At 42.9% G+C, this 143,430-nt stretch overlaps 9 protein-coding genes, 4 non-coding genes and 3 pseudogenes across 13 annotated transcripts; 9 read left to right on the top strand and 7 right to left on the bottom strand.

Annotated features, from left to right (window-relative positions):
* Positions 1–6,852: 6,852 nt before the first annotated feature.
* LOC105944932 (putative vomeronasal receptor-like protein 4) lies at positions 6,853–7,803 on the top strand. Its single transcript, XM_012951762.2, has one exon. The coding sequence runs from the start codon at positions 6,853–6,855 to the stop codon at positions 7,801–7,803; it is 951 nt and encodes a 316-aa protein (XP_012807216.2).
* A 7,845-nt stretch (positions 7,804–15,648) lies between these two features.
* On the top strand, positions 15,649–16,557 carry LOC101614172 (putative vomeronasal receptor-like protein 4). Its single transcript, XM_004670891.1, has one exon. The coding sequence runs from the start codon at positions 15,649–15,651 to the stop codon at positions 16,555–16,557; it is 909 nt and encodes a 302-aa protein (XP_004670948.1).
* An 8,576-nt stretch (positions 16,558–25,133) lies between these two features.
* LOC101613876 (putative vomeronasal receptor-like protein 4) lies at positions 25,134–26,024 on the top strand. The gene has a single exon (XM_004670890.1). The coding sequence runs from the start codon at positions 25,134–25,136 to the stop codon at positions 26,022–26,024; it is 891 nt and encodes a 296-aa protein (XP_004670947.1).
* A 15,065-nt stretch (positions 26,025–41,089) lies between these two features.
* LOC101613589 (vomeronasal type-1 receptor 4-like) lies at positions 41,090–45,683 on the top strand. Its single transcript, XM_045132831.1, has 2 exons — positions 41,090–41,972; positions 45,394–45,683. Exons 1-2 carry the CDS (start codon positions 41,090–41,092, stop codon positions 45,681–45,683), a joined length of 1,173 nt encoding a protein of 390 aa, XP_044988766.1.
* A 6,231-nt stretch (positions 45,684–51,914) lies between these two features.
* On the top strand, positions 51,915–52,823 carry LOC101613308 (putative vomeronasal receptor-like protein 4). Its single transcript, XM_045132830.1, has one exon. It carries the CDS (start codon positions 51,915–51,917, stop codon positions 52,821–52,823), a length of 909 nt encoding a protein of 302 aa, XP_044988765.1.
* A 12,039-nt stretch (positions 52,824–64,862) lies between these two features.
* On the top strand, positions 64,863–64,935 carry Trnaa-agc. Its single transcript has one exon. It is a non-coding gene; the product is annotated as a tRNA-Ala (tRNA).
* A 982-nt stretch (positions 64,936–65,917) lies between these two features.
* On the top strand, positions 65,918–65,990 carry Trnav-cac. Its single transcript has one exon. It is a non-coding gene; the product is annotated as a tRNA-Val (tRNA).
* A 1,885-nt stretch (positions 65,991–67,875) lies between these two features.
* Positions 67,876–67,949, bottom strand: Trnai-aau. Its single transcript has one exon. It is a non-coding gene; the product is annotated as a tRNA-Ile (tRNA).
* Positions 67,950–69,463: 1,514 nt separating this feature from the next.
* On the top strand, positions 69,464–69,536 carry Trnam-cau. Its single transcript has one exon. It is a non-coding gene; the product is annotated as a tRNA-Met (tRNA).
* Positions 69,537–73,920: 4,384 nt separating this feature from the next.
* Positions 73,921–74,823, bottom strand: LOC101613019 (putative vomeronasal receptor-like protein 4). The gene has a single exon (XM_004670887.2). The coding sequence runs from the start codon at positions 74,821–74,823 to the stop codon at positions 73,921–73,923; it is 903 nt and encodes a 300-aa protein (XP_004670944.2).
* Positions 74,824–82,718: 7,895 nt separating this feature from the next.
* Positions 82,719–83,621, bottom strand: LOC101612728 (putative vomeronasal receptor-like protein 4). Its single transcript, XM_004670886.2, has one exon. The coding sequence runs from the start codon at positions 83,619–83,621 to the stop codon at positions 82,719–82,721; it is 903 nt and encodes a 300-aa protein (XP_004670943.2).
* Positions 83,622–90,643: 7,022 nt separating this feature from the next.
* LOC101612434 (putative vomeronasal receptor-like protein 4) lies at positions 90,644–91,549 on the bottom strand. The gene has a single exon (XM_045132826.1). The coding sequence runs from the start codon at positions 91,544–91,546 to the stop codon at positions 90,644–90,646; it is 903 nt and encodes a 300-aa protein (XP_044988761.1). The 5' UTR covers positions 91,547–91,549.
* An 8,129-nt stretch (positions 91,550–99,678) lies between these two features.
* LOC101612142 lies at positions 99,679–106,504 on the bottom strand (annotated as a pseudogene).
* Positions 106,505–117,910: 11,406 nt separating this feature from the next.
* On the bottom strand, positions 117,911–118,753 carry LOC101611839 (vomeronasal type-1 receptor 4-like). The gene has a single exon (XM_012951783.2). The coding sequence runs from the start codon at positions 118,751–118,753 to the stop codon at positions 117,911–117,913; it is 843 nt and encodes a 280-aa protein (XP_012807237.1).
* Positions 118,754–133,679: 14,926 nt separating this feature from the next.
* LOC101611261 lies at positions 133,680–133,909 on the bottom strand (annotated as a pseudogene).
* Positions 133,910–140,395: 6,486 nt separating this feature from the next.
* On the top strand, positions 140,396–141,273 carry LOC101610969 (annotated as a pseudogene).
* The last annotated feature ends 2,157 nt before the right edge of the window (positions 141,274–143,430 follow it).

Genomic DNA, 143,430 nt, shown 5'->3' with positions numbered 1-143,430 from the left:
GTGGCTGGAAGCCCTGGCGCGCCCATTCTCTCTCTCTCTCTCTCTCTCTCTCTCTCTCTCTCTCTCTCTCTGCCTCTTTCCCTGTCTGTCGCTTTCAAATAAATAAATAAAAATAAATCAAAAAAAAAAAAAGAATTAGCTACTGCAAATGAACTCCAGACACATGTACCAACTAGTGCATCTGTCTTACCTGAGTACTGGGAAATTGAACCTGGATCGTAGTCTTCACAGGCAAGTAAGTGCCTTAACCACTAAGCCATCTCTGCAGCCCCAAATTATTTTTTTTTCAAAGTTTTTTTTGTTTATTTTTATTTATTTATTTGAAAATGACAGACAAAGAGGCAGATAGAGAGGAAGAGAGAGAATGGGCCCGCCAGGGCCTCCAGCCACTGCATAGGAATTCCAGACACGTGCACGCCCTTGTGCATTTGACTAACGTGAGTCCTGGAGAGTCGAGCCTCCAACCACGGTCCTTAGGCTTCACAGGCAAGCGCTTAACCATTAAGCCATCTCTCCAGCTCCCCAAAATATTTTTTTTAATAAGCCAGGCATGATGGTCTTTATTTTTTGTTGTTGTTGTTTATTTTTATGTATTTATTTGAGAGCAACAGACAGAGAGAGAAAGAGGCAGAGAGAGAGTGAGGGAGAGAGAGGAGAGTGGGCGCGCCAGGGCTTCTAGCCCTGCAAACGAACTCCAGATGCGTGCGCCCCTTGTGCATCTGGCTAATGTGGGTCCTGGGGAATTGAGCCTTGAACCGGGGTCCTTAGGCTTCACATTCAAGCACTTAATGGCTAAGCCATCTCTCCAGCACCCCCGAAAATATTTTTAAAGAAATTTTCCAAGGTGCGGAGAATGAATTTTTGCATATTACCAGTGCCTACATAAAGAAACAGACACTGCCAGGCATGGTGGCACATGTCTTTAATCCCAGTACTCAGGAGGGAGAGGTAGGAGGATCGCCCTGAGTTGGAAGCCACTCTGAGACTACATAGTGAATTCCAGGTCAGCCTGAGCTAGAGTGAGACCTTACCTCAAAAAAACAAAATTAATTAATTAATTAATTAAAAAAAATGGAGCTGGAGAGATGTCTTAGTGGTTAAGGCAATTGCCTGTGAAGTCTAAGGACCCAGGTTCAACTCCCCAGGACCCATATACACAAGGGGGTGCATGCATTTGTAGTTCGTTTGCAGTGGCTACAGGCCCTAGTGTGTCCGTTCTCTCTCTCTCTCTCTGCTTATTTCTGTATCTCTCTCAAATTAAAAAATAAAATACAGAAGTGTCCATGCTTACAAATAATAGTATTTAATATTATGAGAGCCCAAGGATTCTATGAAAATTAAACATGAACTCAAAATAGATGTAAGACATGCAGTGAAGAAATGTAAATTGTAGGGCTGGAGAGATGTCTCAGCAGTTAAAGCCCTTGCCTACATAGCCTAAAGACTGGGGTTAGACTCACTAGTACCCATGAGAAGACAGATGCACAAGGTGGCACATGTATCTGGAGTTCTTTTGCAGTGGCTAGAGGCCCTGGAGCACCCAGTCTTCTCTTTCTCTATCTCTGTCCCTCTCTCTCCTTGGAAATAAATACCAATATTTAAAAGAAAAAAAGAAAGGGAAAGCTATAAATTTTAAAATGTAAAGCAAAAAAGCTAGGCATGGTGGCACACGCCTTTAATCCCAGCATCCAGGAGGCAGAGGTAGACAGATTGCAGAGAGTTTGAAGCCACACTGAGACTACATAGTTAATTCCAGGTCAGCCTGGGCCAGAGTGAGACCCTACCAAACAAAACAAAACAAGAAAAAAAAGTCAAGGAAAAGTCTCACAACATTGCATCCAAACAGTCAAGAAAATAGAGATGATGGAATTCATCTCTGTTAACTTTGTCATGGAACCAACTATCCTATTTTTCTTCTCAATCCTTATACAAGTGCTGCAAGAACAGTAGGTGGTTTGTTTTTTTTTTTTAAATTTTTTATTTATTTATTTGAGAGAGAGACAGACACAGAGAGAAAGACAGATAGATAGAGGGAAAGAGAGAGAATGGGCGCGCCAGGGCTTCCAGCCTCTGCAAACGAACTCCAGACGCATGCGCCCCCTTGTGCATCTGGCTAACGTGGGACCTGGGGAACCGAGCCTCGAACCGGGGTCCTTAGGCTTCACAGGCAAGCGCTTAACCGCTAAGCCATCTCTCCAGCCCAGGTGGTTTGGTTTTAACTGCAGTCCAGGTGCACACACTATGTAATCTAGGGAGAACTCAGAGGACTTAATAGAAGGCATCTCCAATGCATTATCATTTCTGACTCAATGTGTGTTCATCTTCTTACATGCTGGGCACAGAATTTTTATTTATTTACTTATTTATTTTTATTAATTTGTATTTTTTAAATTTTTTTCAAGGTAGGGCCTTACCCTAAGACAGGCTGAACTGGAACTCACTCTGCAGTCCCAGACTGGCCACAAATTTACAGTGACCCTCCTGCCTCTGTCTCCCAATCCTGGGATTAAAGGCATGGGCCGTGACTCCCAGTTTGCACAGAGGCCGTGCTGTTGTCTGCATTATGAAATTCCTAGTGTTTAGAGTTTCTCTGCTTCTCTACAAGAGCTGTGCCTGCAGGTCGAACATCTTCACACACACGAGAGCACAATGCCAAACTGAGGAACTCATCAGAATAAAAATGACATGAAAGAGAAGAATGTTTCCCTTCAGCAGCACCAAACAGCCCACGTTTTACACTGAGAAGTCAGTGAGACACAGGATGCAGCAGCAGAGGGGAAGGGTCACACCTCCAGGTTCTGCAAGCAAGGTGTTGCCTCTGGACAAAATGAGGAGCCCTCACCTCCTTCCTCATCCTCTCACTCCCACTCCCACCCAACCAACTCAAGAGACAGGCTCACAGATGTAATTCTGTCTAGGAAGATATTTTTTTGAGAATATTAGGTTTCTGTTCTTCCATTTCAACCCATTCCTTCATCATATCGATAAGCTAAAGATGACAAGGGAGCCAGGGAAGGCAAGAGATGAGACAGCAACATGGGAATAGGTCTGCAGAGCTGCCTGTGGTGAAGGCACATGCAAGAGCTTTCTCCTGGAATCAGGCAAATTGGGCAGGTGGGATGGTTTAGTGGTTAAGACATTTGCCTGCAATGCCAAAGTGCCCTGGCTCAATTCTCCAGGACCCACGTAAGCCAGATACATAAGGGGGTATATGCATCTGTTTCTTTTTGTTTTTTTCAGTGGCTGGAGGCCCTGGCATGCCCATTCCTATTCTCAATCTCTCTCTCTTTCTCTCTCTCTCTCTCTCAAATAAATGAAATATATTTTTTTAAATAGACAAAATAAGAGTAAAGGAATCATTTCTTAAAATGTTAGAAGCCCAGAACTGATATGTGCTCTTACAACTGACTCTGCACTATTATTGTCCTCTGGAAGAGAAAACACTTGGAACGAAGAAGGGATTCAGTGGAAGGGGCACTTGGAAAAAGGAAAAGGGATCAGGAGTGGTGGTATGCACCTTTTATGCCAGGAATTGGGAGGTAGAGATAAAATCATCACTGTGTTCAAGGCTACCCTGAGACTACATAGTGAATTTCATGTCAGCCTGAGCTACAGTGAGACCCTACCTCAAAAAAATAAAGTAAAAAGGAAAACGAAGGTTTGGTGGGAGGAGCATATGAACATGATATAATGCCTATATGTGTGGACATTGTCAAAAATGTTATTAAATATTTATTTAAGAGAGAGAGAGAAAGTGCTGTGCATGGTGATGCACACCTTTAATCCTAACACTCAGGAGACAGAGGTAGGAGGATCGCCATGAGTTCAAGGTCACCCTAAAACCACATACTGAATTCCAGGTCAGTCTAGACTAGAGTGAGACTCTACCTTGAAAAACCAAAAGAGAGATAAAGAATGGGCCCTACAGGTTCTCTAGCCACTGCAAATCAACTCTAGATGCATGCACCACCACATGCATCTGTCTTGTGTGGGTACTGGGGAATTAAACCTGGATCCTTAGGCTTCTCAAGCTAGTGTCTTAACCACTAAGCCATCTCTGCAACCCAAAACTGTTTTTAAAAGAAAATTTCAAAGGTGCAGAGAGAATGGCTCTTTACATATCACCAGCACCTAGATCAAGAAACAGAAACTAACTCTCAAGAATGTTCCCTGCTGCTCTGTCCTGGTCATCACACCTCGGTACCATCCAGTGATTGTAGGACTTGGTGACCTTTTACCAATGCTACTTGCCCTTGAAAGTGTGGAGAAAGTGACCACTGTGAATTGTCCAATGTTTCTTTCAAGTTGTTTCCTGGCGTTGGTGGTGAAAAGGAGGGGAGGGGCAAGGCTGGAACACAGGGCAGGAAGCCAGGACCCTCGGGACACTGCTGTCATCACAGCCCTCCCCCTCGTGTCCACACTGGCACTGTGATTAGGGTCAGAAAGTTTCCCGGTGCTGCACAGTGTAGGACACCAGGGACGTGGCAGAGCTGCCTTGGGGATGGACGTGTGCAGAAGGAGCCACAATGTGCGATGGTGACGTCTTGACAACAGGGAGAATTGGCTGTGACCACTGGGACCACAGGAGTGACAAATGGGGTCTGGCTGTGAGCTGTCAGAGCGCCCACACTGAGCATGGCACAGACTGCACAGGTGAGTGATCCCCACGTGGCAGAAGTCCCCGCCTGAGACCAGGGTAAGGAGGCTGTGAGGCAGGCCCTTAGGAGGAGACAGGGGCAGAGAAGGGTCTGGGCTCCCTTTGCACAGTGGGTGAGGAGGGGGTAGGATCAGTGAGGAGAGGGGCTGTCCTTTCTCCACTGCCATCCAGAATTCTGTTCCGTGCCATGAGGGAGCCTGTGTGCTGCAGCCTGCGTGCTGCCCTGTGCCAGAGCTGCCCACTCCACAGACAGGCACAGAATGGCATTTCCTCTGCCTGTGTAGAAGCAGTTAGTCTCTGTAGTTTTTTCACTATCTGACTGCATCAGGATGGAGCTCTTTTCCATTCTGTACTACTGTTTTCATGCTGGCTTTCTTTGACCCAAGGTATAACACTGTGGATATTTACCAAATGTTGTGAATGAACACTATCCTAAGAGCAAATATTAACACTAGTGATGGGCACTAGTGAGAGCAAATACTTACTGCACATTTGCCTAAGCACCACATGCCTCTTTCATTGAATCTTGTAACATTTTCATGGTTGTTTATTCACCAACTGAGAAATCAAGATTTGACATGCATAATGGATAAGGCATAGATTTTATTTTTCTCAAGTTTAATGTGGAACTTGTATGCACCACTGGCTTCTTATTAGTCACACAGATTATATACATACATGCATGATTTACCCAGCTCGCTCACCACTTCCTTATTTTTTAAAATTTTTATTTTATTTATTTGCAAGCAGAGAGAGAGAAGGAGATGGACACAGAGAGAATGTCTAGCCAGTGCAAACAACTCCAGATACATGTTCACCTTGTGCATCTGGCTTACGTGGATCTTGGGGAGTTGAACCTGGGTCCTTTGTCTTCATAGCCAAGTGCCTTAATCGCTAAGCCATCTCTCCAGCCCACCCACTTCCTTATTCACATCTCTGTTATTGATGTCCCAGAGAACAGAGAATTACATCTGAAACATTTATCCAGTCATAAGATTAGTGCAGAGACCCTGCAAATCAACATTCACCATAATTATGAATGTCTTAGAGGGCAGTACATGTCATTCACTGTGTAGGTGGACGCCTGCACGTTCCCCTCAGCATATGGGTGAGGACACACTGAACACCCTGCTGCAAGTGTCACCCAAAGTGGACGGACTTCTCCAGGCCACGCAGTTTAACAATCACAGGAGCCCAGCCCAAATATTTCTCCAAATTACCTCATCAGATCATCTTGATGATTAGTGTTCAGTTTTAGAATTGAGAGCCTCATTTAGCCACTGGTTCATTATCAACTTTGACCATGTAATACAAGCACTGTGGTAGGTATCTTAGATACTTGATAGTAAAACAGTGTCTCTGAAGTGTTCTCACTGTCATGTGCAGGAAGGAAGCAGATACACATGCAACACAGGGGTTCAGGGAAAGTGGATGTGACTAAAATGTGAGCTGGTTTTTGAACAATGGACAACAGGTATCTATTGATGGTGGTGTTTGAGTAAAGATCAGGCTGGTGTGTTATCACTATTTCTGTGGTAAGAAAAGTGTCACTGCTACATATACTTGAAAGTCATCAGAAATAAGATTTATGTGGAGAGGAGTCCAAACTGTGGAGGACAAGTAGAATTCAGACTGATATAAAGGTTCTATGTTTGTAAGTCATGAACTAATATATAGATTTCTGCTTCAAGACCTCCCATTTGCTCTAATTTAGGAGATGAAACAGAAAAAGAAGTGACAATGGCTGTAATCAAACATCCATGTGATAGTTTAAGAAGGCTTGGGCATTTTTAAGAGAACAATAAGACTTAACAGTCTTTAAAAGACAAAACTCATAATCAACATTTTGGTTGGAGTCTGTGGATTAATTCTTTCTTTTTTAATTTTTAATTTTTTTTTTTTTTATTTGAGAGCGACAGACACAGAGAGAAGGACAGATAGAGGGAGAGAGAGAGAATGGGCGCGCCAGGGCTTCCAGCCTCTGCAAACTCCAGACGCGTGCGCCCCCTTGTGCATCTGACTAACGTGGGACCTGGGGAACCGAGCCTCGAACCGGGGTCCTTAGGCTTCACAGGCAAGCGCTTAACCACTAAACCATCTCTCCAGCCCAGATTAATTCTTTTCACAAGAATGAGCAGAGACAATCTGACTTGAGTTTCTCTAATGTTTTATCTAGATCTGCATGAAGTCAGAAGATGCTTTGGAATCACCATGTCCAGATTATCATCTGCCTGTGTCTTACTGTACCTGGAATTGTGGGAAATATCCTGATATTTGTGAGATATGTATATAATATTCTCATGGGGCCTAAGAAGAAATCCATAGACCTTATCCTCATTCACTTGTCATTTTCAAATATACTCATTATTTGTAGCACAGTTGTCCGAGACAGAGCCATATGTTTTTATTTCAAGATCTTCCTAGGCCATACTGGTTGCAAAGCTGTGGTTTTTCTGGGAAGAATGGCTCGAGGATTTTCTATTTGCACCACCTGTCTCCTCACTATGGTCCAGGCTGTCACCATCAACCCCAGGGCTACACTATGGAGTACTCTATGGAGAAAATTCAAACCACAGACTGCAGGGCAGGTTCTTCCCTATCTCCTCCTCTTTTGGATATTAAATTCTCTGATAGGCTCAAACTTACTGTACTACATCACATCAGTCAATAGTGTGAACAGATCTGTTGTTGACAAGTATAGTGGGTATTGCATTATGCTACCAAGTAGGCAAATAGCAAGGTGGACTGTCCTCTCTTTCATGTCTATTCGTGATGTTGTCTTCCAGAGTCTCATGGGCTGGAGCAGTGTATCCATGGCTCTGCATCTGTATAAACATCACAAGCACGTCTTCTATCTTCGTACTTCCAAGCGTATCAACAATTCCAGCCCAGAAATCAGAGCAACACTAAGTACTCTCATTCTCATGACCTGTTTCCTTTTCTTTTATTGGGTAGATTTTATTTTCTCCTTGTACACAGTTTCCACAATGACACAAGATTCAATGACATTTATTTCTAAAAGTTTTCTAGAACTTGGTTATGCTATTTTCAGCAGCTTTGTCCTGGTCAGCAGAGATGTTCATGTTGCTAAATACTGGAGTGCTCACAAATTGCTGAAATTAAATTCTGCACCCCTTCCTCCATGAGTTAAAGGAACTTGCATTACAACTATCTTTGCTGTAATGACTTTTATTTATTTTTTTGAGGCAGGGTCTCACTCTAGTTCAGGCTGACCTGGGATTCACTATGTAGTCTCAGGGTGGCCTCCAACTCATGGAGATCCTCCTACTTCTGCCTCTGGAGAGAGTTACTCGTTATGATTGAACTTGAACTGCAGAAGTTTCATGTTTGCTTGATGGTGGTTAAATTTGCATTATTCTAACCTCTCCTTACTATGCCTTATAGCAGTTGAAAATGTTTACTGCAACTGATATGTTGAAAGTATATAAGTTTTTGATTTTACAGAATTCACAGCTAAGAGACAATCTTAAATCTCAGAGGAGACTTGGGACTTTGGGAACGTCCAAAGTTGGTAAAGACTGTGGGAACCTTTGAAATTGGACTGAATACAGCTTGCAATATGAGATGGTTATGAATCTACTAGGGGCCAGAGGCAGAATGCGGTAGTTTGAATAGATGGCCCCAATATATTCAGTGTTTTATTACAGTTTGTAATTTAGGTATGCAGCCACTTGGCTGGGGGAGGTGTCACTGAGCTGGATCCAGCCCTAAGGTATGGTAGTGGATTTAAAATTTCAATCTAAAGATATGCAGTGCTGGGGAAATGGCTTAGTGGTTAAGAAGTTTTCCTGCAAAGCCTAAGGACCCTGGTTCAATTCCGCAGTACTCATGTAAGCCAGATGCACAAGGGGTGCATGTGTCTGGAGTTTGTTTCCAGTGACTAGAGGCCCTGGAGTGCCCTTTCTCTTTATCTGCCTCTTCTCTCCCCCACCTCTCTCAAATAAATAAATAAACAAATTTTAAAGATATGCGCCAGTCTGAGTTCCTGAAGTGTGCTATGTGGCTTTTGGCTTGGGTTTTTTTCTCTTTGCTTGGATCTGTGAAAGCAGGCCAGCTTCTTCTGCCATTATGGAACTTTCCCTGGATCTGTAAGCCTCAATAAATCCCTTCCTCCATAACTGTGCCTGGTCTGTACGTTCATCTTAGTGAACCTGAAGCTGTTTGCCACGGAAATTGGTACTATGTAGTGCTGGGATCAAAGGCATGCACCACCATGCCCAGCTGTAACGATTTTTTGAAAAGGATTTTGCTATGAAACTGAGTCTGACCTAGAGATTCCCATATTTCCTCTGTGATTACAGACGGGAAACACTATAGCAGGCATCATTTTAACATTCTACAATGCCCTCAAAGTAAACTAATGATTATAATGGATTTCCCTTGAAAGAATGAAAGAAAGAAAGAAAGAAAGGAAGGAAGGAAGGAAGGAAGGAAGGAAGGAGGAAAGAAAGAAGGAAAGGGTGTTTTTTCATATTTTTATTTACTTGTTTGTTTGAAAGAGAAAGAAAAAGAGTCAGAGATAATGGCTGTGCTAGGGTCTCTAACCACTGCACATGAACTACAGGTGCATGCACTACCTTGTGCATCTGGCTTGCATGGGTTCTGAGTAATCAAACCTGGGTCCTTTGGCTTTGCAGGCAAGTGCCTTAAGTGGTAACTCATCACTTTTGCATCCAGAAGCTTTTTTATATTTTTGCAATCTTATTTATTCATTGTTCCTTTTGCTGCCTGAGATTTGAACGTTTTAGTCAAAAACTGTCAGGGCCAGCTTGAACCAATGTTTCCTCCTTTCATTTTTGTAGAAGCTTTAGAGTTTCTTGTCTTAAATTTTGCTATTTAAAACAGTTTGATCCAGGTGTCCTGGCAAACGCCTTTAATCCCAGCACTTGAGAGGCAGAGATAGGATGACTGCGGTGAGTTTGAGGCCACCCTGGGACTACATAGTGAACTCCAGGTCAGCTTGGACTGGAGGGAAACACTACCGAGAAACAAGCAAACAAACAATCCAAAGCAGTGTGAGTTGAATTTGGGGTATGATGTAATTTAAAGATCTCTTTTCATTGTTTTGCACTGAATGCCAGTTTTTCAACACCATTTATTGAAGTGTATCTTTTTCTCTCATAGTGTATCTTCAGTGTATGTATAAAAATCAATTGGCTGTGTATTCTGAGTTTATTTCTGGCTGTAGTCTGCTCCCTGTGACTCTACACCATCACCACACTGCTTACTTGTCACCACCTTTGTGTTGTACTTGGACATCAGCTACTATTGTACCTCTAACCTTTTCATGGTAACATATGGTTGTTTTAAATGTTTTATTTTTATATTATCTTTATTTTTATTTTATTTTATTTTTTATTTTTATTTATTTTATTTATTATTTATTTATTATATTTATAATTTTTATTTATTTTATTTATTTTTTATTTTATTTTATTTTTATTTTATTTTATTGGAATGGTTATATAGCTTTTGCTTATTCTGTACATTACTTTGTGTAGCATGAGTAAATTAATATAAATCAGTATACATGTAAATTCTTCAACGACACACACACACACATAGACACACATGCATACACAGAGGACTAAATTTAACCAAAGTGAAAGCTCGGCACACAGAAACCCATAAAAGACAGAAGAATATGTAGAAAAGACACGAATAAATAGAGAAATATTCAGGAATTGAAATGTGACAACAACATAAGTACATACAGGAGGAAACCATTACACTGTCAAATTGGAACCATAGAAAGATAGTAGGAATGACCTCTCAATCTCGTGGAAGGGCAGCCACACATTAATTTTCCTTGGGTTGTTGTTGTTTCAAGACCTACATCTGATATGAAGTAAGGGAAAGTTAAATGATGTCCTACCCTCATCTGCATTGTCACTGCTTCTGTCCTGCAGTGGGTCTTCTATCTCTACCTGGTGCAGATGGCTCCCAAGAAGTTCCCAAGCTCTCTCTGCAATCTGGTATTAAAATAGAGGGCCTGTGTCAAAGTCAGAGTCTTTCCAAAAGTTGTTTACTTCTCTTCCTGCCCCAGCACATATAAAGAATGGAATTACATTCCATCAGTAACCACTGATCACTTCAAGTGTCTTAGCCAGGGGCATATCAGGACATAAGGTGGTTAAAGGTAGCATAATTAAAGAGCCTTTAAAATGGAAAATATGGGCTAGAGAGATGGCTCAGTGCTTAAGGCACTTGCTTGCAAAGCCAAAGGACTCAGGTTTGATTCCCCAGGACCCACGTAAGTCAAGTTTACTATGTGGCATGCATCTGGAGTTGGTTGGCAGTGGCTGAAGGCCCTGGTGTGCCCCCTATCTCTCTCTCTCAAGTCAATTTTAAAAATGGCAAATGTTATGGGAGAAGCTTCAGATATGAGCCTGGGAACAGAATATAGCCAGAAATAAACTCAGTATACACAGTCAGTTATGGCCTGTTGATAAATTTGGGTAGCATAAAATCCTGATTTCCTGCATTTGTGGGGGAGGGTTAGGGTTGGAGACTAAGGCTCCTGTTTTCTCTTTTGGCATTGGTTGGAGCCAGCTATTTCTACTCAGACAGCTTCAGATCTCTGCACTGTGATTGTCCTCTTTGCCTGAGACAGTTTAGTTCAGAAACCATCTTGTCATTTGGAAAGCCATGGGCTCTGAGGTGTGTGGAGTTACGAACGCCAGACTTAGATGAGTGTAACTTGTAAGGCAGAGTGTCATGGTGCAGCGAAGGTCCTTGCTGTCCTTCCTGATAAAAGTACCCAGCACGAATGTGGATCTCTTTGCTTCTGTAATGTCTGGAATCCCAATTATTGCGCCAGGTGGCTTAAGGTAAGGAATATGGCTCTGATTCTCATATTTGGGAAGGTGTGGGGCTTATGGGAACTCCATGACTATGTGATCACCATGATCATCACTTGTGAACACATTCCTCCTTTCCAACAGAAAGTGATTTCACTCACACAACTTCTCTACTGTGTCTAGACTGGGGAGGAGGTGGCCCCCAAGCACACGGTGCACGTTGTAATCTGACTAACTGGAGGACTCTCGCATGTGGGCAGTGGTTGGAGCAGGAGTGTCACACAGATCCATGATTGTGAGGGAAGTGCACTGGGAGGATGTGGACGCTGTCCTCAAGGAGAGACACACGAGGTCTCTTTCTTGTGAGATTGTGAGGGGCTGAGACATCTCAGGTCACCAGCAGGAGAATGATGCCCAGGTGCTGATAATGAGCCTCTGACGTAACTGTCCATATCCCCTTGGCTTATCGTGTGTGATTGAATAGATCCAGTTGATTAAGCCTTGTTGGGTGTTCTTGAGACAGATTAGGGGTGACAGGGCCTCAAGAAAGATGCTAACAGATGAAATTGTCCTTGGTCCTGTGGTGGAAAAGTCTAGGTCATTACAATTTACTACAGGTCAGAAAAATCAGAAGGGTCTGGCATTTTCTTATCTTTCCCCCTTTAGGGAGTCCTTCCACTCCTTTCTGAGAAGGTCCTTCTTAGTAAATTAAAATTTCTTGGAAAATTGTTCTTTTGTAGGAAATGACCCCAGACCCCTGACTAACTGGCTAGACCAGCCACTCATTCACCAGGCTTACATAAAAAATGCCCCAACCTATGTCCTGAGGTAACCTTCCTAAACACTTTTTGCCTCCTTGGTCAAGAGCTCTGCATTCCTTCATTAAACTCTTCTTCACTCTTTTTAAATTGTCTACTTATTAATGAGAGAGAGAGAGCAGGAGAAATATATATATATGTATATTACCCTATATATATAATATATATGATATATATATGAGATATATGATTATATATATACATATATGTAAAATCATATATGTCAGAGATGAGAGAGAATGTATGGGGTATGGGTTCAGCAGGTCCTCTAGCCACTACAATTGAAATACAGATGTGTGCTCCATGTAGTCCATCTGTCTTACATGGTTACTGGGGAATTGAACCTGATTCCTTGGGCTTTACAGGCAAGCCCCTTAACTGCTAAGGCATCTCTGCAGCCCAAATATATTTTCAAAAAAAATTTCCAAAGGTTCATAGAATGACTTTTTGCATACAAACAGAGGACAGATCAAGAAACAAAAACAATCTCCCAGGAAGACTTCCTGCTGCCAGGTCCTGGGCCCCACGTCTCAGCACTATCCAGTGACTGTGGGACTTCTTGACTTTTACCAATGCTACTGCCCATGGAACTGCTGAGACAAAGACCACCTTGAATTGTCCAACATTTCTTTCAAGCTGGTTCTTGGCTTTGGTGGTGAATAGGAGGGAAGGGGCAAGCCTGGAACAAAGTTCGGGAAGCCAGGACCCTCAGGACACTTTTCATCACCACAGTCCTCCTCCTCATGTCTACACTGGCACTATAATTGGGATCAGAAAGTTTCTGTGTACTGCAAATTGCAGGGCACCAGGGACATGGCAGAGCTGGCCTTGGGGGATAGATGTGTGTAGAAGGAGCCCTACTCCCTTTGAAAGCCAAAGTGTATCACAGTGACATCTTGACAACTGGGACCACAAGAGTGATAAATGGCATCTGGCTGTGAGCTGTCACGGCGCCCACATTGAGCATGGCAAGACTGCACAGGTGAGTGTTCCTGACGTGACAGAAGTCTCTGCCCGAGACCAGGGTAAGGAGGCTGTGAGGCAGGCCCTTAGGAGGAGATAGGGGCAGAGAAGGGTCTGGGCTCCCTTTGCACAGTGGGTGAGGAGGGGGTAGGATCAGTGAGGAGAGGGGCTGTCCTTTCTCCACTGCCATCCAGAATTCTGTTCCATGCCATGAGGGAGCCTGTGTACTGTACTGTGTGTGCTGCCCTGTGCCAGAGCTGCCCACTCCACAGACAGGCAGGGATAGGAGGCACAGGATGGCATTTCCCCTGCCTGTGCAGAAGCAATTATTCTCTGTAGTTTCTCCACTATTTGACGGCATCAGGATGGAGCTCTTTTCCATTCTTTACTACTGTTTTCATGTTTTTCTTTCCTACAAAGAAACAATTATTCTCTGTAATTTTTCTGAAGGTGGTGTGATTTTCCTCATGACAGCGAAAGTTTCTTCTAAATTGTGTCATACCTGGCTGCATCCACCTTCTCAGAATGGAGCTCTTTTCCATTCTGAATAACTGTTTTCATTTTTAGTCTTATATGTTTGTTTTTCTTGACCCAAAATCCAACACTGTGGATATTTAGTAAACACTCTGGGTGAAAACTAACTTGGGTCAAATATTAACATTAAGAACAGGTGTGGGGGAAAGTTTGTTTAGTGTTGCTGAGCACTGGCCTAAGTAACACATACCTCCCTGGGTATCTTTCTAATAAACATGCCTAGTAACATGTTCGAGGTCATGAATTCTGCAACTGAGAAATCAGGACTTGACATTCTGAATGACTGAACGCAGCGGTGTTTTGTGACACATCGATTTTATGTTTCTCGGGTTTAATCATTTGTCAGGCATCTGAAACTTGTAAGAACCTCTAGATTCCTCACCAATTTCCAACAAACTTCATTAGTCACACATACCATACTTTGGGACTTCTTAAATGCTAGAGGAAGAAGTTTATGTTACCTTGTTAACATATACCATAAGTTTCTCTTCAAAACAGCCAGACCTGGGGTGAACATACATTCAGGACTTCCCAGCTCTCCTATGGGAGTGATTAGAGAAGCAATGACCACTTCCTTATTCACACCTCTGGTATTGATGTCTCAGAGAACAGAGAGTTACATCTGTAACAATTACCCAGTACTAAGATCAATGAAGAGACCTTGCAAATCCACATTCACCATAATTAATGCTTTAGAGGACAGTACATGTCATGCACTGTGTAGTTGGAAGCCTGCATGTTCCCCTCAGCATATGGGTGAGGACACACTGAGCACCCTGCTGCATGTGTCACCCAAAGTGGACAGACTTCTCCAGGCCACGCAGTTTAACAATCACAGGAAACAAACCTAAATATTTCTCCATATTAGCTCATCACATCATCTCAGTGATTGGTGCTCAGTTTTAGAAAACAAAGCCTTGTTTAGTAACTAGTTCATTAACAACTTTGGCCATGTGCACAAGTGCTGTGGTAGGTAGCTTAGATACTAGATAGTAAAACAGTCTCTCAAAAGTGTTCTCACTGTCATGTGCAGGAAGGAAGCAGATGTACATGCAATGCAGGGATTCATGGAATGTGGATGTGACCAAAATGTGACCTGGTTTGTGAACAATGAACAACAGGTGTCTATTGAGGGTGGTGTTTAAGCACAGAAGAGGCTGGTATGTTATTGCTATCCCTGTGGTAAGGTAAGTGTCACTGCTACATATACTTGAAAGTCATCAGAAATAAGATTTATGTGGAGAGGAGTCCGAACTGTGGAGGACAAGTAGAATTCAGACTGATGTTTAAACTTACATATTTGTCAAACATGAAACTGACAAGTAGATTTCTGTTTCTAAAGATTGTTTTTGGCCTAGGTGTGGTGTTGCATGCCTTTAATCTCAGCACTCAGGTAACAGGATGAGGTGGTCTGCCATGATTTTTAGGCTAGTCTGAGCTTCATACTGAATTCCAGGTCAGCCTATGTTAGAGTGAGTCCCTACCTCAAAAAAACAAACAAACAGAAAAAGGATTATTTTCAGGCCAGAGACAGTTCAGTGCTTAAGGCTCTAAAGCTCATTTTCCAACAAGGGAGAAGAAACAGACAAACAAACAAAAACAGTGATGTTTGTACAGTGAACATGCATCCTCATAATAGTTTAACAAGTTTTGACTTATAAGGCTGGGGCACTTCTAAGACAAAAAAGATAAGACTTAAGAGTCCTTAAAACACAAAAGACATCATTAGCTAGATGCCCTTTGGTTGGAGTCTATGCATTTATTATTTTCACTTGAGTAAACAGAGACAATCTGACTTAAGTTTCTCTTAATGTTTTTTTTTTTTTTTTTTCCTAGATCTGCATGAAGTCAGAAGATGCTTTGGAACGACCATGTCCAGATCACCATCTGCCTCTTTCTTACTGTACCTGGAATTGTAGGGAATATCCTGGTATTTGTGAGATATGTGTGTAGTATTCTCAGACAGACTGAGAAAAAACCCATAGACCTTATCCTCAGTCACTTGGCACTTTCAAATACGCTCATTATTTGTTGCACGGTTATCAGAAACAGAGCCATACTTTTTTATTTCAAGATATTCCTAGGTGATGCTGGGTGTAAAGTTGTGCTTTTTCTGGGAAGGATGGCTCGAGGACTCTCCATCTGCACCACCTCTCTCCTCATCATGATCCAGGCTGTCACCATCAATCCCAGGATCAAACTGTGGAGAAAATTCAAACCACAGACTGCAGGGCAGGTTCTTCTCTATCTCCCCCTCTTCTGGATGTTAAATTCTTTGATAAGCTCCAACTTACTGTGTTATATCACATTAGTTAGAAGCATGAACAGATCTGTGGTTGGTAAGCTGAGTGAGTACTGCATTATGTTACCATCTAGACAAATAGTGAAATGGCTGTTCCTCTCTCTCATGGCTCTCCGTGATGTCATCTTCCAAAGTCTCATGGGCTGGAGCAGTGTGTCCATGGTTCTCCATCTGTATAAACATCACAAGCGTGTCTCCTACCTTCATAGCAGCTCCAAGTGTTTGAACAATTCCAGCCCAGAAATCAGAGCCACACAGAGCACTCTCATTCTCATGACTTGTTTCCTTTTCTCTTATTGGGTCGATTTCATTTTCTCTTTCTACACAGGTTACACAGTGACTCAAGATTCAACCACCTTTATTATTAAAGGTTTTCTAGAACTTGGTTATGCTGTTCTCAGCAGCTTTATCCTGCTCAGCAGAGATGTCCGTGTGTTGAAATACTGGAGTGCTCAAAAATAGGTGAAATTAAATTCTATACCCATTACTCCATGAATGAAAGGTACATGCATTAAGAATTGCTGTGAAGCTGGGCATGGTGGTGCATGCCTTTCATCCCAGTACTCAGGAGGTAGACATAGGAGGATTACCACAAGCTTGAGGCCACCCTGAGACTCTATAGTGAATTCCATGTCATCCTGGACTACGGTGAAACTTTACCTCGAAAAACAAACAAAAAAATTGCTTTGATGTAGTGATATTTTTAAAGGGATCTTGGGCTAGGCATGGAGGTGTGCAACTTTAGTCCCTTCAGCTGGGAGACAGTGGTAGGAGAACCACCTTGAGTTCAATGCCCCCTGAGACTATATAGTGACAGCCAGGAAGGCTGGCCTAGAATGAGACCCTAAGATCCATAAATAAATAAATATTTTGTCATTGAAGGAGAATAAGAGAAAGCTAGTTTATTTTTATTTGTTTCTTTCTGAGTGTGTGGGGGGTACTAAGGCAGGGAGAGAGATTGGGCATGCCAGGGCCTCCAGCCACTGAAAACAAACTCCAGAAGCACTTCAAGCAAATTTCAGACACATGTGCCACCTTGTGCATCTCGATTACATGGGTACTGGGGAATCAAACCTGGGTCCACAGGGTTCATAGGTACACATTTTACCTACTCAGCCATCTATACGACCATAAAGGTAGGTTTTTAAGGCCATTTTTTAAAAAAAGAGATTGAGGCCCCAAATAAACCAGGAGACACTACCCATCATGCCATCTCACCCTGACACCAGAACTGAACTCTGTAGAAATGGAAGTGGTGTGTGACAGAGAGTGTCCGACAGCGCCCCCTGCTGTCTGCAGTCCAGCATGCAACCTAGACAAGTGGCCCAGGTGGGCTGGCTTGGGATCCACCCTTGAAACCTACCAGCTAATCAGGTCTTCTTCTTGCCTACAAAGACTCCTGTCACAAACTCCACCCCACCATAACCTGCTCTGCTGAGCTCCAATCTATTTTTCTGCCTCTGTTCACTGGGCCACAGGGACAAATGTGAGTCTGTCTTCCCTATCACCCAGCTTGGCTGTGGGGGAGGGTAGAGGCGGTAGAGAGCATAAAACTGTTTCTTGGTCTGAAGGAACTATTATACTTGCCTCTGCTTTATACTTTGGGGTAACTACTCCCTTTGATTACATGCATGATTTTCCTCTGGCCTCTAATATGCAATGTGCATACTTTCCTTACACCCCAGATCTGCCACGTGGATGTTTTCACCATCTCTAGGTCTGCTACCTGTGTAATTTCTTAAAACTTAGGGTACCCATTACTCAATTCTCTTCTGAATCTCTTGGTCTCTGCTTTGATGTCTGCCCCTGCATGCTTTTTCTTTGATCCTCTCTGTTGATCCTTTTAACTTCTCTAACAACACATGGCACATGCCATGCCAGTTCCTCCTATACAAGCTCCTAGATTCTCCTTTCCACATGCCAGCAGTGTTACTCTAATTTCTCTTTAAAAGCCTCAGTTTGGGGATGGAGAGGTGGCTTAATGGATAAGGCACTTGCTTGTGAAACCTAAGCACCCATGTTCAGCTTTCCAGATCCCATGTAAGCCAGACGCACATGGTGATGTAAGCATGCAAGGTCTCACATGTACAGAAAGTGACACACATCTGGAGTTTGATTGCAGTGTCTGGAGTCATTGGTGTGCCATTCTCTCTCCCCGCCCCATAAAAAAATGCCAAAAAAGCCTCAGTTTCTCTTAAGTCCACATGCTTGACACTTTACCCTAATTTCTGTTTAAAAGCACATGCATCTGGGGTTTGTTTGCAGCAGTTGGAGGACCTGCTATGCCCATTCTCTCTGCCCCCTCCCTCTCTGCCATTTTCTCTCCCTCAAGTAAATAAATAAAAATAAAATATTAAAAGAAAGAAATATGGGCTGTGTGTGTTACCACACACCTTTAGTCCCAACAGTTAGGATTCCAAGGTAGGAGGATGGCCATGAGATCAAGGATAGCCAAGACTACATAGTGAATTCCAGGTCAATCTGGACTAGAATGAAACCTTACCTCTACAAAACAAAAGGAAAAAATAAGGAGCATGGGACTAGGAAATTTAAGAGTAGTTTAGAGACAGTTTAAAAATAGTGGTCTTTCCTTGCAGTCTCTACTTTGTAGAGGTCAGAGGAAGATCTGACATTGCCTTATCTCTCTGCCTAAAGGAGTTCCTCCTTTAGCACTTTTTCCCATAAAATGGACCTGGCTCTCCATAGGAAGGAGCTCCCCTTTCCTGGAATAGTTCCCTCTCCTGGAGGGTTAATGTGCAGGAAGACTTAACCCTGATCCCCACATAGCAACCTGCAGGGCTGGTCAGTTCTAAGCCAAACCTGTGCAAGAGCACAGTGCTAGTCTCTAGGTGGGCTTTCCCTGCACAAAAGCTATGTGCTCTGACGTTCTTTTAGGTGCTATGACCGCTAAAAGACCCTGAGAGTCAGGAAGGGAGACTTTCCTTATCCAGAACACTGTCTTTCTATCTCTTGGGAAAAGATGTGCATTCCTTTTTTCTTCTAAGTTCGGGCACTCTCATTTCGGGGAGAACTACTCTTGTCTTCTCTTGGACAGGAGCTGTCCTCTGTCCTCTTTCCTTTAAGTGCTTTGAATTGTTTAATCCCTACAATAAAATCGCTCTAAACCTCCCACTAATCTGTAGATTTCAATTCTTTCCTTGTGTTCTTTGTCACTGCACATCAAGGTTTTTTGGAAATTTTTTATAACTGTAAGGTTCTGCGCCCTAACAACACCTTGGTTAAAACTGAAACAAAGGCTGAGGAAACCTCTGTGATTCTCAAAGATACCCAAATTCCCGTATCATATCGGTGCTCCTGACTATCATACTGATGCACCGACAAGGAAGATGACTCGTTCACACCTGATCACAAGTGTGTTCAGAGTTTCCAAGAAGTTGGAAAGGCCAGATCTTACAGAGGTCCATGCCACATTTCACATATCCATGCTTACAAACAATAGTATTTTATATGTATGAGAGCCCAAGGAGTCTATGAAAATTAAACATGAACTCAAAATGGATGCATGAGATGTGGTTAAGGAATGTTAAATTGCAGCGCTGGAGAGATGTCTCAGCAGTTACAGCCCTTGCCCACATAGCCTAAAGACCGGGGTTTGATTCACTAGTACCCATGAGAAGACAGATGCACAAGGTGGTGCATGCATCTGGAGTTCTTTTGCAGTGGCTAGAGGCCCTGGAGTACCCAGTCTTCTCTTTCTCTATCTCTGTCCCTCTCTCTCCTTGGAAATAAATAAACACAAATATGTAAAAGAAGAAAAAAAAAAGGGACAACTATAAATTTTAAACTGTAAAGGAATAAAGCCAGGAGTGGTGGCACACACCTTTGATCCCAGCATTCGGGAGGCAGTAGGATCACTAAGAGTTCAAGGTCACCCTGAGACAACATAGTTAATTCCAAAGCAGTCTGGGCCAGAGTGAGACCCTACATCAAAAAAAACAAAACAAAACAAAACACAACAATCCTTAAAGGAAAAGTCTCACAACATTGTACTAAGTAATGATTTGATATCCAACACAGCCAGGAAAAATAGAGATGATGGAGTTCATCTCTGTTAACTTTGTCATGGAATCACTATCATAATTTCCTTCTCAGTCCTTATACAAGTGGTGCAAGAGCAGCAGGTGGTTTGGTTTTAACTGCAGGCCAGGTGCACACACACTACGTGATCTAGGGAGAACTCAGAGGACTTGATAGAAGGCATCCTCAATGCATTATCATTTATGACTCAGTGTGTTCATCTTCCTACATGCTGGGCACAGAAATTTTATTTATTTACTTATTTATATTTATTAATTTATATTGTTTTTAAATTTTTCAAGATTAGGCCTTACCTTAGGCCATGCTGAACTGGAACTCACTCTGCAGTCCCAGACTGGCCACATATTTACAGTGACCCTCCTGCTTCTATCTCCCAAGTCCTGGATTAAAGGCATTTGCTGTGACTCCTACACAGAAATTTCAGAAGGCTGTTGTCTGCATTATGTAATGCCTAGTGTTTAGTGTTTCACTGCTTTTCTACAAGGGCTGTGCCTGCAATTCTAACATCTACACACACACACACACACACACACACACACACACACACACACAAAAGCACAATACCAAACTGAGGAACTCATCAGAATTGAATAAAAATGACACAAAGGAGTGTCTCCTCAGTAGCACCAGACACCCCACGTTTTACACTGAGAAGTCAGTGAGACACAGGATGCAGCAGCAGAGGGGAAAGGTCACAGCTCCAGGTTCTGCAAGCAGGGTGTTGCCTCTGGACAAAATGAGGAGTCCTCACCTCCTTCCTCATCCTCTCACTCCCACTCCCACCCAACCAACTCAAGAGACAGGCTCACAGATGTAATTCTGTCTAGGAAAATATTTTTTGAGAATATTAAGTTTCTGTTCTTCCATTTCAACCCATTCCTTCATCTCATCGATAAGCTAAAGATGACAAGGGGGCCAGGGAAGGCAAGAGATGAGACAGCAGCATGGAACAGGTCTGCAGAGCTGCCTGTGCTGAAGGCACATGCAACAGCTTTCTCCTGGAATCAGGCAAACTGGGCAGGTGGGATGGTTTAGTGGTTAAGGCATTTGCCTGCCATGTCAAGGGACCCTGCTTCAATTCTCCAGGACCCATGTAAGCCAGATGCATAAGGGGGCGCATGCATCTGGAATTCCTTTGCAGTGGCTGGAGGCCCTGATGTGCCCATTATCTCTCTCTCTCTCTCTCTCAAATAAGTAAAATATATTTTCAAAAAATAGACAAATCAAGACTAAAGGCACCATTTCTTTTAAAAATTGTGTTAGAAGCCCAGAGCTGATATGTGCTCTTACAACTGACTCTGCACTATGACTTCCCTCTGGAAGAAAAAGCACTTGGAAAGAAGAAGGGATCAGTGAGAGGGACACTTGGAAAAAGGAAAAGGGATCAGGGATGGTGGCATGTGCCTTTTATGCCAGAACTCCAGATGCAGAGATACAATGAACACTGTGTGTTCAAGACCACCCTGAGACTACACAGTGAACTCCAGGTCAGCCTGGGCTAGAATAAGACCCTATCTGAAAAAATAAATAAATAGAAAAATAAAAAGGAAAAACCTAGGGTTGGTGGGAGGAGTGTATGATGATGATATATTGTCTAAATGTGTGGACATTGTCAAAAATGTTATTAAATATTTATATATTTATGAAAGAGAGAAAGAGATCCAGGCATTGTGACACATGCCTTTAATCCCAGCTCTCAGGAGGCAGAGGTAAGAGGATCACAGTGAGTTCAAGGCCACCCAGAGACTACAGAGTGAATTCCAGGTCAGCCTGAGCTACAGTGAGACCCTACCTCTAAAAACCAAAAAGGGAAATAGAGAGTGAAACACAGAGAGAGAAAACCCGACAGATCCTCTAGTCACTGCAAATGACCTCCAGATGCATGTGCCACCAAGTGCCTCTGTCTTGCGTGGGTACTGGGGAATTGAACCTGGATTCTTAGGCTTCACAGGCTAATGTCTTAACCACTAAGCCATCTCTGTAGCAAAAAATGTTTTATCCCAGCACTTGGGAGGCGGAGGTAAGAGGATTGCCATGAGTTCGAGGCCACCCTGAGACTTCATAGTGAATTCCAGGTCAGCCTGGGCTAGAGTGAGACCCTACCTTAAAAAAAAAAAAAAAAAAAGAAATGTTTTTAAAAGAAATTGTCAAAGGTGCAAAGAATGATACATTGCATATAACCAGCACCTAGATCAAGAAACAGACACAGGAACATTCCCTGCTGCTCTGTCCTGGACACCACACCTAAGTACCATCCAGTGATTGTAGGACTTGGTGACCTTTTACCAATGCTACTTGCCCTTGAAAGTGTGGAGAAAGTGACCACTGTGAATTGTCCAATGTTTCTTTCAAGTTGGTTCCTGGCTTTGGTGGTGAAAAGGAGGGGAAGGGGCAAGGCTGGAACACAGGGCAGGAAGCCGGGACCCTCGGGACACTGCTGTCATCACAGCCCTCCCCCTCGTGTCTACACTGGCACTGTGATTAGGGTCAGAAAGTTTCCCGGTGCTGCACAGTGTAGGACACCAGGGACATGGCAGAGCTGCCTTGGGGATGGACGTGTGCAGAAGGAGCCACAATGTGCGATGGTGATGTCTTGACAACAGGGAGAATTGGCTGTGACAACTGGGACCACAGGAGTGATAAATGGGGACTGGCTGTGAGCTGTCAGAGCGCCCACACTGAGCATGGCACAGACTGCACAGGTGAGTGATCCCCCCGTGGCAGAAGTCCCCGCCTGAGACCAGGGTAAGGAGGCTGTGAGGCAGGGCCCTTAGGAGGAGACAGGGGCAAAGAAGGGTCTGGGCTCCCTTTGCTCAGTGGGTGAGGAGGGGGTAGGATCAGTGAGGAGAGGGGCTGTCCTTTCTCCACTGCCATCCAGAATTCTGTTCCGTGCCATGAGGGAGCCTGTGGGCTGCAGCGTGCGTGCTGCCCTGTGCCAGAGCTGCCCACTCCACAGACAGGCAGGGATAGGAGGCACAGGATGGCATTTCCCCTGCCTGTGCAGAAGCAGTTAGTCTCTGAAGTTTCTCCTCAGTCTGGTGTACTTACAGTACACACAACAGTCAAATGCTGTTCTAAACTCTGTCAGAGCTGGTTGCTTCAGTCTTCTTGGGATGGAGCTCCTTTCCATTTTGTATTGATATTTTCATTTTTTGCCTTGCTTGTTTGCTTTTCTTAACCCAAAATATGTTGTGGATATTTATTAAACGTTCTGGGTGAAAAGCAACCAGGGAGAAAATCTGAACACCAATGACAGGTGTGGGAGCAAGTGTGCTTAATGTTGCTGAGCACTGGCCTAAGCCACACACACCTCTCTCATGTTATCTTTCCATTACAACATGCTTAGTAACACATTCGAGGTTGTGCATTCACCAACTGAGAAATCAGGACTTGAGTTTCAGAATGACTGAAGATAGGGGTGTTTTGTGAGGCACAGAGTTTGTTTCCCAGGTTTAAACATTTGTCAGGCATCTGGAACTTGTATGAACCTCCAGCTTTCTCACCAATTTGCAACAAAGTTGATTAGCCACACATACCATACTTTGGCATTTCTTAAATACTAGAGGAAGAAGCTTTTGTAAGCTTGTTAAAATATATCCATAAGCTTCTTTACGAAACAGCCAGACCTAGTATAAACAGACATTCAGGATTTCCCAGCTCTCCTATGGCAATGATTAGAGAAGCAATGACCTTTTCCTTATTCACACCTCTGGTATTGATGTCCCAGAAAACAGAGAATTATACCTGAAACATTTATCTGGTCATTAGATCAATGAAGAGACTATGCAAATCCACATTACCATAGTTATGAATGTCTTAGAGGACAATACAAGTCATTTGCCACGTAGGTGGAAGCCTGCACGTTCCCCCAGCATATGGGTGAGGTCACACTGAGCACCCTGCTGCACGTGTCACCCAAAGTGGACGGACTTCTCCAGGCCCCACAGTTTAACAATCACAGGAGCCCAACCCAAATATTTCTCCAAATTATCTTGTCAGATCATCTTGGTGATTAGTGTTCAGTTTTAAAAACAGAGCCTCCTTCAGTAACTAGTTCATTAAAACCTTTGACCATGTAATACAAGTGCTGTGGTAGGTAGCTTAGAGACCACATAGTAACAGTGTCTCTGAAGTGTTCTCACTGTCGTTGGCAGGAAGGAAGCAGATACACATGCAACACAGGGGTTCAGGGAAAGTGGATGTGACTAAAATGTGAGCTGGTTTGTGAACAATGAACAACAGATATCTATTGAGGGCGGTGTTTCAGCACAGACCAGGCAGGTATGTTATCGATATCCCTGTGGTAAGGTAAATGTCACTGCTACATATACTTGAAAGTCATCAGAAATAAGATTTATGTGGAGAGGATTTCAAACTGTGGAGGACAAGTAGAATTTAGACTGATATTTAAAGTTATATGTTTGTAAGACATGAAACTGTCAAATAGACTTCTGCCTCAAAAGATTGTTTTTGGCCTATGTATGGTGTTGCATGTCTTCAATCCCAGCACTCAGCAAGCAGAGAGAGGTGGACAGCCATGAGTTTGAGAGCAGCTGGAGGCTACAAAATGAATTCCAGGTAAGCCTAGGTTAATGTGAAACCCTACAGACTCACATGCACGCACACACACACACACACACACACACACATATGTATAAAATTTTCCAGACCAGATATGACTCAGTGGCTAAGGTTCTAAAGCTAACTTTCACTCCAACATAGAAGAAAAAACTGAAAACAACAGTAATGTTTATATAGTGAACACACATCCCTGTGAGATTTTAAGAAGTATTGATTTATAGGCTGGGGCATTTCTAAGAAAAAATAATAAGACTTAACAGTTCTTAAAAGACAAAAGACATCATCAGTAAGATGCCCGTTGGTTGGAGTCTATGCATTTATTCTTTTCACTCGAGTAAACAGGGACAATTGACTTGAATCTCTCTAATGTTTTTTCTAGATCTGAATGAAGTAAGAAGATGCTCTGGAATGACCATATCCAAATCACCATCTGCTTCTTTCTTACTGTACCTGGAGTTGTGGGAAATATCCTGATATTCGTGAGATATGTATATAACATTCTCATGGGGACTAAGAAAAAATCCATAGACCTTATCCTCATGCACTTGGCAGTTTCAAATATACTCATGATTTGTAGCACAATTATCAGAGAGAAAGCCATAATTGTTTATTTCAAGATCTCCCTAGGTGAGGTTGGTTGTAAAGTTGTGGTTTTTCTGGGAAGGATGACTCGAGGACTCTCCATCTGCACCACCTGTCTCCTCAGCATGGTCCAGGCTGTCACCATCAACCCCAGGGTGACCCTGTGGAGAAAACTCAAACCACAGACTGCAGGACAGGTTCTTCCCTATCTCCTCCTCTTTTGGATGTTAAATTCTCTGATAAGCTCCAACTTACTGTGTTATATCACATTTTCCAGAAGCATGAACAGATCTGTGGCTGACAAGCAGAGTGGGAGTTGCGTTATGCTGCCATCTAGGCAAGTAGTGAAATGGTTGTTCCTCTCCCTCATGGCTCTCCGTGATGTCATCTTCCAGAGTCTTATGGGCTGGAGCAGCGTGTCCATGGCTCTCCATCTGTATAAACATCACAAGCGTGTCCTCTACCTTCACAGCTCCAAGTGTGTGAACAATTCCAGCCCAGAAATCAGAGCCACACAGAGCACTCTCATTCTCATGGCCATGTTTCTTTTCTTTTATTTGGTTGATTTCTCTTTCTCCTTCTTCATAGGTTACACAGTGACTCAAGATTCAACCACCTTTATTATGAAAGGTTTTCTAGAACTTGGTTATGCTATTCTCAGCAGCTTTGTCCTGCTCAGCAAAGATGTCCTTGTTAGTAAATACTGAGTGCTTACGAATTGCTAGAATTAAATTCTACACCCATTCCTCCTGGAATAAAAGGTATATACATTAAAAATTGCTTTGATATAATGATAATTTTTAAGGGATTTTGCACCAGGTGTGGTGGTGCATGCCTTTAGTCCTATCAATTGGGAGGTACAGGAAGGAGGATCACTGTGAGTTCTAGGCCACCCTGAGACTACATATTAAAGTCCAAGTTAGCCTGGCCTAGATTGAGTCCCTACTTTGAAGAAAAGAAAAAAAAAAGATTTTACTACTTGGTATTGAAGTGTCAGAGAAAGCTACTGTTTTAAAACATTTTAGTTTTTAATTCCTTGAGACAGAGAAGCAGGTATTGAGAGAGGGAGAGAGAATTGGCATGCCAGGACCTGTAGCCACTGCAAACAAACTCCAGATGTACTTTAAATGACCTCCAGATACATATGCTACCTTGTGCATCTGAATTACATGGCTACTAAGGAATCGAGCCTGGGTCCTTAGGCTTCATAGTCAAACAGTTTAATCACTAAGCAATCTATACAGCCATAAAACTAGTTTTTTTTTTTTTAAAAAAATGCTGTTTTTGTTAGAGATGGAGACATTAAATAAACCAGGAGATACCACCCCATATGCCATCTCACCCTGACACACAAACTAAAACTCTTGGCAGAAATGGAACTGGGATGATCCCTCCAAACTAACCAACCAATCAGATCTTCCCCTTGCCTATAAAGGATCCTGTCTTCTTCCTGACACAAATTCCACCCCACTCTGACCTGCTCTGCTGAGCTCCGCTCTCTTTGGCTGGTTCTGCCTCTCTTCACTCTGCCACAGGGACACATGGGAGTCTGGCTTCCCTCTCACCCAGCCTGGCTGTGGGGGATGGGGTGTGGGTAGGGGGGAGGGATGCAGAGCATAAAATTATTTCTTGGTCTGAAGGAGCTTTTCTTTTCATTATTTTTGAAAATATATTTTATTTATTTATTTGAGAGAGAGAGAAAGAATGGGCATGATGCCCAGGTCTCCAGCCACTGCAATGGCACTCCAGATGCATGTGCCTCCATGTGCATCTGGCTTACATGGGTATGGGGAATCACATTGGAGTCCTTTAGCTTTGCAGGCAAATGCCTACCACTAAGCCATCTTGTCCAGCCCTGGTGGAGCTTTTTTGCTCACCTCTGCTTTATGGTTTAGGGTAATTTCTTGCTGTGATTACATGCATGATTTTCCTCTGGTCTCTAATCTGCCACGTTCATATTTTCCTTACACCCAAATCTATGACGTGGTTCCCTTCACTAACTCACCGAGTGGGTGTTTGCACTAACTCTATGTCTGCTACCTGTATAATTTCTTTAACAGATACATATCCAATTTTCCCAACACCATTTCCTGAAGAGGCTGTCTTTTCTCCAATGAATATTTTTGGCATTTTTATCAAGTATCAGCTGGCTATAGCTACCTGGACTTATATTTGGGTCCTCTGTTCTGTTCCATTGATCTACATGTCTGCTTTTGTGCCAGCACCATGCTGGTTTTGTTACTATGGCTCTGTAGTATAGGTTAAAATCAGGTATGGTGATACCACCCACCTTACATTTGTGGCTATGTATTATTTTAGATATTCAAGGTTTTTTGTGATTCCATATGAATGCTTTGGATTGTTTCTTCTATTTCCTTGAAGAATGCCATGAAAATTTGATGGGGATTGCATTAAATGTGTAGATTGCTTTTGGTAAGATTGCCATTTCCACAATATTGATTTTTCTGATCCAGGAACAAGGGATGTTTGTCCATTTACTAGTGTCTTCTGCAATTTCTCGCTTGAGTGTTTTAAAGTTGTCATTGTAGAGACCCTTTACTTTCCTGATTAGGTTTATTCTGAGGTAGTTTATTTTCTTTGATGCAATTGTGAATGGGAGTGATTCTCTGATTTCATCCTCTGTGTGTTTGTTGTTAGCATATAGGAAGGCTACTGATTTCTGTGTACTTATTTTGTATCCTGCTATGTGGCTGTAGGTGTTTATCAGCTCTAACAGTTTGCTGGTAGAGTCTTTAGGACCATTTATATATAGAATCATGTCATCTGCAAATAATTATAACTTGATCTCTTTCTTTCCAATTTGTATCCCTTTTATGTTTGTCTCTTGCCTTATTGCTATGGTTAAGACTTCCAGGACTATATTAAATAAAAGTGGGGACAGTGGACACCCTTGTCTTGCTCCTGATTTTAGTGGAAAACCTTCCATTTTTCCCCTATTTAGTAATATGTGGGCTGTAAACTTGTCATAAATAACCTTTATTATATTGAGATATGTTCTTTCTATTCCCAGTTTCTGTAGAACTTTTATCATGAAGGAATGTTGGATTATGTCAAATGTTTTGTCTGTGTCTAATGCGATGATCATGTGATTTTTGTTCTTCAGTCCATTTATATAATGTATTCCATTTATTGATTCACATATGTTGAACCATCTTTGCATCTTGGGATAAAGCCTACTTTGTCAGGGTGGATGGTCTTTCTGATATATTCTTGTATTCTGTTTGCCAATATTTTGTTGATAATTTTTCCATCTATGTTCATGAGGGAGATTGGTCTGTAATTTTCTTTTTTGGTCCTATCTTCGCCTGGTTTTGGTATCAGGGTGATGCTGGCTTCATGGAAGGAGTTTGGTAGGATTTCTTCTTTTACTACTTTATGGTAAAGCTTAAGAAGCTATGGTGTTAGTTCTTCCCTGAAGGTCTTTTAAAATTCAGCAGTGTATCCATCTGGGCCTGGGCATTTTTAGTTGGGAGATTTTTGATAACTGCTTGGATCTCTATGCTTGTTATAGGTCTATTTAAGTGATTGATCTCATCTTTATTTAATTTAGGTATGTCATATAAATCAAGGAAATCAACCAATTCTTTTTAGATTTTCATACTTTGTGGAGTATATGCTTTTATAGTATGTCATATTATTTTTTAAAATTTCTCTGGCATCTGTTGTGATGTTACCTTTTTCATCTCTAATTTTATTAATTTGTGTCTCTTCTCTCTTTCTTTGGGTCAGATTTGCTAAGGGTTTATCAATCTTGTTTATCCTTTCAAAGAACCAACTCTTTGTTTCATTAATTCTTTGGATTTTTTTTGTTGTTTCTATTTCATTAATTTCTGCCATAATCTTTATTATTTCTTCCTGTCTACTGATTTTTGGTTTGCCTTGTTCTTCTTTTTCCAAGGCTTTAAGATGAAGCATTAGGTCATTTACTTGCGACCTTTCTAATTGCTTAATATAGGCACTTAAAGCTATAAATTTACCTCTTAGGACTGCCTTCATTGTGTCCCAGAGATTTTGGTATGTTGTGTTCTCATTATTGTTTGACTCTATAAATTCTTTGATTTTCTTCTTGATTTCTTCATTGTCCCATTCATCATTTAGTAGTGTGTTGTTTAATTTCCATGATTTTGTGTATGCTCTATAGCTTTTCTTGCTATTGATTTGTAGTTTGAGTCCATTGTGGTCAGATAGAATGCAAGGAATTATTTCAATTTTCCTGTTTTTGTTAAGATTTTCTTTGTGTCCTAATATATGGTCTCCTTTAGAGAATGTTCCATGTGCTGCTGAAAAGAATGTATATTTTGCAGCATTTGGATGAAATGTCCTGTATTTATCTGTTAGGTCCATTCCTGCTATGACCTCATTTAGTCCAGATGCCTCTCTGTTTATTTTTTTCCTGGGATGACCTGTCAATTGGTGAGAGTGGGGTGTGAAGTCACCCACTACCACTGTGTTTGGTGTTATCTGTGTCCTTAGTTCTAATAGCATTTGTTTGATGAATTTGGGTGCCCCCATGTTAGGTGCATATATGTTTAGGATTGTAATGTCCTCCTATTGGAGGGTGCCTATAATCAATATAAAGTGGCCTTCCTTATCTTTCTTAATTAATGTTGGACTGAAGTCTACCTTGTCAGATATCAGGATAGCAACTCTTCCTTGTTTTCCAGGCCCATTTGCTTGAAACACCATTTTCCAACCTTTCTTCCTAAGATAATGTCCATCTTTTGTAGAAAGGTGGGTTTCTTAGAGGCAACAATTTGAAGGATCCTGCTTTTTAACCCAGTTTGTGAACCTATGTCTTTTGTTTGGGGCACTGAGGCCATTGATATTAAGAGATATTATTGACAGGTGTGTATTCATTTTTTCCATTTTTTTTTTTTGTAGTTCTTTCGGTTTTACCTTTGCTCTCATGTGTTAACTAGTTTTTGAGTATTGCTTGTTTTTTTTTTCCAAGTTCCTTATGTGTGTGCTTTTCTTTTTCTTCAGCATGGAGGATTCTTTAAAGTATTTTCTATAGTGGTGGTTTTGTCTTCAAATACTCCTTTAGCCTGCTTTTGTCATGGAATGTCCTTATTTCTCCATCTATTTGAATGGATAGCTTTGCAGGATAAAGTAACCTTGGTTGACAGTTGTTCTTTCAGAACTTGGAAAACATCACTCCATGCCCTTCTGGCTTGTAAAGTTGGTATTTAATCCGCTGTAATCCTGATAGGCTTGCCTTTGAAGGTAACTTGATTTTTCTTTTTGACTGCTTTCAATATTTTTTCTTTGGTTTGTGTGTTTGGTAGTTTGATTATAACATGCTGAGGAAAGGTTCTTTGCAGGTTTTGTCTGGCTGGTGTTCTAAATTCTTCCTGTATCTGCATTGGCACCTCTCTCCCAAAATGGGGGAAGTTTTCTTTTATGATTTTGTTGAAGACACCTACTATGCCTTTGGAGTGAAATTCTTCTCCTTCTACTGTGCCCTGAATTGTTATGTTTGATCTTTTCATAGTGTCCTGAATATATTGAAATTCCCACTCATATAATATATTAGTTTGTCTTTCTCTTTGTTGGGCTGGATTAGATTTGCCACCTGGTCTTCTAGCTTAGATATTCTGTCCTCTCCTTCATCCATTCTACTGGTGAGATTTTCTACAGAGTTTTTTATTTTATTAACTGTGTTCTTTATTGATAATAATTCTAACTGGTTTTTCTTTATTATTTCTATTTCCTTATATGTCTAGTATTGACCTCTTTATTTCATTAAGTTGCCATCCTTGTGTCTTCTTTGCTTCCTTTGGTTGCTTCTTTGAGTTCTTTGAACATCTTTATAACCATTCTTTTGAAACCTTTCTCAGGCATTTTTTCTAACTCGTTCTCACTGGAGGTCATTCTGATGTATTAATACTTTTTGGTGGATTTATATTGTCTTGACTTTTGGTGTTTCTTGTGTTATAATGTATATATTTTTGCATCCTATATTATTTAATGATTAGATTTTCTAGGTAGCTGGGTATTATGGGATGTATCAATCAATCTGATGTTATATATCTTCAGGGAAGGAGCTTAAGGCACTAGGTGTGGCTCTCAAGACTCTCAAAGTATCTACAAAAATGACCCTAGGTGTTGGGTTTGCCTTCTATGAGAGTATTCAAGTAGGCTAAGTGGAACAAAATACAGATAGCTTCTAAAATGTAACTAAACAATGTACACTTTCAATGAAAAACAGTACAGAGTGTTTATCCAAGAGTAGGTATTATGACAACCTGATCCTCTGTCTGTCCCTTAGGCTGTGTGGTGCCTCATCCACTCCATTAATCCTGACACACTCCATTAAACCTGACAAGGAGGTTAAGATTTGTGGCCTGTAGAGGGTTCCAAGTCAGCTTGTGATCAGGTGAGGCCCTTCCCTAATGTATAACAGAAGAGGAAACAAAGCCACTATAAATCAAGAAGCAACAAATAACACGCCCATAATACAGCTTATTTAAGAATGGCAAATCTGACCATCCATCAGATTTAACATATAATTTATCCTGATATGGAAGGTGCAATTAGCACTTCTGGTTCAGGCCTATATACGAGTTTTATTAGGTGGGTACTGACCTGGTGTAATCCCAGTTATCTTTTGGGATGATTTTGGTCTCCGTTATTCTGCTCCTGCTTAGGTCCCGCTGCACCGGAGACAGCAAGCATGCCATTTCAGGATCACAAGGAATGGAGCGCTGAAGAGCTGCTTGACACAGTTCCAGCCCAGCTATCTCTTCCTTGAAGTCCAATATGATCCCTCTATAGAAAAATTTTTGGCACTCTATGCTACAGAAATATGTGATTTTCTGTATAATGTTTGTCTTTCTCTGTCTTTCACTTGGTGTCCCAATCTCTAAGTTTACTTTTCCAGTAAAAATTGGTGTTGGTGAAGTGTTGATCAATGTATCTGAAAAAGGCTCTGGCATAGAATTGGAAAAAAAAAAGGGTCAGAGATAATTGTTTTCCTTAAAGGCCTTAAAGAAAGTCAGGTATGAAGTACAGTACACTTAGGAGGAAACAATGAACCTCCTGGAACAATGTAAAAATTGTTCTATGACTGATTTTTCTAAATGGTGGCAATTGCAACAAACTATGACTCTTTACCAAGAATCCTTATAGAAAAACAACCAAAGTCAGAAAAAGTTCAATCGGGGGGACCAAAGTCTAAGTATTGGAGGGACATGAAAAGGAAAATTCAAAATAAATGATTAAAGGATAAATAGATCTACTGGATCAGTGATTAATGATGGGAAGCCCCATTTGCGGTTGTTTTGCCTCTCACCTTTAACATAGCAATTGAAAGTAGAAGTTCAGGAACTCACAAGTGCTTGACCGCACATACATGTGGAAAATGTAAAAACAGGTAATCATTATAGGGGCCTGATGACTTTACTTGAGGTGAATAATTATGGGATTGTTTGATAAAAAGGAATAACAAAAAGTTTCTATGAATTCTGTAAAATTATGCCTTGAAGTTTGTTCTTGCAGAAAATAAAAGACTGAGGCTAAGAGCTGTGGCAGCAGAGAAGTAGAGAAGCAAAGGAGCATGGATGCATAGGAACAGGGAAAAACAGAGAACAGAAAAAAAGACAAAGAAACAAGAAAAAGAAAACAGAAAAAGACAAAAATAAAAAAATAGAAACAGAGAAGCAGGTAGAGAGAGAAAGATGGAAACACTCAGCGGCCTTCAGCATTAGCCTGTCAGCTTGCACCAGAACTTGATTTCAAGTTGTTATTTCGCCTCTCCCTTTCACACCTCCATTCGGGGACCCTCCTTCAAGCCAGGGCTGGACCCGGGCACCGCTGTTGGTTCAAGTAGGCGTGGCCGGGTCCCTGGACTGCTGCTCTGTTCTCTGGAGCTGGGCACTGGTGGTGGGGAGGGGAGGCTGCCATGCTGCTCTAGTTCTCTCGCTGTTCCACCTGTTCTTCGACCTTGTGATCTGCTCCTCCATTGTTCACTGTCGTTCTCCCTTCATGTTTCTTGAGTTTTCAGAGAGGTCCAGTGTGAGTGGGAACTCCCCTCAGTGGGTTTTCCTGTGGTTCAGGCAAAGCCTAACGGCTGGCTGGTGGACTGCTGCTGAGGTCCCGCAGACCTGCCAGAGCCTCTTCTGCCAGCCTCTGTGGTCTATGGATGCTCTCGATCTCTTCTACTTCCCTGCATTCATTTCAATTTCAATACTTTTTAGTAAAAGAATGTATTTTTCTGTTTTTTGGGGGTTTTTTTTGCTCCCCCCCCCCCAGGCTGCTTTGGTGTGGTACCTACATTGCCATCTTAACTGGAAGTCCCCATTTTTCTTCCTTCTGTGCAAGGCTAGGTCAGTAACAGGACCTGTAATCTCAGTCCTCAGGAGCTGGAGGCAGGAGTGTCAGGAGTGAAACAGGGTGTTAGGGGTTCAGGAGAAGAGTCTGGAACCCCAAACCTGAGGTTCTGGAACCCCAAACCTGAGGTTCGTGTATACTACTGAACACTGAACAAAGAATTGGATAAAACACTACTGAGAAGGATGAGTATTACATTATTCTATTTATTTGTTTTGTTTTGGTTTTTGAGGTAGGGTCTCACTCTGGTCCAGGGTGACCTGGAATTCACTATGTCATCTCAGGGTGCCTTCTAACTCATGGCCATCCTCTTACCTCTGGTTCCCGAGTACTGGGATTAAAGGTGTATGCCACCATACCTGGCCATTATTCTATTTATTAAGGGAAGTACAGAACCAAGGGAAGAAGAAAGAATACAGCCACGTGGTCTGAGTGGCCTGAACAAACCATAGAAGGAGGCAGAAAGCAAAGAACACAAAGTACAAGAGCTCCTCCCGTGCAGCACACCGGAGGGGATGAAGAGCCCATGTGGGAGCAGAGGTCAGGGGCTCTCCCCTAGTCTGAACCTAGCCTGCCGCAAGAGGGAAACTCACCAGTGCCTGCAGGTTCGTGAGTGATGTTCAGAAGCCCAGACAGAAACTTGCCCCTCCCCCATGTGTATTTATAACCTTATTGTGGTGGGTTTCACCTTCTGGCTTAGGTGAGCCAGAGAGAAAGCTGATTGGTCTGGTCCAGAGGCTGGCTTAGGACAAGGCCAGCCATGATGACAAGTTCTGGGGTCTTAAGTTTGACTAACCACAGTGTCAGGGTTAGGAAAGAGGAAGTCCCTCCCAGCAGGGGCTCAAGGGTGGAAAAACAGATCTCCTTTTGGCAAGAGATAAGAAGTCAGGTCATCCTTTGATCTCTAGCCAGTGCATGTCCCAGAGGGCAGTCATTTCTGCCTTTATCATCAGGTGCCACCCTAACTGCCTAACAAAAGTACCTCACTCCCTTTCAGGAGTTCAGTGTCAGCCTCTTTGATATCAGTAGTTCAATTTTTTGTTGTTTGGTTTTTCGAGGTAGGGTCTCACTGTGGCCCAGGCTGACCTGGAATTCACTATGTAGTCTCAGGGTGGCCTCAAACTCATGGCGATACTCCTACCTCTGCCTTCTGAGTGCTGGGATTAAAGGCGTGCACCACCATGCCCAGCTTAGTAGTTCAAATTTTTAAGAAGCCCTAAAAATGAGTAAAAATGTATACTAAGCTTCTTTGTCCACTCTGATGAGATTGCTTTGTAGATTGTGTATCGTATGTTTTATGTATTTTAGATAATAAATTATATGGATTATAAATAATTTCTGTCACATTGCCTCATTGATTGGTTACTTTCTCTCTGGACGGTTTTTTGTTTTTATTTTTTTGTTTTGGTTTTTCAAGGTAGGGTCTCACTGTAGCTCAGACTGACCTGGACTTCACTAGGTAGTCTCAGGGTGGCCTTGAAGTCACAGTGATCCTCCTGCCTCTGCCTCCTGAGCACTGGTATTAAAGGTGCCACCACCCTAGCCATAAGCTTTGTGGGGTTTATTTTTTTTTGTTATTTGTTTTTTCATATTTTTATTTGCTTGTTTGTTTGAAAGAGAAAGAAAAAGGGTCAGAGAGAGAGAATGGGTGTGCCAGGGTCTCCAACCACTGCACGTGAACTACAGGTGCATGCACTACCTGTGCATCTGGCTTGCATGAGTAATCAAACCTGGGTTCTTTGGCTTTGCAGGCAAGTGCCTTAAGTGGTAACTCATCTCTTTTGCATCCAGAAGCTTTTTTTGTATTTTTGCAATCTTATTTATTCATTATTCCTTTTGCTGCCTGAGATTTGAACGTTTTAGTCAAAAAATTGTCAGGGCCAGCTTGAACCAAAATTTCCTCCTTTCATTTTTGTAGAAGCTTTAGAGTTTCTTGTCTTAAATTTTGCTATTTAAAACAGTTTGATCCAGGTGTCCTGGCAAATGCCTTTAATCCCAGCACTTGAGAGGCAGAGATAGGAGAATTGCTGTGAGTTTGAGGCCACCCTGGGACTACATAGTGAACTCCAGGTCAGCTTGGACTGGAGGGAAACACTACCTAGAAACAAGCAAACAAACAATCCAAAGCAGTGTGAGTTGAATTTTGGGTATGATGTAATTTAAAAATCTCTTTTCATTGTTTTGCATTGAATGCCAGTTTGTCAACGCCATTTATTGACATCTATCTTTTTCCCCCATAGTGCATCTTTAGCGTATGCACAGGAAACAGTTGACTGTGTTTTCCGGGTTTGTTTCTGGCTGTAGTCTGCTCCCTTTGACTCTACACCATCACCACACTGCTTACTTGTCACCACCGTTGTGTTGTACTTGGACATCAGCTGCTACTGTACCTCCAACCCTCTCCTCCACAGGATGGCTTTGGCCTTTTGTGGTACCATATGATTTTTGTAAAAGTTTTATTTTTATATTATCTTTGTTTTTTATTTTGTTTTCTTTTACTTTATTGGAATGGTTATATAGCTTTTGTTTATTCTGGACATTACTTTGTGAAGCATGAGTAAATTAATATAAATCAGTATACATATAAATTCTTACAAAGACACACAGAGAGAGAGATACACACGCATACACAGAGAGGACTAAATTTAACCAAAGTGAAATATTAGCACACGGAAACTGGTAAAGGACGAGGAGAATATGTAGAAAAGACACGAATAAATAGAGAAATATTCAGGAATTGAAATGTCACAACAGCAGAAGTACATACAGGAGGAAACCATCACATTGTCAAATTGGAACCATGGAAAGATAGTAGGAAGGACCTCACAATCACATGGCAGGGCAGCCACACATTAATTTTCTTTGGGTTGTTGTTGTTTTAAGATCACGTCTGATATGAAGTAAGGGAAAGTAAAATGATGTCCCACCCTCATCTGCATTGTCACTGCCTCTGTCCTGCAGTGGGCCTTCTATCTCTACCTGGTGCAGATGGCTCCCAGGAAGTTCCCAAGCTCTCTCTGCAATCCAGCATTAAAATAGAGGGCCCAGGGCTGGAGAGATGGCTTAGCAGTTAAGCACTTGCCTGTGAAGCCTAAGGACCCCAGTTCGAGGCTTGGTTCCACAGGTCCCACGTTAGCCAGACGCACAAGGGGGCGCACGCGTCTGGAGTTCGTTTGCAGAGGCTGGAAGCCCTGGCGCGCCCATTCTCTCTCTCTCCCTCTATCTGTCTTTCTCTCTATGTCTGTCACTCTCAAATAAATAAATAAAAAATGAACAAAAAAAAATTTTTAAAAAATAAAATAAAATAGAGGGCCCATGTCAAAGTCAGAGTCTTTCCAGAAATTGTTTACTTCTCTTCCTGCTCCAGCACATATAAAGAATGGAATTACATTCCATCAGTAACCACTGATCATTTCAAGTGTCTTAGCCAGGGGCATAGCAGGGTAAACTGTGGTTAAAGGTAGCATGATAAAAGAGCCTTTAAACTGGAAAGTATGGGCTGCAGAGATGGCTCAGTGCTTAAGGCACTTGCTTGCAAAGCCAAAGGACTCAGGTTTGATTCCCCAGGACCCACGTAAGTCAAGTTTACTATGTGGCATGCATCTGGAGTTGGTTGGCAGTGGCTGAAGGCCCTGGTGGGCACCCTATCTCTCTCTCTCAAATCAATTTTAAAAATGGCAAATGTTATGGGAGAAGCTTCAGATATGAGCCTGGGAACAGAATATAGCCAGAAATAAACTCAGTATACACAGTCAGTTATGGCCTGTTGATAAATTTGGGTAGCATAAAATCCTGATTTCCTGATTTGGGGGGGGAGGGTTAGGGTTGGAGACTAAGGCTCCTGTTTTCTCTTTTGGCATTGGTTGGAGCCAGCTATTTCTACTCAGACAGCTTCAGATCTCTGCACTGTGATTGTCCTCTTTGCCTGAGACAGTTTAGTTCAGAAACCGTCTTGTCATTTGGAAAGCCATGGGCTCTGAGGTGTGTGGAGTTACGAACAGCCAGACTTAGATGAGTGTAACTTGTAAGGCAGAGTGTCATGGTGCAGCGAAGGTCCTTGCTGTCCTTCCTGATAAAAGTACCAGCACGAATGTGGATCTCTTTGCTTCTGTAATGTCTGGAATCCCAATTATTGCGCCAGGTGGCTTAAGGTAAGGAATATGGCTCTGATTCTCATATTTGGGAAGGTGTGGGGCTTATGGGAACTCCATGACTATGTGATCACCCGTGATCATCCCTTGTGAACACATTCCTCCTTTCCAACAGAAAGTGATTTCACTCACACAACGTCTCTACTGTGTCTAGACTGGGGAGGAGGTGGCCCCCAAGCACACGGTGCACGTTGTAATCTGACTAACTGGAGTGTCTCTCGCATGTGGGCAGTGGTTGGAGCAGGAGTGTCACACAGATCCATGATTGTGAGGGAAGTGCACTGGGAGGATGTGGACGCTGTCCTCAAGGAGAGACACGCACTGGGAGGATGTGGACGCTGTCCTCAAGGAGAGACACACGAGGTCTCTTTCTTGTGAGATTGTGAGGGGCTGAGACATCTCAGGTAACCAGCAGGAGAAAGATGCCCAGGTGCTGATAATGAGCCTCTGACGTAACTGTCCATATCCCCTTGGCTTATCGTGTGTGATTGAATAGATCCAGTTGATTAAGCCTTGTTGGGTGTTCCTGAGACAGATTAGGGGTGACAGGGCCTCAAGAAAGATGCTAACAGATGAAATTGTCCTTGGTCCTGTGGTGGAAAAGTCTAGGTCATTGCAATTTACTATAGGTCAGAAAAATCAGAAGGGTCTGGCATTTTCTTATCTTTCCCCCTTTAGGGAGTCCTTCCACTCCTTTCTGAGAAGGTCCTTCTTAGTAAATTAAAATTTCTTGGAAAATTGTTCTTTTGTAGGAAATGACCCCAGACCCCTGACTAACTGGCTAGACCAGCCACTCATTCACCAGGCTTACATAAAAAATGCCCCAACCTATGTCCTGAGGTAACCTTCCTAAACACTTTTTGCCTCCTTGGTCAAGAGCTCTGCATTCCTTCATTAAACTCTTCTCTCTTTTTAAATTGTTTACTTATTAATGAGAGACAGAGAGCAGGACAAATATATATAGATATGTATATTACCCTATATATATTATATATATATCATATATATATCATATATATATATAATATATATATAATATATATGATATGTATAATATATATGATATATATCATATATATATGATCACATATATGTATATATGATCATATATATGATTATATATATATATATATATATATATATGTAAAATCATATATGTCAGAGATGAGAGAGAATGTATGGGGTATGGGGTCAACAGGTCCTCTAGCCACTACAATTGAAATACAGATGCATGCTCCATGTAGTCCATCTCTCTTACGTGGATACTGGGGAATTGAACCTGATTCCTTGGGCTTTACAGGTAAGCCACTTAACTGCTAAGGCATCTCTGCAGCCCAAATATATTTTCAAAAAAAATTTCCAAAGGTTCATAGAATGGCTTTGTGCATAAATCAGAGGACAGATGAAGAAACAAAAACTATCTCCCAGGAAGACTCCCTGCTGCTAGGTTCTGGGCCCCACAACTCAGCACTATCCAGTGACTGTGGGACTTCTTGACTTTTACCAATGCTACTGCCCATGGAACTGCTGAGACAAAGACCACCTTGAATTGTCCAACATTTCTTTCAAGCTGGTTCTTGGCTTTGGTGGTGAATAGGAGGGAAGGGGCAAGCCTGGAACAAAGTTCGGGAAGCTAGGACCCTCAGGACACTTTTCATCATCACAGTCCTCCTCCTCATGTCTACACTGGCACTGTAATTGGGATCAGAAAGTTTCTGTGTACTGCAAATTGCAGGGCACCAGGGACATGGCAGAGCTGGCCTTGGGGGGTAGATGTGTGTAGAAGGTGCCCTACTCCCTTTGAAAGCCAAAGTGTGTCACAGTGACATCTTGACAACTGGGACCACAGGAGTGATAAATTGCATCTGGCTGTGAGCTGTCACGGTGCCCACATTGAGCATGGCAAGACTGCAGAAGTGAGTGTTCCTGATGTGACAGAAGTCTCTGCCTGTGACCAGGGTAAGGAGGCTGTGAGGCAGGGCCCCTTAGGAGGAGATAGGGGTAGAGAAGGGTCTGGGGTCCCTTTGCACAATGGATGAGGAGGGGGTAAGATCAGTGAGGAGAGGGGCTGTCCTATCTACACTGTCATGCAGAAATCTGTTCCATGCCATGAGGGAGCCTGTGTACTATAGTGTGTGTGCTGCCCTGTGCCAGAGCTGCCCACTCCACAGACAGGCAGGGATAGGAGGCACAGGATGGCATTTCCCCTGCCTGTGCAGAAGCAGTTAGTCTCTGAAGTTTCTCCTCAGTCTGGCGTACTTACAGTACACACAACAGTCAAATGCTGTTCTAAACTCTGTCAGAGCTGGTTGCTTCAGTCTTCTTGGGATGGAGCTCCTTTCCATTTTGTATTGATATTTTCATTTTTTGCCTTGCTTGTTTGCTTTTCTTAACCCAAAATATGTTGTGGATATTTACTAAACGTTCTGGGTGAAAAGCAACCAGGGAGAAAATCTGAACACCAATGACAGGTGTGGGAGCAAGTGTGCTTAATGTTGCTGAGCACTGGCCTAAGCCACACACACCTCTCTCATGTTATCTTTCCATTACAACATGCTTAGTAACACATTCGAGGTTGTGCATTCACCAACTGAGAAATCAGGACTTGAGTTTCAGAATGACTGAAGATAGGGGTGTTTTGTGAGGTACAGAGTTTATGTTTCTCAGGTTTAATCATTTGTTAGGCATCTGGAATGTGTATGAACCTCCAGCCTTCTCACCAACTTCCGACTAAGTTGATTAATCACACATACCATACTGTGAGAATTCTTAAATGTTGGAGGAAGAATCTTGTGTAAGCTTATTAAAATATTCCTATAAGCTTCTCTTCGAAGCAGCCAAACCCAGTGTCATCGTACATTCATGATATATATATATATATATATATATATATATATATATATCATGAATGTATATATATATATATATATATAGACATACATACATACACATATATGTGAAATTTTCAGACCACATATGACTCAGTGGCTAAGGCTCTAAAGCTCATTTTCACTCCAGCGTAGAAGAAGAAAACAACAGTAATGCTTATATAGTGAACACACATCCCTGTGAGATTTTGAGAAGTATTGACTTATACACTGGGGCATTTCTAAGAAAAAAAATAAGACTTAATAGTCCTTAAAAAACAAAAGACATCATCACCAAGATGTCCTTTGGTTGGAGTCTATGCATTTATTCTTTTCACTCGAGTAAACAGGGTCAATTTGACTTGAGTGTCTAATGTTTTTTCTAGATATGAATGAAGTCAGAAGATGTTTTGGAATTCCCATGTGCAGACAATCATTTACCTTTTTCTTACTGTACCTGGAATTGTGGGAAACATCCTGATATTCGTGAGATATGTATATAATATTCTCATGGGGACTAAGAAAAAATCCATCGACCTTATCCTCATTCACTTGTCATTTTCAAATATACTCATGATTTGTAGCACGGTTATCAGAGAGAAAGCCATAATTGTTTATTTCAAGATCTCCCTAGGTGAGGTTGGTTGTAAAGTTGTGGTTTTTCTGGGAAGGATGACTCGAGGCGTCTCCATCTGCACCACCTGTCTCCTCAGCATTGTCCAGGCTGTCACCATCAACCCTAGGATCAAATTGTGGAGAAAACTCAAACCACAGACTGCAGGACAGGTTCTTCCCTATCTCCTCCTCTTTTGGATGTTAAATTCTTTGACAAGCTGTAACCTACTGTGTTATATCACAGTAGTCAGAAGCATGAACAGATCTGTGGCTGACAAGGACAGTGGGAGTTGTGTTATGCTACCATCTAGGCAAATAGTGAAATGGCTGTTCCTCTCCCTCATGGCTCTCCGTGATGTTGTCTTCCAGAGTCTCATGGTCTGGAGCAGTGCGTCCATGGTTCTCCATCTGTATAAACATCACAAGCGCGTCTCCTACCTGCATAGCAGCTCCAAGTGTGTGAACAATTCCAGCCCAGAAATCAGAGCCACACAGAGCACTCTCATTCTCATGGCCATGTTTCTTTTCTTTTATTTGGTTGATTTCATTCTCTCCTTCTACACAGGATTCACAGTGACACAAGATTCAACCACCTTTATTATTAAAGGTTTTCTAGAACTTGACTATGCTATTCTCAGCAGCTTTGTCCTGCTCAGCAGAGATGTCCTTGTTGGTAAATACTGAGTGCTCACAAATTGCTAAAATTAAATCTACATCCATTCCTCCATGAATAAAAGGTACATGCGTTAAGCATTGCTTTAACATAATGATAATTTTTAAGGGATTTTGCACCAGGTGTGCTGGTCCATGCCTTTAGTCCTAACAAGTGGGAGACAGGATAGGAGAATCACTGTGAGTTCAAGGCCACCCTGAGACTACATAGTGAACTACAGTGTAGCCTGGCCTAGATTGAACCCCTACCTTGAAAAAAAAGGGATTTTTCTATTTTGCTATTGAAGGATCAGAGAAAGCTAGTTTTTTAAAGTTTTATTTTTATTTCTTTGAGAGATAGAGAGAGAAGCAGGTATTGAGAGAGGGAGAGAGAATTGGCACGCCAGGAAGCCACTGCAAACAAACTCCAGATGTACTTTATTTTATTTTTATTTATTTATTTATTTATTTATTTATTTATTTATTTTTTTGGTTTTTCGAGGCAGGGTCTCACTGTGGTCCAGGCTGACCTGGAATCCAGATGTACTTTAAATGACCTCCAGATACATATGCTACCTTGTGCATCTGAATTACATGGGTACTAGGGAATCAACCTGTGTCCTTAGGCTTCATAGGCAAACATTTTAACCATAAGCCATGTATACAGCCATAAAGCTAGTTTTTTTTTTTTTTTAATGCTGTTCCTTGTTAGAGATCGAGACATCAAATAAACCAGGAGATATCACCCCATATGCCATCTCACCCTGATAGACAAACTAAAACTCTTGGCAGAAATGGAAGTGGTGCGTGACAGAGACTGACCTACAGTGCCCCCTGCTGGCCACAGTCCAGTATGCTACCTAGACAGATGGCCCCGGTGAGCTGGCCCCGGGAATAGCCCTCCAAGCTTATCAACCAATCAGATCTTCCCCTTGCGTATAAAGGATCCTGTCTTCTTCCTGACACAAATTCCACCCCACCCTGACCTGCTCTGCTGAGCTCCGCTCTCTTTGGCTGGCTCTGCCTCTCTTCACTCTGCCACAGGGACACATGGTAGTCTGGCTTCCCTCTCATCCAGCCTGGCTGGGGAGGCGGGTGGGAGGGGAGGGGTGAGGGGATGCAGAGCATAAACCTGTTTCTTGGTCTGGAGGAGATTTTCTTTCCGTTATTTAAAAAAATATATTTTATTTATTTATTTGAGAGAGAGAGAAAGAATGGGCATGATGACTGGGCCTCCAGCCACTGCAAAGGCACTCCAGATGCATGTGCCTCCATGTGCATCTGGCTTACATGGGCATGGGGAATCAAACCGGGGTTCTTTAGCTTTGCAGGCAAACGCCTACCACTAAGCCATCTTGTCCAGCCCTGGCGGAGCTTTTCTGCTCTCCTCTGCTTTATGGTTTGGGGTAACTTCTCGCTGTGATTACATGCATGATTTTCCTTTGGTCTCTAATCTGCCACGTGCATATTTTCCTAACACCCAAGATCCACCACGTGGTTGCCTTCACTAACTCACCGAGTGGGTGTTTGCACTAACTCTAGGTCTGCTACCTGTGTAATTTCTTTAAACTTAGGGTAAGCATGAGTGTACCTCTCTTCATTACTCATTTCTCCTCTGAATATCTTGGTTTCTCCTTTGATATCTGCCCTCTCATTTCTTTCTTTGATCCTCACTCTTCATCCTCTTAACTTCTCTGAAAACACATGGCAGATGCCATGCCAGTTCCTCCTAAGTCCCTTTATACAAGCTCCTAGATTCTCCTTTCCACATGCCAGCAGCTTTATTCTAATTTCTCTTTAAAAGTCTCAGGTTTGGGCTAGAGTGCTGGATTAGTGGATAAGGTACTTGCTTGTGAAACCTAAGGACTCATGTCAACTTTCTTAAGCCAGACGCACAAGGTGATGCAAGCACACAAGGTCTCACATGTGCACAAAATGGCACACGCATCTGGAGTTTGATTGCAGTGCATGGAGGTGCTGGTGCGCCAGTCCTCCCCCCCACACACATAAAAAAATCCAAACAGCCTCAGTTTCTTTTAAGTCACATGCTTGCAACTTTACTGTAATTGCTTTTGAAAAGTGCAACCACCGGATTTATTTGCAGCAGAAGGAGGCCTGGCATGTCCATTCTCCCCTTTTGTTCTCTCCCTCAAATGAATAAACAAATATAAAAATACTTAATAAAGAAAAGGAAATGTGTACTATGTGTGGTGGCACATGCCTTTAGTTCCAACACTGAGGAGACCAAGGTATGAGAATCACCATAAGTTCAAGTCCAATTGAGACGACATAGTGGATTCCAGGTCAGCCTGTGCTACAGTGAGGCCCTACCTCACTAATAATAATAACAATAATAAAAGTAAAAACAAGAAACAAGGGACTAGGTAATTTAATACTAGTTTGCAGGCAGTTTATGAGAAATGGCCTTTCCTTGCAGTCTTGCTTGTAGAGGTCAGATGGAGACCTGACATCTCCTTATCTCTCTGTCTAAAGGAGTTCCCTCTCTAGCACTTTTTCCCATGAAATGAACCTGACTCTCCATAGGAAGGAGCTCCCCTTTCCTGGAATAGTTCCCTCTTCTGGAGGGTTAATGTGCAGGAAGACTTAACCCTGATCCCCACATAGCAACCTGCAGGGCTGGTCAGCTCTAAGCCAAACCCTATACAAGAGCACAGTGCTAGTCTCTAGGTGGGCTTTCCCTGCACAAAAGCTATGTACTCTGAAATTCTCTTAAGCACTATGATCCATAAAACTCACCACTCTGAGTCTCAGAGGGGGGGGGATTTTTCATTTCTAGAACTCCCTGGTCTTCTCTAAGGGCAAGAGATGTGCATTCCTTTCTTCTCTTAAGTTCTGTGCACTCTCATTTCTGGGAGCACTGCTCTGACCTTCTCTTGGTCAGGTGCTCTCCACTTTTCACTTACTTCTTTGAGCTATATAATCCCACAATAAAATCTCCCCAAACTTTCCCTGATCTGTAGATTTCAATTCTTTCCTTGTGCTTTTTGTCACTGCACATCAAGGTCTTCACTGTGGAGGCCACTGACTCATTGGAAAATTTCATGACGGTAAGGTCCTGTACCTTAACTAGGCCTCAGTTAAAACTCAACCAAAAGCTGAGAGAGCCTCTGTGACTCTCAAATATACCCAACTTCCCTCATCATCTCGGTGATGCAGGGTATCATATTGCTGTATGGACAAAGATGATGACTCTCACACTTAATAGCTCATACATTCAGCGTTTCCAAAAACTTAGAAAGGCAAAAATCTTACAGAGGACCATGCCACATTTCACATTTGAGGTTTTTTCTTTCTTGTTGATTCTGAAACTAATGAAAGCAATGCTGCTGCCAAAATCCCAATTTTATTTTTCCCAAAGCCAGAGCATACATGTAAGTCAGGAAGGAGAGGTCAGGGCCTTCCTTCACGCAGGGGGCTCACAGGGCAGCGCGGACGTGACCCGGAGGAGCTGACCCCGCAGGCAGGCGGCACAGCAGAGTCCATCCGCGCCCGGTGGGCGTCGCTGCATCCAGAAGCGCTGAGGACGCCGGTGACCATCACCGCGGTCACACGCTTCGCACCACGGCGCGGACCTGGCCGTGCCGACGAAGAGCGCGGGGACGAGACTCCCTTCCGGGCTCCGCGAGCAGCGCGCGGGGAGGCTGAGCTCAGGGCCTCGGCTCACCGCCCGGCAGCCCCGCCTCACACTTCTGGTCACTTCCTCGTGTTGTGACAAGACCCCTGACCAGGAACCAAGTCCCCTGGTCACCCAGGAGTCACCCAGAGAACCGCCACAGAAGCCGAGACACTCGAATATAAAAACAGCAGGTTTCTTTATTGCAAGCCTAGCCTGGGCTCCGTCCCCACAGTCTGGCACAGCGGTAGTGAGGGAGAGAGCCCCTTTCTTTTGCGGGGGAGGGGTTCATATAGGAATTTGAACAAAGAAGTAGGGGATAGATACATGATTGGTTGATTTAAACAGTTCTGATTGGTTTGGGGTTTCAGCTGGCAAAGTTGGGGGCAGGAGCTAGGGGCACTCCAGGCAGATGAAGTCATCTCCATAGTCCTTGAAGTGGAGATTCCTCAGTTTCTTATCTAAGCAGGTGGTCGGGCCCACTCCTCCCCCCAGCAGTGGAGTGTTTCTACAATGTCCTTGAAGTGGAGATTCCTCAGAAACTTTAGGGGGGAAAGCACCAATTAAGCAAGCAAAGTTTACAGAAGCAAAGGGTCAGCACATTGGCCAGCTAGTTCTCTAAGTCAGGCCTGGGCCTTTTTTTTTTTTAACTTAAAATGGTTATATTTGGTTTCTTACTCACACTTCAGGTCACTGCTGAGGAGGCAGGTGCAGAAATGTCGGGCCTGCGCTGGGGTCTCCGAGGCCCCTGGATCCCGGCCATCTTCCCGGAAGCGCGAAGGCGGACTGGTTTCCGCTGCGCACGCGCAGACGCGGGCGCTGAGGGCGCGCAGCGGGCACGAGCGGAAGTCCAGGGGACACTTCCGGCCCAGGAGCCCGGAAGGGGCGCTGAGGCGCGGCATGTGGGGGACGGAGGTGCAGCTGGTGGTGGAGTGTGCTGTGTAACTACAACACGGCCAAGACGAGCCAACGTGAGCGCAGGGTGTCATGGTGTGGTTAGGGTCGGGTGTTTCTCAATGAAGGCACCCAGCAGAAATGTGGCTTTCCTTGTTTCTGTAATGGCTATTTTTGGAAACTTAAGCATTGCTCTGTGTGGCTTAAGGTAAGGAATATGGCTCTGATTTTCAATGAGAAGTTGTGGGTCATAAGAGAACCCCATGATTATATGACCACCGGAGACCATCGCTCGTGAACACATTCCTCCTTTCCAACAGAAAGTGATTTCACTCACATGATGTCTCTACCGTGTCTAGACTGGGGAGGAGGTGGCCCCCAAGCACACGGTGCACGTTGTAATCTGACTAACTGCAGGGTCTCTCGCATGTGGGCAGTGGTCGGACAAGGCATGTCACACAGATGAGGATGTGGACGCTGCCCTCAACGAGAGACACAGGAGCTCTCTCTGTTGTGAGATTGTGTGGGGCTAAGACACCTCAGGTAACCAGCAGGAGAATGATGCCTAGGTGTTGGCAATGACAGTGTAAAGATCCAGAAAATGTGGTGGCACCATGGAGTCGCTGAAGTAACCATCCATGTCCCTTAACTTATCATGTGTGATAGAAGAGATCATTTGATTACACCACTTTGAGTGCTCTTGAGACAGATTAGGGGTGACAGGGCCTCAAGTGAAATGCTTTCTCTTTGCTAAATGTAGAAATTCTGCTTTGTTCTGTTGTAGACAAGTCTAGGTAAGAATCTAGATAGGTAATAAACATCAGAAGAATCTAGGTTTTTCTTATGTCTGTCCTTTTAGGGAGTCCTTCCACTTCTTTCTGAGAAGGTCCTTCTTAGTAAATTAAAATTTCTTGGAAAAAAGTTGTTCTTTTCCAGGAAATGACTCCAGACCCCTGACATCAGGTCTAACTGGCTACACCAGCTACTCATTCACCAGGCTCCCATAAAAAAATACCCCAACCTATGTCTCGAGCTGGCCTTCCTAAGCACTCTTTGCCACTGGGGCAAGAGCTCTGCATTCCTTCCTCACACTCTTCTCTTAAAGATCTCTGTCTTAAGGCTCTAAACCATAATAAAATATTTCTGCATCTTATCCTCTGGTCCGTGGATTTTATTTGTCAAATTCATGAGATAAGAATCCAGTGATATTGCAAAGTGTATTGGTGCATTGCCAGAGGAACCCCAATTCCTGATCATTTTGAATACAGTGGAAGCTATTGCTAAAATTTACTGGTTGTTGGGTGGTTCTTTGGGATGAAATATTTCAAAAATGAATTTCTTAAGCATTATATGCTAATTCTTCTGATCACTGGCATGAAAAATTCAGTGGTGGGCATGGTTGCACATGCCTTTAATCCCCACACTCGGGAGGCAGAGGAAGGAAGATTGCTGTGAGTTTTGGCCACCCTGACACTACATAGTGGATTCCAGGTCAGCCTGGGCTAGAGTGAGTCCCTACCTAAAAAAAAAAAAATAACAAAAAAAATTATATGTATATTTAAGAGAGAGGGAAAGACTCAGAGAGAGGAAAAAATGGGTCCAACAGGTCCTCTAACCACCACAGATGAAATACAAATGCACATGCCACCTGGTGCATTTGTCTTATGTCAGTAGTGAGGAATTGAACCTGGATTTGCAGCCTTCACAGACAAGCTCCTTAACCGCTAAACCATCACTGCAGCCCAAAAGTGTTTGTAAAAGAAATTTTCAAAGTTGCAGAGAATGACTCTTTACATACAACCAGCACCTAGATCAAGAAACAGACACCAACTCCCAGGAATGTTCCCTGCTGCTCTGTCCTGGACATCACACCTCAGTACCATCCAGTGATTGTAGGACTTGGTGACCCTTTACCAATGCTGCAATCCCTTGAAAGTGTTGAGAAAATGATCACTATGAATTGTCCAATGTTTCTTTCAAGTTGGTTCCTGGCTTTGGTGGTGAAAAGCAGGGGAAGGGCAAGGCTGGAACACAGTGCAGGAAGACAGGACCCTTGGGACACTGTTCATCATCACAGCCCTCCTCCTCGTGTCTACATTGGCACTGTGATTAGGATCAGAAAGTTTCTCGGTGCTGCAAATTGCAGGACAACAGGGACATGGCAGAGCTGGCCTTGGGGGATGGACATGTGCAGGAGTTAGCCTACTCCCTTGGAAAGCCATAATGTGTGATGGTGATATCATGGCAAGAGTGTGAGTTGACTGTGACCACTGGGACCACAGGAGTGATAAAGAGGTTCCTGGCTGCAAACTGTCAAAGTGCCCACACTGAGCATGGCACGGACTGCACAGGTGAGTGTTCCCAACCGAAATTGTTCCCAACCAAAATCCCTTCCTGCAGCCAGGTTAAGGAGGCTGTGAGGCAGGGTCCCTTAGGAGGAGATAGGGGCGGAGAAGGGTCTGGGCTCCCTTTGTACAATGAGTGAAGAAGGTGGCAGAATCAGTGAGAAGAGGGGCTGTCCTTTCTCCACTGCCATGTACAGCAGCGTGTGTGCTACCCTGTGCCAGAGCTGCTCACTCCACAGACAGGGAGAGGACGCACAGGATGGCATTTCCCCTTGTGTGCAATTATTCTCTGTAGTTTCTTTGCAGTGTAATGTGCTTTTCCCTCACAACAGTAAAAGGTTGTTTCAAACTTGTCATATCAGATTGCATCAGTCTTCTCAGGATGGAGCTCCTTTTCTAAATTACTGTTGTTTGTTTGTTTTTGTTTTTCGAGGCAGTATTTCACTCTGGCCCAGACTGACCTGGAATTCACTATGTAGTCTCATGGTGTCCTTGAACTCACAGCAATTCTCCTTCTTCAGCAAGTGTTGGTATTAAAGGTGTGTGTCACCACAGCTGACAGCCCCTCTTTGTTTCTTTCTTCTTTAATTTTCTTTTATCTCCTCTTTCTTTCTTTCCTTCCTTCTTTCCTTCCTTCCTCCCTCCCTCCCTCCCTCTCTTTCTCTCTCTTTCTTTCTTTCTCTCTCTCTCCCTCTCCTCTTCCCTCTCCTTTCCCCCCCTCTCTCTTTCTTTCTTTTTCAAGGTAGAGTTTTACTCTGGCTCAGGCTGGCCTGGAATTCACTATGTAGCCTGAGGGTGGCGTTGAACTCACAGCAGTCCTCCTACCTCTGCCTCTTAAGTGCTGGGGTTAAAGCATTTTTAATGTTACACATTTGCTTTCCTAGACCCCAAAAGAGCACTCTGGATATTTACCAAATGTGGGAGAAAACTAACCCGAGAGCAAATATTAACACTAGGTACAGGCGTAAGAGCAAGTGTGTTTAATGCTTCATGAGCACTAGCATAAACACCACACGCCTCTCACTGAACCTGTCCAGTACAGTTAGACTTGTTTAAGGTTGAACTTGCAAGGTGTTCAAGGTCATGCATCCAGCAACTGAGATATCAGGATTTGACATTCAGAATGGCTGAAGACAGATATGTTTTGTAAATCATAGACTTTATCTATCTCAGATTTAATCACTTGTCAGGAATCCGGAAGCTGTTTGCACCCCGGGCCTTCTCACCAATTTCCCACAGAATTCATTCTTCACACAGACCACACTTTCGGATTTCTTAAATGCTGGAGGAAGAAGCTTGTGTAAGCGTATTAAAGTACACCCATAAGCTTCTCTTCGAAACAGCCAGACCCGTTGTCAACATACATTCAGGACTTCCCAGCTCTCCTATGGCAGTGATTAGAGAAGTAATGACTACTTTCTTATTCATAGCTCTGGTATTGATGTCCCAGAGAACAGACAGTTACATCTGAAACATTTGTCCAGTCATAAGATCAATGCAGAGACCCTGCAAATCCACATTACCATAGTTATGAATGTCTTAGAGGACAGTACAAGTCATTCACCATGTAGGTGGAAGCCTGCACGTTCCCCTCAGCATATGAGTGAGGACACACTGAACACCCTGCTGCAAATGTCTCCCAAAGTGGATGGACTTCTCCAGGCCACGCAGTTTAACAATCACAGGAGCCCAACCCAAACATTTCTCCAAATTACCTCATCAGATCACCTTGGTGATTAGTGTTCAGTTTTAAAAACAGACTCGTTCAGTAACTAGTTCATTATCAACTTTGACCATGTAATACAAGCACTGTGGTAGGTATCTTAGATACTAGATAGAAAAACAGTCTCTCTGAAGTGTTCTCACTGTCATGTGCAGGAAGGAACCAGATACACATGCAACACAGGGGTTCAGGGAAAGTGGATGCCACTAAAATGTGAGCTGGTTTGTGAATAATGGACAGCAGGTGTCTATTGAGGGTGGCGCTTGAGCACAGAAGAGGCTGGTATGTTATTGCTATCCCTGTGGTAAGGTAAGTCCCACTGCTACATATATTTACTTCATATATCTGAGGAGTTGCAAGTTATCAGAAATGAGTCTGATGTGGAGATGATGCCAAACTCTGGAGGATAGGTACATTTCAGGCTGACATATAGAGTTGTATGTGTTGTAAGTTGTTAAACTGATGAATACTTTTCTGCTTCAATAGCTCATTGTTGCAGGCTAGGGAAATGGCTTAGTGGTTAAGAGACTGGCTTGCAAAGCCTAAGGACCCAGGTTCCACAGTATCCACGTAATCCAGATGAACATGATGGTGCACGCATCTGGAGTTCATTTGCAGTGGCTAGAGGCCCTGGCCCACTCATTCCTTTTCTCTCTCTTTCAAATAAATAAAAATGATTTTTTTAAAGCTCACTTTTGGGGCTGGAGAGATTACTCATCGGTTAATGCGCTTGCTTGGAAAGCCTAATGACCTGAGTTCAATTCCTGGGTACCTATGTAAAGTCAAATCTACAAAGAGACACATGCATCTGGAGTTCATTTGAAGCAACTGGAGGCTCTGGTATGCCCATTCTCTCTCTTTCTCTCTCCCCTTGAAAATAAATAGAAATATTTTTAAATGAAAATTAGGGCTGTACAGATGGCCTAACAGTTAAGGATCTTACCTGCAAAGCCTAAGGACCCAAGTTTGAATTTCTAGATGCCAGATGCTCAAAGTTGAAGTAAGCGTAAGGTCTCACCTGCCCACTAGGTGGCACCAGCGTTTGGAGTTCGATCACAATGGCTAGACCCTGGTGCATCAGTTCTCTCTTTTGCTTTCTCTAAAAGGAAAAAAAAAAAAAAAAAAGGCAATTTTTTAAAATTTAATTTTAGTTGGTTTTTCGAGGTAGAGTCTCACTGTAGTCCAAGCTGACCTGGAATTGACTATGTAGTTTCAGGGTGGCCTCAAATGCCTGGCCATCCTCCAACCTCAGCCTCCCAAGTGCTGGTATTAAAGGTGTGTGCTATCACCACCAGCTAACAGAGACAGCCTTACTTGCGTTTCTAATGTTCTCTTTTTTTCCTTTCTAGTTCTACATAAAGTCAGAAGATGCTTTGGAATGACAATGTCCAGACAATAATCCTTCTCTTTCTTACTGTACATGGAGTTGTGGGAAATGTTGTCATATTTGTAAGATATGTATGCAATTTTCTCATGGGGACTGAGAAAAAACCCATAGACCTTATTCTCATTCACTTGGTGTTTTCAAGTTTGCTCATGATTTGTAGCATGGTTATCAGAGAGAGAGCCATAATTTTTTATTTCAAGATCGACCTAGGTGATGTTGGTTGTAAAGTTGTGGTTTTTCTGGGAAGGATGGCTCGAGGCCTCTCCATCTGCACCACCTGTCTCCTCAGCATAGTCCAGGCTGTCACCATCAACCCCAGGATGACCCTTTGGAGAAAACTCAAACCACAGACTTCAGGGCAGGTTCTTCCTTATCTCCTCCTCTTTTGGATGTTAAGTTGCCTCATAAGCTCCAACTTGCTATGTTATATCACATCAGTCAGAAGCATGAACAGATCTGCTGTTGGAAAGCAGAGTGGGTATTGCATTATGCTACCATCTAGGCAAATAGTGAAATGGCTGTTCCTTTCTCTCATGACTCTCCGTGATGTCATCTTCCAGAGTCTCATGGGCTGGAGCAGTGCATCCCTGGCTCTCCATCTGTATAAACATCACAAGCGTGTCTCCTACCTTCATAGCAGCTCCAAGTGTGTAAATAATTCCAGCCCAGAAATCAGAGCCACACAGAGCACTCTCATTCTCATGGCCTGTTTCCTTTTCTCTTATTGGGTAGATTTCATTCTCTCCTTGTACACAGGATTCACAGTGACTCAAGATTCCATCACCTTTATTATTAAAGGTTTTCTAGAACTTGGTTATGCTGTTCTCAGCAGCTTTGTCCTGCTTAGCAGAGATGTCCATGTGGCCAAGTACTGGAGTGCTCACAAATAAATTCTACAACTAATCCTCCATGACTAGAAGGTTCAAGCATTAAGAACTTCTTTGCTATTATGATTTTGTTCACAATTTTTATTAACATTTTCCATGATTATTAAAAATATCCCATGGTAATACCCCCCCCCCCACTTTCCCCTTTGAAATTCTATTCTCCATTATATCCCCTCCCCATCTCAATCAGTCTCTCTTTTATTTTGATGTCATGGTCTTTTCCTCCTCTTATGAAGGTCTTGTGTAGGCAGTGTCAGGCACTATGAGGTCATGGATATCCAGGCCATTTTATGTCTGGAGGAGCATGTTGTAAGGAGTCCTACCTTTCTTTTGGCTCTTACATTCTTTCCTCCACCTCTTCTGCATTAGACCCTGAGCCTTGGAAGGTGTGATCGAGATGTTACTCAGTACTCCAGTCACTTCTTTCCAGCACCATGATACCATCTGAGTCATTCCAAGGTCACTGCCATCTGAAAAGAGAAGATTCTCTATCCAAAGTGAGAGTAGTGTTAATATAAGGGTATAAATATTAAGAGAAGTGCTTACTGGGCAGTTTGATAAGCATAGTTTCCAGACATCAGCAGATGTTATACCCCAAGGGCTCATGACTACCCCTGCTTTAAGTTTTCAGTATCAGGGATGTGTTCCCCCCCATGGAGCAGGCCTCCAGTCCAGTTGGAGGGCAGTTGGTTTCCATGACAGACCTGCCACTATTGCACCCATTGGCTCATTTGGCCTGCTGGCCAATTATAAGGCTTGCAGTGTCCACTGTTGAGTATCTTCACTGGTGGTATCTCTTTCTCCCATTGAACTTCATGTAGAATGGCTTCTTCCAGCTTTCTGTCAGCTGGTCTACATGGAGGAGGTTATCAGCTCAGTTCCAGCAGGATTTCTCAGTGGCCTTGCAGCCCAAGTATGTGGAGTCTTCAGCAATAGGGTCTTACCATCTATTCCTGGTGGGAAACCAAGGGCCTTGGCAATGGCCTATACTGTTTGGGGGGCATCAGGAACATTCCTGGCCAACAACTCACTGGAGGTATCCCACACCTGGCACTGAAAATTTTCTAACAATGATCTATGGCTCCTGAGTGTTCCATTGTCAGAAACCAGAGGATTCCATATGATTTATTTGCATCCTCTTAGATTTTGATTAGCCCTCTCTCCACCTTTCCTTTACTCAATCTCATCCCCTGACCTCACTCTGGGCCTTTTCGCCCCCAATAATCTATTCTTCTACTTACATATATACAATACCAACCTATTAAGTCCCTTCCTTTCTCTTCCCTTTCTATCTCATTTTTAACTTACTGGACTCTGATACTGAGTTTTTTCCTTCTCACACAGAAGCCCAATCATCTGTAGCTAGGATCCACATATGAGGGAGAACATGTGGCACGTGACTTTCTGTGCCTGGGTTACCTCACTTAGTATAATCCTTTCCAGCTCCATCCATTTTCCTGCAAATTTCATAACTTCATTTTTCTTTACTGCTGAGTATAACTCCATTGTATAAATATTCCACATCTTCATTTTCCACTCATCAGTTGAGGGACTCTAGGCTGGTTTCATTTCCCAGCTATTATGAATTGAGCGGCAATAAACATGGTTGAGCATGTACTTCTAAGGAAATTGGATGAGTCCTTAGGATATATGCCTAGGAGTGCTATAGCTGGGTCATAAGGTAGATCAATTTTTAGCTGTCTTAGCAACCTCCACACTGATTTCCACAATGGCTGGACCAGATTGCATTCCCACCAGCAGTGTAGAAGGGTTCCTCTTTTTCCACATGATGGTAGCCAATCTGACAGGAGTGAGATGGAATCTCAATGTAGTTTTAATCTGCATTTCCCTGATGACTAGGTATGTAGAACTGTTTTTTAGATGCTTATACAACATCTGTATTTCATCTTTCGAGAACTCTCTATTTAGCTCCATAGCCCATTTTTAAATTGGCTTGTTTGACTTCTTATTATTTAACTTTTTGAGTTCTTTGTATATCCTAGACATTAATCTTCTATCAGATATATAGCTGGCAAAGATTTTTTCCCATTTTGTAGGTTGCCTCTTTGCTTTATTCACAAAATCTTTGTAATTGCATGAGGTCCCAGGGGTTAATCTATGGTTTTATTGCCTGAGCAATTGGGGTCATATTCAGAAATTCTTTGCCAAGACCAATATGCTGAAGGTTTCCCCTACTTTTTCCTCTAGCAATTTCAGAGTTTCAGGTCTGATGTTAAGGTCTTCAATCCATTTGGCTTTAACTCTTGTGCATGGAAAGAGAGAAGAATCTATTTTCATTCTTCTACAGATACATATCCAGTTTTCCCAACACCATTTGCTGAAGAGGCTGTCTTTTCTCCAATGAGAATTTTTGGCATTTTTATCAAATATGAGGTGGCTATAGCTACCTGGACTTATATCTGGGTCCTCTATTCTGTTCCATTGTTCTACATATCTGCTTTTGTGCCAGTACCATGCTGTTTTTATTACTATAGCTGGCTCTGTAGTATAGGTTAAAATCAGGTATGGTGATACCTCCTGCCTTATTTTTGTTGCTCGGTATTATTTTAGATATTTGAGGATTTTTGTGCTTCCAAATGAATTTTTGAATTTTTTTTTCTATTTCCATGAAGAATGCATTTGAAATTTTGATGTGGATTGCATTAAATGTGTAGATTGCTTTTGGTAAGATTGCCATTTTCACAATATTGATTCTTCCAATCCAGGAACAAGGGATGTTTTTCCATTTCCTAGTGTCTTCTGCAATTTCTTGCTTGAATGTTTTATAGTTTTCATTGTAGAGATCCTTTACTTCCTTGGTTAGGTTTATTCTGAGGTACTTTATTTTCTTTGATGCAATTGTGAGTGGGAGTGATTCTCTGATTTCATCCTCTGTGTATTTGTTGTTAGCACATAGGAATGCTACTGATTTCTGTGTATTTATTTTGTATCCTGCTACATGGCTGTAGGTGTTTATCAGCTCTAACAGTTTGCTGGTAGAGTCTTTAGGTCCTTTATGTATAGAATCATGTCATCTGCAAATAAGGACAACTTGATTTCTTCCTTTCCAATTTGTATCCCTTTTATGTGCATCTCTTGCCTTATTGCTATGGCTAAGACTTCCAGGACTATATTAAATAAAAGTGGGGACAGTGGACACCCTTGTCTTGTTCCTGATTTTAGTGGAAAAGCTTCCATTTTTTCCCCCATTTAGTAATATGTTGGCTCTAGGCTTGTCATAAATAGCCTTTATTATATTGAGTTATGTTCCTTCTATTCCCAGTGTCTGTAGGACTTTTATCATGAAGGGATGTTGGATTTTGTCAAATGCTTTCTCTGTATCTAATGAGATGATCATATGATTTTTGTCCTTCAGTCCATTTATATAATGTATTACATTTATTGATTTGCATATGTTAAACCATCCCTGCATCTCTGGGATAAAGCCTACTTGGTCAGGGTGAATGATCTTTCTGATATATTCTTGTATTCTGTTTGCCAATATTTTGTTGAGAATTTTTGCATCTATGTTCATGAGGAAGATTGATCTGTAATTTTCTTTTAAAAGTTTTATTTATTTATTTATTTATTTGAGAGCGACAGACAAAGAGGGAGAGAGAGAGAGAGAGAGAGAGAGAGAGAGAGAGAGAGAGAGAGAGAGAGAGAATGGGCATGCCAAGGCTTCCAGCCTCTGCAAACGAATTCCAGACACGTGCTCCCCCTTGTGTATCTGGCTAACGTGGGACCTGGAGAACTGAGCCTCGAACCAGGGTTCTAAGGCTTCACAGGCAAGTGCTTAACCGCTAAGCCATCTCTCCAGCCCTGTAATTTTCTTTTTTTGTTCTATCTTTGCCTGATTTTGGTATCAGGGTGATGCTGGCTTCATAGAAAGAATTTGGTAGGATTCCTTCTTTTTCTATTTTATGGAAAACCTTAAGAAGCAATGGTGTTAGTTCTTCCCTGAATGTCTGGTAAAATTCAGCAGTGAATCCATCTGGACCTGGACAATTTTTAGTTGGGAGATTTTTGCTAACTGGTTGGATCTCCATGGTTATTTAAGTGATTGATCTCAACTTAATTTAATTTAGGTAGGTCATATAGATCAAGGAAATCATCCATTTCTTTTTAGATTTTCATACTTTGTGGAGTATATGCTTTTATAGTATGCCCCTGTGAATTTATGAATTTTTCTGGCATCTGTTGTGATGTTACCTTTTTCATCTCTAATTTATTAATTTCTGTCTCTTTTCTCTTTCTTTTGGTCAGATTTGCTAAGGGTTTATCAATCTTGTTTATCCTTTCAAAGAACCAACTCTTTGTTTCATTGATTCTTTGGATTTTTTTTTGTTTCTTTCTATTTCATTAATTTTTGCCCTAATCCTTATTATTTCTTCCCATCTACTGATTTTTAGTTTGCTTTGTTCTTATTTTTCCAAGGCTTTAAGGTGAAACATTAGGTCGTTTACTTGCAACTTTTCTGATTTCTTAATATAGGCACTTAAAACTATAAATTTGCCTCTAAGGACTGCCTTCATTGTGTCCCAGAGATTTATGTTGTGTTCTCATTATCATTTGACTCTATAAACTTTTTGATTTTCTTCTTGATTTCTTCATTGACCCTCCTCATTTAGTAGTGTGTTGTTTAATTTCCATGATTTTGTGTATGCTCTATAGCTTTTCTTGCTATTGATTTGTACTTTGATTCCATTGTAGTCAGATAGAATGCAAGCAATTATTTTAATTTTCCTGTATTTGTTAAGATTTGCTTTGTGTCCTGATATATGGTCTATTTTAGAGAATGTTCCATGTGCTGCTGAAAAGAATGTGTATTCTGTAGCATTTGGATGAAATGTCCTGTAGATACCTGTTAGGTACATTCCTTCTGTGACCTCATTTAGTCCAGATGCCTGCCTGTTTATTTTTTCCTGGGATGACCTGTCAATTGATGAGAGTGGGGTGTTGAAGTCACCCACTACCACTGTTTAGTGTTATCTGTGACCTTAGTTCTAATAGTGTTTGTTTGATGAATTTGGGAGCCCCCATGTTAGGTGCATATATGTTTAGGATTGTAATGTCCTGCTGTTGGAGGGTGCCTTTAATAAATATATAGTGACCTTCCTTATGTTTCTTAACTAATGTTGGACTGAAATCTACCTTGTCAGATATTAGGATAGCAACCCCTGCTGTTTTCTAGTTCCATTTGCTTGAAACACCATTTTCCAACCTTTCACCCTAAGATAGTGTCCATTCTTTGTAGAAAGGTGTGTTTCTTGGAGGCAACAAATTGAAGGATCCTGCTTTTTAACCCAGTCTGTGAACCTATGCCTTTTGGTTGGGGCGTTGAGGCTGTTGATATGAAGAGATAATATTGAAATGTGTGTATTCTTTTTTGCCCTCTTGGGTTGACTAGTATTTGAGTATTGTTTGTTTTTTCCTGGTTCCTTATATGTGTTCTTTTTATTCAACATGGAGGATTCTTTGAAGTATTTTCTGTAGTGCTGGTTTTGTCTTCAAATACTCCTTTAGCTTGCTTTTGTCGTGGAATGTCCTTATTTCTCCATCTATTTGAATGGGTAGTTTTGCAGGATAAATAACCTTGGTTGACAGTTGTTATCTTTCAGGACTTGGAATACATCACTCCATGCCCTTCTGGCTTTTAAAGCTTGTGTTGAGTAATCTGCTGTAATCCTGATAGGCTTGCCTTTGTAGGTAACTGGATTTTTTTTTTCTCTGGCTGCTTTCAATATTTTTTTCTTTGGTTTGTGTGTTTGGTAGTTTGATTATAATATGACAAGGAGAGGTTCTTTCAAGGTTTTGTCTGGCTGGTGTTCTAAGGGATTCCTGTAACTGCATTGGCACCTCTTTCCCAATTTGGGGGAAGTTTTCTTATGTGATTTTGTTGAAGACACCTACTATGCCTTTGGAGTGAAATTCTTCTCCTTCTACTATGCCCTGAATTCTTGTTTGGTCTTTTCATAGTGTTCTGAATATCTTGAAATTCCCACTCATACTTTTCTATTAGTTTGTCTTTCTCTTTGTTGGACTGTATTAGATCTGCCACCTGGTCTTCTATCTTAGATATTCTGTCTTCTCCTTCATCCATTCTACTGTTGGGATTTTCTACAGAGTTTTTTATTTCATTAACTGTGTTCTTCATTGCTAGCAATTCTGACTCATTTTTCTTTATTATTTCTATTTCCTTATTTATATTGACCTCTTTATTTCATTAACTTGGTGTCCTGTGTTTTCTTTGATTCCTTTGATTTTCTCATTCATTCCTTTGATTTCTGCTTTGACTTCTTTTTCTTTTTATTTGTAATCATTCTTTTGAAATCTTTCTCAGGCATTTCCTCTAACTCGTTCTCACTAGAGGTCATTCTGATGTATTGATACTTTTTGGTGGATTTATATTGTCTTGATTTTTGGCATCTCTTGTGTTATAATGTATATATTTTTGCATCCTCTGCTCCTGCTCGGTCCTGCTGTCAATTCAAGTAGGCATGTGGGGTCCCTGGGCCGCTGCTCTGCCCTGGAGCTGGGCACTGGCAGTGGGGGAGGGGAGGCTGCCGATGCTGCTCTAGTTCTCTAGCTATTCCATGTGCTCTTCTACCTTGTGATCTGCTCCTTCATTGTTCACTGCCGCTCTCCCTTTGCATTTCTTGAGTCTGCGGAGAGCTCTGGTGTGAGTGGAAGCTCCCCTCACCTGGCTTTCCCTGCAGCTCAAGCTGAGCCTGGTGGCTTTCTAGTGCGCCACGGCCACTGCAGCGGTCTGTGTATTATTATGATTTTTTTTAAAAGGATTTTGCACCAGGTGTGGTGACACATGCCTTTAGTCTTAGCAAATGGGAGGCAGAGGTAAGAGGATCGCTGTGAGTTCTAGGCCATCCTAAGACTACATAGTGAATTTCAGGGTGGTATGGTCTAGAGCAAGACCCTACCTTGAAAAAAAAAAAAAGGATTTTGGTATTGAAGGAGCATGGGAGAAAGCTTTTTTTTTGTTGTTGTATTTTTTTAAAGGCAGATTAGATTAGAAATTGAGGTCCAAAATTGAAGCAGGAGATGCCACACCACATGCCATCTCGCCCTGACACAAGAACAGAACTCTTGCAGGGTGGTGGTGGTGCACACCTTTTATCCCAGCACTTGGGAGGCAGAGGTAGGGGGATCACCATACTTCAAGGCCACCCTGAGACTCCATAGTGAATTCCAGGTCAGTCTGGGTTAGAGCGAGTCCCTACCTGGAAAGAAAAACAGAAGAGGAAAAAAGAACAGAACTCTTGGCAGAAATGGAACTTGTGTCCAATCAAGACGGATCTACTGCGTCTGCTGCTGCCCATAGTCCAGGCAACCTATGCAGGAGGTCCAGGCTCCGCCCTCCAAACCTCCCAACCAATCAGGTCTTCCTCTTGCCTATAAAGGCTCCTGTCTTCTTGCTGTCACAAACTCCACCTCACTCTGTTCTGTCTTGCTGGACTCTGCTCTGTTTTTCTGCCTCTCTTCACTGAGCCACAGGGACACATGTGAGTCTGTCTTCCGGGGCTTGTACTTTAACTGCTAAGCCATCTCTCTAGCCCTTCCTCTTTACTTTCAAGTGCTGTGAGCTATGTAATCTCTATGATAAAATCTGTCTAAACTTCCCTCTGGTTTGTGTGCTCTTTGTCACTGCAGATGAAGTATGGAGTCCCCTGACTCACTGGAAATTTTTCATGACTGCAGTAAAGTCCTTCACCCTAACAACACATTGGTTAAAACCCAACCAAAGGCTGAGAAAGCCCCCGTAACTCTCAAAGAAACCTGAAATTCCCATGTCATATTTGTGCTTCACTGTTATATTGGTGCATGGGTGAGGAATACAGCTGTTACACTGAATTCTGAATGAGTTTGGAGTTTGCAAGAAGTTGAAAAAACAAGACCCAGCTGACCTCCATTTGAACATCCATATCATGTGAATGTGACTTTCTTGTTGGCACTGGAAAAACAGTGACAGCAATTAGGCTGTCAGAATTCAGTATTTTAGGGCTGGGCATGCAGCTCAGTGCTAGTACACTTAAGACCCTTGGTTTGATCTCCAGCCCAGCAAAAACATAAAAACAAAAAAGAATTCTGTGAGAAATCAGTAGTTTATTTTCCCAAAGCCAGAGCATACATGTAAGTCAGGAAGGAGAGGTCAGGGCCTTCCTTCACGCAGGGGGCTCGCAGGGCAGCGCGGACGTGACCGGAGGAGCTGACCCCGCAGGCAGGCGGCACAGCAGAGTCCATCCGCGCCCGGTGGGCGTCGCTGCATCCAGAAGCGCTGAGGACGCCGGTGACCATCACCGCGGTCACACGCTTCGCACCACGGCGCGGACCTGGCCGTGCCGACGAAGAGCGCGGGGACGAGACTCCCTTCCAGGCTCCGCGAGCAGCGCGCGGGGAGGCTGAGCTCAGGGCCTCGGCTCACCGCCCGGCAGCCCCGCTCTCCGCCGCCGCAGCCCGCCTCGCATGTCCGGTCACTGCTCACGAGGTCAGCAGAGGAACGTCCGGGTGTGTACGGGGTTACCTAGGCCCCCGGATCCATCCCCTCCTGAGAAGGCCCTTCCTAGAGAATTAACATTTCTGGGATGATTGCCTTTTTCCAAAAATCCTTCCCAAACACCTTTTAACAGGACTGGCTGGCTAGACCAGACTCCCAGCCACTGGGCTGACATACCCCCAACATAAGTCTCAAGGTGGGATTCCTGAACCTTTTTTTGCCTTCTGGAACACATTTTTCTGGGCAAGAATTCTGCATTCCTGTTTTTCTTAAGTTCTGAGCTTCTCAAATCCCCTATTACTTCCTTGGGCAAGAGCTGTGCATTCCTTCCTTTATACTCTTTCTCTTAAAGCTTTTTCCTAAAGCCAGGTGTGGTGGTGTACACCTTTAATCACAGCACTTGGGAGGCAGAGGTAGGAGGATCATGGAGTCCAGGTCAGTCTGGACTACAGTGAAACTCTACGTCAAAATAAATAAATAAATAAACAAACTGTAAGCCATAATAAGATATTTCTGAACTTTGTCCTCTGGTCTGTGGGTTTCATTCATCAAATTCATGAGACAAGAATCCAGTGACCCTCCCAACATTTATTGCCAGAGGAACCCCAATACCTGTATCATTATGAATGTGCTGAGCTATTGCTGAAACTTTCCTCTTTGTATGGTGGGAAGTGGCTGTGGGCAAAATATTTCAAAGATAAATTTCTTAAGCATCCTGATCACTGGCCTGATGAAAACTGCAAAGCAGTGATGTAGCTGGAATGAAAATTTCTATCTTGTGTGGTTAGTTTGGTAAGCATTTGCTTCCATGTGTCACTGTGGACATTCCCTTCTTGTCTTCACTTGGGAGACCTGTGTCTCAGCTTTTAGCTAGAACCTAGCCTGGCTGACTCAGTGCCATTAATGGACACCTTCTCACCCTCAACTGTGTCCCCAAAGATAGAGCCACTTAAAATTCAAAGAAAAAAAAATCCATGAAAGTAGATTTTGTAACGGGCAGGACCAGAGTCATATGGAGAAAGTAAAGCCTTATTCAAGGCAGGGCACGATGCTAGCAGCTCACTGTGCTTCCATGGGAATGCCTGGCTTGGGACAGCAAGAGACTGTGCACCTGTGAGCCTGTCCATACCACGGGTTAACCTTGCTAATGCTTACCGGCAGTTTCCCCTCTGCCCCTCACTCATGCACACAGATTTTTGTTGTTTCATTTTTTATTTTTCCGGTTTTTCAAGGTAGGGTCTCCCTCTAGCACAGACTGACCTGTAATTCTGTCTGTAGTCTCAGGGTGGCCTCGAACTCACAGTGATCCTCCTACCTCTGCCTCCAGAGTGCTGGGATTAAAGGCGTGCACCATTATGCCTGGCAGGTTTTTATTATTTATCTATTTATTTATTTTCGTTTTTCACAGTAGGGTCTCGCTCTAGCCCAGGCATGCACACAGATTTTAATGGAATACTACTTACTGTACACACAGGACACTGGTCTCAAGAAACACACAGTGGAATGGAGAGACAGCTGAGGAAGGAGCTGGTGACAGCACTGAGGACCATCACAAGTGAGGCATGTGCTCATTGCCATAAAAGTATAGGAAGGAAAACAACCCTGAAACCCCAAACAGGAAAGAATTAATAGTAAAATGAGGTTGGTTTGATTTTTATTATTATTTTGGTTTTCCCCTCGAGTCCAGTCCAACATGAAATTCACTATGTAGCCCCCAGGCTGGCCTACAGATATCCTCCTACCTCTGCCTCCTGAGTACTGGGATCAAAGGTGTGCACCACCACACTCAACTGTTTGTTTGTTTGTTTGTTTGTTTGTTTGTTTGCAAGCTGATTGGGGGGGGGATAGAATGGGTACACCAGGTCATCTTGCATCTGGCTTTACTTGGGTACTGGGGAATCAAACCCCAGGCTGGCAGACTTTGCAAGCAAATGCCTTTAACTGCTGAACCATCTGTCCAGCCTCCCTTTTGTTTTTAGCTCCAGACACATGTGCCATTTTGTGCATCTGGCTTTATGTGGGTACTGGGGAATCGAACCTGGGCCATCCATCTTTGCAAGCAAGTTCCTTTAACCACTCAGCTATTTCTTCAGCCCCCTATTTTATTTATTTGTTTATTTATTTATTTTGGAATAGAGTAGCCTAGAACTCACTGTTAGGCCAGGCTGAACTGAAACTCAGAGTCATCCTCCTGCCTCTACTTCCAAGTGTTAGTTCTGAGTGCTGGTCTAGATTTTCTCCAACAGGCCTGAGGACAACTTCTGCACTCAGCTAGGAGAAAGCTATTAACTTTGGAGTCGATCACCCCTAAGCCATCTAGCCAGTTTCTGTCTCCAATCAGCTGAGGCACAAAGATTGCCTGGAGTTTGAAGCCAGCCCAGGCTACAAGCTGAGACCATGTCTGAAAAAAATAAAAGTCATAACAAAACAAAAATTCTAGGAAACAATTGTGATAGAACAGTATCTTCAACAAATGGTGTTGGAAGAGCTGGACATCCCTATGCAGAAAAGTGATGTTGGGACCCATCTCACATCACATGCGAATATCAAATGGACTTAAATGTTAAGACCTGAAACCGAAATTTCCAGAAGAAAGCAGAGAGGGAACGTTCCATGACATTAGTCTATGACTGTTTAATTTCAAAAAGAGAGACAACAAACACAAAGGCAGACAAGCAGGATGACACCAGACTAAAGCTCTGCACAGAGAAGGGAGCGCGACAAAGGAAAGAGACACCCCCCCCCCCATCCCCGACAGGATGGGAGAAAGGATCCCAAACTGCATCCTGAGGGCTGAATTTCCAGTAAGTCCAGAGTCTCTTTCATGTGCAGGGCAGCGGTACTCCCAACTTCAAGATACAGGATCAAGCTGAACGTCCATCCACTGACGGATGGACAAAGAAAACCTTGCACTTGCCCAGTGGACCCTGCTGAAGCGGTTGTAATAAGGAGTCCCCAGAGATGAAGCTGGAGGACGTGGTGTGGTGACGTAAACCAGGTTCAGGGTGACAAATCCACATGACTTCACTTGCAGTGTTGAATCTGGCAAAGTTGTTTACAAGGACAGAGGAGAATGGTGGTGACCAAGCGCGAGTGGAGAGGGCGGGCATTGTTGGTTACGCTGATTTAGCTGACCTACGATTTGTACATGGATTAAACCGCGGCGTTCCTCCTACTACTTACCAAACAATTATTGAATGCATAACCTTAGAAGACACAGTGACCGGAAATAGTGTGTTACTTTTGCCTCCTTTCGGACTTGTGGGGATGAAGCCAGAGCTGCCGAGCTTCAAGTGACCTGCTGCCTCAGGGACAAACATGTACCCAGGCTGGGACGTGGGATTTGATGGCACCAAACCTTTCTAATGTCCCCTTCCTTCGAGTTCCCTTTTCTCATCCTGACAAATGGCTTTCGAGCAGACAGCGGACGAGTGCATCCATTGCCTTGACAGTCACCGTTCTGGGGTTCCGGAGACAGCGGGTAATGGGGAGAGGACCAGCTCACGGACAGAGGAGCTAGAACAGGGGGCGGGGGATTAGCTCAGGCGGTAGAGCGCTCGCTTAGCATGCGAGAGGCAGTGGGATCGACGCCCACATCCTCCAGGTTTTACACCTTGGGTCTCCCTCCTGGGGCCTCCAGGTCGGATTACACATCCTTCGAAGACAACCTTTTCTTAGTGGCGCCCAAACTGATGGAGAAAGAACAGAGCTGACTGGGACTGCGGTGCTTGACACACTGCGAGCGGGTGACATGGCACGGGACAAGTTCTCAAGCGACGCTAATTACTAAAATGCGTCCTGTGTACATTTGCATCGCCACGAGACCTGAACAAACATCGGATCTGACTTTAGCGCATAGTCCTGCGTGTTTTCTGCACCCACAATTCATCCACTAGCATTCGTTCACCAGGCGTTGAGAATCTCCCTGTGCACCAGGGGTCACGTCCCCTCCATCTGCTCCGGTGTCCACTGTAAACGCTTGTCGAGGCCTGTAGAATGGGGTGGACGGTGTTTTCTCCTCCTCGAGGACTGGACGAGGTGCCTCAGGCGTCCACGCTGCTGTCGGGCAGCAGACAGAACAGAGTGGACGAACCCCATTCGAACCCCATCCTCGGCCGCTCACTGTCCCACGACGCCAGCTTCCCACTTCCAGCCTCTGTGAGATCAAAATTGAAAACCTTTTCCTAACACCCCTCAGTGCTCCAGCCGTCTGCCCAGGGCTCTCCGGAAGGTCTTCAGCCATCACAGTCTCCCCCACACCCTCCCCCCCCTCTCTCTCTCAAGGGTCTCCTGCTCCAGCCATGTCCGTCCCTGCCCTCCCCCGTCCGCGCGCTCTGCGCACACGCGCGCATCCCGTGCACCGCGCAGGGCTTCTCCACGCGAGGACCCCGTCCACGCAGCCGCCGCCCAGCGCGCTGACCCCTGCCCTGTGCCGCACCTCCATCCCTACTCCTTGCTGGTTGGGGTTTTGGTTTATTTTATTTGTTGTCGCTGTTCTGTTTCTGTGGACCTGTGTGACTTCTGCAGGACGCGCCCGCGAGCCCGCGATCCCACCATGGAGGGAAAGTGGAGCGTCTGGTGTGTCGTTTCCGTAGTGTAGTGGTTATCACGCTCGCCTCACACGCGAGAGGTCCTCGGTTCGAAACCGAGCGGAAACATGCTGGCTTTTTGGCTCGTTTTCCTTTGGGAATGTGGAACTCCCGTTTCTCCGCCTTCCTTCTCCTCCTCCCAGCAGCTCTGGCTCAACCTTTGGCCCTATCAAGACAGCCCCGCCACGGGACCCCGACGCCCCAGGTGGACCTTCCCGAGCGAGGACTCACTTTCTTCTGCTGCTGATGGGAACCTTGAAGTCTTGGGAAAGTGACAGTCTACCCTGTGCGACTTTCTGTCCTCTCTGGATGTCCAGGGCCATCATTGGACCATTGTCGGTTCTGCACTAAGGCCCGGGGTCCTGGCTGTGCTACAGGGAAGAAAGGACAGTGACCGCTCAGCTGAGCTGTGCTTGCTGACCAGGGACACTGCGATCCTACAGCCCTGTGTGTCCACTGGTGTCTGCTGGGCTGAGCTGGGTGGGTGAGCCCTGTGCTTGCTGACCAGGGACACTGTGTGCGGACAGCATGGATCCTGCAGACCCGTGTGTCCACCGGGAGCCTGAGACGCGCTTCTTCACGTCGCAGACATCATTCGCTTGTGTGGACCTTCAAAGGAACTGGGAGGCCAGCGCAGCTGTCGCAGGCCTGAAAAAGGCGAGGCGGGAAGCAAACCTGGGACTCAGACCCTGGCCACAGCGGGTGAGCGGCCGCACAGCCAGGCCAGCATGAACAAGGAGGGAAAGGACCACCGGGGCATGGACGAGGGGAGAAGTTCAAAAGAAGCCAAGACACAGCAGATCCAGACTGCCTTTGTCTATCAGCCCCCGGGCTTGAGGTTCCCGCCTTAAAAACTGAAATGTTTGGGCACTTCGTGACCGCCAAAGGACAGCCGAGGTGGCACGGCGGCACACTGGCCAAGACGCTGGGCAGAGCAGGGGACATTGTTTGCGAGAATCCGAGTTGGGGCACTCTGCCGACCCTTACTCCCCACTCCCTCTTTTCTCCCCTCCGCCGGGCCTGCAGCTCAGTTCTTGCTTTCTGGTTCCGCCCACTAGGCAAATATGATTGACTTAGGCAAGTGGTTGAAACCAAAATAAAATAAAAGACTAAAAGTGTGCCTTGTACTGGGATTGCCTCGCATAGGAGGTCTGAGTTCAAGCCCCACGGCAGCAACTTTTTTTTTTTTAAATTGCTGAAAACGTGGGGAAATATCTGAGAGTATGTCTGACTTCTTGTATTACTAATTATTACTTTTATAATTATTAAGTTTAACATTTTAAATAATGATTACTAATTTTTAATTTTTAAAAAATATTTCATTCATTTATTTATGAGACAGAGAATGAGAATGGGCGTGCCAGGGCCTCTACCTACTGCAAACTCCATATGGGCACGAGCCACCATGTGCATCTGGCCTATGTGGGATCTGGGCTTCGCAGGCATGTGCCTTAAAGTCTAAGCCATCTCTCCAGCCCTAATTATTAACTTTTTAATGTAACGGAGCTAGGCAAGGCATATGCCTGGTTAGCTAGAAGTACAGGAGGTTAGAAAACTGTCAGGAAAAAATTTCTCCCAGAAGAAAGTTAAGACCTAACCCATCCATTGGTCAAGCGAAGTGTGGATGGAAGGCTGTCGTTCTAAATGGGACATTTCCTTCAGTCGAGAGAGGAAGGAGAAATGAAGAAAGGACAGGGTTCCTGTGGGTGGTGGCGCTGGTTATTTAGTGGACTCCTGCAGCACAGCGTGCCGAGGTAGACAGGGCTCCATGGCTGGAAGCTTAACGTGGTGTTGGCCGGTTTCCCTCCACTGCAGAACTGTTTTCTCTCAGCTCCATCACCAGCTCTTCCCTCCAGAAGAACCCTGCGTAACAAGTAATGCAAGTGTTTTGTTTTTTTTTTTTTTCCCTAGCAGGGAGCATGAAATGTGTTAAAAAAAAAAAAAAAAAACCTAGTGGCCAGTACGGGGATCGAACCCGCGACCTTGGCGTTATTAGCACCACGCTCTAACCAACTGAGCTAACCGGCCAGACAAGGGCCTTAGTTCTTGCTCGTCCTACAGATACCTGAAGGTGAATGTTATTTTATTGCTTATGGAATTGTGATTTCGTTTTGTTTGTAAATTTATCTTGGAGCTGGAAAAAATGGTGCAATCTCTCTCTCTCTCTCTCCTTTCTGAGTTCAAAATCTTTCTAGAAATATAATTCTGCGAAAGGGAACAAAGGTCCCTGTCCGGTGACCCAGGACTGGGGCTGGTTCCGGGGACGCTCGGGGCACCCAGGGCACCGCCAGCCCCGCCCGCGCCAGGCTCCGCGGGCTCCAGGGAAGCGCGCTCGGCTCCTCTGCGCGCCGCCGCCGCCGTTTTCTGACGTTTTCCCTAAGGCAACCATCGACCCTCGCCCATCTCCCCACATGCACTAAATTCCCATTTTCACGGAATTCACGGGGCCGCTCCCGGGCTTCTAGTGTGGAGCATCTGGAGGAACCTTCCCGGGAGGTTCCCGCCCAGCCTGACTCCGGGTAGGCCGTCCTCTCTCCTCTCCACTCCTTCTTGCTCCTCCCTCCTCTCCCCTCCCTTCTCTTCCCCCCTCTCCTCTCCTCCCGTCCCCTCTCCTCCTCTCCACCTCTTCTCTCTCCTCTTCTCTTCCTCCCCTCTTCTCTCCTCCTCTCCTCTCTCCACCCCTTCCCTCCCTTTCCTCCCCTCCCTTCCCCTTTTCTCCCCTCCTCTCCCCTCCTGTCCCCTCCTCTATTATTATTAAAATAATAAGAGGGAAACTGGTGACATCAAAATAGGAGAGACTAGCTGGAAAGAAGAGATTCGGTGAAGGGGGAACTTGGGAGGAGAAATGAAGGGCGGTGGGAGCGGACTGTGATCATGGTACGTCGTCAATGTGTGGAGATTGTCGGTAAAAAGTTTTGGTTTTTTTTAAAGTAATCTGGGTAGCTACCCCCACAACACTGAGAATAGCCATCAGTGCGCGGCTATAAAGTAAGTGTATGCTGAGATACATTTGTCCTAAAGTGTGTCTTCCGGGGCGTTCAAGTGTCTAGAGAAACGCACGGGAAACCCGCAGGGACGGGGCCGTCGGAGCAGCAGCGGTCAGATGCCGGCCTGAGCTCGCGGGCGCCGCGGGCTCTGCGTGTTTGCACGCGCAGCCGTCCGCAGGTTCGAGTCCTGACTCCAGGACAACGGCGGACGGAAGCAGAGCCTTCCCTGCACCGAGGAGAGCCGCAGCGCCCACAAGTCACCCGCAGTTCCACGGAAGCCAGGGGCCCACGCCGGCACCCACGGTCGCTCTGAGAAAGGTGTCTCCTCCTCCTCTTCCCAGCCACACTTCCCTCCAAAGGCTCCGAGTGACTCCGACTCGAATGTCCTTTCCTGTCCAGTGTGAGCGGAAACCAGTCTCTCCCTTGAGCTCTGAGTTACCCGTGTAGCTCCGCTTCCTTCCGCAAATGGTAAAAGGACAAAGTCCTACCTGAAAACGACCGTCACCACGAAATCCGTCCATTCCTGTCGCGCGGGCGCAAGCGCGGGAGCTCGTCGCCCTCTTAGCGCAGTAGGCAGCGCGTCAGTCTCATAATCTGAAGGTCCTGAGTTCGAGCCTCAGAGAGGGCACCTTTTGCTGCTACGGTTCATTTCGCTTACATACTGGTGAAGTGGGAAATAAGGTTACTAGAGTGTTTGGGACTCCTCATCGTACGTCCGCGAGGCCCCAATAGGTCCTTTCTTTTGTAATATTTCTTTTTTTTTTAATTTTTACTTATTTATTTCAGAACGACAGAGAGACAAAAAGGCAGATAGAATGGGCGCGCCAGGGCTTCCAGCCACTTCAAACGAACTCCAGACGCGTGCGCCCCTTTGTGCAACTGGCTAACGTGGTCCTGGGGCATCGAGCCTCGAACCGGGGTCCTCAGGCTTCACAGGCAAGCACCCGGAGGGTCCTTTCTTCCGACAGCGTCAGGACAGTGCGGCGGGCTCTGACCAGAGGGTCTCCCGCCCGTCCGGGTTCGCCCTGGCCTCGGGCTGCACAGCCGAGCTTTCCTGGGAGTCTGGACACTTCTTTCTGCCGTGGTCCCGAGCGGCCTCGGGTGGGCTCCGGAGTCTCTGCGGTGGACACGCCGGCTCAGGCGAAGCCCGTCTCGTGCCCGGGTCCCCGGGGGACAGAGCACCGGCCTCAGCCGTCGTCCCGGACTGTGTGTTCGGGGCTCGGAGCCGGGGCGTGGAGCACGAGGTTCCCGGGACTGGATTTGTGTGGGAAGGGCCTGGGCGGCAGGGAAAGTGGTGGTGGTCGGCCGTGTCCAGAGCGAGGGGGGACGAGGGCTGCGGGGACAGCGGGGTGGGGGATGCTGGCGGCAAAGTGTCCCCGGTCCAGAGAAATGCTGACGGCTTAGTGTCCCCTCACCAGAGACGCTGACGGCATAGTGTCCCCTCCCCAGAGAGACGCTGACGGCATAGTGTCCACGCTCCAGAGAGACGCTGACGGCATAGTGTCCCCTCCCCAGAGAGACGCTGACGGCATAGTGTCCCCTCCCCAGAGAGACGCTGACGGCATAGTGTCCCCTCCCCAGAGAGACGCTGACGGCATAGTGTCCCCCCCTCCCAGAGAGACGCTGACGGCATAGTGTCCCCCCCTCCCAGAGAGACGCTGACGGCATAGTGTCCCCTCCCCAGAGAGACGCTGACGGCATAGTGCCCCCTCCCAGAGAGACGCTGACGGCATAGTGCCCCCTCCCAGAGAGACGCTGACGGCATAGTGTCCCCCCCTCCCAGAGAGACGCTGATGGCATAGTGTCCACTCCCCAATATTTGACAATATTTGAAGAATTAATGGCTGACAACTTGTCAAATTTGATGGAAGTTGTGAGTCTTTGTGTCCAAGAAGCTCAAAAAAACTCCAAGTAGGAGCTCAGCATCCGCATGAAGCCATCTTGTCAAAGGACAAAAGCAAAGAGTCTTCAAGTGAGCAAGAGAGATGCAGGCTCCCAGCAACAGGGATTTTCAGTAGATTAGCAGGTGACTTTTCTCCCTCAGAAATCACAAAGGCCAGAAGGCAGAGGATGATACGTTTTAAGAGTTAAAGAGAGGGGGGAAAAACTACTAAGACTATGTTTAGCAAAACTGGAGCTGATGGGGACACCAGATGGTGGTGCCTCATACCCTTTTCTACAGGATCAGGGAGGGCAGGGCTGGGGTCAAGTTGAGACCCATAGGTTTAGAGAGGGAAGAGGGTCGGAAGCACTTGGGGACTTTGCATTCCAGTCTGCCCAGAGCAGTCAGTGAGGTGCTATCGCGAGTGCAGCCACAGTGCCTGGCATCTTTCTGCCAGCCTGGAGGAAACCATCAAGAGCTAGGCGCTGGAGCTCCCAGGACTGATCTGCAGACAACCATCATCATCCAGACCCCAGTGGCCTGTCGCTGACTCCCCTTCTCCACTCAAACTACTATTTCCCTGGCCCCAGTCAGGGACTGTCCTACCCTCACACTAGCCTGGATTACAAGGTTCCGTCTTGTAAAGCAGACTTAAATTGTGTTTAAAACTCAAACCATTTGCTCATCGCTAATTTCATCATGAAGGATTTCAGGTGAGAAACTGAAGTATCTATAGGCAGAAGTATGAGACCAGACCTCTAGTACCATACACAAAAATAGGAACATCTAGCCAGGCGTGGTGGTACACGCCTTTAATCCCAGCACTCAGGAGGCAGAGGTAGGAGGATTGCCATGAGTTTGAGGCCACCCTGAGACTATAGTAAATTCCAGGTCAGCCTGAGCTAGAGTGAAACTCTACCTCGAAAATAAAAAAATAAAAAAATAAAAAATTTAAAAAAGGAAAATCTCAGAGTATATCAAAGAACTGAAACTATGAAGGTATTGGAGGACACCTGGGAAACACTACAAGACATCGGTATCGACACTGGCTTTTGTAAGACTCCAAAGAAAGAGGCATCAAAAACCAAAGCGGCCCCATGAGTGAGTAATGGAGCCAGCCTCTAGCCCACACCCATCAGCTGCCTCTGGCTCATCTGGGCAGGAAGGCATGTCCCGCCAGCATAAGGACATAAATATGCTTATGAGGGGACAGCAAGCTCTCTTGGCGGCCTGTTCATCACTCCTGAGCCTCCAGATTCTGATGAGTCACCCCCTCATCTCAGCCCAGCCGAGAACCCCCACCCTACTCCCACATGGGCTCTTTACCCCTCCTACCTTCCACAAGCCATGAGCTCTTTGAATTTTCTGTTTTTTCCTCTTTAACTCTCTTTTTACTTTTCTTCCAGGCCTATACCAACTGGGCTGTCAGAACACATGGGTGTATCTATTTTCCTTCTCTTAATTTTGTACTTCCCTAAAATAGATAAAATAATTTAATAGTTATTCTTCTCAGATCTTATTTCATCCAGTGTTTTGGTTAAGAGCAGACATGAAGTAATGGTTTGGGGTTCAAGGACTCTATTCCTGAACACATGATACCCCATTTCAAGTTCAGTAGTGAGTACATTTTTTTTTTTAAATTTTTATTTATTTATTTGACAGCGACAGACACAGAGAGAAAGACAGATAGAGGGACAGAGAGAGAATGGGCGCGCCAGGGCTTCCAGCCTCTGCAAATGAACTCCAGACACGTGCGCCCTCTTGTGCATCTGGCTAACGTGGGAACTGGGGAAGCGAGCCTCGAACCAGGGTCCTTAGGCTTCACAGGCAAGCACTTAACCGCTAAGCCATCTCTCCAGCCCAGTGAGTACATTTTTATTATTAGGTAATATTCTACAGCACAGTGGTGTGACTACAGTTTAAAATTTATTACATGTTTAAAAAAATAAATTGTTTATTTATTTGATAGGGAGGATGGGCATGCCAGGACCTCTAGCCACTGCAAACAAACTCCTGATACGTGCATCGCTCTGTGTATCTGGCTTTACGTGGGTACTGGGGAAATCAAACCTGGGTCCTTAGGCTTTATAGGCAAGTGTCTTAACCACTAAGAGATCTCTCCAGACCTTATGACATATTTTATATGGAGCTAGAAGAGTTCAAAGGGTCCCATCACAAATAATAATGCGTTTAAGACAGTAATACTATCACCCTGATTTAATTATTATAAAAATTTTTGGAGTAGTTGTTAAGGTGCTTGCCTGTGAAGACTAAGGACCCAGGTTCAATTCCCCAGAACTCACATAAGCCAGATGCACAAGGTTGCACATGCATCTGGTACTCATTTGGAGGCTAGGGACTCTGGGGTGCCCATTCTCTCTTTCTTCCTCTCTCTCTCTTTCTCTCTCTCAAATAAATAAATAAAATATTTGTAAAAAAAATTTTCATTTTTCAAGGCAGGGTCTCACTCTAGCCCTGGCTGAGCTGGAACTCACTTTGTAATCCCAGGCTAGCCTCAAACTCACAGTGACCCTCCTACCTCTGCCTCTTAAGTGCTGGGATTAAAGGCATATGCCCAGCTTTGATCATTATAGATTTTATATACATTATCACATTGTGCCATATATATGCATAATTACATGTGAATTTGAAAAGTTATAAAAAGAGAAAAAAGTTCTCACCTTGTGAAAACCATTTTAGGGCAGTTTGCCAATATTTGAATTATACAAAGCAGTGTAATATTTGCGTGTTTCCCAGCCATATGGTACATGTTTTAAGGACCACAGCTCAGCAGCAATTTTTTTTTTTTTTTAATTTGAGAGTGAGAGACAAGGGAAAGAGGCAGATAGAGAACGGGCACACTAGTAGAGAAAGAAGAGAGAAAGAGAGAGAATGGGTGCACCAGGGCCTTTAGCTGCTACAAACAAACTCCACGTGTGCACATATGCAACACTGCTCTCTTGCATGACTGTACACCTGGTTTATGTGGGACCTAGAGATGTGAACATAGTTCTTCAGCTTTGCAGGCAAGTGCCTTAACTGCTAAGCCATCGCTCCAGCCCCATAATCTTTTCCTTATGAGAGAAAGAGAGACAGAGAGAGAATTGGGTGCAGAATGTAATTTCTGCATTTAATGAATGCTCCAGTATTTAGTAAAAGGGACATCTCTGCTGATCAGGACAAAGGGGCTGAGAACAGCATAACCAAGTTCTAGAAAACTTTTAAGAATTGAGATTATAGAACCATGTGTCACTGTGTAACCTGTGTATAAGGAGAAGAGGAAATCTGCCCAATAGAAGAAAAGGAAACAGGTCATGAGAATGAGAGTGCTCAGTGTGGCTCTGATTTCAGGGCTGGAATTGTTTGTAGAGTTAGAGCTGTGAAGGTAGGAGACACGCTTGTGATGTTTATACAGATGGAGAGCCATGGACGCACTGCTCCAGCCCATAAAAGTCTGGAAGATGACATCACGGAGAGCCATGAGAGCAATGAAAAGCCACCTCACCATTAGCTTTGATGGTAGCATATAGCAATACCCACCATATGTGCCAACAACAGATCTGTTCACAGGACTCACTGCTGTGATAAAGAACAGCAAATTGGAGCTTATCAGACAATTAAAGATCCAAAAGAAGAGGACATAGGGAAGAACCTGCTTTGCAGTCTGTGGTTTGAGTTTTCTCCACAGGGTCATCCTGGGGTTGATGGTGACAGCCTGGACCATGCTGAGGAGAGAGGTGGTGCAGATGGAGAGACCTCGTCCCATCCTTCCCAGAAAAACCACAACTTTACAACCAGCCTCACCTAGGAAGTTCCTAAAATAAAAAACTGCAGCTGTGTCTCTAATTTCAATGCTACAGATAATTGTTATATTTGAAAATGCCAAGTGAATAAGGATAAGGTCTATGTTTTTTTTCTCAGTCCCAGTGACAAACGTATATACATGTCTCACAAGTGTTAGGATATTCCCCATAATTCCTGGTCCATTAAGAGAAAGGAAGAGTACTGTCCAGAGGAGGTTGTCCCAAAGCATCTTCCGACTTCCTGCTGTGAATCAGGAGGGAACATGAGGGAAACATAATTATTCTAATGGGAAGAATGGATTATTAAATATGTCAGTGTACATGATTCTTTCATATCAGGAACCTCATCATATTCTTTGGTTTTTTTTTCTTCTTCTCATCTTGCATCCACGGTAACCTCTCACATGGATCTGACACATCTTGGACATAAGTCCTGTACACACACATCTACCTGCCTCCCCAGAAGATTCTTCTTCTCTTCATATCCCTTACATTTGAAATTCATTTGCCCATCCCCTTCCCAGACCAAGGCTGTATATGTGGCATCACTTGGTGGCCCAGAGTGTCAGCTTGCGCTGCTTCGGCCTTTTCACTCCTCACTCAGTTCACGATGTCACAAGCACTGGGCCATCACCCCAACCCCTTTCCTCACCCATATGCAGCCACTGCTCTCATGATTGCTGAGCTAATGAGGACTGCCAGCACACCACAGCCCTGTGATTGTGAATGCATTTTCAGTGAAGATTTCATGGCATAACCCTTCTCCCCATGTCCTTGGGCCATAAGTGATATAGGGGAGTAAAAAAGTCCTTGCTCCCATCCTGAAGGTGAGTTTTACTCTGTGAATAAGTTTTTTTTTTTTTCCTCCCAATCTTCTATATGGATAGAATCACATTGGACCTCATTGCTTTCTCCCTTCCACTTACACTGTTCTTATTCTCAGTTTCTCCACCAGCAAAACCCTGGGAAAGCAGTTCCCTGCTCAGTCTGCGCTTATGCACTCCAACCAAAGACATCTTGCCAGTTACATGTTTTGTCTTTGAAGGACTGATAATCTAGTTATTTTCTCACTCAGAAATTCCTCAACCTGTGAATCAACCTTCCCTGATGTCTCACACTGTGTTGGGTGGCCACTTCACAAATGCCTTCCTTCTTATTTTTATTTTTTTCTGGCTCTTCTATGTTAGAGTCAAAATGAACTTTTGAAGTAGAGATCTATTTCAGTAGTTGTATGTGTTACAGATAGGTAACTTTTCATGCCCACCTGATTTACATGTACCCCACAATTTGTCAATCCTCACCTTATTTCTGATTACCTTCACCTCCCCCAAATAAATGGGACATTGACACTTACCTTGTCACAGGGACATACATGACATCCCCAGGCTGATCTTTGTACAACCACTTCCCTTCATAGATACCAGGTGCTCGTCACTCACGAATGAACTCACAGCGTACGCACATACACGTTCCTTGAACTCACCATCGTTTTCTGTCTGTTTCCTTCCTGCACAGGGCAATGAGAGACATCTGAGAGACACTGTTTTACTACCTAGTATCTAACCTATGTAGAGCACAGTGCTTGATACAGCATGGTCAAGAACTGCTTATGAAGAACTCATTACATGATGCTCTGGGTTTCCAAACTTCACACTAATCCCAGAAATGATCTGACAAACCAGCTTACAGATAATTTGGAGCTGGTCACTTTTCTTATTATTGTTAAAATGGAAAGGCCTGGAGAAGTCAATTCACCTTGAGTTGACACATTTGGAAGGATTTGTGGTGTCCTCGTGTGTATGCTAAGGAGAATGTCCAGACTTTCATCATTCCAGTGAATAACACCAACAATTAACAGATTCATAAGTTATGGTTAACTTTCATGAATGTCTCTGAACTGGTCTTCTTCTGGCTGGATAAGTGTTTTAGATATACCTCTCTGTTCACGGAGACACCAGAAATGGAATTTAAAAGAAGGAAGTCATCATTGCTTTCCTAATCAGTGCCACCGCTGGGCTGGGCAATCAATGAATATATGTCAATGCTAGAAGAAAGTAATGGATATATTTTGTTGTCAAAACATTTTTTACAGAGCTGGAGAGATGGCTTAGCAGTTAAGCACTTGCCTGTGAAACCTAAGGACCCCGGTAAGAGGCTCGGTTCCCCAGGTCCCACGTTAGCCAGATGCACAAGGGGGCGCACACGTCTGGAGTTCGTTTGCAGAGGCTGGAAGCCCTGGCGCGCCCATTCTCTCTCTCTCCCTCTATCTGTCTTTCTCTCTGTGTCTGTCGCTCTCAAATAAATAAATTAAAAAAATTAAAAAAAAAAACAAAAAAACATTTTTACAAGCTTCTCCCCTCCAGCATTTAAGACATAACTAAGTGCAGCCAGTGTGTCTCTTGTGAATTCAGAATTTTCTGTAGGAAATGAGTGGCAAGCACCAGGAAGGCAAGCAAGTTAACCTAGGAGCAGTAAAGTCTGTGACTCACAGGAGCATCTCTATCATTCGCCTTGATAGATGTCAAACCCTACTTTCCCAATTCCTGAAAATGTGAGTGTGAACATATTGTTAGACCTTTCTTAGACCCACCAACAGAGGAATGGTATTTTTTTGCTGTATAGTTTTTTATTTACTTATTTGCAAGCAGACAGAGATAGAGATAGAATAGGCATACCCGGGCCTTTAGCTGCTGCAAACAAACTCCAGATATATATGCCACTCTGTGCATATGGCTCTATGTGCGTCATGGGGAATGGAACCTAGGTCATCAGGCTTTGCAGGCAAGCGCTTTAACTGCTGAACCATCCTCCAGCCCCTACCACAAAGTTTTATCATGAGGATTCAATGTGTGGAGACACATGGTGCTTAAGCATGTGCCCAGCATGCCTTAAACAAGCATCTCTAACAAGCCGTGGTTTGGGTTTCATGGTGCTTTCAGATAAGTTTATTTCCACAATATTCTGTAATTTTACATTGTGATATAGTTTGAGTCAAGGAAAGGGAAGCATTCAAAATGAAAGAAAAATAGCAATAAAGATGGGGAAAGAGGTCCACCCCAAGAAGGCTGACTTACGATACAGTTAAAATAAAAAATCTCACTGTTGCAACAGACAAAATAGTCACATCTGTGGAGAAACTGCAGAAAATAGGTAATTCTCACACAAAATTCCATACACTGGTCCCTCCTATCTCTCCCTCGTCTATGTAATGAGCAGTTCTGGCACAGTGTAACACACACACACACACACACACACACACACACACACACACACACACAGCTGCTCACGGGATCCCTCATCACACTGAAACAGAATGCTTGAAGGCAGTTGGGAAATGGATGGTGGGCCTTCATTTCTCTGGCCTTAGGACCTTGCTCTTCACCAGTGACAACAGAGTCCAGACGCTCCTCTTCCACCACCTGCTCCTAACCAGGCCTGCCTCACGGTTCCCCTTCCCAGGTCAAAGGCAGCTGCATCTACAGTGTCGGTAGCACTCACCTGTGTAGACAGTGCTGTGCTCAGCATGGGTGCTCTGACAGCTCACAGCTACACTCTTTTTATTCCTCCTGGGGGCCCCAGTGCTCACTGCTGTCAAGATGTCATTGGCATTTGTTGTGGCTTTGCCAGGGGAGAAGGCCTGCACATCTCCATCCCTGAGGCCAGCTCAAACCTTCTCCCTCGTGCCCTGCCAGAAACTTTCTGATTTTAATTCCTATGCCTGATCAGCCACAAGAAGGAGGGCTGGGGTGATAAACACTTTCCCTGAGAGCCCTAGGCTTGTGAACTTTATCCAGTCATGTCTGTTCCCCTCATTTCCACCAAAGCCAGGGGCAGATTTGGAAGAAACATTTAACAATCCAAAGTGGTTGCTTCTTAACATTTTCAAAGTACAGAATCATTAATGAAAGGTCAGCTGTTGGTAGAATCAGGGGCTGGTCTTCACTTGTGGTGTCCGGGACTGAGCAGTGGGGACGTCCAGAAAAGTATGGTTCTTGGTGTCCTTGCTGGCTTAATGCATAAGAGTCAGATCTTACATTTAACCAAGAAGTTTCTAATCATACCTCCTCTTCTTGTATGTGACTGTTTTTCAATGTTCTCTGTTGCCTACATCTCTGAGTCTGGAAGGTCACACATTTTATTATATTATTCAGACCCTGAGAAGGATTTTGTAGAATCAGTTCTAAGGAACACACGCCAGTTCATGTTCCCTAAAGTTGCTTCAAGAAACGATGTTGTTAGTCCTCATGTGTCCGTTAGTCAACAGAGGAGATTCAAGGAGAAGGCAGTGTAGTGGCCGTTTTGCCACAGGCCGTTCTGCAGACCTGTTCCCATGGTGATCTCTCATCTCTTTCCTCCCTTCCTTGTCCCTTTCCTCTTCCTGACATGAAGGAATGTGCTGGAGTGGCAGGACCTGGGACCTGATATAACACTGCTTTCCTAGTCACGAGATCATCTGTGCTTCCGTCAGCTGAGGTGGATAAAGGGAGAGAGAGGGGATGGAAGAGGAGGATTCCTAGTCTTGTCCAGACACACAGTTATGAAGGCAGAGCGTGGGGGCCTCAGCTTGCAGAGTGCACAGCAATGTGACCCAGGCCGCTCTGCCGTCTTATGCCACAGACGGGACATACTTCCTTATCTTGCCTAGTGAGCGCTCGCGAGCATTTCCAGTGCTATATTTCCAAGTAGTTGAGTGCTTCAAAGAGCAGATAACCTTATTTTGTTCTCCATGTTATAGTAATAGAGTTTAGCCTTTTAACTGAAGTCTGGAGTAAATTATGGGTTTCCATGATGGGCTCTATGACGCTGAGGTGGTCTCCACTCCTAGTTTTCTTACTGTCCTTTTCATGAGAATGTACTGAATGTTGTGAAATGAATTTTCTGCAAAAATTGAGGTGGTTGTTGCTGCAGTCAGGTTCTCATTTGCTGGTAGAAATTGCCCAACCAAGATAAGCTTGTGGAAAAAAAGAGGCATATTTTGGCTTACAGGCTTGAGGGGGAAACTCCACGATGGCAGGAAAAATGACATGAGCAGAGGGTAGACATCACCCCCTGGCCAACATAAGGTGGACCACAGCAACAGGAGAGTGTGCCAAACACTGGCAAGGGGACACTAGCTATAGCACCCAAAAGCCCACCCCCAATCATATACTTCAGGAGGCATTAATTCCCAAATCTCCATCAGCTGGGAACCTAGCATTCAGAACAAGTTTATGGGGGCACCTGACTCAAACCACCACAGTTGTATAGATTTTCCTTCATTTTTAATATTTTTGTTGAGTTTTAAATGAATTCTGTCTTTACCATGTGTAAAACAGTAAAATTTGAACTTGCAAAACATATTATATGCTAAGAGATTTTGATTGACATTAGTGTTTTTTAAATATACATATATATATTTAAATATTTTTAAAATTTTTATTTATTTATTTGAGAGTGACAGACAGAGAGAGAAAGAGGCACGCGCCAGGGCTTCCAGCCACTGCAAATGAACTCCAGATGCATGTGCCTCCTTGTGCATCTGGCTAACGTGAGTCCTGGGGAATTGAGCCTTGAACCGGGGTCCTAAGGCTTCACAGGCAAGCACTTAACTGCTAAGCCATCTCTCCAGCCCTAAAATATATTTTTATTTATTTATTTGCAAACAGAGAGAAGTAGAGAAAAGCAAGACAGACACATGCCATTTTGTGCATCTGGCTTTACATGGGTCTTGGGGAGCCATACCTGGGTCCTTAGGCTTTGCAGGCAAGTGCTTTAGCTGCTAAGCTGTCCAACCCAGATATTAATCTTATCTGTGCTACTTAGCACACAAACAGATGTTACATTTTAAAAAATCAATACTGTACATTCAGGTATCTGAAAAAGAGGGCTCAGTGTTGAGAAGCATAGTTTTAAAACTACATATCAATCCTTTAATAAAGATTGTATATGGACCATGTGAAAAACAGAGTGAAAATTAAATGTAGCTTTTATTCTTTCTGTTACTTTCTGTCCACATCCTAATGTTTCTTCTTATCACTGAAGAATCTGATTAAATTTGTTTCAACACACTTCCAATCACTTTTGTCTGTTAGGTCAAGATGGGCTTCTCCAAAATGAAGTCACTAAAAACATACCAGGGACTGAATCATCTACATTCTTCAAGGAACCACCCAGCCATTATCCTTTCCTTGCCTAAGGATGCCCCAAGGTCTAGGTTTCCTCCCCCTTTATCTCCCAGGTCACCTCGTTACTGGTCTGGTGTCACACCCTAGTTATCTTGGATCTCCCCTAAAGAAACCTTTTTTTTACTTTCCCCTTCCTCATCTTTCCCAACTGACATAACTGATATATCTGTAACCTCAGGTTGACTGTGCTCTGCTCTTGAGAGTCAGTCCTGGCAGCTGTGCTCCCCCCCACACCCTCGGAGTGGTCTTCATGGTCTTGGTCACTCCTGAACCTTACTTCGTCAAAATATTCTTATATAAAGAGGAGGAGGTTCCCAATAATCTTTACTTCTGAATACTGGCTTTAAAATTATGGCATGTAAATATTTCTTTTTCTTTTAGATTTTATTTTTTTGCAAGGAGAGAGAGAGAGAGAGGGCGGGGGAGAGAATGGGCATGCCACAGCCTCTGGCTACTGCAAACGAACTCCAGATACCTGTGCTTTTTGTGCATCTGGCTTTATGTGGGTCCTGAGGAATCAAACCTGGCTCCTTTGACTTCGCAGGCAAATGCTTTAACTACTAGGCTATTTCTCCAGCCTGACATGTAAGTATCTCATTTGTAGATACTTAAGCTTTATGGTTAAAGCCTCTTCCTGAAAGTTAGTGTTTACTGATCCTATTTATTTGCAAGGAGAGAGGGGGGTATGGTCTCCAGCCATTGCAAATGAACTCCAGATGCATGCACCACTTTTTGCATCTTGTTTTACAAGGGGTACTGGAGAATCAAACCTAGGTCTTTAGGTTTCACAGGCAAGTGCCTTAACCTCTGAGCCATCTCTCCAACCCACATTTACTAATTTCTTTCTGCCCCGAATGGAAACTAAAATAGTAGCTTAATATGTCTCTCATTCCAAAACTGTCTTTTACTGTCAGCAGACTAGTGTTAATGCTATTATTTACCTACTTGTGATTTTTTAAGGCTTCACGATTTTTTATGTGTACTTGACATATCTAGTCACATCTTATTTTAGTTCCCCCGCTGACCTCGTGAGCAGTGGCCGCACGTGCGAGGCGGGCTGCGGGCGGCGGAGAGCGGGGCTGCCGGGCGGTGAGCCGGGGCCCTGAGCTCAGCCTCCCCGCGCGCTGCTCGCGGAGCCTGGAAGGGAGTCTCGTCCCCGCGCTCTTCGTCGGCACGGCCAGGTCCGCGCCGTGGTGCGAAGCGTGTGACCGCGGCGATGGTCACCGGCGTCCTCAGCGCTTCTGGATGCAGCGACGCCCACCGGGCGCGGATGGACGCTGCTGTGCCGCCTGCCTGCGGGGTCAGCTCCTCCGGGTCACGTCCCTGGCGCCCTGGGAGCCCCGAGTAAAGGATGGCCCTGACCCTTCCTTCCTGACTTTCTATTTTTTTTTTACACAGATAGAGAGCCATGGGCCCACTGCTTCAGCACAAGAGACCCTGGCTTTGGGAAATAAAATAAATGCAATTTTTGCAAGTCTTTTGTTTTATTTTTTATATTGTATTTTTATTTATTTATTTGAGAGAAAGAGAGAATGGGTGCACCAGGGCCAGCAAAGTTGCATCCATATGTTTCCCATTGCAGACAAGACACTAAAAGACTCATGATGTGGATGGTGAAACGGAGGGCAATAAGAGCTCATCTCAACTTCTAGGAAACCCTGAAGTAGTCTTAGATTGCCTAGCACAAGATTCTTTTCCTTTTCCTTTCCTTTCTTTCTTTTTTTTTTTTTAAAGGAAGTCTACGATTACAGTTCTTAATTAGTGTTAATTTTCAGATCCATTAGAACATTTGGGCAATGCCTGGTATAGTGATGATTGCCTGTACTCACATGGGCAAGTGGATTGATAAGTTGTGCTGGATTCAGCAGTTACATACCAAAGTCTGTTGTTCATTTAAAGTCATTAGATCTGCATTAGTCTTCAGCTCATGGAGGAATGTGCATACAATGTAATTTCAGCATTTAGTAAACACACCAGGATTTAGCCACATGGACATTTCTGCTGATGAAGACAAAGGGGCTGAGAACAGCATAACCAAATTGTAGAAAAGTTTTAATCATTAAAATGATGAAATCATATGTTACCATGGAGCCTATGTAGAAGGAGAAAATGAAATCTAACCAATAAAAGAAAAGGAAACAGGCCATGAGAATGAGAGTGCTCAGTGTGGCTCTGATTTCTGGGCTGGAATTGTTCACACACTTGGAGCTATGAAGGTAGAGGACGCGCTTGTGATGTTTATACAGATGCAGAGCCATGGACGCACTGCTCCAGCCCATGAGACTCTGGAAGATGACATCACGGAAAGCCATGAGGGAGAGGAAAAGCCACCTCACTATTAGCCTAGATGGTAACAGATAGCAATACCCAGCATATGTGCCAACCACAGATCTGTTCACAGGACTTTCTGCTGTGATATAATGCAGCATGTTGGAGCTTATCAGAGAATTAAATGTCCAGAAGAGGAGGAGATAGGGAAGAACCTGCCCCGCAGTCTGTGGTTTGAGTTTTCCCCATAGAGTCATCCTGGGGTTGATGGTGACAGCCTGGACCATGCTGAGGAGACAGGTGGTGCAGATGGAGAGACCTCGAGCCATCCTTCCCAGAAAAACCACTATTTTGCAGCCAGCATCTGTTAGAAAATTCTTGAAATATAAAATTATGGCTTTCTCTCTGACGACTGCAGCACAAATAATGACCATATTTGAAAATGCCAAGTGAGTGAGGATAATGTCTATGGGTTTCTTCTCAGGCCGTGTGAGAAAAGTATATATATGTCCCATAAATATTGGGATATTCCCCACAATTCCAAGTCCAATAAGGAAAAGGCAGACTATTGTGTGGATGAGGTTGTTCCACATCATCTTTTTAACTTTATGCAAAGAACTAGAAAAAAAGTATTCAAAAAACTTTAGTAAGATAATTTCTGTTTATTCCAGTCAAAAGAATGTTTGGATGAATTCTAATCCTGGACACAGCTTGCTGATTAATATGCTTGGTCTTCTAAAGACTCTTCAGACTACTTATGATAGCAATCAGAAATCTTCCAGTCTATAAGCCAGTCTTTGCTATAATCATACACTGATGTATGACTGTGTCACAGATGGCTGGAGAGATGGCTAGTCAAAGTTCTTGCTTGTAATGCTTGATGACCCTGGTTCAATTCCCCAGTACCCATGTAAAACCAGATGCACAATGTGGTGCATGTATCTGGAGTTTTTTTTTGCAGTGGCAGGAGGCCATGGTACACCCATTCTCTCTCTTTCTCTCCCAGACTCTGCTTTCAAACAAATAAAATAAAATAAATGGTATTCTTTTCTGTTTTTCCTCCTTTTATAAGTTAGACTCAAAAAGCTTTTGAACCAGAAAAATATAAACACATATAACTCTATATGTCAGTCTGAGTTGTATTTGTCCTAAAAAATTTAGAATTGCACTTTAACCACAGACATGATCTGACAAGCCAATCTGGAGAAAGTTTGGGTTTGTCTCTTTTCTTACGATGGTTAAAACTGAACGGCCTTGAAAAGTCAATCTACTTTGGGTCACACATCCAGTCAGATATTTAGTGTACCCTCACAAGGTAGACTGAGGATTCCAACAATAGAGTGAATGTCAAAGAGTATACTTTAAGAGATTTATAAATTATGGTTAATTTTCATTTGCAATATCTCAGCATTGATTTGCTTGAGATTTGATGGTTGTTTTCAAATACACTTTTCTGTTCTCTGAGGCATCAATAGCAGAAATTCTAATAAGGAAATTGTCACTATATTCCTAATCAGCACCACACTTGGTCTGGAAAACCTACTCATGTATGCAGACTCTTCTTCTCTCTGGAAAGGATATTTATCAGTGCCATTTAGCAAGGTTTCACAAATCACTTTCAGCATGTAACATTAAATAAATCAAGTCTCTGATACTCTAAACAAGTCACCAATTTCTGCAGGAAATAGTATGGCATGAGTTATATATACATCAAATACTTGAGAAGCATAGCAAATTTTACAAATGCAAATTTCAGGATTTACAAAACAGGGTTTGCACACTGGATTCAAATCCAGGCTTTCTCAATTCCTACATGCATTGCATAAACCATATTATTAGACTTCTCATAGATACAACATGTTCATCTATAATCCACTATGTTGCTTTGCACAATGAAATTCTGTAGTGAGAATTTTAGGACTTAAGTTGGGCGTGGTGTGCACACATTAAATTCCAGCACTTGGGACGCAGAAGTAGGGGGATCACAGTGAATTTGAGGCTGCTTTCAGACTTCATAGTGAATTCCAGATCAGCCTGGGCTAGAGCAAAACCCTACCTCAAAAATAAAATTTTAAAAAAGAGTTTGAATGTAGTGCATAGGGATTGTCCAGAAAATATGAATCATTTTCCAAAGAAATTGTTAGTATCCTTACATGTTCAATGTCCATTTCCTTCTAGTTCTTTATTATTTTTCATAGTGTAGTTTGGATCCAGTTAAGTGAAAATTAAAAATAAATGAAATCATAATGAACAAGGCAAGTTTGCCCAATCCTCAGAGTACCAAACGAATTCAGAAATATGAAACCCAGATTAAATATCAAGTCTTATTCTATCAGAGGAAATGACATGCAAGGCTGGGAAGGGACTGCAGAGAACAAGCTCAGGTTGAATTCCCATCTGCCTGTGCCTCCTATCCTGCCCTGGCCTGTGTGACGAGCAGCTCTGGCACAGGGCACCTTACGTGATGAGGCACGCGGGCTCCATCGTGACACTGAAACAGAATCTGATGACAGTTGTGAAATGACAGGCTCTCTTCTCAGTGTTACCACCTTCCTCTTCCACACTGACTGCAGGGCCCAGACCCTTCTCTCCAGCCACCTGACTCTGACCTCCTCCGCCTCACAGCTTCCCTTCCTACGTTAAATGCAGCTGCACCTGCAGTAACCAGAACACTCACCTCTCAGTCTGTGCTGTGCTCAGTGTGTGTGCTCCTACAGCTTGCAGACAGGCCTGTTTATCCTTGCTGGTGTCCCCACGGTCAAGGCCAAATCTCCCTGCTGTCAAGAGGGCACCATCATAAGTTGTGGTTACACCAGGGGAGAAGGGCTCCTTCTGCACATCTCCATCCCCGAGGCCAGCTCTGCCCTCTCCCTGGTGTCCCATCATTTGCTGAGCCCAGAAACTTTCTCGTCCTAATTGCACTGCCTGTCGTGCCATTAGAAGGAGTGCAATGATGGCGAACAGTGTCCTTAGTGACCGGATTCTTGGACCTTGTTCCACTCTTGCCCCTTCCCCTTCCTTTCACCACCAAAGCCAAGAACAGGCTTTGAAGAATCATCTGGTCACTTCTCAACATTTTCAAAGTACAGGAAAATTGATAAAAGGTCACAAGGTGCTAGAAATAGTAGCTGGGAACTAGAGAGATGCTTAGTGGTTATTACACTTGTGTGCAAAGCCTAAGGACCCAGATTTGATACCCCAGTACCCATAAGCCAAATGAACAAGGTGTCTAGGGTTTGTTTACAATGCCTCTAGGCCCTGGACCATCCATTCTTTCTCTCCCTCTTTCTCTCTCTCCCTTTCTCTCTCCCTCTTTCTCTTTCCCTTTCTCTCTTAAATAAATAATTTTTAAAAAGTTAAATAAAAAAGAAATGCTATCTGGTCTTCAGATGTGGTACCCAGATTGGAAGGCACTGTCTGTGCATTGGTGAACTTGCTGGCTTTATGTAAATGAGCCAATTACCCCATCTCACAAGGACTCTCCTTATGGAGATATTCATGGCTAATTCTTTTCCTTCTTTCCTTCCTTCCTTATCTCTCTCTCTTGCTTCCTTCCTTTTTTCTTTTGGTTTTTTGAGGTAGGGTTTTGCTGTAGCCCAGGGTGACCTGGAATTAGTCTTAGGGTAGCTTCAAACTCATGGCAATCCTCCTACCTCTGCCTCCCTAGTGCTGGGATTAAAGGTGTGCTCCACCATGACTGACTTTATAATTCATGGGTAATTCTTATTTTGCAATACCTTTGTATTGATCTGCTTATAAATGGATTATTTTTTAGATGTATTTCTCTGAGATATCAACAACAGATTCAGAAATAACGCAGTCATCTCTCATTTTCTGAAGTGTGCCACACGTGGGATGAGAAACTGAACTCTTGTGGTCACTCGGATGGCACTGGTAAGAGACCTTCATAGTCATACTCTGGTCAGATGTGACTAGCTTTGCACCTCTAGTATGTAAAGATCAAGAAAATTAAGTCTTTGTAAATCTAGCTGAGTCATGGTCTTGTAGCAAACGATGTGCATCCATATACCTGAGAGAGGTGACTAAACCTGAGAAGAGTAAAGGTGAGGATTCACAACCCACGTTTTGCAATGAGTCCTCTAGTTTTCAAGCACTGACTCTCCCAGGTCCTACATACACCATGTTGAACATATTACATGGACTGACTAAAACCAATGTTCTCATCTACAAACTAGGAATGATACTGGCTTTTCTTTTTTAAATATTTTATATCTTATTTGAGAGACAGAGAGAAAGAGGGGGGGAGAGAGAGAGAGAGAGAGAGAATTGGCATGCCCAGGGCCTCAGCCACTGCAAAGGAACTCCAGATACTTGCGCCACCTAGTGGGCATGTTTTACCTTGTGCTTGCCTCACTTATGTCTGCCTTATGTGGTCCTGGAGAGTAGAACATGAGTCCTTTGGCTTTGCAGGCAAGTGCCTTAAGCACTAAGCCATCTCTCCAGCCCCATAAAATCCTTTCTAAGCCAGGTATGGTGGTGCATGCCTTTAACCCCAGCATTTGGGAGGCTGAGGTAAAAGGATCACTGTGAGTTTGAGGCCACCCTGAGACCACATAGTGAATTCCAGGTCAGCCTGGGCTAGTGTGGAACCCTGCCTCAAAAAAAAAAAAAAATCCTTTTCTATGCATGGACACATATGTATATTTTTTCTATCTTATTTTCACTTTTTTATGTTGAGAAAAGGTAATGCTTTACAACCCAGGGTAATGCAGATCTTTTGTTTTGTTTTGTTTTTTGTTGTTGTTGTTTGTTTTTTGAGGTAAGTTCTTGCTCTAGCCCAAGCTAACTTGGAATTTACTGTAGACTCAGGGTAGTGTTAAACTCAAGGCAATCCTCCTACCGCTGCATCCAGAGTGCTGAGATTAAAGGCATGTGCCACCACACCTGGATAGTGTAGGTCTTAGAATAGAGAGCACAGGATGGTCTTGAAGTGAGGGATAATTGCTGCCTTGGCTTACCAAGTGCTAGGCATGAGCCACCTCACTCATCCATTTTAGTGTGGTTTCTTTTTTCTTTCTTTCTTTTTTTTTTTTTTGTGGTTTTTCAAGGTAGGGTCTCAATATAGCTCAGGCTGACCTGGAATTCACTATGTAGTCTCAGGGTGGCTTTGAACTCATGGTGATCCTCCTACCTCTGCCTTCCCAGTGTTGAGGTTAAAGGTGTGCCCCACCACACCCAGCGGTTTCTTTTCTTTTAGATATTTTATTGGGCTACAGAGATGGCTTAGAACTTGAGGCATTCAACTTCGAAGCCTAAGGACCTAGGTTTCACGCCCACCAGCCAGACACTCAGGGTGGCACACCTGCACAGCGGTGCACGCGTCTGGAGTTTGATGGCCGTGTCTAGAGCCCTGGTGCGCCCATCCTGTCTCTCTTGCTCTGTCTCTCTCATGAAAACATTTCATTTATTTATTTGAGAGAGAAAGAGAGAGAGAAAAGAAAAGAGTGAGAATTGGAACATCAAGGCCTCTATCTCCTGCAAATGAACTGTAGATGCATCCACCACCTGGTGCACCTGGCTATATGTGTGTCCTGGTGAATTGAACTCAGGTCCACTAAGGCATCTCTCCAGCCTCACCTTGGTGTTTTCAGTTAGCCAACACATCATCCTTGTTGACACGATTTAAACTAAGCTGTGTTGATGAAATGATGAACTTCCTATGGACACGTACAGCTGCAGAGCCAGGTCCTGGCTGAGGACATCCCGGGCACATAAGACTTAGCAATTCATAATTTTGATAAGATTTGCCCAGTGACTCCTGATCCCTACTACTAGTCTCAGAAATTTAGAATGAAACCCTACTTTGTGATGGTGGTTGGTGGAGAGATTTCTGGGTCACTCTGGTCAACTCTGATCTCTGGTCAGTTCTTGGCTTCAGGTCACCACAACTGTTGTGAGAATAAACCCTGATGTACTTAAGAAAGATCAATGTGGTTTTGTTTCTCACATAGCATAATGGGATAAAAAGTTCTCTCAAATTTATTTATTTATTTGCAAGGAGAGAGAGAGAAACACACACAAGGAGAGAGAGAGAATGGGTGCACTAGGGCCTCTAGCTGCTGCAAATGAACTCCAGATGCAGCACCACTTTATATATCCAGCTTTACATGGTACTGGAGAACTGAACCCAGTGGGTTAGGCTTTGCAGGCAAACGCCTTAACCACTGAGCAACCTCTTCAGCCCATGAAACTTCTTTATTAAAAGGCTGCATGAAAGGGACATTTTCTCGATATTTCTTTCTTCATGAGCATGATTGATTGACTCAGCACAAAGCAGGTGTGGGTTGTATAATCAAGGGTCAGAAATTCACCCATATTTAATATGATGGATTCTTCTCTACAGAGAAACATTAAAGTGTATGGGGGGAGCACATTCTATCCAATAAAAGAAAACAAAACATGAGAAGGTGAACACTTTTAGCAGCTCTCAGCTCAGCATGGTTTTGTAGAGAAACCATTAACTTTTCAGAGAAGAAGACATGCTAGTGATGGTAGTGGAGAAGAAGAAATACCACTTAGCTACCGACCCTACCCATTACACTCTGGAACATTCTATTATATAGGAGAGAGAGAAAGAGAGAGAGAGATAGTGTGGACATGGGCCGCTCAAGACAGATTTGCATTTAATGTAGCCAAATATACAGCAATAGTGGATTCTGAAGTTACATTGTATAAAGGATTGCTAAGGAGACCCCCCCATTTTCAATAAATAGGACCATAAAGCAGTTTATGATGTAAACCAGACAGAATGTACAGGATTTCAAACTTACTGGAAAACCTCAACAGGTCTTAGATTTCTTAGTCCCCAATTTTTTTTTAAAGTAAGTCTATTATTATAAATCTTAATTGGTTTGATTTTCTGATACATTAGAAAATTAGGGTAATGCTCGGTGTAGTGTTACCCACCTATAATTACAGACAGCAAAGGATGACAGTTCTAGTTCAGACTCAGTTGCAGAGCAAATCCTTTTATTTTTAAAAAATATTTTAAAAAACCAAAACAAAATTTATTTTGGGGCTGGAGAGATGGCTTAGCAGTTAAGGGCTTGCCTGTGAGGCCTAAGGACAACAGTTTGAGGCTCAATTCCCCAGGACCCACATAAGCCAGATGCACAAAGTGGCACATGCATTTGGAGTTTGTTTGCAGTGGCTGGAGGCCCTGGCATGCCCATTCTCTCTCTCTCTCTCTCTCTCTCTCTCTCTCTCTCTCTCTTTCTCTCTCTCTGTCTGTTGCTCTCAAATAAATAAATAAAAATAATTTTTTAAAAAAAATTTTAAAATATATTTTTTAATTTTTATTTATTTATTTGAGATAGGGAAAGAGGCAGAAAGAGAAAGAGTGAGAGATACCATACCAGGGCTTCCAGCCACTGCAAACGAACTCCATATGTATGCACCACCTTGTGCAGCTGGCATTCATGGGTCCTGGGAATTGAACCGAGGTCCTTTGGCTTTCCAGGCACGTGCCTTAACCTCCAAGACATCTCTCCAGCCCCGCAAAATCCTTTTCTTAACAAAAAATTATTAGAGCAAAGCAATTCCTAAGGCATGCACCTTCCACTCATGGAGAAATGTGCGCACAATGTCATTTCTGCTTTCACTGAACTCTCCGGTTCTTAGCAGCATGGACATCTCTGCTGATCAAGACAAAGGGGCTGACAACAGCATAACTCAGGTCTAGAAAAGTTTTAATTACTGAAACTATGGACTCACGTGTCACCCTGGAACCTATGTAGAAGGAAAAAATGAAATCTCCCCAGTAGAAAAAAAGAAAACAGGCCATGAGAATGAGAGTGCTTTGTGTGGCTCTGATTTCTGGGCTGGAATTCTTTACAATCTGGGTGCTGTGAAGGTAGGAGACACGTTTGTGATGTTTATAGAGATGGAGAGCCATGGACACACTGCTCCAGCCCATTAGACTCTGGAAGATGGCATCACGAAGTGCCATGAGTGAGATGAAAAGCCATCTCATTAAGAGCCTCGATGGAGCCATATAGCAATACCCAGCATATGTGCCAACAACAGATCTGTTCACAGGACTGACTGCCATGATAAAGAACAGCAAATTGGAGCTTATCAGAGAGTTTAACATCCAAAAGAGGAGGAGGTAGGGAAGAACCTGTCCTGCAGTCTGTGGTTTGAGTTTTCTCCACAGGGTCATCCTGGGGTTGATGGTGACAGCCTGGACCATGCTGAGGAGACAGGTGGTGCAGATGGAGAGTCCTCGAGCCATCCTTCCCAGAAAAACCACAACTTTACAACCAGCATCACCTAGGAAGTTCCTAAAATAAAACACTGTGGCTATGTCTTTGATTTCCATATTACAAATAATTGTTATATTTGAAAATGCCAAGTGAATAAGGATAAGGTCTATGGGTTTTTTCTCAGTTCCCATGACAAAAATATGTACATGTCTCTCAAATATTAGAATATTGCCCATGATTCCAGGTCCAATGAGAGAAGGGAAGATTACTGTCTGGGTGAGGTGACTCCAGTGCATCTTCAGAGTTCAAACACAGGCTTAGGAGAAAAGATCTGGAAAACACAAGGAAGATTCTCTGCTAATTCTAGTGATAAGAATGGATTATGAAATATGTCAATGCACACGGTTGTTTTGTATCAGGTACCTATCATACTTTTTGGGTTTCTTCGTCTTCTTCTTGTCTTGCTGGTGATGTATTTTAAGGTTTGCTAAATTCTAGAGATTTTCTTTTACAAATGTCTCCTAGATGGTATCCATTTTATTTTTCTTTTCCTACATTAGTCAAAATGAGTTTTTGTATGTTTGTTTTCTTGTACACTAGTCAAAATGAGTTTTTGTTTGTTTGTTTTCTTGTTTGTTTTTCAAGGTAGGTTCTTGCTCTAGCCCAGGCTGACCTGAAATTCACGATGTATTTTCAGACTGGCCTGAAACTCACAGCAATCCTCTCACCTCGGCCTCCCAATTGCTAGCATTGAAGGTGAATGCAACCATGCCCAGAATATTGAGTGTTTGAGGCAGAAATCTTTTCATCAGTTTCACCTCTTACAATCATATATAACATTACTTATCAGCCTTGATTCTAGTTATCCTCCAGTGTTTGACATTCTGTGTGCCAAACTTACTGCAGGTTACTTTAAATTCTCCCTAGGTAATGTGCACATTGGCACAGCAACATACCTAACACCCACAAGTTGATCTTTGATCAACCACCATCCTTTATAGATACTAGTTGCTTATCATTTACAAATCAGCTCAGTCGTTGGTCACATACATGTTCCCTGAACTCAACAGTGTTTCCTGCATTATCTGCTTCCTTCCTACACAGGTCAGTAAGAATACTAGAGACACTTTTGAATTATCAAAGCTACATAGGCCAGCATCAGAAAGGACATGGTCAAAATTGTTTATGAGCAAGTTATAAATGAGACTCTAGGTTTAAAAATTTACATTAATCACAGGATGGTGGAAAAGCCTATGTGAGAAAAATTTTTGTTGGTCTCTTTCCTTGTGTTTTTTAAAGCTGAATGGCCTTGAGAAGTCCCTCCACTCTGGGTAACATGTGCAGCACAGTATTTATGATGTGCATGCATCATAAATACACGTATGCAGGGTGAATTCCCGAGAGTGTACCAATCCAGTGAATGATACAGACCATCCTTTAAGAAATTGATAAAATCTGATTGAATTTGTGATATTGATTTTTGATCTTATGATGGGATTATCTTTTAGATCTACTTCCCTTACCTCTATGACTTCATAACAGAATTTGTGTTAAGAATTTCCCGTTGCTTTCCAGGACTGTGCCAAGCGGGGCTGGGTAAGCCACGGCTCTGCAGTACTCTCAGGTGGCTGTTGGGAAGAGAAGTGTATGTGTTTCTCCAACAATCTTTCACAAGCTTCTGCCCTCCAGCGTTTACGAAATCACAAAGTCAAGCCTGTGTGACTCTAGTGAATTCAGCGTTTTCTGTAGGAAATGGGTGCCTGAGAGATCATTAAACCTGAGACTGATAAAGTCTGAGAAGAACGTCTTTGCCGTCAGCCATCCTGGTTGTTAAATCCTGCCTTTCCAGTTCCTGATGCATGGCTCTGAACACATTACAGGTCTCTCTACCCACAGTAACCTGGAATTGTTATGCTGACCCATGAAGGGTGTTATGAGTATTCAGTGAACAGGCCGTGTAGTGTTTAGGAAAGTAAGTGTCCAGCAAGCATTAAAATAACTGACATTAGCAGCCACCACGGTGTCATTATGGTTCTGAGTTTGCTTTCTTTTCCACTGTGTTCTATCCTTGCACACTGGGTGACACTTTGGATTTTTGAAAAGAAACCATTCAGAATGAAACAGAAGTGGAAATAAGGGCACAGAGGGCCATCCTGAGAAGATTGACGGTCACCAGATTTAAGTGAAAACTTTCACTCTCATGAGGGGACAAACAAAAAGCCATCAGAGCTGTGGAGACACTACAGGGAATAAGAACTTCCCACACACAGGTGAAATATCATCTGCGCAGACCTGATCTATCTCCTTTCCTGTGTAATGACCAGCTGTGGCACAGGACACCACACGCTGCTCTACACGGCCTCCGTGACACAGAAACAAGACTGGATGGCCGCCAGAAAATGGCAAGATGGCCACTTCACCCTTCCTCCTTGAAGTGGTGACCCAGCCTGATGTTTCTCACCCCGCCTGGCCCGGCCTGCCCCACTGCTCCCGCGCCAGGCCCAGCGCATGCAGCCGCAGGTGTGGGAGCCCTCACCTGTGCGCCCCTGCGCGCCGCCGCTGCTCCGACAGTCTGCAGGTGCCCGACAGCTCACTCCCAGGCCCTTTTCATCCCTCCTGGGTTCCCAGTGCCCCCGGCAGACTCTCACCTCCTGTCAAGCTGTCACCGCCGTGAGCTGTGGCTGTACCAGGGGAGAAGGGCTCGTTCTGTTCATCTGCGTCCCAGAGCCAGCCCTGTCCTCTCCCCGTGCCCCGGGATTTCCTGAGCCCAGAAACTTTCCGATCCTAATTGCAGCGTCTGGGCAGCTGTGAGTCATGGGCCTTAGTGACGAACAGATTCCCCAAGGACTGTGGATTCTTGGAGTTTGTTCCAGTCTTTCCCCTTCCTCTGTCATCCACAAAGCCAGAAACTTGTACAATCTCAAATAGTCAAATTCTGAACAAGTAAAAGAACACTACTTGATAGAAAAAGTAGCTAGTGTTCAGTACAGAGCAGCAGGGGACTGCCTGGAAGGTAGTGTCTGTTTATCATCTATCTGCTGGGTTTTTTTTTTTCTTTTTTTTCATGAGTCAATTCTGCCATCTTACAAGGACGTTCCTAGTCAATTCTCTTCTTCCTTGTATATTACCTTACTGTCTTTCCAACGTTCATTGTCAATCAATTCCTCTGGCCCTAGAAGCTCATAATCTTCAGTCACCGTCCAGAACCTGAGGAGGAGGGCTGTACACAATGAGCTCTTGGGTCTCTCATCAGGTCCGGATGCCTCAAGTCATTTTAAGCAGTAATACCCGCTCGTCACGTGTCCACTGGTGAACAGAGGAGAGCCAGGGACAAAGCCGCTGGACGCATCTTCACCACAGGCAGCTGTGCAGGCATGCTTCCTTGGTGTCCTCTGGTGTCTGCCCTCCCCTTCTGTGTGGCCCTTCAACTTCCCCATGTGAAGAAATGTTCTGGAATGGCAGACACTGAGATCTAATATTCAGGTGACACATTTCCTTAGCCCTGAGCACAGCTGTCCTCTTGTCATCTGAGCTGGATTAGGGGATGAGATGAGGAAAGGAGAAAGGAGGTCTCCCAACATTGCCCAAAGTCGCCGCCCTGACAGCAGAGCCTGGGGACTTGGTTACAGGCTCTCAGCAGTGTGGCCCAGGCTCTCTACGGCTCTCCCGTGTCTGCTGAAGGCTCTGCAAGCCCTGTGCTGCCTGGCGATGCAGAGCGGACACACCTCCCACCTGCCTCAGTTTTCCTCAATTTTTTTTTTTAAATTTTATTTATTTATTTATTTATTTATTTATTTATTTATTTATTTATTTGAGAGGGACAGACACAGAGAGAAAGACAGGTAGAGGGAGAGAGAGAGAATGGGCGCGCCAGGGCTTCCAGCCTCTGCAAATGAACTCCAGACGCGTGCGCCCCCTTGTGCATCTGGCTAACGTGGGACCTGGGAAATCGAGCCTCGAACCGGGGTCCTTAGGCTTCACAGGCAAGCGCTTAACTGGTAAGCCATCTCTCCAGCCCATTTTTCCTCAATTACGACTAGTTCCTCAATGTGCCATTGATGCTACCTACAATCCAAGTGTGTGTGTGTGTGTGTGTGTGTGTGTGTGTGTGTCTGTGCATAAACATGTCACAACCACATTGTTTACTATGTGCACAGCTCTTGTAAAGACCTACTGAAAATCTAAGCCCTGGAGACTTGATAATGTAGACAACAGCCTCCTAAAATCTCTGCACAGTGCATGTGAGAAGATGAACGTATGGTTGATAATGACCTACAGATGCTCAGAGACACGCTTATCAAGTATTTAGAGTTCCCTCTAAATTCCTTTTTGCATGCCTGCATGTGATTGTGCTAGAAACCAAAATACCTACTATGCTTGTAGCAATAATATATGCACTGGGAAGAAAAATATACTTGCTTTCATAATAAAAGATTAAATAAGTTCAATGAATTTTAATGTCTGCTTTAAAATAATTATTTGTTTATTTAAGACAAGGGAGGGGGAGAAAGAGACAGTCACTGAAAGTGAACTCCAGACACAAGCGCCTCCTTGTACGGCTGGCTTACATGTGTACTGGGGAGTCAAACATGTGTCCTTTGGTTTTTCAGGCAAGTTCCTTAACCACTAAGCTACTTCTCCAGCCCTCTATTTTTTAAATTGTGCTTTATTGTGAAATTATGTTCCAATCTAATTTCATGAGACTTTTCATCTATGCTTTTTCCAGAGATCTTTGTTATTTTGTCCCAGGAATACATGTCTTACCTCCATTTCATGTTAGTTTTTGGACATGGCATAAGATCATTCAACTTTCACCTGTCTGTATAGGAATATCCAGTTTTCCCCTGTGTCAGTTGTTCGCGTTTGTTTGTTTTCCTCACTATTGAAAAGTCCTGGTGTTCATGTCAGACTTCACTGTGTCACACACGCATGCACGCACTCCTGGACCTCAGAGCACTCCATGAACCAACACGGTTTTCTCCGTGGCAATGCTGCACCAGGCCTCCAAGCTTTGACCTCTGGAAGTCTCAGTCCTTCAGGTTTGTTCTTTCTCAGATTGTTTGGCTATTCTAGCTGTCATGAAGTTCCTTAAAATTAAGGTTGTACGTTTCTATGTTTGCCAAAGATATTGTTCAAGTGTTGGTAGAGTTGCATTAACTGTAGATTTCTATGGTGGTATTGACATAATCATAATAGGAAATATTGTAATCCATGCGTGTGTGATGTCTTTCCATGTACTTTTATATCCATGCTATTTGCTTTTCAATATGAAAGAAATTTTTACAAGTTTGGGTAAAAACGTTTTCCCAAACATTTCATTTTTTTTTGTATATTTCTTTAAATGAAATGTTTCTCTTAACTTCCTTTCCAGATATTTGGAAAATGTATTTTATTTTTATTGTCTTATTTATTACAGAGAGAGAGATCGAGTGAGAGCAAGAATGAATATGGACGTGCTGGGGTGTCTAGCCACTGAGAACAGACTCCAGGTGCATATACCACTCTGTACATCTGACTTTTGTGGGTACTGGGAAATTGAACCTGGTCCCTTTGGCTTCAATGGCTGGCCTGAAATTCACTATGTAGTCTCAGGGTGGCCTTAAACACATGGCAATTCTCCTTCCTCTGCCTCCTGAGCTCTGGGACTGAAGGTGAGCACCACCATGCCAGCATCATTTCTCATGTTTTTGCTAAGTTTAAAAAAGTTCTATCTGGGCTAGAGAAATGGTGCTGGAGAGATGATGGTTAAGGCACTTGTCTGTGAAGCCCAAAGACCCAGGTTTGATTCCCCAGTAGCTACGTAAGCCAGATGCACAGTGTGCCACATGTGAATTGAGTTCTTTTGCAGTGGCTGGAGGTCCTGGTGCATCCACTCTATCTCTATCTCTATCTCTATCTCTATCTCTATCTCTATCTCTATCTCTATCTCTATCTCTATCTCTATCTGCTTCTAACTCTCTCTCTCCCTCTGTCCTTCAAATAAATTAAACATACAAATGTCTTAAAAGGGCAATTCTATCATTGTGACTACGTGTAAAATGTAATAATACTGGGACTTACAGATATAAAATAAGTTAAGAGCTTATGATTTTTATGAATCTTTTTGTTTGGACTTGAAAGATACTGCATTTTAAAAATGATCTTGCTGGTGTGGTGGTGCACGCCTTTAATCCCAGCACTCGGAGAGGCAGAGGTAGGAGAATTGTGAGTTTGAGGCCACCCTAAGATCCTAAGACTAAATAGTGAATTCTAGATCAGCCTGGGTTAGAGCAAGACTTGACCTAAAACAAAACAAACAAACAAAACCCTGATCTTATACACATTAAGGTGACTGGAAAAGATGACTCGGTGTCGAGGGGTCCGCTTTTAAAGTCATGTATCCATCCTTCATGACGTTGTCATGCGCCAGATGTGAGAGGCAAATCCCATGTGGCCTTTACTCCTCTTACCCTGCATCAGTTACTTTCCATCCACACACCAGAGTTTCTTGTTACACTAAAGAATCTAGGGGAATCTCTGTTTCAATACACTATCTTATTACCTTTATCAAAAAGAATGAGTTTCCTAATAATTACTTACAAATATTGGTTTTAGAACTATTGGCTATAAATATTTCATCTGCAGAGACTCAAGCCTTCACAAGTTAATCATATACAAACCACATGATAATGAAAATTATCCAAGTACCTCTCTGGATAATACATGCACAACATCCACATGATAATTGGTTACCTGCTGATTGAAATAATTTTTTTCTCTTAAGGTTTTTATAACTATCAATTATTAGCATTCTCAGGCAGTATATGGAGTTGAGTAATCACCTGTGGGAAGTGTTTGCACCAAATAGTCTATACTCTGATGTATTATTATGCCTAACCTCCAGAAGTGAGTTTCCTGTCATTCTCACAGTTACAAGCATGTAAACAGGCAAAAGAAGACATCTAAAACAACAAAAATTCATGTATCATTGGCTAGAAGCTAAGTATAAAACAAAAATCTACTAGCAGTGGCTTATATAAATATGTGTCTGAATAAATAAATACATGGTGAAGAAGGCACACAGCTTCCTTACAGAATAACTCTGAATGACTTATGTAGATACTCTCTGTCTAGAAAATGGGTCTTTATTGTTCCCCCTTAAGTGAGAACTGGTTTAAGTGCTTTATTGCAAAAGAACATAGAAATAAAGAAAATAGTAACATCATGTAAAGGGGAAATTTGACAAGTAATCAAGTTGAAAGTTACCAGTGATGTCACTTTATTAGCACTCACTCAATATGAACTCTTTATTTGTATCATTGAACTTACTTTAAGTATGTTATAAAGACACCACATCCAAGTATTATGACACTGTAGATTATGATTTTGCTTTTTAAAAAATATTTTTATTTATTTGTTTGCAAGCAGAACAAGAGAGATAGAAAGGGGCTGGGAGGAATGGCTTAATGGATGGAGCACTTGCCTGGAAGCCTAAGAAGGTAGGGTCAATTCTCCATTACTCATGTAAGCCAGATGCCCAAGGTGGTGCATACATCTGGAGTTTGTTTGCAGTGGCTAGAAATCCTGGTGCCCATTCTCTCTGTCCTTCTTTCTCTCTAAATAAATAAATAAAAGAGAGATAAGATATATAGACAGAGAGAATGGGTGTAATGGGGCCTCTAGCCACTGCAAAGGAACTCCAGGTACATGTGCCACTTCATGCATCTGGCTTTACGTGGGTCCTGGGGAATCGAACCCCAGTAGTTTGGTTTTGCAGGAAAGCACCTCAATTGCTGACCTATTTCTCCACATTAGGACTTTGTTTTATACGTTATAACAATTGTACATATAGAGCTGGGTGTGGTGGTGCATGTCTTTAATCTCAGCACTCAGGAGGCCTCACAGGTAGGAGAGTCACTGCAAGTTCCAGGCCAGCATGGGGCTACAGAGTGACTTCCAGGTTGGCCTGTGCTAGAGTGAGACCCTACCTCCCCCAGCCCCAAAATGTGTGTGTGTGTGAGAGAGAGACAGAGAGAGAAAGAGAGCACTTGAGATTCATGGTACACATTTGGAGGTCTGAAACAACCTCAGAAGGTCTGTCTTCTCTCTCCACCCTGGCTGAGACAGGGTCTAACTTCTTATTTGCGTATGCTTCGTGTGTGTCAGTCTGTCCGGCCTGCAAAGGCCTAGAGTCTCCTGGGTCATGAGCCACCTGAGATCCTGCTACACCTGGGTCCTGGAGGAGTTGAGCACAGACCAGCAAGCTTGCAGGTGATTTTAAAGGGCGAGCCACACCCCCCGCCTGGGATTAGGGTTTTGATATGAATTTGAGAAAGCACTTCACCTCTGTGGTGCGGTTTCTCCTCTTCATAACCTGCTGATTTACGAGTCATCCCTACTGAAAACATCAGACACAGGTTACATTACATTCACAAAAAGTACACTCATACTATTCAAATTTGTCAGTGTCACGAAACACAAGGAAAGGCTGAATGATACCAGAGTCACTGAAGCAGTAATTTTGTCCACAACCAGCTGTTGAGAGCCAATTGTGTGTCAGGCTGAGTGACACACACGGCTGCTTCAAGGAACAGCGGATGTGACTGTTAGTTCCCGAAGCTTCACATCTAATAAGGAAAACACAGAAGTGCTCCCTAAAAGACAACTACAAACATGTCTGCGGTCTTTGGAAAACACACTGAGGCACAAAAACATTCATACTAATTTAAAATACTATTGTGATGTACCTGCTATGTTTTTGCATTTCTCACAGTGTAGTCAATTAAAATATCAGTCTTCTGTGACAATATGAATTTTCTTTCTTTTGGTGGGGGGGCGGGAGAGGGAGAGAGAGAGAAAGAAAGAATTGACACACCAGGGCCTCAGCTATTGCAATCGAACTCCAGACACTTGTGCCTCCTAGTGGGCATTTGCGACCTTGCAATTGCCTCAGCTTAGGGTGGCTGGCTTACTGGTGATCTGGGGAGTGCAACATAGGACTTTAGGTTTCACAGGCAAGCACCTTAATGTACTAAACCGTCTCTCTAACCCCTCTTTGGATTTTTAATAATTATTTATTTATTTGACAGAGAACGAGGGAGAGGGAGAGAATGAATTGACACATCAGGGCCTCCAGACACGGCAAATGAACTCCATATGCATGTGCCCCCTTGTACATCTGACTAACATGGGTTCAGGAGAATCAAACCTAGGTCCTTTGGCTTTGCAGACAAATGCCTTAACAGCTAAGTTATCCCTCTAGTCTCCTCCTATTTTTAAATAATAAAATATTTCACAGCAATCTCATGCTTTTTCATACTGTGAAATGCCATCTGTGCATCAATCCATTGATATTACAGGTAAACTTAATGATTTGGAGACATTGACCCTATGTGCTTCTTTTTTCCCAGCATCCCTAACTGAGCTCAGGAAAGCACTATCCTTATCTAGTTCCTGGGACTGTTTTCAAGGGCCCCTGTCTGAGACTGAGGACACAACACCTCTTTCAGGAGCATTGAGTCCATGGTAACAGAGGCTGAGAGAAGGTTTCCCATCTGTCCAACCTGGTGACCATTTTCCTGCAGGGAGGAAGTCCAGGAAGACCTGGCACTGAGCCACTGGTCAGCCTCAGCAGAGCTGTGGACAGGAGCGTGCGTGGGGATCTGAGCTGGCCATTCCGCTGGCTCTCATCCTGGGTGCAGAGGAGACTCATTCTGCACCCAGTGCTTGTGCATTCGCTGCTCACGATCTGTATGGCCAAGTGATTGGAAAGTCAAAAGCAGCGCATTCTGATCAAGTTGCCAGAGAAGGAGGTGTTTTAGATAGAGTTTGATAGAGCCTGTTAGAAGGCCATTAGGACAGAGGAGCAAGGTTGGAAGTATTCCACAGAGATCTTGGCCAGCTTGCTCAGAGCTGGCTGTTCAGAATTCTCAGGCATCAGGCAAGGGAGTCCATCCTCAGTTTCCCCTTGGACTGTTTTCCTGTTTGTCATCACAGGGATCAACAGATCACCACACACAGATGGGGTCTGTCTCACTCCCTGGTGCAATGAGTCTAAAAAACTTACCTCTGGCCTTACAGATAGCTTTTAGGAGTCTTGGGGTTCACACCCAGGAAGAGTGTGGACCGGGAGCTGGTGGAGGACAGATCAGAAAGCTGAGAGGTGGAGGGCGGAGGTGGAGACACCAGCAGGACAGCTGGCAGCCCTGCACAGACGTGAAGGCTGCACGCGGCTGTCTGCCCTGGGAAGGACAGTGAGTGAGGGCACGCGGCTCTGTGTGCAGCCACACCATCCCCTGTCTGTCAGGAAGGGTCCCCTGCATACAGAGGAGGAAGCTGAGCCGGATGTGAGTTGAATCATCATCCCCTGTTATATCCAACTGTGGCTGAGCATGGAGCAGGTGACCCCTCTCCAGATCTTCACAAGTGCTTGGACCGTGTGCTCCCCAATACCTGAATTAAGACTTCAGGAGTTCAGGGATCCTGACCTGATCTAGAGCTCAGCACAGAGATGGTGATTCCACAATGTGAAGGAAATATATATATATATGTCTCCTTCTTCTTTACCATTAATCCCAATCTTACTTCCATGCTTTTTTTTTTTTTTTTAAACCAGTTGTGTTAAGTTAGGGTTGCTTGATGATCATAAGTGCCTGACAGTTGACTGTGGAATGGGAGTTATCAGTAGCTACTCCACTGATCAAACTGACTTCTCCTTTCCCAGCAATCGTCAGCTAATCTGGGAACTGTGAGATTTCATGTATCCTTTGTCCTTCAGTGGTGAAATATTGGCCAACTTGGTCTTTACAGGAAACCATGGTGCTATGATGAATTTATGAGAGCAATGGCCATGTTGCCTCCATAATATCCCATGTTTTATATTTTATTAATCATTTTTATTCATTCATTGATTTATTTATTTGTAAGCAGAGAAGGATAGAGAGAAGAGAGAATGGGCCACATGCATGGGTCACCTTGTGCATTTGGCTTTATGTGGGTACTGGGGAATCTAACCTGGGCGATAGGCTTCGTAGACAAGCTCCTTCACTGCTGAGTCATCTCTCCCCATTTTAATCACATACTTGACCACTGTGCAACCTGCACCTATTCTTTAGTCAGCCTCCTGGAAGTTTCCTACTCCACTCTCTGATTCATGTGGGCATAGCTCTGCTCTCTGCACATCTCCTAATGTCTCCTCTATGTCTTTACAGCATCTCCCCAAGACAGGATTAGGGCTCCAAATCTGTGTAAGCTGTGAGGTGAAGTACTCAGAGGCAGTGTGGCAAGTTGTGACTGATTCTCTAGTTCAGGCGATGGACTGCCAATGCAGTGTGCTTTGAAGACATGGCTTCCAGCCCCACCTTCGTTGAGTGCGCACTTGGAGGCTTTCAGAGGTCCCTTCCTGGGATGTGCTCTGGGTTGAGTTCCAGTCAGCAACCCTGCTCATTGTGCCTCTCTCTCCGTGTCTTCTCCTCCGTGCTTCTCTCCCCTCTTATATTTCTTCCTTTTACAAGGGTGCTCTTCAATTTGTGGCATTAATTTTCAACTGTCAGGGGGGAAAGTTTCCATCTATTTCTCTCTCTGTCTCTCTCTAGTGTTCTCTTGGTATTTAACTAATTCCTCAACAACACTTTTGATTTTAACCAGTTACTATAATCTATGCTAAATCCTTCCAAAATCAACTTAATAAGATTGTAAATGTAAGAAGTCTGGAGAGATGGCTAAGCGGTTAAGGCACTTGCCTGCAAAGTCTAATGACCAGGGAGGGTTTGATTCCCCAGTACCCATGAAAAGCCAGGTGCACAAAGTGGCTCATGCATGAGGAGTTTGTTACAACTAGCTGCTAGAGACCATGGCATGCCTATTTTTTTTTGTCTCTCTTTCCATTTGCAAATAAATAAATAAAATATGTTTTAAACAGAAGAGACAGGGAGAAATATTTGAAGACAATGGAGATAAATATCAGTGAAGGAGAAAGCGAAGAAAGGAAAGAAGTGGGCAGAAAGAGGTAGTGAAAGAGCGGATGAGTGAATGAGAGGTGGCACACCGCTTTAATCCCTGCATTCTGAAGGCAGAGGTATGTGGATTGCTGTCAGTTCATGGTCACCCTGAGACTACATAGATAATTTCAGGTTACCCTGAGCTAGAGCAAAACCCTGACTTGAAAAATAAAAGTAAAGAGAGAGGATGTCAAGGGCACACATATACCAGCACACATACAAGCATGCATACACAAATGAAAAAATGTACAAAAATCAACACATAGCCATACCAAAAAGTGAACACTCATTAAGCACTATTAGAAAGAGCAGATATATATATATACCAAAATGTTTATAAGAATTTTATCATAATACATTAGAAATATTATTTGTTTCTTATTTTATTTTATTTTGAGGTAGGGTTCCACTCTAGCCTAAGCTGACATAGAAACTCACTCTGTAGTCCCGTCTGGCCTAGAACTAACAGCAGTCCTCCTACCTCTGCCTCCCAAGTGCTGGGATTAAAGGCATGTACCACCAAGCCTGGCATAGAGATATTATTTACATAATAGGTTGTAAGCCTATCTTTTGTCAATTGTCAAATTTTATATTTAGTGACTATAAGGTATATTAAATGTCAATAAGTATTTTAAAATGTATTAGTTGACTCATTGAAATGGGGAAGTAAATTAATGGAGAATGGAGTTTCAAAGAGGAGGGTGGGGGGCTGGAGAGATGGCTTAGTGGTTAAGCACTTGCCTGTGAAGCCTAAGGACCCCGGTTCGAGGCTCGGTTCCCCAGGTCCCACGTTAGCCAGATGCACAAGGGGGCGCACGCGTCTGGAGTACGTTTGCAGAGGCTAGAAGCCCTGGCGCGCCCATTCTCTCTCTCTCTCTCCCTCTGTCTTTCTCTCTGTGTCTGTCGCTCTCAAATAAATAAATAAATTTAAAAAAATTTAAAAAAAAGAGGAGGGTGGGGGGAGGGAGGGTATTATCATGGGGCATTTTTTATAATCATGGAAGTTGTTAATTAAAATTTGGGAAAAAAAAAAACCTGTTAGACTAAGGGGAAAAAAAATCTATTACTCATGCCAGGTGTGGTGTCTCATACCTTTAATTCCAGCACTTGGGAGGCAGAGGTAGGAGGATCATCGTGAGTTCAAGTCCACCCTGAGACTACATAGTTCGTTCCATGTGAGCCTGGGCCAGAGTGAGACCCTACCTCAAAAAAACAAAATAATAAAAATAATAATAATGTATTACTCAGATATTTCCCTATATTATATATGTGCTCCAATTCTTTGTTGTATGTATCCATTTAAATGAACTAAGAACTGAATTCTTCCTTTGAATTCATGTAGAAGTTGATCATTCTGTGGCTCTGACAAGAAAGAGTAAGTGTAGCAGAGAGTGCCCAGACACTTACCAGTAAGAGCTACAAACAAGCCACAACCTGTTTTCAACTTCATTTATTCACTTAACCATTCTGGAAAGTGATAGATTCACTTTCATCATTTTTATCAACAGAGAAAACAAATATGCCTAGTTTTCCTGATAATCCCTAGTTGCTTATATTCCTATGGAGAAGCATCATGAATATAATTACATGTCCTTTACAGCATTTACACCCTGTTACTTTTGTACTGCAATTCTATTCACTGACATTACATTGTACATCATTCTAAGTGAAGACAATTGAACTCATCAATCTTTCACAAACTCCATAAAATCCTGGCTGTGAAAGGATACTTACCATGTTTTCAAGAAGGCCAAAATTCACTCCGTATACTAATGCATAAGTTGTTTTCTTTCGGAAATATATGGATTTCTTCTTGACTGGGTTTTCAAAGAGCAAATGTATCTGTAGTATCAGGTATAATATATGCAATGTCTTGAAAACTGGACAAATGTACTAATAATTTCAATATAATCTAATAAATCTATCTTATGCTTTCTCTCATCAAAATCATCGTAATATTAAAAAAAAAACACAAAAGAGCAGTTTCACAAATATAGTGAAAGCCACTTCTTGAGGGTGGACAATGGTAAAATGAGATTTCCATGCCACCCTAATTTGCTAAGATCTCTATGTCTTCTCAGGGTTGAATAGCACCAGGATTATTTTCTGAGAATGGATGCATGTTGAAGCTGCTTGGATTTGATTTTCATTGAAATGTGTAGTGGCACACGCCTTTAATCCCAGCACTTGGGATGCAGAGGTAGGAGAATCACAATGAGTTCAAGGACACCCAGAGACTTCATAGTGAATTCTAGGTCAGCCCCGGGCTAGCATGAGACCCTATCTTGAAACCCGTCCACACCCCAATAAAAGAATTTCAAGTTCTTTCAAACTTACTTTGCCAACAAATTAGTGAAGCAAACATTGTCTCATTTTCTCCCAACACAGAGCGTGCCGACATTCAGCCAGCTGTCCATCCCTGTGAATCAGCACAAAGGGACTGAGAGTTGCATAGCCAAGGACTAGGAACTGTTGAATATTTACCATCAAGTAGTTTTTATCTAAAAACAAACTTAAGAGGAGAGAACAAACACAATCTGCCCAGTAGAAGAAGAGAAAGCACAGCATAAGGAGGAGGACATTCCGAGCAGCTCTCAGCTCAGGGGGAGTTTGGTGGAGCAGCTTGGGGTTCCGCAGGTAGAGGACATGCTGGTGGTGCCTGTGCAGAAGCAACACCATGTACCCGCTGGCCCCGCCCATGACAGCCTGAGACAGGGCATCTCTGAAGACCATGAGAGAGAGGTGAATCCATTTTGTTTTCTGGCTTTCTGGTAGGAAATAGCAATAGCTGTCATTATTAAGTTGTGATATGTTTAGGCTTCTGCTTGAGATGGAACGGAGTAAGTTTGTGCTTATTAAAGAATTGAGCATCCAAAAGGATGAGAAGAATAGAAGGATGTGCCATGGTGATTGCAGCTTGAGCCTCCTCCAGCCAGAAGCTCTGGGACTGATGGTGACAGCCTGGACCAACGCCAGGAGACTGCTGGTGCAGATGGAGAGGCCCCGGGCCACCCGCTCCAGATAAACAATCATCTTACAGCCTATGTCACTCAGGAAGTTCCTCAAACCCAACTCTGCTACTGCATTTGGCAATCCTTTTGCAAGAATGATTATGATATTTGTCAAAGCCAAGTGGATGAGAATGAGGTGTATTGATTTCTTCTCAATCTTTTCCCCACCACTCAACATATAATTTACAGAAACAGAGATGTTACCCATAATACCAAGTCCAGTCACAAACAGGAAAATTATTCCCTTCACAAAGTTCAAAGCCATTTCCTAGTTCTACAGCGTCTTGTATGCAGCAAAAGCAACACTTTCAAAAATCATCAGTAATGGTGGATATGAATCAGAAAAATATTTCATGTAATTGAAATTTTGGTGCTGTAAAAGGAGCAGTCATGACATATGTAATGTTGCATATTTGGTCTCCCAGATATTCCTTACCCTGTGGAATCCATGAGCTCCTTTTTTTTTTTTTTTTTTTTGAAAGAGTGTGAAAGAGGTAAAGAGGGAGAGAGAGAATTGACATGCCAGGTACTCAACCAGTGCAAATTTGAACCCAAATACCCTGAACTAGAATTCCTCCATGGCTTGTTATCTACCATGTTATATTCTTATTTATTTACTGCAGAGAGAAGAGAAAACAGAGAGAGAATGGGCATTCTAAGGCCTCCAGCCACTGAAAATGAAATCCAAATATATGCACCACCTTGTGCATCTGGCTTATGTGTGACATGGGGAGTCAAGCTTGGGTCCTTAGGCTTCACAGGCAAGCCCTTTAACCACCAAGCCATCTCTCCAGCCCACTCCATTTAATTGTAAAAGTTGCTGCATGTGGTTTATGCATCTCCTTCCCACATCACACATGCAGACACTGAGAATCCTGTTGCTTCAACATTTGGGACTTTGTTCCATGGTCCTTTGTCAATAATATCTTCGTTTGGTTAAGCATTGCAAGATTGTAACTGGAGAGATGGCTTAGTGGTTAAGGCACTTGCCTACAAAGCCTAAGATCTTACCCATGTTTGACTCCCCAGGTCCTACATAAGTCAGTCACACAAGAATGAGGTCTCACATGTGCACAAGGTGGCACAAACATCTGGAGTTTGTTTGCACTGGCTGGAGGCCCTGGGGCACCAATTCTCCATCTCTTTCTTCCTCTCTGTCTCTCTCTCTCTCTCTCTCTCTCTGTTTTAAAAAAAAATAAAAAGAGTTCCCAGGTTTCTGTTTGGCTTCAGAGCTTTACATCTTTGATGCCTGATCCTTAACATTTTTGGATTTCTGGATCATAACCATCTTGTAATTTCTTTGCCCCCAAATGTTTAGTAGTTGGTAAATAGTCCTCATTATCAAGTCAGACTGTATAAACGTCCCAAAGAGACACTATCAGTTAGAGCTGAAACAGCCTCTGATCTGAAAGAAATCTACATGACTAATGACTACCAGAGTGAAGGAAGGGAGGGTGCCTGAGAGGAGAACCTTGGGGTGCATCCTGAGGGGGCTTCAGGAGAAGTCTGACCTCCCCCAGATAAACAGAGTTCAAGGGCCTCTAAGGGACTCTAGAACACTCTTCTGTGTGTCGGTGTGTTGAGCAGTGAGGATCAGAGAAGATTTGGTCATGTGTGGTGTGCTGTCATGCCACAAGGGCCATTTTTGAATGTGAATCTTTAGTATTGGCTATAAGCAGCAAGAAGGTCAGGGTTCCATGGATATGAAAATAAGTCCTTCCATTTGGATATCACTGGGAAAAACAATGCTGTCAGCTAACTTTCTCACCTGCTGAATCCCTGCTTTTCTGAACATGGCAACAGTAGGGATAATTTAATCTTTATCATCCCAAGCTGATTTTCAAACTTCAAGGATATTAGCCTTTTGCATATTAAAAACTCCATCTAAGATCTTGTTTGAACCATGACAGAATGTCCAGAATAATGGACACCAGGATGTTTGTTACTTCCCTGAGATTGCATGTATTCTGTCTACGTGGAGTGAGATTCTACAAAGCTTCCTCCACTTCTGCCCACTAAATATTGAAGGACTGCTTTAGACTTGTCAGTGCTGAAAGTCCCTGGAAGAAGAATCAATGTGGTGAAAGAGGTTTGACCTCATTGGAACCAAGTAGTCCCATGACTTCATGAATATCAGTTATTGCTTTTTAACTGATTCCCTACTTTTATGTATGGGGAGACCAAAGAATAAATAAATGCGTTAAAGGAAATAGTACATGGTTCTGGAAAACATATATTACACAATCCTATAATCTAGCACATTATGAATAATGTATATTTTCAAAAGAAGCACAATAGCACCAGTAAAACAAATTGGGTATCTGTTCAAATATTGGAAGATCTTAGAAATGATTGCTATTCAAATATATCAAAATTGTGATAAACTGGGATAAGAGACATGGCTCAGAGGCTAAGGGTTTTGCCTGCAAAGCCTAACAACCAGAGTTTGATCTCCCAGTACCAACGTAAAGCCAGGTGAATAGTGGTGCAGGCATCTGGAGTTTATTGACAGCATTTGGGGGCCTGGTATACCTATTCTCTCTAGCTGTATCTTCTCTCTTTCTCTCTCCTTCAAACAAATAAATAAAAATACTTAAAAATTGTGATGAACTTACCAGTTTGTTATTTTGTTCATATGTTCTTCCAGGGAGTCCTATTTTGTCTAGTGTTTGCTTCATGTTTCCAAACTGTTAGAGATCTGTTGGAGATTTGACGCCTCTGAGATACTTAAGACTTCACTTATTTTTCTTCTTGGGTGACTGAAAACAATATTGTAAAAGGAGCAGGTCACTACTGTCCCAGATTACCTTGATAAACAGCATAGGACAGCATTTTAAAAGACAGAATTTGCATCCAGATTAATGGTTAGTGCCCTATCTAAATCTTTCTTCCAAGAGGTTGAACAGGTAGTGACACACATCTCACACTCAGTGTTCTCATCCCAAATGATAGGGTTCTGCTCCTTGCTGCATAAAAGTAGGATGAAATGAAAGTTAGTTTCTTTAATACTGATTTGCATAAATGACAAATTCATAGCAGGATTTCTCCAAATAATAAATGCATTTTTAAAAATCAAATTTGTAGTGTGGCATGGTGGTGCATGCCTTTAAATCCCAGCACTCAGGAGGCAGAAGCAGGAGGATCACTGTGAGTATGAGGCCACTGTGAGATTACATAGTGAATTTAAGGTCAGCCTGGACTAGAGTGAAACTCTACCTCAAAAAACAAAAACAACAAATTGTTACTATAAGTAATTAAGTTGACCTACATCAGTGGTATATTTATGCTTTAGAATAAGGGAAACTTAAGGATGGATGTAATAGGAAAAACATTAATATTAGTCATTTCTAATTTGGGAAATGCAAATTAGGAACCTTATAGAAAGACCTACCCTGAGCTCTCTAGTGATACTAGATCCTTAGCATAGGCTCAAAGCATTCACATATTTCTGAAGTAACTTTTGCTAGATTGGCCCTCTCTGTCCTCCTCACCCTATGAACAGACCCTTAAATATCAGAGGAGTCAAGGTCTTAAAGCTTAGAAGCCCTCTCATTAACTCCCCTGCATAGCCAAAGAGAACTTAAGATTTATGCTTCTAAGGAAATTTTACCTGGCATGTAAGAGTGAATTACCATGGTTGCAGGGTGAAGGAAAACTCTTGTGTTTGCTCCTCTGAAGATAAGGCTTTCTGGGACTGATCAGACTGCAGTATTTTAGGAGGTCTCCCCTAACATTAAATACTGTGAAGACTTCGGTTTGCAGCCATCTCCCTGTCAGAAGAGGGCCCTCTGCAGTGTCTCAGTCCCTGAAGGACAACTTTGGCTCTTCCTCCACAGTTACTATGCTAGTTTGTCTGAGATGTTTTCTCAGGATCAGTTAGGGGCTGTTACGTGAAGTGAGAAGTTGAACAACAATGAAAGTTTATTTATACATCTGGAATGTGTCATTTACCAGACCTGTCTTCACCTCCCAAAGTGTCAAGCTGAGACCCAGCACATAGGACAGCTTCTGAGACAGAATAAGTGACCCCGTTTTCTTTCCATAGTTATTCTATGACCATGTAAATAAGTATAAATGATGGTCAGTCTTAAACTGGGCACTCTACTTTCTGAGTAGGTCCCAACATTGAACCTGGAAAGAGCCTTGTTCACCTATGTCCACTGCAGTTAAAGGTCTTTACCATACGTGATTGTTTTATTCCTTGCTTATGAAACTCAGAAACCACTTCTTTGTTTTTTTCCTCGTAAAACTGCTGTCATGAAAATCTTAAAGGATACTTCTGTAGTTCATCTATATCAAAGAAAAGAGGACAGGATTCATTGCTGGTTAAGACTGTTAACGACTTTCCTCCCCCAGTGAACATCGCTGAATAGTCACATGGTGGGGAGCAATAATTTGGGCACTGTCATTTCTGCATGTGGAACTGACCTCACACTAGATGTTGTGACATCCACAAGACCTGCACAAAGTTTAGCTCATCCAAATTTTCACATGGATGATGTAGGAGGACTAAAGAATGAGAGATCAGAGTAAAAGAATTATTTACAAGGAGGAGGGTTGGGGTATGAGGTTGTGAGAAAGGGGAACAAAAGAGGGAAATGATATATGTAATATGTTGATCCATTAAAATAGTTTTCTAAATTTTTTTTTTTTGATTGCTCTCTGCTGAAGATGCTGAAGTGAGCCATCCTCCTCCACCATTGTTGGAGCTTCCCCTGGATTCTATCTTCCCTCCAATAAGCTGCTTCTGGGCAAGTGTTTGCACCAGCCACGAGCAGCTGAAAGCAACAAATGGACAACCTGTTCACTTCAAGTTTCTCCTTTAAAGTTAGTCCTTCTTTTGTGATATTCATTTTTGAAATCCTCAAGACCAAGAACCTGGCACCACTGACTCAGTGGACCTTTGGTGACTTTTTAGAGTCCACCAAAGAGTTGTGATAAAGCGCCATAATCTTTCCCCACATTTTGGTAGGTTAATTGGACCTTGGGCTGTCTTCATTCCCAATAGACCACCTCTTGCTGTTGCCTCTTTTCATATATATTTTTACAAGTGAAGAAAATTCTACTATGAACACTTGCATTTCCTATAGTTGTATTTCATATTTTGAACACTTAAGAGTACTTTGCATGTAAAACAATATAGACCATTGTCAATGCTCTTAGTTGCTCACCAGAACTGTTGCTGAAAACATTACAGGCAGGACACAGAGACATCACCATGGAGCTGAGCTAGAAGCCTCCTCCTTGCTGGCTAGCTGCCATCATGTTGCTGGGGTCAGGGGAATGATCAATAGTCTGAGGCACTAGCAGATGCTGCAAGCTCCAGGAGTGGCCATCAAGCACGATCTGCTCACGGGTGCAACAGTGGCCTGACAGTTATGCGGGTTATCGATTGCTATGAGACCTGCTCCAGCAGAGGGAGCTCAGTCTGGTACTGAAAATACAATCATTCTCTTATTTTGTTTTGATATTCCATTTTGTTTTGTGGTGCCAGGGGTCAAACCGAGGGCCTTAGGTATATTTGGAAATTTCTCTCTTGGTTATGCCCCCAGATCCTGAGCTTTTGTGGTGGTTTTATACATTATGGATGGTAACCCCTCATTGGTGTACAGTTTTCAAATATTTCATCTATTCCGTAGGTTGTGTCTTCATACCACCAATACTTTCTCATGTTGTGCAGAAGGATTTTTAGTTGATGCCATTCCATCTGTTTGTTTTGCTATTTCTCCCCCACCCCAAGGCCTTATATCACCTGGACCAAAAATATCCTTGTCGATTTTAATGCCCTGAAATTTAATTTTTGAATTTCATTCATATATATGTCTGCTTTTATACAAATTCAATGGTGTTTACATAAATGTGATAGTGCTAAACTTTGAATGCCTTTGCATCTTTAAAAACTGTCTGGGGAAGCAGTAAAGATATTAGAGGCAAGGTGTACTACATGGTGAGAAGAAGGCGCTCCTAAAAGCCACAAGGTTGTTAAATAATGATCACCACACAAGAGATGAGCTTCCCCCTAAGAAATTTTGCCTAGTGAAGTTCCCCAGGCCTTCGAATGGTAAAGGCTATTGCCACTGCGGCTGGTTGCATGCCACTCTAGATAGGGAGACCCTATTGCTGAGGACACTGAACTGGAAGCTCCTTCCCTACTCACTGGTCTTCATAGTGGTGGGAAGTAGTATGTCGGCTGCTGGAGAATTGTCACCAACAGTCCTGTGCAGCTGTGGATCCTGTGTCCTACACTGTCAGTGTGCCAACAGGTGTGATAGCAACAAAGACTTGTCATTGCAAACAGCTTTACAATTCCACTCAAGGTCTGATCTGCAGGAGGGAGCTCTTATTTGGAACTATGAACCTGGTCAATAGCCTGTGTGGGTTGTCGACCATGCTGGGGTTTGCATTTTAGTGATGCAGCCACTTTTGGGTCATCTATGGTCCATCTGTAACACCTCACCCATGCTCTGGAAGTAACCCCGATAAACTCATGAGTGCACCAAAGTGGGATTTTCCAGAGCCCTGTCCTTCCTCATTTCTGCTTCACTTGGCTTCCCCATACTCAGTCACACACCGTGTGTCTTTTCTCTCAGTATTTAAGTTTTCTGTGTTAACCCTAACATTCACTTTACCTGTTATATTTCCAAGGCAAGGGCAAACGACAACACTGCTAACTGTTCACGTTTTAAATACTTTTTTAAACTTAAAAAAACATTATTTACTTGAGACAGAAAGAGAGAGAGACAAATAGAATGGGCATGCCATGGTCTCTAGCCACTGCAAACAAATTCCATATGCATGTGCCACTTTGTGCACCTGGCTTATGTGGGCTCTGGGAGACTTGAACCTGTGTCCTTTGGCTTTGCAGGCAAGTACCTTAACCATGAAGCCGTACCTCCAGCCCAAGCTGCTCATTTTTGCTAACACCATTGAGTGAGGAAATCCTTGAGGATAGTTCATCATCCTAAAAAAGTTCTTTTGGAGTTTTGCCAAATGTTGTATATTTAGGAAATTTCCCCATTGAACTGAAATCACTGATCACAAGTCACCTATGCCACATGGTGGCACTTACTAAGAATAATGTTTCCGTGACTAGCATAATGGAGAGTAATCAGGTTTTGTGATCCACAGGGGATATTGGCATTTAGTCATTGTCCGTGGTGTTTTTGGAAATGAAGTATATGAGAAGCTTTCAAAGTCTTCCTTTATATTTACAGAGATCAATGTTCTACATCTTGTGGATAGAGTTTGGACTTAAATCATAAGAACAAACATTGAAGCTCATCCATCATCCCTACAGACCCAGTACTTCTTCAATGGTGGGGAATAAAGACCTTCATGAGGAGCCTTGTGATCCTGCCAAAAGTGTTCACTGCCAAGACTTCTCTCACTTCTTTCCGAAGGGCCTGTTATCCCTTACCATGGGCAGTGGGGAAAAGGGTACAGCAAGTCATTTCTGTGATGAATGGACGTAGGATATGAACTGATAATTACTGCTGGACATCTGAAATGTCATCATCTCTGCCACCAGTCACAGAAGAGGTTTTAGTAGGGCCTGATGATTATTGGTGTTTTGTCTCAGGAATAGGATTTCTTATGTGAAATACACTATCATCTAGGAATCACTGTTAATTTGTAGATAATATGTTCTGATTGCTTCCTGGTTTATTTCTTTGTTTTAATGCATAAAATGTGATGATACTTAAGTATAAGTATGCTGAATACAGTCTAGATATTCTTTTTTTAAATGTATTTTATTTATTTATTAAAGAGAGACCGAAAGATGCAGGCAGAGATAGATTGGGCACACTAGGGTCTCTAGCCACTGCAAACAAACTCCAGATGCATGAGCTATGTTGTGCATCTGGCTTATGTGGGTACTGGAGAATTGTACCTGGGTCCTTAGGCCTCACAGTCAAGTGACTTAACTGCTAAGCCATCTCTCCAGACCCTAGATATGGCATTCTGTTGTTTATTTTTTAATTTAGAGGTATATTTCCTCTACCAAATTTTATGCAGTTATTGTTTTAAAATATTTTTTGTTTGAGAGAAAGAAAGAAGTTGGGGGAGGGGGAGAGGCACCCCAGAGCCTCTACTGTAAACAACTCCAGATGGATGCACCACCTTGTGTAACTGGCTTACATGGGTACTGGAGAATTGGACCTGGGTTCTTGGTCTTTGCAGGCAAATGCCTTCACCACCAAGCCATCTATCCAACCCCATTATATAGTTATTTTTAACCAAGATAAATGAATGCGGAATTCATCGTAATACTTGTATTTTACTCATAATTGTGTTCTAATGAGCAGTATTTACAGTTTTTGTTTCCTATCTCCTACTCCGTTAGATTTATAATGTTTTCTTCCCCCTCCCTTTTTTTGATCCAAGCCCAACAGACTGGTCTTTTTCCCCCACGAGACATATATTCCTTTCAATTATTTTCTACTCTTATCTCCAGATATAATTTAGTAGGAAACAAAATAACATTAATTTGGGGAAACTAAACTTCAATAAATCTTCATTGCTTTTGCTTTGAAAATTCTTATCATCAAGATGTTTTCTACTTTTCATGTGTTTCTATATTGTGATTTACTCACATCTTATGATGTAATCCACAGTATGCCAGGAAGAGCAAACTAAAGGCATCACACCTAACAGAACATAGGAACACAATGAATACCAATTAAATCCAACTACCATACCACCATCAATGGCAAATGTCACATAAAATTTATTTAAGGTAAAGTGATAACAAATGCATGAAGAGCCAGATGTGATGTGCTGCTTCTCACAAGGCTCCACAGGCTTATTTAGGAGGATTATAAATTAAAGACCACGTGGGATTTAATATAGATCTAAGCATGAGCAGAGAGGAAAGGTAGGGAAAAAAGAAGGGAGGGAACAAGAGGAGAGGAGAGATATAAAATAAGAAGAGGAGGAGGAGAGGGGAAGGGAGGGCAAAGGAAAGGAAAAACAGAACTAAACAAACTAAGTGTGGTCATGGTCTTTTCTAGACAGAGTTTCACTTAACACAGCCAAATATACAATGAGGCTGGCTTCTGAAGCTACATTGTATAAAAGGTTGCTAATGGATTCCCCCTGCCCCTCATGTATTTCAGGTAAATAACATCATAGGGTGGTTTCTGTTGTGCATTAGACAGGAGTACAAGGTGAGAAAATCATACATCACAAAAGTCAAAAGCATCCTTATTTTTATTTTTCCTTGTGCTCTTCGTCGCGCACATCCATGGTGAGAAGTGTGTGACCGCGGTAACGGTCACCAGTGTCCTCAGTGCTTGAGCACTTATGGATCCCAGCGCGGATGGACTCTGCTGTGCCGCCTGCCTGCGGGGTCAGCTCCTCCGGGACGCGGCGCCCTGCGAGCCCCCTGCAAAGGACGGCCCTGACCTCTCCTTCCTGACTTGTCCTTATGCTTTGATTTTGGAAAAAATAAGTAGTATAATGTAATGTAATGTAATATAATTAATATAATATAATGTATGTGGATGCTGGCAGCAGTGTTGTCTCCAGTACTTTTCCAGTGCAAACAAGAAGCTAAAAGCAGCATGATATGAGTGGTACTTTGGAAATCAGTAAACCTTGTCTTTCTAACAAATAGCAAATGCTCACCTAGTACCACACTTCACCTCCCCCCCCCTTTTTTCCAAGTATATCATTAATGTAAGCCCTTATTTCTTTTGTTGTTGGTAGGGCCATCTTAAGAAGGTTCCTACTTCCTGTTTCCCTAGTAACATTAGAAAAGGCCAGGCATGATGACACTTGCGTTTGAAGTCACCCTAAGCCTACATAGTGAATCCCAGGTTAGCCTAGGATAGCTAGTGACCCTACTCAAATAAACAAATGAAAATTAAAAGAAAAATAAAAAAGAAAAGAAAGAAAGGAAAGGCAGAGCCACTTTCTCCAGAACTAAAGAACAAAGTCTCTTGCTCCTGGGCACCTGTCAATAATCAATCACTTCCTGGTTTCCTGTAGATCATTTCCCACCCCCCCCTACATAGACCTCCTAAAGCTGTGGGAGACCTATGGAAGGCCCTCTCACCATGCAGTTGCCTGCAGACCCTCACTGCTTGAGCCTGTCTGCATCTCTGAGCTCTATCTCAGAAAATGTAACTTTTACTTTCTTCCTTTATTTTCTTTGTATTGCAGTGGAAATCTTAAATATGCTTGTCCTCACACCACTTGGGACTTTTATTCTCAGCTCCAAGTCCCTAATCCAACAATACACCCTTGCTTTCTTCTAGGAATCATTTCCACTCTCTGTGGTCTTTTTCAATATTTTCCTTAACAAAAATTACTTTTACCGCCTTTCAGAAATAGTCACGTTCTCTTTTCTGCAAAGAGTTTAAAAGCTAGAGAGAAACTGCTTCTGGAAGGAAGCCATTCTGTGGGAATTCCTTTCCAGAGTCAGCAATCCTTGAGACAAAAAAAAAAAAAAAAAAAAGGAAGAAAACAAAACAAATCAGAGGTCCCTGAGGCCAGAAGAGTTAACAGTCCTTGAGACCAAGAGTCAGACATTGTTGGGAACAAATGTCTGCAATCCTTGAAAGCCAAGCTTCCTTTATCTGTATCCAATGAAAGCTCTTTAAATCTTCCCTTCCTTTAGTTTTACCCTAGAAATTGTGTCTTTTTATATCTTGGTCAATGGTGTGTGATTATGAGGTCAAAGTCTGACTCAGGGCAGTACCCAGGATGCTACCTGTGTTTGGATATATTATTACAATCAGACCCCCCCCCCATCTACTTTTCTTCTTATTTGCCAAAATTCTTTTAAAAACTATGCATCTCAGGCTGGAGAGATGGCTTAGCAGTTAAGCGCTTGCCTGTGTAGCCTAAGGATCCTGGTTCGAGGCTCGATTCCCCAGGACCCACATTAGCCAGATGCACAAGGGGGAGCATGTGTCTGGAGTTCGTTTGCAGTGGCTGGAGGCCCTGGCGCGCCCATTCTCTCTCTCTCTCTCTCTCTGCCTCTTTCTCTCTCTGTCTGTTGCTCTCAAATAAATAAAAATAAATGAAAAAAAAAACTATGCATCTGAGGAAGAAAACATTGCCTGTCCGATACAATGGACTTATTTATAACACCAAATCACCTCCTTTTGTCCACATTCCTTAATTCTTCATTGATTTACAAGATAAAACTTAGTCTTAACAGCTTTAGCCACTCAAGACCAGTGGATAACTACGGAAAGGCCCCATTGTTTTCAAATCCTGCAACAGTTGATTTTTGAATACATTGAACACTAGGAAATGCTTGGTGTAGTGGCGTCTGCATAATCACAGAGGTAAGAAAACTGAGAGCTCTAGGCTATAATCAGTAACACAGGAATTTTTTTTTTTTTCTTAAAAAATACCATTAGAAGCCGGGCATGGTGGCACATGCCTTTAATCCTATCACTCAGGAGGCAGAGGTAGGAGGATTGCCATGAGTTCGAGGCCACTCTGAAACTACATAGTGAATTCCAGGTCCTCCTGAACTAGGATGAAACCCTACCTTGAAAAACCAAAAAAAAAAAAAAAAAAAAAATTAGAGAAAAGCCATGCTTCAGGTACATATCCTCAGGTCATAGAGAAATTGGTATAGAATTTAATTTCTATATTTAATAAATACTGCAGGATTTATCAACATGGATATCTCTGCTAGTCAGAACAAAGGGACTTAGAACAGCATAACCAAGTTCAAGAAAACTTTTAGTAATTGAGACGATGGCGCATGTGTCACTATGAAACCCATGTAGAAGGAGAAAATGAAATCTACCCAATAGAAGAAAAGGAAACAGGCCATGAGAATGAGAGTGCTCTGTGTTGCTCTGATTTCTGGGCTAGAATTGTTCACACACTTGGAGCTGTGAAAGTAGGAGATACTCTTGTGATGTTGATACAGATGCAGAGCCATGGACGCACTGCTCCAGCCCATGAGACTCTGGAAGATGACATCACAGAGAGCCGTGAGAGAGAGGAACAGCCATTTCACTATTTGCCTAGATGGTAGCATAATGCAATACCTACCCTGCTTGCCAACAGCAGATCTGTTCGTGCTTCTGACTGATGTGATATAGCATAGAAAGTTGGAGCTTATGAGGCAACTTAACAACCAAAAGAGGAGGAGATAGGGAAGAACCTGCCCCTCAGTCTGTGGTTTGAGTTTTCTCCACAGGGTCATCCTGGGGTTGATGGTGACAGCCTGGACTATGCTGAGGAGACAGGTGGTGCAGATGGAGAGTCCTTGAGTCATCCTTCCCAGAAAAACCACAACCTTACAACCAGCCTCACCTAGAAAGATCTTGACATAAAAAACTGCAGCTGTGTCTCTGATTTGCATGTAACAAATAATTGTTGTATTTGAAAATGCCAACTGAATAAGGATAAGGTCTATGTTTTTTTTCTCAGTTCCCACAACAAAAGTATATACATGTCTCACAAATACTAGGATATTCCCAACAATTCCAGGTCCAGTGAGAGAAAGGAAGATTGTTGTCCAGGTGAGGTTATTCCAAATCATCTTCTCACTTCCTGTGATGGTTAGATTCATATGTCCTCCATAAACTTAGGTGTTCTGATGCTAGGTTACCAGCTGATGGAGATTTGGGAATTAATGTCTCCTGGAGGCAGTGTTATTGTTGGGGGTGGGATTATGGATATTATAGCTAGTGTCCCCTTGCCAGGGTTTGGTACACTCTCTTGTTGCTATGGTCCACCTTATGTTGGCCAAGGGGTGATGTCCACCCTCTGATCATGTCATCATTTTCCATGCCATCATGGAGCTTCCCCCTTGAGCCTGTAAGCCAAAATAAACCTCTTTTTTTTAACCACAAGCTATTCTTGGTTGAGTGATATCTACCTGCAATATGAACCTGACTGCAACACTTTTTTCTTAGAACAAAGAGAAAACATCTGGGAAACACAAGTAAGATTCTCTGTTTATTCTAGTGAAAAGAATGGATTATTAAATATGTCAGTGTACATGGTTCTTTCATATCAGGCACCTGATCATATTCTTTGGTTTTCCTCTTCTTCTTCCAGCCTTGCTTCCATTGTCACCTCTCACATGGATCTGAAACACTTTGGCCACACGTCCTCTGCGCACACATCTGCCTGCCTTTCTAGAAGACCCTTCTTTGTGTCTCTCATATCTGAAATTCATATGCACATTTCCCTTCCCAGGCTACATGCATGGTGTCACTTCATGATCCTGAAGTGAGCTTGGGCTTTCTCCTTCCTTTGCACTTGACTCTCCACATGTAATACGTGAGGCTACACATTCTGGGGCATCAGCCCAGTCATCTACACTTCCCCATATGCAGCCCTCCCTCACACGATTATTGAGCTAAAAAAAGGTTTATAGCTTTTACATAAGATTATCATTGGTCAAATGCACCGCTTGCTTAAGGGACCTTATGTGCCATACTCTTTCTTCACGTCCTCTGACCATATGTGAGACAGAGATTAGTGACATAGGCAAGTAGGACAGCCCTGGCTATAATCCTGAAGGTGACACTAACTCTTTGCTAATATCTGTTTTCCCAAACCCAATCTTCTGTATGGTTGGAAGCATGTTGAGGTTCATTTCTTTTTTTTTTTTTTTCCCCTCTCACTATTTTGTTCTTATTCTTAGCCTGTCCACCAGCAAAACCTCAGGACATCCATCTCCAGTCCAGGGTCTGCTCTTATGAACTCCAAGAAAAGACACATCTGACTGATTATGTGTTTTAAACACTGTTCAAGTCTGCAGATTTTCTCAGGTAGAAATGCCTCAGCCTGTGAATCAACCCTTCCTGATATCTCATAGGCACAATATGTCACACACTTCAGATGATGTTCTTTTTCTATTTTTCCTCCCACATTAGAGTCAAATTGAACTTGTGAAGCAAGAATGTATTCCACAAGTTTCATCTGTTATGGATAAATTCTATTTGTCCTCCACAATTTGGTATCCTTTCCATAGCAAATGTATTTCTGAATACTTTCAGATCCCGGCAATAAATGTGACATGGGACTTGCCTTGTCACAAGAATATAGATGGCATCCTGGGGCTGATCTTTGCTCAACCTCCACCCTTCATGGCTACCAATTGCTCATCATTCACAATTCAGCTCAGAGCCACCTACAAATTCCCTGAACTCAAAAGGTTGTTCTTTGTGTACCTGCTTTTCTCCTTCTCTGGACCGTGGGAACACCAGGGAAACACAGTTTTAGTACCTAGTGTTTGTACTTGCCACTGCATGCTGAAAAATTGTATGTGTAGAAATTATTGTATGAGGCTCCTGGATTTAAAACTGCAGACAATGACAACAGCAATCATCTAAGAAACCAAATTGAGGACTGTTTCTTTTGTCTTTTTTCTTATGATTCTTAAAACCCAATGGCTGGAAAAGTTAATCCATTTTGGGTGACACTTCCCCTGGTGTATTTACTGTGGTTTTACATTTATGATGATAAGGGTAAGTTCTAAGATTATGTCAATCCAGTGAATGATGTGAACTACCCTTGAAGAGACTTATACATTATGTTGCAGCGTTTATGTATTGATTATTTTATGATTGGATAAATGTTTTACACCTACCCCTCTGTTATCTGAGATATAAAGAACAGAATTTAGAATGTGGAAATTTGTCATTGCTTTCCTAATCAAAGCCCTAGTCATGCTTGGTAAGCCATGAATATTTTAGGGATGCCTGTTGAAAAGAGAACTTTATATAAAAATTTTAGTAAGTTCTCACAAGCTTCTTGTCTCCAGCAATTAAGAAAGAGCAAAGTGCAGTCTGTGTGACTCTAGTGAATTAAGTGATTTTTTTTTTTTTTTTTTTTTGTAGAAAATGGATGGTGAAGGCCAGGGAAGCATACACTTTCCAGATCTAGAGAGACAGGTAAACCTGTCCATGATTCGTGAGAACACTCCATTAGCCATTCTGGTTGTCAAATCTTTCTTTCTCAGTTCCTGACTACATGACTTTGAACATATTACCAGGCTTCTCTATGATCTATTAACCTAGTTATGCAGTTTGAGCCACACACGTGAATGCAGTGAGTGGAGGTAGTGTCCAACAGACAAAAAAATAGTCCCAGTAGTTTTGTTTGTGTTATTTTGTGTCAAGTTGGTTTCTTCCCCACAATTTTCTATAATTATCCTCTGGGTTATATCTTGTGTTGAGGAAAGGGACACATTCAGAATAGAATACATATAAAGACTTGAAAAGAGCTTCATGTAAAAAGGCTGATGGTCACCAGCTATAAGATCCAGTTTACACAAAACCTTTCACTATTATAAGGGAAAAACTGACTCAGGCATGGAAAAATGGCAGAGAATAAGGCTTTGCCACAAGAAGGTGAAATCCCATCTGTCTGTGCATTTTACCCCTCCCTGGTCTGTCTAACAAAAAGCTCTGACATGGCATACACACTTTTGCATTCAGGCTCCTTCATGCCACTGAGAAGGAGTTCTAGATGGCTGTTGGGAAATGATGGACCCTCTCCTTCCTGGTACTATCACCTTCCTCTTTTAGAGTAAGAAGGCATCCCGGACCCTCCTCTCCCACCGCCTGCTTCTGACCAGCCCTGCCTCTCAGCTTCCCTTCCCCGTCAAAGGCAGCTGTGTCTGCAGTGTTGGCAACACTCACCCATGCAGTCTGTTTCGTGCTCGGGGTAGGTGCTCTGACAGCTCACAGCCAGGGCCTTTTTATCCATGCTGGGGTCCCAGCACCGATGGTCAACTCTCACCGCTGTCAAGATGTCCCTGTCATGAGTTATGGCTCTGCCAGGGGAGAAGGGCTCCTTCTGCACATCTCTATCCCTGAGGAGAGCTCGGCCCTCTCCCTGGTGGCCCCTCATTTGCTGAGTCCCAAAAGTTTCTGATCCTAATTATGATGCCTGTGTGGCCTTGAGAATGATGACTATGTTTTTGAACAGTGCCATTTGGGCCCTGGATTCTTGGACAGTTTTCAAGTCTTGTCCTTTCCCCTCCTTACTCCACCAAAGTATTGTGAGATTGATGAAAGGTCAGCTGCTTGATGGAAATAGTATCTAGTTCCAGCATTGGGACATCCTGTATGGTACTGTTTATTTGTATTTTTTCATGCTCTTGTTGGCTTTACTCATAAGAGCCAATTCCTGAACCTCACTTAGTTCCTTATCATATCTACTCCCTTGTTTTTTTAAATGTTTTAAAAAATATGTTATGCATTTATTAGAGACAGAGGGGACAGGTAGAAAGAGAGAGAAATGGGTACATCAGGGCTTCTAGACCCACTGCAAACAAACTCCAGATGCATGTGCCACCTTGTACATCTGATGGAATCAAACCTGGGTCCTTAGACTTTACAGGCAAGTGCCTTAACCTCTGAGCCATCTCTCCAGCCCATCTTCTGTTTTATCAATGTCTACTATCAACCGATTTTTTGGCTGTGGAAACACATTCTTCAGCTTTTCTCTCCTCAGGGAGACAAAGATTTTGTAGGATCTGTTCCAAGGATGACACATCTGTTTTTTATCCCCAAATCCAGGTTTTTTTTTTTTATACAGAGAAATTAAATTTTTATTAACTGGAAATATTTTAAATTCACGAAAGTTCACTCTAAATACTAAATAGGGTTAAGATACTCAAGGCTGCATTGAACATTTATTTCAGGGTAATCTTGAAATCTTCAATGAAGTCTTTTGTATATTTATATTTTACCAATTAAAAGCTATGACTTGAGCCAGGCGTGGTGGCACACGCCTTTAATTCCAGCACTCAGGAGGCAGAGGTGGGAGGATTACAGTGAGTTCGAGACCACCCTGAGACTCCATAGTGAATTCCAGGTCAGCCTGGGCTACAGTGAGACCCTACCTCGAAAAACCAAAAAAAAAAAAAAAAAAAAAAAGCTATGACTTGAGCTTATAGAATTTCATAACTAGATCAATGTAGAAAAATGTATATGACTTTTCCAGAAATATTTATTAGGGCATTGGGCCTTTTTTTTTCAGAACACAGAAATTATACAAGTCACTTTTTTTTCCCCCAAGGTAGGATCTCACTCTAGTTCAGGGTGACCTTGAATTCACTATGTAGTCTCAGGGTAGCCTTGAAGTCACGGTGATCTTCCTAACTCTGCTTCCTGAGTGCTGGGATTAAAGGCGTGTGCCACCATGCTTGGCCCTTCTTAAAGTAATATTTTAAGAAAACCACAAATTAAAAAAATGATAATACTTTTACAGTCTTATGTATACATATTATCTAGTTTCTAGTGGAAAAACCCTATGAGATTGGTCACATGAAGTACTATGAAATAAAGGTGACAGTCAATCACCTCTTACCTCTTGACAAAAATATGCAACAAACTAGCCTCAAAGATCTCACTTAGAAGGCTCTCTTGCTCAAACATGAACAAATACATTTTCTGGGTTTGTACTTTGCGGCGTGGAGAACCTGGGCTGTGTTCACGCTGGGGTTCCCTTTTCCCGCACCTGTTTCCTCCCAACCACACACCCCACGGTGGCACGGCCATTCCAGGCTTCAGACGGCAGTACGCAACCACACATGATATACGGTTCTCGAGTAAAAAGGACACTTCTTGGTAACAATTACCTCAAAAAAGCAATCATATTCCAGTAACCTGAAGTTCACATGCCTGCTTGCGACCCATGACACTTTGTACGTGATACGTGCTACGTACTGAGGAGCGTGTGAAATGCAATAGAAACTCACTCGGGGAAGGACGTCATTTTCTGGGTGCCACACCCCCACCCTGGCAAAGTGCTCAGTGAACAAGGACACGTCCAAGGAAGGTGAGAGTTTCACTAAGTTTACAAGACTTTGGCAAATCAATACAGTACTCTTTAATACAACAAAATATTTTTGTTGTAGTCATATATACGGTAGTGCTAATTTACACTCCAAAACTATCATTTAAGTACCAAATCAAAATACCATGGTTCTTAGTGGAGGAAGTTATTTTACATGAATTACTCTCATCTGAAGCAACACAAGTTCTCCTCATGCATGCCATCCCAGCATACAGCAGTAAGGCAAGTGTGTGGATTGGGGGTGGCGGTGGTTCCTGCTTTGTTCTAGACTTGGTCTGCAGCCAGGCAGAGGGCCAGTGCCTGGAGAACCTCCTCTACCTCAAGTTCACACGAGCACCATAGCCCTCATAATCAGGAGGTCGCTTCAAGCCACACCAGCCTCACATGACCCCTTTGACTTTGAAGGCATACATCTTTTTATCTTCATCAATTCACAGCCTTACCCTACCTCATTAAAATAAATCTACCTAAAAGACTTGTATTTTCTTTCAAATAACAAATGAATATGCTGTTAGCGTGAAGCGCCCAGGGACCTTCCAGTGCACATCCACTCTTGCTGTCACTTTTCTCCCGGCGCAGCCGCCACTGTGGCAGTCCCGAGCTTCCTCTTGCCCAAGCTGCCAGCTCTTCTGGCTCTGCTTTAACTCCTGGATGACCACCGCTTGCTGCTTCTAGGCCTTCAGTCTCACCCGGCAATTCGATGCTGGCCGTCAGGTCTCCCAGGTAGCTGCCGCTCAGGCTGACTCCTGTCACAGCCATTGTGGCTTTCTGGGTCAAAACAGTCTCACCCTGTGCTGCCTGGCATTATGGAGGGTGGGGGACACATTTTTATCTTTCGTGTCTTTGGAAAAGAGCAGCATCTACCACAATCCTGCACAGTACTTGCTCACAGACCAAGTAGCAGAGGGTCATGCAACATCAGGTTAGATATGACTCACTCCACATTTTTTAAAACTTATTTATTTGATAGCGACAGACAGAGAGAGAGAAAGAGAGAGAGAGAATGAGTGCGCCAGGGCCTCCAGCCACTGCAAAGGAACTCCAGACGCGTGCGCCCCCTTGTGCATCTGGCTAATGTGGGTCCTGGGGAATCGAGCCTCGAACTGGGGTCCTTAGGCTTCACAGGCAAGCGCTTAACCACTAAGACATCTCTCCAGCCCCTCACTCCACTTTTAATATGATTATACAGGTGTTTCTCTTCTACTGATCAAATTATACTTTAAAGCCCTGGTTACCTTAGCATTCGGGAGACAGAGGCAGGAGGATTGTGAGTTCAAGATCAACCTGAGCTACACAGTGAGACCATGTTTCAAAAAGAAAAATAAGAGAAAGAAGAGAAAGGAAAAGGAAAGAATATATAAAATATACCTATGTGCCATTCTACATGAGTAATTTTTTTTTTTTTTTTTGAGGTAGAGTCTTGCGGTAGCCCAGGCAAACCTGGAATTCACTATGTAGTCTCAAGGTGACTTTAAACTCATGGTGATCCTCCTACCTCTGTTCCCCCAGTGCTGGGTTTAAAGGTGTGTACCACCACACCTGGCTGAGATTTTTTCTTTTTCAGTAGGGTCTCATTGTAGCCCAGGCTGACCTGGAATTCTCTCTGTAGTCCTAGGCTGGCCTTGAACTCACAGCAGTCCTCCTACCTCTGCCTCCCAATTATTGGAATTAAAGGCGTGTGTCACCATGCCTAACACTCTACATACGTAAATTTTAAATTCACCATTATTCTGCAAATTACATAAAATCCCTTTCTGTGGGTGATACAAATTGCTATTTCCTTTTTCTTTTCTTTTCCTCTTCACTTTTCTCCCTCCATCCATTTGTTCCCTTGTCTTGCCTTCCTTCCTTCTTTCTGGTTTCATCCTCCTTCTTGACTCTTCCTCCATTTTTAGAGTCTCATCCTGTAACCATGCTGCCCTGGAACTCAATATGTGCTCACAGATTGGTCTTCAACTTGAAGCAGTCCTTTTCTCTCAGTTCTCCAAGGGCTTGGATTTTAGTCATGAGCCAATTCACCTGGCCATATGAATATTTTCAATTAATCAAAAAAATATTCCTAAACTGGGTGTGGTGGTGCACATCTTTAATCCCAGCACCCGGGAGGCAGAGGAGGTAGAGTTTGAGGCCACCCTGAACACTGCAATGTAGTAAAATGACAGCAGGGTACTGGGCAGAGAAGGCAAGATGTGATGCCCACTTTGCTAGGCCAGATAGGATTATGTTCACAGAGAGTTAAGAAGAAAGTTAATTCATCAGGAACCTTGGCAGTGGCATGGGAATTCCATGGCATTGCAGAGGGCCCAGGAGAGGACGTGGTATTTACACGTCCTGTGCATTGGCAGCTCATTGTATTTCTAACCTCATGTAAATTGGATTTTTTAATGCTAAAGTAATTGGAAGGAAGGAAAGAAGGAAAAAAGGAAGAAGGGAGGGAGGAAAAAGTAGACTGAGGGGTCTGCCTGGGTCACTTGAAGCAAATGTGGTAAGATTTGCCACAAGGTGGAATTCTTAGGAAAATTTTTAAAGAAAGCCAAATGCTGCACTTCTGAGCCTCTGCGAGACTTTAAAGCCTGCACGACAGTTCACAAAAGTGGGGAGCTGTGGAGTGAATGTTGTAGATGAGTACAAGGCTCTTGCTGTACCCCATGATGTGGAAGAAACAGCACACTTTGTGGGACAGAGCCAGGGCAAACACCTTTGGCTTGGTCAGCTCGTAGGCCTTAGCTAGAAGGCCACAGTTCTTGTTCTGTTAGATAAGAGTTGGTATTTCTGTCAATGTGCCTCCTGAACACTTGAGTTTCTGCCAACAGTTTATGTTTTAGTAGGTGGTGGCTACTGTATAGACTCACCCCCCTCCAGGACTTTGTAGAACATCATGGAAGAAGGGACGGAGATAATGTGCAAGCCAGGGGTAGATCTATGAACTATAATCTCTGAAGACTTAAGATGTCTCTCTGCACCATGAAGGGATTGATCAATGGTTTCATCTCAAGTTCTTGGTCTCCCTCTCTCTCTCACTCACTCTCCCTCTCTTTTCTCTTTCTCCTGTCTCACAGGGCCTCACTATAGCCCAAGCTGACTTGTAACTCACTAGCCCACTTTACAGCCCAGATTGACCTCAAACTCATGACAGTCTTCCTACTTCAGCCTCCTGAGTGCTGGGATGATAGGTGAGAGCCACATGCCTGCCAGGTTCCTGGTTTCTTATGACAAATCCAGTGGTATTTGTGAATTCTTATTCCTTGTTAGATGATGTCTTGTTTCCTTATGCCACATTTAGGAGTATTTCGTTATTTTAAGTTTTTAGAAATTTGTTTGTATTGTTTCTGGTGTGGATGTTTGAGGTTTGTCCTGTTTAGGATTATCTGAGCTTGGTGATCCAAAAGGCAATATCAGCAAACTTGAAACACTGTCTTTATGTGTTTCTCACATAAGATTTCACAGGCAACATCAGTGCAGAGTTCATGTTCCTTTTCCTGTTTTCCTTGTAGCAAATCTGTGAAAATCTGAGCGTGAACGCTTGCACAGGTCATCTCAGCCGTTGTGAGGTCACGACCGCCGTATCCAGTTGGAGTCTGGAAGAGGGTGTTGCAGAGCAGTCCTCCCCTTCCTTTGGCTCTTAAATCCCTTGGCCCTGGGGTGCTTCACTGCACTTGGAATCTCCCTATTCTTACCCTCCTCTTCCATGGATCCAAATTTCACTTTGTATGTTAGGCCATAGGAATATAGTTCAAACTCACCATTCTTCTATAAAGTCTGTCAAGTCTTTTTCTGTAGATGGAGATGCACAAATGTCAAGAAGCCAGAAACCGTTTTAGTGACTCAAGTTACATTTCAAAATGTTGTTTGGAAACCCTCTTTTTTTTTCTTCCCCCTGTTCTCTCTTTTTACAACACTTTTTATCTATTTGAGGGAGAGGCAGACAGAAGAGGTGAGTATGGGCATACCAGGGCCTTCTGCCACAGCAAAACAAACAAAACAAAACCAACAAACAAACAAACAAAACATCTTCACTTTGTGCATCTGGCTTTAAGTGGGCACTGAGGAATTGAACCCAGGCCATCAGGCTTTTCACATTTAACTGCTGAGCCATCTCTCCAGCTCCTTTTCTTTCTTTTGACAGGTGAAATTGTAGGGTAGCACTGGAAGTTCTTTTGGATAGGATTATAATCTAGTAGAGTAAAATCAGGAGCCATTAGGTTTTCACGAGGGATTTAAAACATTTCTTTTTACTGTAGAATATGACCAGTTGACATCTCTTTGATGATAAAGACACTGACTGCACTGTGACTATAGCCAGAACACTAAGCTCTGATGTCTAGAAATAAACCTTCATCTGCTTTCAAACAAATTATTTATTCATTTTAAAAATGATTTACCAACATAGTTAATTCCAGGTCAGCCTGAGCCAGACTGAAACCCTACCTCGAAAAAAAAAAAAGAAAGAAAGAAAAAAGATTCACCAAAGCCAGGCGTTTAATCCTAGCACTCAGGAGGCAGAGGTAGGAGGATCACCATGAGTTCAAGGCCACCCTAAGACTACAGAGTGAATTCCAGGTCAGCCTGAGCTAGAGTGATACCCCACCTCAAAAAATCAAAAAACAAACAAACAAGCAAACAAAACAAAATACAATTCACCAGACTGATTATTCAATTAACACATTATCTAATAAACTGAGAAGACACTACTTTTTTGAGGTGGGGTCTTTCTCTAGCCCAGATTGACCTGGAATTCACTATATAGTCTAAGGTTGTCCTCTAACTCACCGCGATACTCCTACCTCTGCCTCTCTAGTGCTGGGATTCAAGGTGTGTGTCACCATGCCTGGCTGAAGGTACTTTTTTAAATGAATGAAGTACAGAAAGCCAATAAATTCCTGAAAAATTGGTCATCATTTTTAGCTATCAGGGATATATACAAATAAAAACATCATTGAAATTCCATCTCACCCCAGTAAGAATGGATATAACTATGAAAACAAAATCCAGCTGACCATGGTGGCACATGTTTTTAATCCCAGCACTGAAGAGGCAGAGGTAGGAGGATCACTGTGAGTTCAAGGCCAGACTGAGACTACATAGTGAACTCCAGGTCAGCTTGGGCTAGACCAAGACCCTACCTTGAGAAACAAACAAAAAACAATCCAGGAAATGTGGGTGATGGTGTGGGTAAAGAATAATCATCATATGTTGTGATGTCGATTAAGTTACTTCATACACAACAGAAATTATTATTGCGCAAGTTCCTACAACAGCAAAACTGGAATTGTGATAAGTCTCAGTTCTGTCCCTCCTGGATAAATACCCCAAAGAATTAATGACAGCGTACAACAGGATTACCTGTACATGGATGTTTATTACAACACTATTTCCAGGTGCTAAGTCATGGGATCAACAATGTATGAACTGATAACAAACATATATGCCAAGACCAGATAAGAAGAGGAAAATTATCTCTTTGACTGGGTTCAAAGCCATTTGCTACTTCATGGACAGGAGACTGTGAATCCAGGAAACGTCACTTTAAGGAAAGCAACCACGAGGATCATAAGTATCTCCTGAAAACACTTTGTCATCATACTTCTGCTGTTACAGTCAGTCATGACACATTCACAGGCGTGGGTGTAGGGTGTAGATTTTACCTAAAGATTTCCTCTTTTTCAAGGGAATTCCTTATGAATGAGTCAACACAATATTTAGGCTTAGTTTGAATTTTCGTGTGCAAAAGTTCAAGTTTGCAAATTCATTTTTAAGTTCCGTATTTGCCTAAGTAATCTACTTGGCCCAAGTCCTGGTAGACCTCACCAATCAAACCAAAAATTTCCCTCAAATAATTCCCTGTGTAATTTTCAGTACATCCTACAACTTTCCCAACATGCAACTTCTGAAGCTTGGGGCACATGCAGAGCCTGCCTGCTTTCACCACACCTCACAAACAGACACTCATAAAATCCTGTTACTTCAACTTTTTTAAGATCTCACATCTGCCCACATTTCAATGTATGTAGTCTTTATTGCTTTGTATCTTGAATTTTGAAAGGTATGACATTTCCCAGTTTTGTTTTCTATCCAAATTTTATATCCTTGATGCACATGCCTTGTATTTCTAGAACAATATTTTTTCAATTTTTTATTTTTATTTATTTATTTGAGATAGAGATATATAGAAATAGGCAGGTAGAGAGAGAGAGAAAATGTGGGTGCCAGGACCTCCAGCCACTGCAAACAAACTCCAGATGAGTGCACCACCTTGTGCATCTTGGGAGTCGAACCTGGGTCCTTTGGCTTTGCAGGCAAGCACCTTAACCACCATGCCACCTCTCCAGCCCCAGAACCATATATTTTTTTCAATTTTATAAAATATTATTTAATTTCACAGACTACAATATGAAACAAGCACAACAGTTTTGCAGTACAGCTTCAAGGTGCATACAAATTAGAATACAGAGTTTAACACTTGTGTAACTGACATTTTGAACATTAGATTTCCATATAAAACTTACAATTTCAAATATTAGCCAATCTGATAACTTTCTCATAATATGAAAAGAATAAGATGCAGATTTTCACTAAACAAATACATAAAATATTTAAAATAATCATTAAAACTCAACATTAGAATTTATAAAGATTAGCTGTAGAAATATATTGGCAAGTCACTCTTCTTATAAAGGTGCCCTTTGCTACATTACAAAATAGTCTCTAATGTAAATCTCCCTCAACTAACTGCTCTATCTCAGAGCCTGACAGCCCTTACATGAAGTTGCTTGTAAAATTATCTTGGAAAGCTTTGGTATGCATTTTCAGGTTTTATAAAAAGTATTTTCAGAGCTTTTGTAAGCACTTCATTCAATTAAAGCACAAAAGTAATGGGTATCCAACAGCATTTAGGATACAGAATCAAAAAACCAAATCAGTATGTATTTGTAAAGATCACCTTTATCAGAGTAGGCGAAAAAAAAAAAAAACCCTATTTAAAAGTATCAAACTTTAAAACAGTTCTTTTTCCATTTTTCTGATAAACAAAAAACCAAATGCTACAAAATCGTCCCTCTTCATTCATGAACTTTGCATGCCATTTAGGAAAAGTCCTTAGAAACAGTTAACCCATTCTTTTTTTTTTTTTTTAATTTTTTTTAATTTATTTTTTTTAAATATTTTTTTTGTTCATTTATTATTTATTTATTTGAGAGCGACAGACACAGAGAGAAAGACAGATAGAGGGAGAGAGAGAGAATGGGCGCGCCAGGGCCTCCAGCCACTGCAAACGAACTCCAGACGTGTGCGCCCCCTTGTGCATCTGGCTAACGTGGGTCCTGGGGAACCGAGCCTCGAACCCGGGTCCTTAGGCTTCACAAACAAGCACTTAACTGCTAAGCCATCTCTCCAGCCCTAGAGCCATATTTTTAAGCCCACTTCCTACAGATATTCTGGAGTGTCCTGTTTTCAACATCAATAACAACTGTACAGTCTCACCATGGAAGGTCAACCAAGTAAAGCGTGATCAGCTAAGGACTCCCAGGAGGACATTATACCTGAAAAATCAATGTAATCCACAGGGACAAACCAGAGCGTGTGCTAGAGGAAGTCTGTGATGGTGCCTGGATCTTTAGCAGGAGGCTGAGCTCTCAGTGATAGCAGGCGCCTCTGAGGCTTTGAGTAGAGCTGGATGGGTTGAGATTCATCAAGATGGTTTAGGAGACCCGGTGGGTGTTTTCTACAGTTATGGAGTCAATGTAGTTTGTGAAATGGGGATCATCCATATCCCTGCAATCTGGTAACCACAGGGCTGCAGTGACCTTCTTTAGTTCACATTTATTTTCAGATTTTAAGCCTGCATCTTATTCTTTTTATATCACAGAATGCCAATGATTTTCAACACCCAAGAATATATGTCAAACATAGGGCAATTTCTTCAGAACAAAAGAAATTAGGATGTTTGCTCTAATCCTTGGGATTTTATGTTCCATATACACTTGTGATGGTAATCTTCAGGCTTTCTCTTTACGCTTCTTATTACCTATTACAACACTGCCCTAGATCTCTCTGTCCTGAAGGACCTATGGACATTGGCTTATATTTAGGTGTGATACAAGGCAGACACATGACTAGAGGGATACCTCAAGTTATAATAGTAAACTGCATGCAAAGCAGTACAGAAATCTTTAAGGCAACTATGAATTGAAGTTGTAATCATTGTTAATACATTACTTACAAATAAGCTTATAAAGACCACAGGTATCCAGGTATGGTGGCACACGCCTTTAATCCCAGCACTTGGGAGGCAGAGGTAGGAGTATCGCCATGAGTTTGGAGCCACCCTGAGACGACATAATGAATTCCAGGGCGACCTGGGCTAGAGTGAAACCCTACCTCGAAAAACCAAAAAAACAAAAAACAAAAAACAAAAAACAAAAACAAAGAATTGCAAGTGAATAACTTAAAACACAGAAACTTACCAAAATATTAAGTGACAAAATTTTGTAAAAGATAATAGTTCTGGTACACTCATACTGTAGATGAACTTGTAGCATGAAGACAGCTTCATTTGTGAAAAGCCATTGTGTCTTTCAAATTTCTGGATGCACGATGTGAGGGTGATCTGGCTGCCACATCTGTCACCCCATTGATCACCAGGGTCGATTCGGCTGATCTGGCTGGCTAGGCAGGCGTCCCCTTCCTCCCTCGCTGCTCCATGTGCGTCCCTCCCGAGGCTGTGCTCTTGGCCAAGCAGAGGAGCGCCGGTCTTCCGCCAAGGGTGTACGAGCAGCTGCGCCGCCCTGCTAGAGCCTCCAAGCAAGCTCTCAACATTCTGGATGCAGCGCAGAGATCCCCTTATGCGAGGACTAGCCCACAGCTATCTAGTGACAGCAGAGCCCAGCACGGGGACAGAGATTCCCAAACACAATGGAGTGACAGCTGTCCGAGCACCCTCTCCTCCTTCTGGCTCCAGGAACATGCCTTTCCATCTAGCATCACAAGCTGTCCCCCCTCCACCCCCCAGCACTCTGGCTTATCCAAAAAACTAAAAAAGAGAGTTGAACATTTACGTTTCTGAGCGAACTGTTTATGGCTCAGGTGAGTAAATCATTGTACTGTTAGGTTCATTCACTGTGGTCGCTATGGGCTGTGATGAACACAAACTCTGGTCCTTTTGGCAAGCGATGTTTCCCTGCTTTTATTTGTTCCTGCAGGGTTTGCAAGTGCATGGCTACCTTAAAGCATTACCACGACTTCAATTTCCAAAAGTTGTCACCTTGTCAGGGAGAAGCAAACCTCTGCAGAGTCTCAGTCCCCCAATGTAAAATGTCCATCTTTCTCCCTCCATGACATGTGTTTGGCTCACAAGTTATCCTGGTTGTAATGAAGGCCTGATTATTTTAATAGGCAAGCTGTAAGGTGAATAACTATCTAAGTTTTCATATCTAGAGTTTCCCATCGCTAGACAAGCCCTCACTTTCCCAAAGTTCCAAGCCACCAGTCAGCAGAGGGACCAGCTTTAAGACACAGAGTGAGTCTCTTCCCTTTATTTTCAACTTCCTTGAACAGAAGAATGTCATTAATGAGGATCAGCATTGGTAACTTTGTTTTCTGAGCATCTTGCAGCCAGGAATCTGGTCAGGACAAGAGTCACCTTGTTCTCCCTACACACAAAGGTCAGCAACACTCTCTTCAAACATGTGACCCTTGAGGCCACCAGATGCAATTTTAGTTCCTTGAGTCCTGGTGACTAGCATTTTTCCAGTACTTCAAATATTAAACATAGCCAGTGTTCTCACATCATACTGACCGTTCTTAGAAAATGGATCAACCACTTTATTTTGGCTCCATTTTTACTACTTTTGGTGAGGTGCTTGTTCTTGCCAACTGTCATGGTGCTGCTCAGGGACCCAAGTGTTTTTGTAGAAATCCTTTTGCAGAAATCAATAATAACAACAGTAACCCAGGAGAGAAAATGTTTACAGCTATATAGTCTATAAATGTTAATATTCAAATGATGCATGGACACACACACTTCAATAGCAAAGCAAAATTTTTAAAAAGCTAACATATACAATCTGAATTAAAAATGGGGAAAGAACTTGAGTAGACATTTTCAGAGATAGGATATGAATGATTAATAATATTAATAAATCATTTCAGAAATGTACATTACAACCATAAGAAGGAGATATGGCTCAGCAGATAAAAACATGTTCTTTTCTTTCCTTTTTTTTTTTTTTTTTTTTTTTGAGGTAGAGTCTCACTCCAGCACAGGTTGACTTGGAATTTACTCTGTATTCTCAGACTAACCTTGAACTCACAACGATCCTACTACCTCCACTTCCCAAGTGCTGGGATTAGAGGTGTGCACCACCATGCAAAAGCACTTTCTTGAAAAGCCTGAAGGCCTGAGTTCAATTCCCCAGAACCCACATAAAGCCAGATTCATAAGGTGGCACATTCATGTGGAGTTCCTTTACAGCAGCAGGAGGCCATGGCATGCACATTCTCTCTTCTTTTTCTTTTCTCTCTCTGTCTCTCTCTCCCTAAATAACTAAATAAATTTTTTTTTTAAAGAAAGTTGACTTTATGGCCTGAGAGATAGCTTAGTGCTTAAGGCATTTGCCAGCAAAGCCTAAGGGCCCAGGTTCAACTTCCCAGAACCCATGTAAACCAGATGCATGTGGTGGCACTTGCATCTGGAGTTCATTTGCAGTGACTAGAGGCCCTGACATGCCCATTCTCCCTCTCTCTCTAATAAACAAATGAAAAGATTAATATGTATTTAAAAGAACACATTTTGTTTTTTTTTTTTTAAAGCCACAGGGATATATCACTTTATCCTTAGTAGCTATGATGAAAAATATAAAAGATGTGTTGGTGAAAAAGAAGTACACACTGTTGTGGGGCAGAGTACAAGTTGAGCTACTGTGAAACAGTATGGAGATTTCTGAAACATCGAGAGGAGAAGTGTTTATGACCCAGTCATTCTTCTTCAAGCTGCATACTCAAAAAAAAAAAAAAAATCTGGATCTCTAAGCAATGTCATACTCTCATGTTCCTTGAAACATTATTCATCATACCCAAAATTTGGCACTGATGAATAAATAAATGAAACACACAGTGGAATGTTAGCCACATGTACAAATGCAGATTCTGACCTTTGCCATGACATAGGTGGCTACATGTGTTGTATCATTTGCTAAGTGAACACAGCCCCACAAGAAAAATAAGTATGTAATGATCTCATGTCATGGGAATTTTCAAACAATGCTCTCATAGATTTATCAGTTATCCAAGGGCACCTACATAGGTTATAACCTCCAGGACCTGCTGTAGAAATCACCTAGAACACTGAGTCACACAGTTCCACCCCAGGAATAAAGACATCAGCCACCATGCCCTGATTTTAAAAAAATAACAACAGGGCTGGAGAGATGGCTTAGCGGTTAAGCGCTTGCCTGTGAAGCCTAAGGACCCCGGTTCGAGGCTCGGTTCCCCAGGTCCCACGTTAGCCAGATGCACAAGGGGGCGCACCCATCTGGAGTTCGTTTGCAGAGGCTGGAAGCCCTGGCGCGCCCATTCTCTCTCTCTCCCTCTATCTGTCTTTCTCTCTGTGTCTGTCGCTCTCAAATAAATTAAAAAAAATAAATAAAAACAAGTGGACATGATGGCGCACTCCTTTAATCCCAGCACTTGGGAGGCAGATGTAGGAAGATCGCCATGAGTTTGAGGCCACCCTGAGACTACATAGTGAATTCCAGGTCAGCCTGGGATACCGTACCTCAAACAAACAAACAAACAAAATCACAATAGATCTTTTCTTCTCTCTCACTAAGTTCACGTAACATTTCTTTACTATTACCCTATAACCACTTCCTTCACAAAACTGTGGAAGGCCTAGGTTTCATTGCCAGTTTTACATAAGAGAAAAATAAATAAAGTACCATTTTCCTTGAGGATTACATTTGAGAGGAGAAACACTATCTTGTACAAGAAACTTTCAAAAATATTTGCATACATCTCAAAGAGGTAAGGAAAAAAATTTTAATTATACAATTTATAATGAAAAATGGCCTAGAAGAGAAACTAGAGAATAATCCCCTGGTTTTATACACAGGAAACTGAACTTTTCCTTCTTATATCTATACTTTCAGTTGAATGTGTCATTGGGCAATTTACCTAAATTTTCATCAATCCCACTCATTTAAAACTGAGAATGGGCCTGAAGAGATGGCTTAGTGGCTAAGGTCCCACGTAAGCCAGATGCACAAGGTGACACATTCATCTGTAGTCTGCAGTGGCTAGGGACCCTGGTGTGCCTAGTCTCTCTCTCAAATTAATAAAATAAATTAATTTAAACAACTGAGAATGAAAACAATACTGTGTTAAAGGGCCATCTTTTATTGATGGTTCAAGTGTGTTTAGCCTGTTAGGTGTCAGGAAAATCTCTGTGTAATGAAGAGATTAGTGTTTGAAAACGGAGGTCCAGCTGGTGTGGGGTCCTGTTTGCTGTTTAGTAAATAAGGAATAAGACAATCACAGGTGGCAGACCATACCCATGAACAAGAACGTGTATAGGTATAGCAAGGGGGCAGAATTACTGGGGCACTTGGTTGGGAAGTACTTAGAAAACTGAGTATCTAGTGTTGGGTGCCACTTATTATGCCCTTATATGAAGGATGACCTGGCGAAGATCAGGAACTGACACATCCCGTGTCCCAGAAGCAGGTCCCCACTCTGATTTGTAGCTCTGGCATCGATTTTTGGTAGGCGGCCGTGGTGGTGCACGCCTTTAATCCCAGTATTTGGGAGGCATAAGTAGGAGGATAACCCTATGTTCGAGGCCTCCCTGAGACTATATAGTGAATTCCAGGTCAGTATGGCTAGATAGAGACCCTCCTCAAAAAAAAAAAAATTTTTTTTTTTTTTTTTTTTTTGGAAAGATGAAGGGAGGACCAGACCCACAGGGAACTCCTGGTCCATAGAAATCAAGTTGCTCACTTTCTCACTTCACATACTTCTATAAACATAATTAAACCACAATTAATTCTGAGATATTTCTGAGCCAAACAAATGCAGTAATTGTGAAGGGAGAAGAAATGTTGAACTTCAGGGACTGGCATTCTGCAGAGGGATTTTTTCAACCTGACAATTAAAAAGTGCTTAAGTCCTTGGACTGTTTTAAGACCCTGAAGAGCATTACTACCTTGGCAGGTACAGAAATGACCTTGTAAACCTCTTCTTGCAGGAAGGACAAACCAAGAGCTTATTTACATCACAGTTAAGTAAGTAACCCTGGCAGTTCTTTGATTTATTTATATGTGCCACTTAAGGTTTCTCTTTGAGGCAGGAGTCTTCTGCTCTCTTTGACTAAACCAGTGGGCGGAGTGGGTTTATGAGCCAGAGACCTTAACTCATCTCTTTTTTATTTATTTGGGAGAGAAAGAGATAGAGAAAGAGAGAAAGAGAGGTGGGGGGTGGGAGGAGAGAGAATGATCTCTAGCCACTGCAAACAAACTCCAGACACATGAGTCACCTTGTGCATCTGGCTTACTTGAGGACTGGGGAATTGATCACCTATTTGATGGTGAGAACTATTAAGAACTATGTAGGGAAAAAAATATATAGTTATTAATTGTTCAGGTTATGAGTTGCTAAGAGGGTTCTTAGGTTTCCCAGGCTTTAACTATTAAGCCATCTCTCCAGCTCCTAAGTCATGTCTTGATGCTTACAAGGCAAATACCTGGTGCCATCAAGATGAGGAGAACAAGTTTTGGACTTACTTCCAGCAATGCACAAGTATGCCCTTCCCTTTGCTCGGGATCTGATATCACAGGGAACACCAATGTGGGTTTTTCTTTGCCTAACAGTCCCTTCTTGTTTTTATCGAATAACTGGAAAGAAATTCTATAAAAAAAAAAAAAAAAAAAGCTATGTTCTCCAGCCTGCAGTTTTATCTGCATTATAACCCTTCCAGCACTGCTGACTTTTAAAGAAATTATTCATTACATTTTGGGGGGTCATATATGCATTTCTAATGCCATACAGCTTTGTCTATGCTATAAGTGCATTACTATTTTCTTTTGTTGTTGTTAGAGGTAGCTTCTCACTCTAGTCAAAGATGCCATGGAACTCAATCTGTAGTACCAGGCTGGCTTGGAATTCAAGTGTTCTCCTACCTCTGCCTCCTTTGTGAGGTTTAGAGGCATGTGCCTCTGTGAGGTTTAGAGGCATGGCTACATTACTATTTAATTTGAAGGTTTCTTTTCTGTACCCACTGTTAAAATCTCCCTGTCCTAACATATAATTTTATATAATACTTAGCAGTCAGTGTCACTCATTCTGCACCTATTTGATGCTGAGAACTATTAAGAACTATGTAGGGAAAAAAAAAATAGTCATTAATTGTTCAGGTTATGAGTTGCTAAGATTTAATCCTAGTGTTATGAAGCAAGGAGCAACAGTCTTACATTTTTATTTGAGGAAACTGGACCTGATGGATGCACTTACCCTCCTCCCGTTGATATGTGGATGCATGTGGGGTATTGTTGATGTATCAACATGAAATGACTATGCCATCCCTTATTTGTTTTTCCTCTCCCCCTGGTCCCTTTCCTATCCCTTTCTCTCTCTCTCTTTTTTTTTTTTTTTTTTTTTTTTTTTTTTTTTGGCTTTTGAGAGAAGGTTTTCACTGTAGCCCAGGCTGACCTGGAAATCACTATGTAGTCTCAGGGTGGCCTCGAACTCATAACAATCCTCTTACCTGTGCCTCCTGAGTGCTGGGATTAAAGGCGTGTGCCACCACGCCTGGCTCTTTTTATTTTTTGACTAGTTGCCTTAGCATTTCCCCAAGACCATCTGTGAAATCATTCAGGAAAAAAAAATAAAAAAGGAGAAGTCACTAAATTCATGTCAAAATCAAATATGCTTCTAATTTTTGGAATTTGAGGGTGGGGGAATGAGAAGGCTGAGGAGCAAGCAGGAAAAAACTTTGAGCAGATTGATAAGTTAATGAGACCTTTGAGGTACATTCAGTGTAGTCTTTCAACAGATCTCAATTTCTTTCTGAATACTTGATTTTTATTTCAGTTATTAGCTGACACTGCTATGCTTGCTGTTGAAGCTAGTAGCATATTGTATTATATGGTGGGGAGTTAGGAGGTGGGCTGTTTTCTGTGGTGCACTGGTATAGGCAAAAATTCCCCTATGTCAGGGGGGAGGATAAAAAGCGATAACTAATACTTCTAGCTGTGAGGCAGCCTGGTGCCAAAGCTGAGGCCAGCCTACGTTTCTGCAGCTCCTGCTCTGAGAGATATTTAGGGTGAGGAGACCCAGGAAAGTTGTGTAATGTTTATTTGGAAGAGGAGGAACAGACTCCTACAATCATATTCCAAGAGTTAAAAAAAAAATACATGAATTCCATAGGTTGGGTCAAATGTTGTTTTTATTCAGGATGAAACAATGTCCACAGTTTTGACATAAAATTTATAGATACAAAAGTAACTTGAAGCTTTTGATCATATCCAGGCCTGAAGTTTGAAAACCAGCACAGATTGATAAAGATCACAATCACTCCACGGCTAACCAGGTTTGGAGAAAGGACAGAGGTAAAACAGTTAGCAAGATTACCTGAAACCACTGTTGCTCTCAGAATGACATTGAAAAAGTAAATAAAAATTTTAAATTAAAAGTAAAATTAAAGTGCCATTATGACCCCCCTGTTTAGGTGATCTCTTTGTATATTTACCCCCAAGAAGCTTTTGTCTGGTGATCCTCATGCACGCACCCTATTCTGTAAGAACAGAAATAGATGTAATGAAGTCCTCACCTCCTAATCTACCTTGATAAACTCCACCTCATTCAGAATTGCTCTTAGTGTCCCTTAAGGACTCCCAAGGTCACTCAGCCTGTACGCAGACCTCTATTTAGCAAGAGTCCCAGGGTTCCTGCATGGCAGCCTTCGTGGCCTCAGCCTGTTGAATACCTGCTTTTGTTTTGTTTGTTTTTCTAAGTAAGAGATTTGTTCCCAATGAGAAAAGTAGGAAGCAGTTTTTTTTTTCTTTTTTTTTTTCATGTATTGTTTTGGCCCTTTTTGCAGCTTTCTCTTGAAAATATCTGCTCAGTTTACATTCCCCTGCCCAGCTTACTTATTATACATTGTAACATTACATTCCAGAATAGTGAGAGGATATCAGAAGTGGTGCAGAGGATGAGTTCTCCTTACACACAAGAGAATGCCAGCCACATCCTAAGGGTTGTCAAGATGAAAAAAGACAGTTGAGACCTGGTTTTGTCAATATGTACCATGTTTACTGGTGCTTTATTCAAAAATGTGTTTCCTGTATCAAGCTTTTCTCTGCATAGGATATAAGAAATGGTTTTGAACCTCGTCAAGGGAACCATCTTCCTCTGTCTGACAGGACTTGGTATCATAGGAAACATGCTTGTTTTGGTGAACTACATGTGCATTTTTGAAAGCACTGAGAAGAAACCTATACATCTTATCCTAATTCACTTGGCTTTGACAAATATAATAATGCTTCTTTCAAAAGGGATACCCAAGACCATATCAGCTTTCAATCTGGGAGACTTCTTAGATGACACCAGCTGTAAAATCATCATTTACCTGTCAAGGGTAGCTCGTGGCCTCTCCATCTGCATCAGCAGTCTCCTTACAGTGGTCCAGGCCATCACCATTAGTCCCACAGATTCTCTGTGGAGGAGGCTCAACCCGAAGACACCACGTCACATCCTTTACCTATTGCTATTCTTTTGGGTCCTCAATTCCTTGATCAGCATGAACTTACCCTATTACGTTAAAACTGCCCGCAGTATGAACATATCACGGATGAACAGGATTGACAACTATTGCTATTTTATGCCAGAAAACTGGATAACAAGATGGATTTTTCTTACTCTCATGATACTGAGAGATGCTGTGTTTCAGAGTGCATTGGGCGGGGCCAGTGGCTACATGGTGTTTCTTCTCCACAGGCACCACCAGCATGTCCTCTACCTGCGGAACCCCAAGCTGCTCCACCAAACTCCCCCTGAGCTGAGAGCCGCTCGGAGTGTCCTCCTCCTGATGCTGTGCTTTCTGTTCTTCTACTGGGCAGACTGCTTCATTTCTATATATTTTACTTTCTCCTTAGAGAATTATTCCATAGTAGTATATGTTCCAGAATTTCTGACCCTTGGTTATGTGATTTTCAGCCCCTTTGTGCTGATTCACAGAGATCCACATCTGGCTGAATATTGGCACACACTATGGAATCAGATATTGAGAAATGCCCATTGATCTTTCCCGCAAGTAAATTTGAAAAGCTGGTGGGGTATTTTTTGGGGTGTGTGTGTGTATGTAATACAAAGTTTAATAGAAGTAAGACAAAAACAATATGTCCTCCTGCAAAAAAGTGGTGACTGTTGGTGGAGGCCATAGAAAGTGACCAGGTCTCAACTGTCTTTTTTCATCTTGACAACCCTCAGGATGTGGCTGGCATTCTCTTGTGTGTAAGGAGGATTCATCCTCTGCACCACTTCTGATATTAAATGGATCTGTGAAAGGACATGATCATACAAGATATAAGTATGAGTGCAAATATCACAGGGAATCCCATTAAGCTGTACAATTCACATGTGTTAATAATTATGATGAAAACAAATAAATGATAACCATTTGAAAATTAAAGAAAAAATAGTCAGGCATGGTGCACCACACCTTAAATCCCAGCACACGGGAGACAGAGATAGAAGGATCACTATGAGTTCAAGGACAACCTGGGACTACAGAGTCAGTTCCAGGCCATCCCACTTTAGAGTGACCCAACCTTGAAAAAATCAAATGAATTAAAAAATAAACCACACAAAAAGTTGGCAAATTATATCAGGTTATATATAGTCACCCTTTAACCCAGTAATTTCATTTCTAGATGTCATTTTATAGATGTAAATATTAACTGTTTTGTTCTTTGGGTTTTTTTTTGTTTTGTTTTTTTGAGGTAGGCTCTCACTCTAGCCCAGGCTGACCTGGAATTTGCTGGGATTAAAGGTGGGGGGATATGATGGAGATTGGAGTTTCCCAGGGGAAAGTGGGGAAAGGAAGGGAAATACCATGGGATATTGTTTATAGTTATAGAAGCTGTCAGTAAAGAAAAATATTTTAAAAAACAAAAAACAGAATACCCTATCTAGAATCTATTCAGCATGCTTATACTTAAGCATCGTCACATTTTATGCATTAAAACAAAGAAATAAACCAGGAAGCAATCAATCAGAACAAATTAACTACAAATTAACAATGATTCCTAGATGATAGAGTATTTCACATAAGGAATCCTTTTCTTTCTTTTCTTTATTTTGTTTTTTGAGGTAGGGTCTCACTCTAGCCCAGGCTGATCTGGAATTCACTCTGTGGTCTCAGGGTGGCTTTGAACTCAGGGCTATCCTCCTACCTCTGCCTCCCAGGTGCTGGGATTAAAGGCATGTCTCCCAGGTGCTAGGAATAAAGGCATAAGCCAACACACCTGGCTTTTAGGAATCCTGTTCTTAAACTGGGCATGGTGGTGCACACCTTTAATCCTAGCACATGGGTAGCAGAGGTAGGAGGATCGCTCTGAGTTCGAAGCCACCCGAGACCACAGAGTGAATTCCAGATCAGCCTGGGATAGAGTGAGACCAAACACTGAAAAACAAAACAAAACAAAAAAGAAATCCTGTTCTTGAGACAAAACACCATCATAATCAGGCCCTACTAAACCACTTTTGTGATTAGTGGTAGAGATAATGACATTTCAGATGTCCAGCACTAATTATCAGTTCATATCCTGTGTCCATTCATCACAGAAATGACTTGCTGTACCCTTTTCCCCACTGCCCATGGTAAGGGATAACAGGCCCCTCTGAAAGAAGTGAGAGACATCTTGGCAGTGAACACTTTTGGCAGGATCACAAGGCTCCTCATGAAGGTCTTATTCCCCATTATTCTGGGTCTGCAGGGATGATGGATGAGCATCAATGTTTGTTCTTATGGTTTAAGTCCAAACTCTATCCACATGATGTAGAGCATTGATCTCTGTAGATATAAAGGAAGACTTTGACAAGCTTCTCATGTGCTTCATTTCCAAAAACACCACGGACAACAACTAAATGCCAACATCCCCCATGGATCACAAAACCTGATTACTCTCCATTATGCTAGTCACGGAAACATTATTCTAAGTAAGTGCCACCATGTGGCATAGGTGACTTTTGATCAGGGATTTCAGTTCAATGGGGAAATTTCCTAAATATACAACATTTGGCAAAACTCCAAAAGAACTTTTTTAGGATGATGAACTATCCTCAAGGATTTCCTCACTCAATGGTATTAGCAAAAATGAACAGCTTGGGCTGGAGGTACGGCTTCATGGT

The sequence above is a fragment of the Jaculus jaculus genome, chromosome 13, assembly GCF_020740685.1.
Source record: "Jaculus jaculus isolate mJacJac1 chromosome 13, mJacJac1.mat.Y.cur, whole genome shotgun sequence".
Classification (NCBI taxonomy): domain Eukaryota; kingdom Metazoa; phylum Chordata; class Mammalia; order Rodentia; family Dipodidae; genus Jaculus; species Jaculus jaculus.
This window is presented reverse-complemented; position numbering and strand designations above follow the sequence as displayed.

Coding starts and splice junctions, on each gene's coding strand:
- LOC101611839 (XM_012951783.2), bottom strand. CDS start 118,753: ATGATTTGGAATAACCTCACCTGGACAACAATCTTCCTTTCTCTCACT.
- LOC101613019 (XM_004670887.2), bottom strand. CDS start 74,823: ATGCTTTGGGACAACCTCCTCTGGACAGTACTCTTCCTTTCTCTTAAT.
- LOC101612434 (XM_045132826.1), bottom strand. CDS start 91,546: ATGCACTGGAGTCACCTCACCCAGACAGTAATCTTCCCTTCTCTCATT.
- LOC101612728 (XM_004670886.2), bottom strand. CDS start 83,621: ATGATGTGGAACAACCTCATCCACACAATAGTCTGCCTTTTCCTTATT.
- LOC105944932 (XM_012951762.2), top strand. CDS start 6,853: ATGCTTTGGAATCACCATGTCCAGATTATCATCTGCCTGTGTCTTACT.
- LOC101613589 (XM_045132831.1), top strand. CDS start 41,090: ATGTTTTGGAATTCCCATGTGCAGACAATCATTTACCTTTTTCTTACT. Junction 41,973..45,393: donor CAGCAGAGATGTCCTTGTTG/GTAAATACTGAG, acceptor GGGGGCTCACAG/GGCAGCGCGGACGTGACCCG.
- LOC101613308 (XM_045132830.1), top strand. CDS start 51,915: ATGCTTTGGAATGACAATGTCCAGACAATAATCCTTCTCTTTCTTACT.
- LOC101613876 (XM_004670890.1), top strand. CDS start 25,134: ATGCTCTGGAATGACCATATCCAAATCACCATCTGCTTCTTTCTTACT.
- LOC101614172 (XM_004670891.1), top strand. CDS start 15,649: ATGCTTTGGAACGACCATGTCCAGATCACCATCTGCCTCTTTCTTACT.